Source organism: Rutidosis leptorrhynchoides, chromosome 6 (assembly GCF_046630445.1).
Source record: "Rutidosis leptorrhynchoides isolate AG116_Rl617_1_P2 chromosome 6, CSIRO_AGI_Rlap_v1, whole genome shotgun sequence".
Taxonomy (NCBI): domain Eukaryota; kingdom Viridiplantae; phylum Streptophyta; class Magnoliopsida; order Asterales; family Asteraceae; genus Rutidosis; species Rutidosis leptorrhynchoides.
The window spans coordinates 420,158,783-420,302,961 of record NC_092338.1 but is presented as its reverse complement, the minus strand read 5'-3'; the positions used below and the strand labels follow the sequence as shown (position 1 = coordinate 420,302,961).

Below are 144,179 nucleotides of genomic sequence, written 5' to 3'. Positions count from 1 at the left end.
CCTAATTTTCAAAACAAACCACCACAACAAACCGATGATAAAAAGCCGAATTTAGAAGATATGATGACGAAGCTAGTTGAAACTCAAACGCAGTTTTTCACATCTCAGAAACAAACCAATGAACAAAATGCTCAAGCATTTAGAAATCAACAAGCTTCTATTCAAAATCTAGAACAAGAAGTAAGTAACCTAGCAAGGTTAATAGGTGAAAGAAAACCGGGAAGTTTACCGAACGATACAAATGCTAACCCCCGAAATGAAACAGCTAAAGCCATTACCACAAGAAGTGGTACAACACTTAAACCACCTGAAATACCTGTAACTTCTGATGAAGCCATTCCTACTCCACAAGAACCACAACCTGATCAAGATAAGGAAAAAGAACCGGTAGTTGAAAAGGTTAATGAAGATAACACAGTTAAGGATAAACCTTATGTTAAACCATACCAACCACCACTTCCTTACCCGAGTAAAATGAAGAAAGAGAAACTTGAAGCCGAGCAATCCAAATTCTTGGATATGTTTAAACAGATAAATGTAAATATTCCTTTCATTGATGTGATTTCAGGAATGCCAAGATATGCTAAATTCTTGAAAGATCTAATCTCAAATAGAAAGAAAATGGAAGAACTCTCGGCTGTTACTATGAATGCTAATTGTTCAGCAGTGCTGTTGAATAAGATACCAGAAAAATTATCTGATCCAGGAAGTTTCACAATTCCATGTTTTCTGGGTAGTCTTAGTTCAATAGAAGCATGGGCAGACTTAGGTGCTAGTATAAATCTAATGCCGTATTCACTATACACTAAACTAGACCTTGGAGAATTGAAACCAACCAGAATAAGCATACAACTAGCCGATAGATCAATAAAATATCCTAGAGGGATAATGGAGAACATGCTAGTTAAAGTTGGTACTTTAGTATTTCCAGTAGATTTTGTTGTTCTGGACATGGAAGAAGATTCTCAAGTTCCTCTCATATTAGGAAGACCATTCTTAAACACGGCTAAAGCAATGATAGACGTGTTCGGTAAGAAACTGACCCTAAGTATAGAGGATGAGAGTGTTACCTTTTCAGTTGATAGAGCAATGCAACAACCACAATCTGCAGATGATACATGTTATTATATTCAAACTATAGATGCACATGCAGAATTATTAGAAGAATTTCCAGAATTACAAGGAACAGGAGAATGTTCTTTAGGAGAAGGTAATGAACCAATTGATGAAGCTGAAATGTTAGCTACACTTATAGCTAATGGATATGAACCAACAACAGAAGAAATTCAAATGCTAAAAGAAGAAGACAGATATCGATATAAATCATCGATAGAAGAACCTCCGAAATTAGAGTTAAAGCCACTTCCAAACCATTTGGAATACGCTTATTTACATGGTGAATCTGAATTACCTGTAATAATATCGTCTTCTCTTACTGAAAATGAGAAATCACAACTCATTTCTGTGTTGAAAGCTCATAAACCAGCCATTGCATGGAAGATTCATGATATTAAAGGAATAAGTCCTTCGTATTGCACACATAAAATCCTTATGGAAGAAGGTCATAAAACGTATGTGCAACGCCAACGAAGACTAAATCCTAATATGCAAGATGTAGTTAAGAAAGAGATTATTAAACTGCTAGATGCAGGTTTGATATATCCAATTTCTAATAGTCCATGGGTAAGCCCAGTTCAATGCGTGCCTAAGAAGGGTGGCATGACTGTCATTACAAATGAGAAAAATGAGCTTATTCCTACTAGGACTGTAACAGGATGGCGTGTATGTATTGATTATAGAAAATTAAATGACGCCACCAGAAAAGATCACTTTCCCTTACCTTTCATTGATCAAATGTTGGAAAGATTAGCCGGAAATAGCTACTATTGTTTTCTAGATGGATTTTCCGGATATTTTCAAATTCCAATAGCACCCGAGGACCAAGAGAAAACCACATTCACGTGCCCTTATGGTACTTTTGCTTACAAACGCATGCCATTTGGACTTTGTAATGCCCCTGCAACCTTTCAAAGGTGTATGATGGCGATTTTTCACGACATGATAGAAGAATGCATGGAAGTTTTCATGGATGACTTTTCAGTCTTCGGTGATACATTTAAATCATGTCTAGTTAATCTGGAACGATTGCTAATTAGATGCGAAAAATCAAATCTAGTACTTAATTGGGAGAAATGCCATTTCATGGTTAAAGAAGGCATCGTTCTTGGACATAAAATTTCAAAAGAAGGAATTGAAGTGGATAGAGCTAAAGTAGATGTAATTGCTAAACTTCCACATCCCACCAATGTTAGTGGAGTTAGGAGTTTTCTAGGGCATGCCGGTTTTTACCGACGTTTCATAAAAGATTTTTCTAAAATTGCCACTCCTATGAATAAACTCCTAGAAAAGGATGCGCCATTCATCTTTTCAGATGAGTGTATCAAATCTTTTAATATTCTTAAAGAGAAACTCACTAATGCACCAATCATGATAACACCAAATTGGAATCTACCATTTGAACTAATGTGCGATGCAAGTGATTTTGCAATGGGAGCCGTTTTAGGACAAAGGATTGAAAAACGATTTCAACCTATATATTATGCTAGTAAGACGTTACAAGGAGCACAAACAAACTATACAACTACTGAAAAAGAACTCCTTGCTATTGTCTTTGCTTTTGACAAATTTCGATCATATCTCGTTCTAGCAAAAACGGTGGTCTATACCGACCATTCTGCTCTTAGATACCTATTTTCAAAACAAGATGCTAAACCAAGATTAATCCGTTGGATCTTACTCTTACAAGAGTTTGATATTGAAATCCGAGATAAAAGAGGAGCAGAAAATCTCGCCGCTGATCATCTTTCTCGTCTTGAAAATCCCGAATTAGAAGTTCTAAATGAATCAGCCATACAAGACAACTTTCCTGATGAATATCTATTGAAGATAGATTATAAAGAAATCCCATGGTTTGCAGACTATGCAAACTACTTAGTTTATCGTACCAAAGACGAAAGAAATTTTTCAGTGATATAAAACACTATTTCTGGGAAGATCCACATCTGTTTAAAAGTTGTCCCGATGGAATAATACGCCGATGTGTATTTGGAGATGAAGCTAGTAAAATTTTAAACCATTGTCACACAGGACCAACAGGAGGGCATTATGGGCCTCAACTAACAGCAAGAAAAGTTTATGAAGCTGGATTCTATTGGCCTACAATTTACAAAGACGCACACCTTCTTTGCAAATCCTGTGATGCATGTCAAAGGGCCGGAAAAATAAGTCAACGTGATGAAATGCCACAAAATGTCATCCAAGTATGTGAAGTATTTGACATTTGGGGTATTGACTTTATGGGTCCATTTCCAAAATCTAATAATAATCTATATATACTCGTAGCCATTGATTATGTATCTAAATGGGCGGAAGCACAAGCTCTCCCAACTAACGATGCACGAGTTGTAGTCAACTTTTTAAAATGTCTTTTTGCAAGGTTTGGAACACCGAAAGCTTTAATAAGTGATCGGGGTACTCATTTCTGTAATAATCAACTTGAGAAAGTTCTTAAAAGATATGGAGTAACTCATAAAATCTCCACCGCATATCATCCACAAACAAGTGGACAAGTTGAAAATACCAACCGAGCTTTAAAACGTATTCTAGAGAAAACCGTAGGATCAAATCCGAAGGAATGGTCCATTAAATTGGAGGATGCACTCTGGGCTTTTAGAACAGCCTACAAAACTCCAATTGGAACCACACCTTTTAGACTTGTTTATGGAAAAGCATGTCATCTTCCAGTAGAAATTGAACACAAAGCATTTTGGGCTTTGAAGACATGTAATCTTGATTTACATGAAGCCGGACGTCTACGATTAAGTCAACTAAACGAATTAGAAGAATTAAGACATGAAGCATACGAAAATTCGTTAATCTATAAAGAAAGAACGAAGAAATGGCATGATAAAAGAATCAGAAGTTCAAAAGAATTTAAAGAAGGAGACAGAGTTCTTCTTTTCAATTCACGATTCAAGCTATTTCCTGGAAAATTGAAATCAAGATGGTCTGGACCATTCATAGTCAAAAGAGTTTTCCCATACGGAACGATAGAATTAATAAATTCAAATGGGATTGAATTTAAAGTTAATGGTCACAGAGTTAAACATTACATACATGGTCCGATGGAAGTCGACAGCGAAGTTAATCACAATTTCGACACCACAGCTAACTAAGTGTGGGGAGAATCAAGTCTTTAAAGGATAATATGTATTTCTGTTAGAGTTAGATTATCTGTTTTCGTATAGTTCTCAAAAATGGAACCCGAATGGTCTTTCCCTAGCAGACCCTAAAGAACTAGTCTTCTCCCCCCATTCTGAATTTTTATTTTTTTTTAGGTTTTTACAAAATGAAGACTGCCTGTGAACTAAACCATGGTCTAATGCTACACACTTTGATCACTAAAAGAAATAATGACATACTACCGAGTGAATTAGTATCAGTAATCAGAGAAAAAATGGACGGAGTTAGAAAAGAATCCAGATGCGAAGATAATAAGTTACAATTTGGTAAAGGAAAATCAAAATCCGCAGCGAAAAGAAGAGCACGACACCTAGAAAGATGTCACAAATGCGGAAAATGGTCACATGGAGGTAAATGTTCAAATAATCAAACCTATTCAAATACCGAATTTGTTACTTTATGCAGAGACGGACCGTTCATATGTTTAGAAGAAAAGACACTGAATGCTCGAGGTTACGCCTATGTAGCCATGGAAAACCAATTAAACCGACTATCTTATGAATGGGATAGATCATATAACTAAGAAATCTATTTCACAGGTATGTCTGTACAGTTTTTATTTTTATTTTTATTTTTAACCTTTTGATAATAAACGCTAATTTGTTCGCTAAAAAGTATTAAATTGGTATTGAATAAAATTAGGTTTGGCGACCGAAATTATTGATATCATTCAAAAATTTATTACATCACTGCGAAATTTAACGTTTATTCTTAAGGTATAAATATCTTTAATCAATCAACCTAAAATATTTCAAAAATTCGTCATGAGTTAAATTAGGTCTTGGAACCGAAATTACTTTACCGAAAAGAGGGGCGCATATTTTTGATAATATTTGATTGATTAAAGTGGGATAAAAAGACAAAAAGATTTTTAATTTTATTTTTACCATGTTTTTAAAATTAATATTTAAATCTTAAATTAATATTGTAAACTTTGTAAAATCAATATTTTTAAAATTGTAAATATTTGAAAAAAAAAAAAATTTAATATAAGTTTGGTGTGAATTTATAATATGAATTTTTAAATTAAGATTGGTGTGAACTTTTAATTTTTAAAATATAAATTTTTAATTTTATGAATTTTAAATTTTAAGTTTGGTGTGAATTTTTAATATTAATTTTGAATTTTATATTTAAGTTGTGTGAATTTAAAAAAAAAAATTTACTTTATCTCATTAAGTTAAGAATATGATTTTTAAAATTCGTCGTAAGTTGAAGACTAGGTCTTTGAACCGAAATTGCTTTACCCGAGGGAGGGACGAGAACTTTTATTATCATTATTTTTAATCTTATTGAATTAAAGTATGCCAAAAACATTGAAAAAACTCAAAAATCTTAGCTTTTAAAACAATCGCTACAAAAGACAAATTTTAAAATTTTGTCGAAGGACGGACTAGGACATCGACCCGAAACGACCTCGTCCTAAATAACAAGGGAAACAAAATTTTAAAAATTAAGTACTTAATTGTTTTATAAGTTAATGATTATAAAAAATATATATATATATATATATATATATATATATATATATATATATATATATATATATATATATATCAAACTCCGCGACTCGTGGAGTTTGAAGGGTTATTCACCGAGAGTCGCGGAGGGACTAAAAATCAGAAAAAAAAATATACCCGCAGAACAGATCAGTCCCCAACCCAAAACAAAAACATACTGCGAATTCTGCACGAAAAAACCCGAGAAAAACCCCAAAATCACAATTTTTAACCGTTAATCATCAAATCTTTTGCTAAAATCATGTTGAGAAGGATGCTATCTAAGAATTACTCAAGAAAAACAGTAAATTTCTACACCTAAACACCATTTAATCCGAAATTTGGTGTTCTTGAGTCATTTTTTTCCCAATTTGATTTTGATGCTTTTTAGTGTAATTAGGCTTAAATTATTTATGTATTATGCTTGTATAACCTAGATTGATGCTGTTTAACATGATTAGAAGCCTTAAACTTCAAATTTTGAGTAATCTAGGGTTTGTGTTCTTGAGCAAAATTGGGGCTTTTTGATATAAACAGGTTATGGCCGATTTTTGTCATGAATTGTTGCTAAAATAAGTTGTGTAACATGTTTAGGTAATTAAATGATCCAAACTTTGAGCCTAAATATGATTTTGAGAATTAAAGTGGACTTTTTCAAGTCTAAAAATTCATGAACTTGATTTTTGAAAGATAATGCCATTTGAGACTTGTTTAATTGCTAGTAATGATTATTTTGACATGTTATTTGAGTTGAATGCTTATGAACTTGGCGAACATTTTCGTATATGCTTATTTGAAAAAGTGTAGATTTGATAAAAATGTGAAAATGAGCTTAAGTTTGATATAAATTGATAATGTCATTGTAATTATTTTGATTAATGATTTTGCTGACACTAATGCATATTTGGATGCACAAAAATTGTGTTTGATGTGTTTTGGAGAATGAAAGGGGTGAATCTTCATCCCAAGCCCGCAATGCTCCTGCTGAGAATTTGGAACAACAGGAGGTGGATAACTACTACAAGCAGGATATACCTCATCCAGTCATGACCTTTTCTGATATGCACTTGGAAGAGTTGCACCCGAACCTGAGATTTGACAGACTTTGGATAGATTATCCAAAATATCAAAGGGGTTTGCATACTCTTCATTCTAAGGTTGTTGAGGTACCGAGGGTCATAGAATGGGGACCCTTAGAAGCTGTAGAATTGGCCGGGCCAATTAGGGAATTACTTGTACAGAGGTATGGTAATTCTTCTTTTAATGACTGGGTACGTTTATTCACCATGCGTAGACCTGTATATAAAGTATGGTGTGAAGAATTGTTATGTAGTATAGAGTTGAATGATCGGGTAGCTAGTTTAACTGATCGTTCTTTTATTAGATTTTTGTTAGGCGGTTCGATGCACCACATGTCTTTATTGGACATGGCTCAGGCTTTACGTATATATACGCCTGAGGAGTTAGCGTCTGTCGATTGTAGAGGATTGATACTAAACGGTAGAAAGATAGATGAAAATTTTGATACACATGGTGTGTGGAGTCAAATGACAAGCCATCACCGTTTCAAAGGGGGAAATTACTCTTATTTGGATATAGATAGAGCCTAATTAAGAGTGATACATAGGTTTTTAGCTAATTCGATTACACAAAGGGGTAAGAACAAGGAAAAAGTAAATGAACAGGATTTGTTTTACCATATGTGTATTCGAGACCCACAAAGCGCTGTAAGTATACCATATTGTGTGGGTTATTATTTATCAGCTATGGTTCGGGGGATGCGACCGCATAGCATAATAGGAGGTGGTATTTTTATTACTTTGATTGGTGAATATCTCGGTGTGGATATAAGTCGGGGGGGATTATTAGTAGAAGAACCAGAACCCCGCGATACTATAGGTTTAAATGTATACCATGGTGCGAAAGTTTTGAAGAGGCGAAATAACGCCGCAGTACGATACCATGGTAGACATCCACAGGTGGAGAGAAACCAACAGCAAGGTAATGTAGGAGGGGGGAATGAGATGCAAGAAATGCAAAGGTTTATAGCTTCTCAGGAATACGAAAATGCTAGACAGAGAGCATTTGAAGATTGGCAAGTTCATCAGAACCAAATCATAGCTCATTGCCAACATATAGGTAGAAACTATATTCCTACACCGAAACCCATCTTCCCTCCCTGGTCTATAGAGATGCAGCCACCGTATCCTACGTATGACCCTGCCGAAGCATTCTATAGCACCTATGGTTTTGCCTGGAACCCCTATTGGTACCAGTATCATCCCTAGTATACTTAGTTTTATTTATTTTGTAATTTGTAATTATTGATACGTTTAATACTTTTGTTAATATTGTAATCATTTTTATAATTATCTAACTTTTATTCTTAGATTTTAATAATTTTTGAATGTGGGGTAATATACCAAACTTCAAAAATATGTATACATGTTTGCAGTTTATCTTATGTACACAACAGGGTAAAACAACGCATTTTCAAAGACTGGCATTAAGTTCAGCAAAAGCAACTAATTTTGACGACAAGATGCAAAATATATGTGAAATAACAACAAGACGGAATGAACAAATGATGTGCATCATTTATCATTCAGCAAACAAACGCCAATATATTTGGAAACTTTGGTAAAAATTTAATCATTATCACACTAATCACCCTCAATAATTTAAATTGTTACTGATTTCTTGCAAATAAGGGCATTGCAAGATCTTAAGTGTGGGAAGGGGTTAAATTCTTTCGGATTTTAAAATTTTTATCTTAAACACTTGGTTACCATTAAAAATACTAGTAAAGCAGTAGTTGTATTAGAATCTAGTGCTCTCTGATAAAAAAAGAACAGCCCTAGTCTTATATACTAACTACCCAATTCTAGTAAAAATTTTCAAAATTTTCAATTAAATGAACTCGAAATCATGTTTATACATATTTATGAACGATAAAACTAGGTTTTAACACCGAAATTATTGTTACCTCAGAAAGGACATAAATTGAGAAACAAACCAAAATGTTAAAATTCATTTAAAATGGAATAGAGGACGATAAAAAGGAAAATAAAAGCCAAGTGTGGGAAAATTTACCAAGTTATCTTAAACATATGTCACATATTTCTGTAACAAATAACTGAAAATACTTTTGCTTTGGGCTAAACTAAACTGTTTTACCCGATGAAAGAAAAGAAGAGATGGATATACACGATGAATCAATTCCATCATTAAAAGGAAGTAAAGTCTTCCGAAAAAGACACGCGCCTCTTGATTTAGGTCATGAAGTTGTCGTCCAGACCAGCTGTAGGTTGACGAAAAATCTAAAAAAGTCATCACTAAAATCAGCAGGAAATCCACGGACCTCAGCATTAAACAGGGTCGCCAAGTGGTCAGATTTATCCTAACCATGAGAAGGATTTATCTCGTACAATGGGGGGGCACCATGCAAATTAGCTGGACAAGACTAATGAATCAGATCCCCAGAAAGGATAATCTCCTTAAAGATTAAAAATCAGCTTTTAAGACTGATATCACTCAATCCTTGAGATTGACCTTAAAGATTGAGAATTACAAACTCATGGAATTCAATGATATCTAAACTCGAGCTTGAACGAGAAAATATTTTGATCAAAATTATAAACCGATTTGTTTTCTGAAAACCTATTTTCAATGCGTTCATTACCATTGAACGTAAAATCCTAGGAATTCACCTGGAATTCATTAGGTCACCTGAACTAAATCGGGTGTCAACCGTAAGAACGGTGGTTGCATAGTGGTCAAAGACAGGACCTTGTGCCATACCGAAAAATCATAAGGGTGAACTTTACTATTGCTCCTACCAAGGATAGTAATTGCGTCCGACACGTTATAGACCATAATTAAAAGCATGTCAGGGGACATTGCCTTAACAGTTGCTTGTTCAACGCTTTCCTTTACAACCGGACGGTAGTTTACCGAAAGGTAATATACGGGACAATTAAACTGGACGTGTTGCTTTCCAAATACAAGGTTAGCAAGTGGGTGACACAAAACCGCAAGTTTTGAGCTAAAATTTTCAAATCTGAAACCCACCAAACCCACAAAAATATTTTGCAAACACCGGTAAAGGGTTATTCCGGAAAACTTATCTAGGGTAAAAACTAGATTTAATTTTCAAAAGATCAAATGTTTTCATAAAGATCCAATTTCCTTAATGGATCTAAATTTTTATAGTCATGTGGGACTGTAAACCATATCGTTACTACCATTGTTTATACCGCCGTATAGAAATCACTGATGTACAAAGTGTGAAGAATAAAGAAGTGATTCTAGTATTTCAAGACAATATTGCTTGAAGACAAGCAACGCTCAAGTGTGGGAATATTTGATAATGCTAAAAACGAACATATATTTCATAGCATTATTCCTCAAGAAAGACAAGCTTTTAGTTGCAATTGTTTTATTTACAAGTGATATTTGTTTAAATAATAAAAGGTGAAGACAAAAGACAGATTCGACGAATTGAAGACGCAAACGACCAAAAAGCTCAAAAGTACAAAAGACAATCAAAAAGGTTCCAATTATTGATAAGAAACGTCTCGAAATTACAAGAGTACAAGATTCAAAACGCAAAGTACAAGATATTAAATTATACGCAAGGACGTTCGAAAATCCGGAACCGGGACCAGAGTCAACTCTTAACGCTCGACGCAACGGACTAAAAATTACAAGTTAACTATGTATATAAATATAATATAATATATAATTAATTATATTAATTATATATATATTATATTTATAAATAAAAACCGTCGGCAGAGAAAGACTCCAAGGGACTGAGCTGTAATTTCATTCTCCGCGACTCGCGGAGTTTGAAGGCCAAAATGGCCGCGAGTCGCGGAGCCCCCAGTTTTGAAACTCCCTATAAAGCAAACCGAAATCTGATCATTTTCATCATCTTTTTCTTCTTCTTATCATACGTAAATTATATATATATATTTATAATTTATATTTTAATTTTAATTATAATTCTAATAATAAGGGTATGTTAGCGAATATTGTAAGGGTGTAAGTCGAAATTCTGTCCGTGTAACGCTACGCTATTTTTAATCATTGTAAGTTATGTTCAACCTTTTTACATTAATGTCTCATAGCTAAGTTATTATTATGCTTATTTAAAACGAAGTAATCATGATGTTGGGCTAATTACTAAAATTGGGTAATTGGGCTTTGTACCATAATTGGGGTTTGGACAAAAGAACGACACTTGTGGAAATTAGACTATGGGCTATTAATGGGCTTTATATTTGTTTAACTAAATGATAGTTTGTTAATGTTAATATAAAGATTTAAAATTGGGCGTCCCTATAAATTACCATATACACTCAATCGGACACGATGGGCGGGGTATTTATATGTACGAATAATCGTTCATTTAACCGGACACGGGAATGGATTAATAGCCACTAGAATAATTAAAACAGGGGTGAAATTACATTCAAGGGTAATTGGTGTAATTGTTAACAAAGTAGTAAAACCTTGGTTTACACGCAGTCGATAACCTGGTGTATTCATTAAACAAAGTATTAAAACCTTGTTACAATTCGAATCCCCAATTAGTTGGAATATTTAACTTCGGGTATAAGAATAATTTGATGAGGACACTCGCACTTTATATTTATGACTGATGGACTGTTATGGACAAAAACCAGACGGACATATTAAATAATCCAGGACAAAGGACAATTAACCCATGGGCATAAAACTAAAATCAACACGTCGAACATCATGATTACGGAAGTTTAAATAAGCATAATTCTTTTATTTCATATTTAATTTCCTTTATTTTATATTTAATTGCACTTCTAATTATCGCACTTTTATTTATTGTTATTTAATCGCACTTTTAATTATCGTACTTTTTAATTATCGCAATTTTATTTTATCGCACTTTTATTATTCGCAATTTCATTATCGTTATTTACTTTACGCTTTAAATTAAGTCTTTTATTTATTTAATATTTTACATTAGGTTTTAACTGCGACTAAAGTTTTAAAATCGACAAACCGGTCATTAAACGGTAAAAACCCCCCTTTATAATAAAATTACTTAGATATATGTTTGTATTTTTATAAAAGTAAATTAATATAGCGTTAAGCTTTGTTTAAAGATTTCCCTGTGGAACGAACCGGACTTACTAAAAACTACACTACTTTACGATTAGGTACACTGCCTATAAGTGTTGTAGCAAGGTTTAAGTATATCCATTCTATAAATAAATAAATATCTTGTGTAAAATTGTATCGTATTCAATAGTATTTCGCACTAAAAATAATACTATTTTGTATACACCCCCTACGACATCAATGATATTCTTTTCTGCGGATTGATGTGCTAGGTAATTTAGTTACATGTTATAAGAGCATGTAATCGCGAATCCTAAAGATAGATCTATCGGGCCTGACAACCCCAACCGGACTGGACGACCAGTATTCAACGATTGCATAGTACTTCGTTTCGGTGACTACACTTGGTACGGTGTAGTGAGATTTCATAATAAAGAGAATATGCGACGTGATTAAATGTTAAGTATGGTTACCAAGTGCTCAACCACTTAGAATGCTTTACATACACTTGCGAGTGTATTATGTTTATGATTATGAAATCTTGTGGTCTATTAAAATATTGAAATGATTGTTATGATAAACCTATGAACTCACCAACCTTTTGGTTGACACTTTAAAGCATGTTTATTCTCAGGTACGAATTAAGTCTTCCGCTGTGCATTTGCTCAATTTAAGGACATTACTTGGAGTCGATCATCGCAATGGGACCAAATGTTGATGACTTCGTCCAGGTGGATAAGGACGGGTTATTACAATTTTCATTTTGAAATAGTGTTTTACTGTAGTAAAGTTTTTTTCACTGTAGCAAATAGTGATTTTCAAAAACACTGTACCTTTTCGGGTACTGTAGCAATTCAAAAATACTGTAGCAAATTAGTGTTTTACTGGTTCATCTTAAACGTTTTAGTTAACTTATCTAAATATTAATCGAATCAATAATCGAATGTTAATATCGTTTACTAAATAACTTGAAATCATATATATATATATATATATATATATATATATATATATATATATATATATATATACATATATATATATATATATATATATATATATATATATATATATATGTATATATATATATATATGCACATTAAGTTATATATATATTGTTCGTAAATCTTCGAGAACTGTCAAAGAATAATTGATTACATGAATATAGTTCCAAAACTTTCGTGACTCAACATTACAGACTTTGCTTATCGTGTCGGAAACGTTATAGATTAAGTTTAAATTTGGTCAGAAATCATCACAGATATGTATCAGGGAAACTTAATCAATTTCTCTTTGATTTTGAGAGAAAACAAAGCATTATTTACCGAAAAATTTGTACCATTTGGTAACATGAATTTTGGCTTTCTTTTTATCAAGTTCGCAGGACCTAATATAGTATTAATAATTCTTTCAGTTGATTTCAAATTAATGAAATATTTCTTAGATTTGATAATAGTGTGTGTTACCACTATCTGCAATACATAGGTCTCTATCATCTAATTAATATTGTATTTTAGCAAGATTCATGCTAAAACTTCAAATAAGATAAGTAAATAATGAGTAAATATTTCATCAAGATAATCAAATTTTATTACCTGAAAACAAGTTACAATCCGCAGTACATAAATGATAACACCTAATAAACATATATTTGGAGGGAGTTTTAGTTGGATTAGTTAAACTCTATTATTTGCATAATTTTATTTTAATAACGGTTACGGAGTACTATATAAGACTTAATAACATATATGGTCTTTATTTTTCAACTATATAAACTTCAGTCAATTGAAGCATATATATAGAGTTAGTTTCTAATCTTGACACCGTAGTTAAATGGTTATCTAGGTAATAGCCAATCAAAGATCTATAGTTCTCATACTAGAATACTAGTATATCTAGCAAGGAGGATTTTATGTTTTAAATGGAGTAACATAATGTTTCACACTAGAAGATATTAAAATATATCTACTCCTACTTAGTACAACAAAATTAATTAAGACTATTAAGTAGATTAAGAGTGCACATAAAAATCTAGACATCTTAGATAATTCAGATTATTTAAGTCTAAGATTGCTAAGGGTTTACATGGTTTTCAAAAGATTCATTTTTTTTAATTTTTTTTTTTTACTTTTCACCAATTGAAACGATGTGTTTGTTTCTTTCCCTTTTTTTTAACTCAATCAATTTAATGATGCCACTTTTTTACCTTTCACACCTAAAATTTTGACAAAATTATAACTACTTCATTTGTCCACTTGCTCAAAAATTTTTATATATTATATCCCTACGTATCATTTAATTTAATCATTCTTATTGTAAATTCTCATTGTGTCACTACAATCTGACTAAAATTTTCATCTTCTTCATTAACGTCTCTTCCTTTTATTATTGAATTTTAATCACATCAAAATCAAAAATATAAATTAAACTCTCACATCAAACCATGAAGTCCAATAGCACTTTGTTATATCAATTTGTTTGCCGCAGCGCTGAAGCGAGTTCCAAATTTATCAACAAAATGTTAAATTAAGGTAATTTAGGTCTGTTATTTTTTGTTGATTCAGTATTCCCCTTTTTTTAATACATGCGAAATAATCGGAACTAATTGTTAATTAATTTATTTGTGAAACGACCCGTCCATATTACTATAAACGCAGTACGTTATTCATTGGTCCCATAGCGAGGTAATTGACCTCTATATGATACGTTTTAGAAAATATTGCATTCGTTTCATAAAAAGCACACCATTATTATACATAATATGAGTTTTAAACATATGGGCGATTATTTACAAAATAATCCCCATGATACATCGATTTTCAAATATTACAAAGGTGACATAACAGTCGAATATAATACATGACCAAAGTTTTATTGAATGCAACCCTCTTTTAAACAAAAGCATGAGACTCCATGCAAAGCTTGCTCAGATAATGCGACAGCGGAAGACTTTCTTAAGGACCTGAGAATAAACATGCTTAAACAGTCAACACAAGGGTTGGTGAGATATATAGGTTTAAAGCTAGCATCGATATAAATATAGACCACAAGATTTCATAGTTACAAACATTTCAATAAAGATATTCTATAAGTTGTTGAGCGCTTCGGTAACCATACTTAACCATTAATGTGGCATATTCCCTTTATTATGAAATCTCCCTACACTGTACCAAGTGTAGTAAAAACGAAGTACTATGCAACCATTTACGATACTAGAGCGACTAGCCCGGTTGGGGTTGTCAAACCCGATAGATCTATCAATAGGATTCGCGCTTACATGTTCTTACAACATGTAAATATTAGTTACCAAGCTATTAGGGAAGATATGCAAGGTGGTACAACTCAACGTAGAATATATTTTAAGTACTTGTGTCCATGGCGTAAAACATAAAATGCATGTATTCTCATCCCAAAATATTTTAGAGTTTAAAAATGGGACTATATACTCACGGTAGTAAAAATATATTAATAATAAGTTTTCAGCTTATTAAAAATATGGCCGTCGTCCTTGGATTCACGAACTTATAACAATAATAATGATTCAGATAATAATACGACATGTGAATAAAATAAAACAAATTCATAGAATATATATATATATATATATATATATATATATATATATATATATATATATATATATTAATTTTTAACATTTTTATGTTACTAGTCCAAAATAGTCCGAAATGTCCAACAGTCCAATAATCGGTATATATATAATCTTAGAATTACCCCCACGACGTATTGTATACGTATTGTCTTTGCATCAACCCAGAGACGTATTGTATACGTATTGTCTTAGAATTTATCAAAACATATTGTATACTTATTGTCTTAGGATTTATCAAAACGTATTGCATACTTATTGTCATGGAATGTACCAAGATATATATATATATATATATATATATATATATATATATATATATATATATATATATATATATATATATATATATATATACAATCTCGGAATTAACTAAGATTATAATATTTTGTTATAATAATGATAACATGTCCAAATATATATAGGAAAAGTTAGCAAGGATATGGTTAATATAGTTTTTACAATATAAATTTCGTCCATACAACGTTAATTTTAGCAGATTTTGTTTTGCTCGCCAAATATTCATTACAACTCCGTTTAAAGTGAATCAAATTGCCATGGTTTCATAATGAACTATAGTATTTAGAATTAAATTGAAAAATTAGTAGTTTATAGTCGGAGTTACAGGTTACAAGTCATATTTGAAAGAGGTAGTCATTTCCGTCGAAAAACGACATCTTGATGACCATTTTGAAAAACATACTTCCACTTTGAGTTTAACCATGATTTTTGGATATAGTTTCATGTTCATAAAAAATATAATTTTCTCAGAAGAACAACTTTTAAATCAAAGTTTATCATAGTTTTTAATTATCCAACCCAAAACAGCCCCCGATTTTACTACGACGGCGTATGTCCGGTTTTACGGTGTTCTTCGTGTTTACAGGTTTTAAATCATTAAGTTAGCATATCATATAGATATAGAACATGTGTTAGTGGATTTTAAAAGTTATGTTAGAAGGATTAACTTTGTTTGCGAACAAGTTTAGAATTAACTAAACTATGTTCTAGTGATTACAAGTTTAAATCTTCGAATAAGATAGTTATATATATATGAATCGAATGATGTTATGAACATCATTAATACCTCAAGTATAGTAGGTAAACCTATTGGAAATGATGAGAAAATAACTTGAGCTTCAAAGGATCTTTGATGGCTTGGAAGTTCTTGAAGCAGAATCATGACACGAAAACAAGTTCAAGTAAGATTACTACTTGATTTAAGGTAGTTATGTTTATAGAAATTAAACCAAAGCTTGAATATGATTATTACCTTGATTAAGAATGAAAAGTTACTGAGATTAGATAGAAGTTCTTGATCTTTGATGAGTTGTTGGATTGGATTAAAAAGATTGGAAGTAATCTTGCAACTTCTTGATTCTAGGTTGTTTTTATAATGATTAAAGCTTATAATTGAAGCTAAATGATGGGAAAAATACTTGAAGATGATCAAGTATGAAGTTAGGAGTATTTTGAGAGAGAATTGAGAGTGTAAGTGTTAGAAAATGGAATGAAGAAATGGTGTTTATGCATAAAAACGTTTTTAGTTTATAAAGAAAGAAAAGATTCATAATTTTGTTTTCTTGCTAAATAATTCATGCTACTCGACAAATGGTTGGTTCCACATGTTCCTTAATCATTTAAGGCTGCTAAGGAGCAGATTTTTATTGGTATATATCAATAGTAAATACATCTAGAAGCTGGGTATAATACGAGTGCAAATACCGAGCGAATACGAGTAGAATTCTTGATGAAAATAAATGGGAATACAATTGTGATTATTTTTGTTAAGTAAGAGTGTTTTTATATATGTATTAAAGTCCTTCAAATGTGTATTAATACATCTTAATACACTATATATATATATATATATATATGATGTCAAAGCTAAGGTATACGAAATAGTATTATTTTTAGTGCGAAAATACTATTAAATATGCTACAATTTTACACAAGTTATTTATTTATTTATCGAGTGGATATACTTAAACCTTGCTACAACACTTATAGGCAGTGTACCTAATCGTACAGTAGTGTAGTTTTTAGTAAGTCCGGTTCGTTCCACAGGGAAATCTTTAAACAAAGCTCAACGCTATATTAGTTTACTTTTATAAAAATACAAATATATATATATATATGTAATATTATTATTATAAAGGGGGGTTTTTACCGTTTAATGACCGGTTTGTCGATTTTAAGACTTTAGTCGCAGTTAAAACCTAATGTAAAATATAAAATAAATACAAGACTTAAATTAAAGCGTAAAGTAAATAACGATAATGAAATTGCGAATAATAAAAGTGCGATAAAATAAAATTACGATAATTAAAAAGTACGATAATTAAAAGTGCGATAAAATAAATTAACAATAAAAATGCGATAATTAGAAGTGCAATTAAATATAAAATAAAGGAAATTAAATATGAAATAAAAGAATTATGCTTATTTAAACTTCCGTAATCATGATGTTTGACGTGTTGATTTTAGTTTTATGCCCATGGGTTAATTGTCCTTTGTCCTGGATTATTTAATATGTCCGTCTGGTTTTTGTCCATAACAGTCCATCAGTCATAAATATAAAGTGCGAGTGTCCTCGTCAAATTATTATTATACCCGAAGTTAAATATTCCAACTAATTGGGGATTCGAATTGTAACAAGGTTTTAATACTTTGTTTAATGAATACACCAGGTTATCGACTGCGTGTAAACCAAGGTTTTACTACTTTGTTTACAATTACACCAATTACCCTTGAATGTAATTTCACCCCTGTTTTAATTATTCTAGTGGCTATTAATCCATTCCCGTGTCCGGTTAAATGAACGATTATTCGTACATATAAATACCCTGCCCATCGTGTCCGATCGAGTGTATATGGTAATTTATAGGGACGCCCAATTGTAAATCTTTATATTAACATTAACAAACTATCATTTAGTTAAACAAATATAAAGCCCATTAATAGCCCATAGTCTAATTTCCACAAGTGTCGTTCTTTTGTCCAAACCCCAATTATGGTACAAAGCCCAATTACCCAATTTTAGTAATTAGCCCAACATCATGATTACTTCATTTTAAATAAGCATAATAATAACTTAGCTACGAGACATTAATTTAAAAAGGTTGAACATAACTTACAATGATTAAAAATAGCGTAGCGTTACACGGACAGAATTTCGACTTACACCGTTACAACATTCGCTAACATACCCTTATTATTAGAATTATAATTAAAATTAAAATTAAAATATAAATTATATATATATATTTTACGTATATATGAGAGAAGAGAGAAAAAGATTATATTTTTGTGTGTTATAAAATGGATCACGAACTCGCTTTAAATAGAATGTGGCCTGGAAAAGCCCCTCATGCGAGTCGCATGAAAATGGGCATAGGGCCATGCGAGTCGCATGGCCATGAATTCCAGCTCACATTCGTTTGGCTCCTAGCTTGTCGACATAATTTAATAATAATAAATATATAAATAATTTTAATAATTATTTATATATTTATATTATATTTATATGCATAGTTGAGTAGATATTTTTAGTCCGTTACGTCGGGCGTTTCTTCTAGGCTCAGGTCCCGGTTCCGGTTTTTCGGACGTCCTCGCGTACTATTTTATATCGTGTACTTTGCGTCTTGTAACTTGTACTCTTGTTATTTTGAGACGTTCCTCATCAATAATTTGAACCTTTTTGATTGAATCTTGTACTTTTTAGCTCTTTGGACCTTTTTGTCTTCAATTTGTCGAATCTGCCTTTTGTCTTCACTTTTTAATATTTAAACGAATATTGCTTGTAAATCGAACAATACCAACTAAAATCTTGTCTTTCTTGGGGAATAATGCTATAAAATATGTGTTCATTTTTGGCATTATCAATATTCCCACACTTAAGCGTTGCTTGTCCTCAAGCAATATAGTCTTGAAACACTTGAATCACTTCTTTATTCTTCACACTTTGTACATCAGTGACTTCAATACAGCGGTATAAACAATGGTAGTAAAGATGTGGTTAAAGGTGGGTGTGTCTTTTTATAGTTGCCTCGGGTTTAGGTCAACGACACTTGCAATCAAATAGCCGATTTACTTTCGGTTTCCAAAGCAAAGTGCACATTTGAAAGGTGGTTTACAGTCCCACATGACTATAAAAATTTAGATCCTTAAGGAAATTGGATCTTTATAAAAACATTTGATCTTTTGAAAATTCAAGCTGGATTTTACCCTAGACAAGTTTTCTGATTTGATCCATCATCGGTGTTGCAAAATATATCTGTGGATCAATATTTTGGCTAAAACTTTTAGGCTCGTGTAATCCACTGCTATCCCTGTATCGGAAAGCACACATCCAGTTTACTTGTTCCGTATATTACCTTTCGGCAAACTACCGTCCGGTTGTAAAGGAAAGCAATGAACAAGAAACTGTTAAGGCAATGTCCCGTGACATGCAGATGATTATGGTCTTTTAACGTGTCGGATGCTAGAACTATCCTTGGTAGGAGCAATAGTAAAGATCATCCTTTAATTTTTCGGTCTGGCACAAGGTCCTGTCTCCGACCATGCTATGCAACCACCGTTCTTACGGTTGACACCCGATTTGGTTCAGGTGACCTAATGAATTCCAGGTGAATTCCTAGGATTTTACGTTCAATGGTAATGAACGCATTGAAAATGGATTTTCAGAAAACAAATTGGTTTGTAATTTTTTATCAAAATATTTTCTCGTTCAAGCTCGAGTTTAGATATCATTGAATTCCATGAGTTTGAATTCTCAATCTTTAAGGTCAATCTCAAGGATTGAGTAATATCAGGCTTAAAAGCTGATTTTTAATCTTTAAGGAGATTATCCTTTCTGGGGATCTGATTCATTAGTCTTATCAAGCTAATTTGCACGGTGCCTCCCCATTGTACGAGATAAATCCTTCTCATGGTTAGGATAAATCTGACCACTTGGCGACCCTGTTTAATGCTAAGGTCCGTGGATTTCCTGCTGATTTTAGTGATGACTTTTCTAGATTTTTCGTCAACCTACAGCTGGTCTGGACGACAACTTCATGACCTAAATCAAGAAGCGCGTGTCTTTTTCGGAAGACTTTACTTCCTTTTAATGATGGAATTGATTCATCGTGTAGATCCATCTCTTCTTTTCTTTTATCGGGTAAAACAGTTTAGTTTAGTCCAAAGCAAAAGTATTTTCAGTTATTTGTTACAGATATATGTGACATATGTTTAAAATAACTTGGTAAATTTTCCCACACTTGGCTTTTATTTTCCTTTTTATCGTCCTCTATTCCATTTTAAATGAATTTTAACATTTTAGTTTGTTTCTCAATTTATGTCCTTTCCGAGGTAACAATAATTTCGGTGTTAAAACCTAGTTTTATCGTTCATAAATATGTATAAACATGATTTGAATTCATTTAATTGAAAATTTTGAAAAATTTTACTAGAATTGGGTAGTTAGTATATAAGACTAGGGCTGTTCCTTGTTATCGGAGAGCACTAGATTCTAACACAACTACTGCGTTACTAGCATTTTTAATGGTAACCAAGTGTTTAAATCAAAATTTTTTTTTTTTTAAAAATCCGAAAGAATTTAACCCCTTCCCACACTTAAGATCTTGCAATGCCCTCATTTGCAAGAAATCAGAAACAATTTAAATTATTGAGGGTTATTAGCGTAGAAAAATGATTAAATTTTACCAAAGTTTCAAACATATTGTCGTTTGATTGTTGAATGATAAATGGTGCACGTCATTTGTTCATTCCGTCTTGTTGTTATTTCACATATATTTTGCATCTTGTCGTCAAAATTACTTGCTTTTGCTGAACTTAATGTCAGTCTTTGAAAACGCGTTGTTTTATCCTGTTTTGTGCATAACATAAAATACATGCAATACAAATATAATCATACATGCAATTTGAAATGGAACTTTGGCATCCCACTTTCAAATTATAAGAAAAATATTAGTACATAATAATAATAGAAATATCAAACATTACATAAATGTAATTAAAATGTTAAGTGTTTAAAATAATAAAAATATAAATTACCAACTTATCTCTACTGATCAGGAGGTGGGTTAGGAGGATAATTAGGATAGGGATCCCAATTCATGTTCGGATCAGGGTTCCATGGCTGTTGATAGGTGAACTGGTATGCTGCGTCATAATCATATATGTCATAGGGCGGTCTCATTTCTGGCTGGTGTGCAGGATAGAATGCGGGTCGGGTCGGATAATAAATCTCATTAGGCTGCAGCCGGCTTATGATTTGGCGCTGATGATAATCCCATCGGTGATGCTCTCGTTGCCGGGAATGCTCGTAATCATTCCGGCGTTGCCACGCCTCGTACTGCATATGCCTATCATTGTTCGTCATGTATTCTTCCTCCATACGAACGCCTAAATCAAGAGCAGTCTCCCGAACAACTTCCATAATGTTGTTCGCCTCCTCCATTTCGTCATCCGAACCTCTTTCTACCTGTCGCTGAGGTCCCTCGTATCGATATACCCGATTACGTCTCATCAATAAAACCTTTGCACCCTGATAGACGTGTGAACTTATAGTTTCACCTTCGTCCTCTATTTCTACCATTGGACCCCCTCGGTTCTTGTCAACACCTAAATACTCTCCAATGAGAGTAATGAAAATACCACCACCTATAATACTCCCCGATTTCATCCCCCCAACTACATTAGATAGATAATAACCTACACAATAGGGAATGTTAACGAAACTCCTCGGGTCTCTAATACACTTAAGGTAGAATAAATCATTTAAAGTCAATTTCTCCTTATTTTTACCCCTTTGTGTAATTGTGTTTGCTAAGAATCGATGTATCACCCGGAGTTCAGCTCTATCAATATCTAAGTATGTATGTCCCCCACCAGCTTGAAACTCATTAAAATGGGACATACGCCTCCAGACGGCGTTAACATTAAATTCCCTATCTACCCTTTCTCCTTGGGCAATCAGGCTATTACAGTCGGGGCTCAAAAGTTCAGCAGGGGTGTAAATCTGTAAGGCCCTGGCTAAATCTATCATGGACATTCTGTACATGCGTCCACCTAACAGAAATCTAATAAAGCTTCTATCATCTATCCTCCTAACATCGCTGTTTAACTTAATAGTACTAAGTAATTCTATACACCATTCCCTATATATGGTTCTACGAATGGAAAATAGGCGCATCCAATCGTTAAACTGAGAATTACCATACCTTTGCACCAATAATTCCCGAATTGGTTCGGCAAGGTCAACTGTTTCCAAAGGTACCCAGTCAATTGCCCTTGGCATTTCAACAACCTTAAAGTAGAGAATGTGCATGTTCTTTTGATAATCTGGATACTCTATCCAACATCTATCAAATCTCAGATTTGGGTGTAACTGATCTTCATTAATGTCTAAGCTCAGAATCATTTGATGTGGAGCGAATTGACGAAACTGATTCATGAATAATTGATCTTGATCGTGATATGGAATATGTTGATCCTCATGTTGTTCTTCTTCTTCTTGCACTTGTTGTTCTTGTTCATTAAACATTTCCGGTTCGGGCTCTGGTTGTCTGGACGATGATGCACCGTCCGTATCTGTATTTCTCTGCAAAACACATTAAACACAAAAATTGTGCATCCAAATATGCATTAGTGTTAGCAAAATAATAACTTGAAACAATTATGATGACATGTTCAATTCATAACACATTTTATACATATTTTCCTAACAATAATAATTCTACACTTTTACATACGAAAATGTATACAATGTTTTATCACATTTAAACTCTTAAACATGTCAACAATAATCATTATAGCAATTAAACACTTATTACATGGCATTCAAATCAAACTCATGTTCATTTTCATACTTCGTCAAGTCTACACTTTTTCAAATAAGTACATAAGAAAATGTTCATCAAGTTTTTAATCATTCATCGCAAATTATATGCCAAACTAATCACTACTAGCAATTAAACAAGTCTCAAATGGCATTATCTTTCAAAAATCAAGTTCATGAATTTTAGACTTGAAAAAGTCCACTTTAATTCTCAAAATCATGTTTAGGCTCAAAGTTTGGATCATTTAACTACCTAGACATGTTACACTACTCAATGTAGCAACAATTCATGACAAAAATCGGCCATAACCTGTTTATATCAAAAAGCCCCAAATTGCTCAAGAACACAAACCCTAGATTCTTAAAAATTTGAAGTTTTTAGCTTCAATCCATGTTAAATAGCTTCAATCTAGGATATTCATGTATAATATAACAACAATTTAAGTCTAATTACACTAGAATTTAACAAAATCAAAATATAAAATTTATAGCTCAAGAACACAAAAATTTGAATTTAAAGAGATTAGGGGTGAAATCTTTACCATGTGCTTGAAGGGGTTGAGACTACTGAATCTAGGCATGATCGTTGTGAAGTTTTTTGCAAGAAATTTGGTGAAAATTGGTGAAAAATTGAGAGAGTTTGGGAGGTTTTCGTATGTGTTTGTGTATTTGTGAAGAACACAGCGACTGGATTGCATTTTGTATCTGGCCCGTATTTTTTAATCATGCGAGTCGCATGATAATTGCCTTTCCCCCATGCGAGTCGCATGGGGGCCAAATCCAGGTATTTTTTTTTTTTTTTTTTTGAACATACTTTAAATCAAGAAGCTTAAAAATAATGATAATAAAAATTCTCGTCCCGCCCTCGGGTAAAGCAATTTCGACTCAACGGTCTAGTTTTCAACTCACGACGAATTTTAAAAATCATATTTTTAACTTAATGAGATAAAGTAAATTTTTTTTTTTTAAAAAAAAATTCACACAACTTAATTTGAAATGCATAAAATTAAAAATTCATATTAAAAATTAAAAATGCAATATATTGTTGATATTTTTAAACTTATATTAATTTTTATAAACTTATATTGAATATTGATTTAAAATATTTAAAAACTTAAAGATATTATATCATAAGATATATATATATTAGTTTTAAAACAAAGTAAAAATAAAATTAAAAATCTTTTTGGTCTTTTATCCCACTTTAATCAATCAAAAAATATACGCCCCTCTTTTTGGGTAAAGTAATTTAGTTTTCTAGCCTAATTTTACTCATGACGTATTTTTGAAATATTTTGGTTTGATTGATTAAAGATATTTATACCTTATGAATAAACGGTAAGCTTCGCAGTGATGTAATAAATTTTTGTACGATATCAATAATTTCGGCTTATGCCTAATTTTATTGAATACCAATTTAATACTCTATAGCGAACGATTTAGCGTTTTAGCTTCAAAAGGTTAAAAATAAAAATAAAAATAAAAACTGTACAGACATACCTGTGAAATAGATTTCTTAGTTATATGATCTATCCCATTCATAAGATAGTCGGTTTAATTGATTTTCCATGGCTACATAGGCGTAACCTCGAGCATTCAGTGTCTTTTCTTCTAAACATATGAACGGTCCGTCTCTGCATAAAGTAACAAATTCGGTATTTGAATAGGTTTGATTATTTGAACATTTACCTCCATGTGACCATTTTCCGCATTTGTGACATCGTTCTAAGTGTCGTGCTCTTCTTTTCGCTGCGGATTTTGATTTTCCTTTACCAAATTGTAACTTATTATCTTCGCATCTGGATTCTTTTCTAACTCCGTCCATTCTTTCTCTGATTACTGATACTATTTCACTCGGTAGTATGTCATTATTACGTTTAGTGATCAAAGCGTGTAGCATTAGACCATGGTTTAGTTCACAGGCAGTCTTCATTTCGTAAAAACCTAAAAAAAATAAAAATTCAGAATGGGGGAGAAGACTAGTTCTTTAGGGTCTGCTAGGGAAAGACCATTCGGGTTCCATTTTCGAGAACTACACGAAAACAGACAATCTAACTCTAACAGAAATACATATTATCCTTTAAAGACTTGATTCTCCCCACACTTAGTTAGCTGTGGTGTCGAAATTGTGATTAACTTCGTTGTCGACTTCCATCGGACCATGTATGTAATGTTTAACTCTGTGACCATTAACTTTAAATTCAATCCCATTTGAATTTATTAATTCTATCGTTCCGTATGGGAAAACTCTTTTGACTATGAATGGTCCAGACCATCTTGATTTCAATTTTCCAGGAAATAGCTTGAATCGTGAATTGAAAAGAAGAACTCTGTCTCCTTCTTTAAATTCTTTTGAACTTCTGATTCTTTTATCATGCCATTTCTTCGTTCTTTCTTTATAGATTAACGAATTTTCGTATGCTTCATGTCTTAATTCTTCTAATTCATTTAGTTGACTTAATCGTAGACGTCCGGCTTCATGTAAATCAAGATTACATGTCTTCAAAGACCAAAATGCTTTGTGTTCAATTTCTACTGGAAGATGACATGCTTTTCCATAAACAAGTCTAAAAGGTGTGGTTCCAATTGGAGTTTTGTAGGCTGTTCTAAAAGCCCAGAGTGCATCCTCCAATTTAATGGACCATTCCTTAGGATTTGATCCTACGGTTTTCTCTAGAATACGTTTTAAAGCTCGGTTGGTGTTTTCAACTTGTCCACTTGTTTGTGGATGATATGCGGTGGAGATTTTATGAGTTACTCCATATCTTTTAAGAACTTTCTCAAGTTGATTATTACAGAAATGAGTACCCCGATCACTTATTAAAGCTTTCGGTGTTCCAAACCTTGCAAAAAGATGTTTAAAAAAATTGACTACAACTCGTGCATCGTTAGTTGGGAGAGCTTGTGCTTCCGCCCATTTAGATACATAATCAATGGCTACGAGTATATATAGATTATTATGAGATTTTGGAAATGGACCCATAAAGTCAATACCCCAAATGTCAAATACTTCACATACTTGGATGACATTTTGTGGCATTTCATCACGTTGACTTATTTTTCCGGCCCTTTGACATGCATCACAGGATTTGCAAAGAAGGTGTGCATCTTTGTAAATTGTAGGCCAATAGAATCCAGCTTCATAAACTTTTCTTGCTGTTAGTTGAGGCCCATAATGTCCTCCTGTTGGTCCTGTGTGACAATGGTTTAAAATTTTACTAGCTTCATCTCCAAATACACATCGGCGTATTATTCCATCGGGACAACTTTTAAACAGATGTGGATCTTCCCAAAAATAGTGTTTTATATCACTGAAGAATTTCTTTCGTCTTTGGTACGATAATCCTTTTTCAAGGAATCCACAAACTAAGTAGTTTGCATAGTCTGCAAACCATGAGATTTCTTTATAATCTATCTTCAATAGATATTCATCAGGAAAGTTGTCTTGTATGGCCGATTCATTTAGAACTTCTAACTCAGGATTTTCAAGACGAGAAAGATGATCAGCGGCGAGATTTTCTGCTCCTCTTTTATCTCGGATTTCAATATCAAACTCTTGTAAGAGTAAGATCCAACGGATTAATCTTGGTTTAGCATCTTGTTTTGAAAATAGGTATCTAAGAGCAGAATGGTCGGTATAGACCACCGTTTTTGCTAGAACGAGATATGCTCGGAATTTGTCAAAAGCAAAGACAATAGCAAGGAGTTCTTTTTCAGTAGTTGTATAGTTTGTTTGTGCTCCTTGTAATGTCTTACTAGCATAATATATAGGTTGAAATCGTTTTTCAATCCTTTGTCCTAAAACGGCTCCCATTATAAAATCACTTGCATCGCACATTAGTTCAAATGGTAGATTCCAATTTGGTGTTATCATGATCGGCGCATTAGTGAGTTTTTCTTTAAGAATATTAAAAGATTTGATACATTCATCTGAAAAGATGAATGGCGCATCCTTTTCTAGGAGTTTATTCATAGGAGTGGCAATTTTAGAAAAATCTTTTATGAAACGTCGGTAAAAACCGGCATGCCCTAGAAAACTCCTAACTACTCTAACATTGGTGGGATGTGGAAGTTTAGCAATTACATCTACTTTAGCTCTATCCATTTCAATTCCTTCTTTTGAAATTTTATGTCCAAGAACGATGCCTTCTTTAACCATGAAATGGCATTTCTCCCAATTAAGTACTAGATTTGATTTTTCGCATCTAATTAGCATTCGTTCCAGATTAACTAGACATGATTTAAATGTATCACCGAAGACCGAAAAGTCATCCATGAATACTTCCATGCATTCTTCTATCATGTCGTGAAAAATCGCCATCATACACCTTTGAAAGGTTGCAGGGGCGTTGCAAAGTCCAAATGGCATGCGTTTGTAAGCAAAAGTACCATAAGGGCACGTGAATGTGGTTTTCTCTTGGTCCTCGGGTTCTATTGGAATTTGAAAATATCCGGAAAATCCATCTAGAAAACAATAGTAACTATTTTCGGCTAATCTTTCCAGCATTTGATCTATAAAAGGTAAGGGAAAGTGATCTTTTCTGGTGGCGTCATTTAATTTTCTATAATCAATACATACACGCCATCCTGTTACAGTCCTAGTAGGAATAAGCTCATTTTTCTCATTTGTAATGACAGTCATGCCACCCTTCTTAGGTACGCATTGAACTGGGCTTACCCATGGACTATCAGAAATTGGATATATCAAACCTGCATCTAGCAGTTTAATAATCTCTTTCTTAACTACATCTTGCATATTAGGATTTAGTCTTCGTTGGCGTTGCACATACGTTTTATGACCTTCTTCCATAAGGATTTTATGTGTGCAATACGAAGGACTTATTCCTTTAATATCATGAATCTTCCATGCAATGGCTGGTTTATGAGCTTTCAACACAGAAATGAGTTGTGATTTCTCATTTGAGGTAAGAGAAGACGATATTATTACAGGTAATTCAGATTCACCATGTAAATAAGCGTATTCCAAATGGTTTGGAAGTGGTTTTAACTCTAATTTCGGAGGTTCTTCTATCGATGATTTATATCGATATCTGTCTTCTTCTTTTAGCATTTGAATTTCTTCTGTTATTGGTTCATATCCATTAGCTATAAGTGTAGCTAACATTTCAGCTTCATCAATTGGTTCATTACCTTCTCCTAAAGAACATTCTCCTGTTCCTTGTAATTCTGGAAATTCTTCTAATAATTCTGCATGTGCATCTATAGTTTGAATATAATAACATGTATCATCTGCAGATTGTGGTTGTTGCATTGCTCTATCAACTGAAAAGGTAACACTCTCATCCTCTATACTTAGGGTCAGTTTCTTACCGAACACGTCTATCATTGCTTTAGCCGTGTTTAAGAATGGTCTTCCTAATATGAGTGGAACTTGAGAATCTTCTTCCATGTCCAAAACAACAAAATCTACTGGAAATACTAAATTACCAACTTTAACTAGCATGTTCTCCATTATCCCTCTAGGATATTTTATTGATCTATCGGCTAGTTGTATGCTTATTCTGGTTGGTTTCAATTCTCCAAGGTCTAGTTTAGCGTATAGTGAATACAGCATTAGATTTATACTAGCACCTAAGTCTGCCAATGCTTCTATTGAACTAAGACTACCCAGAAAACATGGAATTGTGAAACTTCCTGGATCAGATAGTTTTTCTGGTATCTTATTTAACAGCACTGCTGAACAATTAGCATTCATAGTAACAGCCGAGAGTTCTTCCATTTTCTTTCTATTTGAGATTAGATCTTTCAAGAATTTAGCATATCTTGGCATTCCTGAAATCACATCAATGAAAGGAAGATTTACATTTATCTGTTTAAACATATCCAAGAATTTGGATTGCTCGGCTTCAAGTTTTTCTTTCTTCATTTTACTCGGGTAAGGAAGTGGTGGTTGGTATGGTTTAACATAAGGTTTATCCTTAACTGTGTTATCTTCATTAACCTTTTCAACTACCGGTTCTTTTTCCTTATCTTGATCAGGTTGTGGTTCTTGTGGAGTAGGAATGGTTTCATCAGAAGTTACAGGTATTTCAGGTGGTTTAAGTGTTGTACCACTTCTTGTGGTAATAGCTTTAGCTGTTTCATTCCTGGGGTTAGCATTTGTATCACTAGGTAGACTTCCCGGTTTTCTTTCACCTATTAACCTTGCTAGGTTACTTACTTCTTGTTCCAGATTTTGAATAGAAGCTTGTTGATTTCTAAATGCTTGAGCATTTTGTTCATTGGTTTGTTTCTGAGATGTGAAAAACTGTGTTTGAGTTTCAACTAGCTTCGTCATCATATCTTCTAAATTCGGCTTTTTATCATCGATTTGTTGTAGTGGTTTGTTTTGAAAATTAGGTCTTTGCTGATTGTAAGTATTATTGGATACTTGTTGATTGCTAGGACCTTGTTGGTTGTTGTATGGAATATTTCGGTTATAATTCTGGTTTTGATTGTAAATCGGTCTTGGCGGTTGATAATTATTCTGATAATTATTTCCAGGCCTTTGGTTTATGTATGAAATATTCTCTCTTTGTTCCATTGTTAATTCAATACTGAGACAATCTTTTGTCAAATGTGGTCCTCCACACTGCTCACAACTAATTCATATTGAGTGAATATCTTTAGTCATCTTTTCCATTCGTCTCTCCACAGCATCTATCTTTGCGGAAATGGAATCTAAGTCATGGCTAGAATCGGCTCTAGCTGCTTTAGATGATCTAATGATATCTTTTTCTTGGTGCCACTCATGTGAGTGGGAAGCAGTGTTATCAATAATTTTGTAAGCATCAGTTTCGGTTTTCTTCATAATAGAACCACCAGCTGCTATATCTATGTCTTTCCTTGTAGTGATGTCGCATCCTTGGTAGAATATTTGTACTATTTGACAGGTGTCTAAACCATGTTGCGGACATCCTCTTAACAACTTTCCATATCTTGTCCACGCCTCATATAGAGTTTCATTTGGCTTCTGTGTAAACGTAACAATTTCTGCTTGAAGTCTTACGGCTTTAGATGCAGGAAAGAATTGTTTAAGAAATTTGTCAACTAAAACATCCCATGTATCAATCGCCCCTTCAGGTAACGATTCCAACCAATCTTTGGCTTCTCCCTTTAAAGTCCAGGGAAATAACATGAGATATATCTGTTCATCCTTCACTTCTCGGATTTTAAATAGTGTGCAGATCCTATTAAAGGTACGTAGATGTTCATTTGGATCTTCCTTCGGCGCACCACTAAATTGGCATTGATTAGTCACCATGTGTAGAATTTGTCCTTTGATTTCATAATCTGGCGCATTAATGTCTGGATGAGTAATTGCGTGACCTTGGCCAGTGCGTTTAGCTCTCATTCGGTCTTCCATACTTAAAGGTTCCAGATTCTCCATAATTGAATTTGTTGAATCGGTATCACTAGATGATTCTGATTTAATGGTTCGTTCCTCAACAATCTCTGTTTGAATGATTGGTGGCTCCGGAGGAAAGTTTAATGGTTCAGGATCTACGAACCGTTCCTGAATATTCTCTGGATTCTCAATTGTGAGGTTGGGTTCAAAAAATGAATTATCGGAGATTTGAACTGAAGTACTTGGTCTACTGGATGACGATTCTAAAGAAAAATCAACGGCGATTATATTTGCTAAATGTCTTGATCTAGTTACAGGTGGTGAACGTACAAAAGGTGATGAACGTCTTGCTCGGTGCATTCACTGAATATCCTATTAGTTTTAAAAAAGAAAGAAAAATTATAATAAGTTATCCAATCAATAGACTTTTCTGATTTTGCCCACGTTTCGAATAGCCAAAAGATGCAGCAGAGGGGCAGGATTCGTTTGGTCTCAATATAATTGAGGACTGTTTGGCTCCAATAACCCGGTCCACGTACAAATCCAACTATTACTACGAACCAGAAAATTTTGATGTCTATTAATTTAACCACTTAAAATAAATTTTCGTAATTTTAAGAAATTTAGATAAGAAGTAGAATAAAAATCTATGTCCTAAAACTAGAATAGCGAGAAATAAGAAAGAAAAAGAGTTCGTCGAAAAAGGTAGAAAAAGAAAAATGGTTGAAAAAATAAAAGGTGACGAAAAATAAAAGAAACTTATAAAAACTTAAAAATACTTGACTAACCTAACCTTATTACTACAACTAACTTAAAATTATAATCGCAAATTGAAATTACTAATTGGAATGATAATTGATACATAGTAAAAGGTGTCTAAAAATATTAAAGCTTACAGGAAAAACTAAATCCCAAATGGAAATAACTTAAAAAAGAAACTAAAACTTAAAAAGGCGTCGCAAAATTCTAAAGCACCTAATACTTAATCTAAGGAATAAGCACTTAAGAGAGTTTACGGCAAAGCCTAAAAATCTAAAATTACTACGGCAAATACTATGTCTAAAAACTAAGTACGAACAATAAAAATATAAAAATTACGCTAAACGATTAAAAAGTACAAAATATTAAAAGAAATAAAAAGTGATAAAAAAAATACAATTTTTATTAAAATATTATTTTTATATTAATTATATTAAAGTATTAAGTTTTAAATATAATAAAACTAATTAAAAGTAATTAAAAATAATTAAACTAAAAACTTAATTAATAATAATAAAAACAAACTAGGTTTTATAATAATAATAATATATTACTCCGCATTAAATGCAGAATTAGGGCAAAGATTGTGGCCTGTCAGAACCATCATGCGAGTCGCATGGGTTCAGGGGAAAAGGTCATGCGAGTCGCATGACCTGCTGAGCCGGTTCAAATGGGGGTTCAAACAACAGGTTCAGTTCGTAATATTTTAAATATTTATTAATTGTATTAATATTTTCTGTTTTAAATTTAAAATAAAATATATAAAAAAAATTAATTTAAAAAAAAAAAAACTAAAAAAATAATACTTTATAATTTTATAAATAATAAAAAAAACTTAAAAATAGATTTTAATATTTTTTTTTCTTTTTTTTGGTTTTAATAGATTTTAAATTTTTATATATATTTTTTTTAATTAAAAATATATATTTATTATAAAAACTAATTAAGATTTAATAAAAAAATTTTATATTGACGTTTCGCTTCGGCGTTCCCCGGCAGCGGCGCCAAAAATACTTGATGTCAAAGCTAAGGTATACGAAATAGTATTATTTTTAGTGCGAAAATACTATTAAATATGCTACAATTTTACACAAGTTATTTATTTATTTATCGAGTGGATATACTTAAACCTTGCTACAACACTTATAGGCAGTGTACCTAATCGTACAGTAGTGTAGTTTTTAGTAAGTCCGGTTCGTTCCACAGGGAAATCTTTAAACAAAGCTCAACGCTATATTAGTTTACTTTTATAAAAATACAAATATATATATATGTAATATTATTATTATAAAGGGGGGTTTTTACCGTTTAATGACCGGTTTGTCAATTTTAAGACTTTAGTCGCAGTTAAAACCTAATGTAAAATATAAAATAAATACAAGACTTAAATTAAAGCGTAAAGTAAATAACGATAATGAAATTGCGAATAATAAAAGTGCGATAAAATAAAATTGCGATAATTAAAAAGTACGATAATTAAAAGTGCGATAAAATAAATTAACAATAAAAATACGATAATTAGAAGTGCAATTAAATATAAAATAAAGGAAATTAAATATGAAATAAAAGAATTATGCTTATTTAAACTTCCGTAATCATGATGTTTGACGTGTTGATTTTAGTTTTATGCCCATGGGTTAATTGTCCTTTGTCCTGGATTATTTAATATGTCCATCTGGTTTTTGTCCATAACAGTCCATCAGTCATAAATATAAAGTGCGAGTGTCCTCGTCAAATTATTATTATACCCGAAGTTAAATATTCCAACTAATTGGGGATTCGAATTGTAACAAGGTTTTAATACTTTGTTTAATGAATACACCAGGTTATCGACTGCGTGTAAACCAAGGTTTTACTACTTTGTTTACAATTACACCAATTATCCTTAAATGTAATTTCACCCCTGTTTTAATTATTCTAGTGGCTATTAATCCATTCCCGTGTCCGGTTAAATGAACGATTATTCGTACATATAAATACCCCGCCCATCGTGTCCGATCGAGTGTATATGGTAATTTATAGGGACGCCCAATTGTAAATCTTTATATTAACATTAACAAACTATCATTTAGTTAAACAAATATAAAGCCCATTAATAGCCCATAGTCTAATTTCCACAAGTGTCGTTCTTTTGTCCAAACCCCAATTATGGTACAATGCCCAATTACCCAATTTTAGTAATTAGCCCAACATCATGATTACTTCATTTTAAATAAGCATAATAATAACTTAGCTACGAGACATTAATGTAAAAAGGTTGAACATAACTTACAATGATTAAAAATAGCGTAGCGTTACACGGACAGAATTTCGACTTACACCCTTACAACATTCGCTAACATACCCTTATTATTAGAATTATAATTAAAATTAAAATTAAAATATAAATTATATATATATATTTTACGTATATATGAGAGAAGAGAGAAAAAGATTATATTTTTGTGTGTTATAAAATGGATCACGAACTCGCTTTAAATAGAATGTGGCCTGGAAAAGCCCCTCATGCGAGTCGCATGAAAATGGGCATAGGGCCATGCGAGTCGCATGGCCATGAATTCCAGCTCACATTCGTTTGGCTCCTAGCTTGTCGACATAATTTAATAATAATAAATATATAAATAATTTTAATAATTATTTATATATTTATATTATATTTATATGCATAGTTGAGTAGATATTTTTAGTCCGTTACGTCGGGCGTTTCTTCTAGGCTCAGGTCCCGGTTCCGGTTTTTCGGACGTCATCGCGTACTATTTTATATCGTGTACTTTGCGTCTTGTAACTTGTACTCTTGTTATTTTGAGACGTTCCTCATCAATAATTTGAACCTTTTTGATTGAATCTTGTACTTTTTAGCTCTTTGGACCTTTTTGTCTTCAATTTGTCGAATCTGCCTTTTGTCTTCACTTTTTAATATTTAAACGAATATTGCTTGTAAATCGAACAATACCAACTAAAATCTTGTCTTTCTTGGGGAATAATGCTATAAAATATGTGTTCATTTTTGGCATTATCAATATACATTTTAACTGAGTCGTTAAATCATCGTTAGTCGTTACATGTAAGTGTTGTTTCGAAACTTTTAAGTTAACGACCTTGTTAAATGTAATTAATCCCATTGTTATTATATCTAATGGGATGTTAAATTGTTATATTATCATGATAATATAGTGTGTTAATATATCTTAATACGATATATAAATATTAAGACGTTATTACAACGATAATCGTTACGTATATATATCGTTTCGAAATCCTTAAGTTAGTAGTCTCATTTTATGTATATAGTTCATTGTTAATATACTTAATGAGATACTTAATTATCATTTCATCATGTTAAATATATATATATAAGTTCATATATATATTATCATGTTATTACAAGTTATAACGTTCGTGAATCATCGGACAAGTTGGGTGGTCACACGTTTACATAAAATTCGTTTCAATTAATCAAGTGTTAAAAAGTTTGATTGCTTAATATGTTGAAAATATTTAATCATGTAAATGTTAATATTATTCAATATATAATCATGGAAAAATCCGGGTCATGACAATATGTTCCATTTTGTTGTTTAAATCAATCAGCGTTTTATGGATAAGCCGAGGGACTTAGATCAACTCGTAACATTTATAAAATGAGCTTATCGAGTTTTTTTTGTTTTTTTTTATTTTAGAATATGATATAATATGGAGTGTGTTATAATATTTTTTTTTTTTTTTATGATTTATGATATGAATGAATTGAAAGATGAAGAGGAAGAAATGTAGGAGATGTAACCCGATGAGTATAACTCAGTGGTGGAATAACCCAAGCTGATAAATTCTTGATCAGAAGACACATCGGAGGTTTCAAGATCTTCCGACGGTTTCAGCGACGGAGGACGGTGGCTGGCGGGAATCTTGAGAGGTGGTAGTGGTGGTTGGGCAACTAGAAGAATCATCTTGATTATATGGAGCTCTTCGTGCTGATAACGTGTTATAATTCAGCAGGCTTATAACTACCTTTAGTGGTTTGATTATGTTATAATTCAGTAGGCTTATAACTACCTTTAGTGGTTTGATTCTTGATTAAGAATACTAATAATGAAGTGTAAGAAAGTAGATGATAATGGAGAGAAAGAAAGAAACACTTTGTAAGTGTGAGAAATGGTGCAAGTTTAATGCTTGTATTCATGAGTATTTATAGCCTAAAATCTCAATATAAAAATACATACTTTATCAAAATTGACTATATGTATACACCAAAATTGACTATGCATATCTATATTATTATTATTATTATTATTATTATTATTATAACATATATATATATATATATATATATATATATATATATATATATATATATATATATATATATATATATATATATATATATATATATATATATACATACTATTTGGCTCTCAAACTTTGATCATTTCAACAGGGTGAAACCGACATCATCCAACAAAATTTCAAAACAGCCCCTAAACTATATTACATGTGCAAAGTTTTGAGGGGTAAAATGTGTGAAATTATCATTTTTTAAAAAAAACTTAAACAAACTTCACCCAAATTTCCAACTGGCCGTATCTTTCCGCTCGTCGTGAGTTAAATTTTTCTGACTTCACCGTTCAACTCGAAATAATTTTACGAACACAACGCAACTAGCTATGCGCGAAATGGACTATTTAAAAAAAACGCTAAATATTTTGAGATATTTTTATACATATACGTACACGTATAATAAACAACATAAACTAACCACATCATATTGATGGTTCCTTTCATTTTTATGCGATTTTTCTGGCGTTAAAAACGCGGAATCCATTAGGTAATACCCGTAGCACGCGTTTTTAATTATGTAAATACACAACGTTTAATTATGTAAATACACAACGATACGTTAAATACAAATATGCAATCCGAAAGACCCCGCCGCAACGCATGGGTCGATCCGGATCTTGTTTATATCATTGAAGGCCTTTCATCGCTAAGTATTTCGTTTTTAGCCCAAATAAACAATCGATTAAGAAATTCGCCGAAACCATCGTTGACAAAAGCCTCTGTTAAAGAAGATTAAAATTTAGTGGAAAGCATGGAAGGAGATAGAGGTTAGGTCGAGCGGTGGTATCAGATACAAATGAGGTGGATATAGTTGAAGTAATTGGGTACATGAAAGGGTATTTTAGTCCTTTGATGCTGTAAGTTCACTTTTGATTGGTTGATGCATTAAAAGGAAAAATGAAAAATAAAGGAAAAAATGTAAAAAGACTTGTGAGGACAATGGGAATAGTAACTCTGGTGCCAATAGTAACTTTCTCAATAGCTGTAGGGACAATAAAAAAAAGTAAAAAAAAAACAACGCTAGAAAATAAAGATGTTTTTTTTCTGAAAGTATACAGTATATGTAATATTCCGTAACTGTATAGATAGATATATCCTCCATAGCTAGGGTTTTAGTTTTAGCAACATCATGATAAATTTACCTATCTCAACACAAACATAAACAGAAGAATGGACACTTCAATCAGATACGGTGGCGAATCGACTGCTCTGAGTAAACTCACTACAAACAACAACTCTCCGACGTTGAAGTACGCCGGAAATGTAAGCTCCATCAAAATCCATGCCAAACAAAAGCTCCAACTTCATTCCAATACTTTACTCCAGGTTACTATTTCACCTAACTTCAGATCATATTTTATTATTAAATAACATACATTGTAATTGTTTTAGTGTCTAGACTTTATTAATTAGTTTTTGTTTGAAGACTAGAACATCATCTTTTTTTAGGGTTTCATTTGTGTATGTAACTGTCAAGTTTGCTTTTGAATGCAATCAGCACTTAATTTTAAGCTCTCTCAAACACATTATGTCCAAGTTCAAGAAGTAAATGTAAAACTTTATTTACATTAGGAACATTTGATGTTAGCTAAAACAGTAAAAATAGTAGCACTTCAAGAAGTTTAAAGGTATCTAATTCGAATTTTGTTAACCAAAAAACATTGTTCAAGAAGATCGTGTTATGAGTTTATTACTTAGATCCAAGAAAAAAAAAGAAAGCTTTACCAAATAAACTGTTATATATGGTTTGTAACTGAATAATTGTTACACTAATAATGCTTCCTGAAAGTCCTAGAATCAAGTGGTATATATATGTAATGAGTTTTAGCTCGAACTTATGTGTTCTGCTAAATTTCAAATATGCTAATGTTGCAGCTTAACGGAGAGCTTGATACTGGAACTGGAGCTCCAACCTTCTTTTGTGCACTTGTTAGACACTTTTATCCTGATGTATGTTACTATTTCTGTTTACGTTGACTAGCATGAACAACTAGGCTAACCATTAGGCCTCAGGGTTGCAATTTTGACCCATTTGGGTAGGTCAAATGGGTCAAAGATTGCCCAACATGGATATTTATATGCTTAAAACCTCTCAATTTATTTCAATCATATCTACTTACTGGATATAGCTATCAGCTAGTCTTGGAGCTGGATTGCATTATGATAGATATGACAAACTTCAATGTACCCTGCGTGGGAAAAAGGCATATCCAGTGGCATCCAATCGGTTTGTAAACTTTGTTCTTAAAGGGCGTTGCGATATTGATCAAGAATTGAGTCAGGTGGGTTTGTAATTTCATGGATTGAGTAATATAGTTTTACATTGTGTACGTTAATAACAGTGATATATTGTTACTTGCTAATGTATCTTGACTACGTGTGTATCTCAACTAGCCAACACCACATGGAGCTCTCGAGTTGGTATGGAACATACTAGAGTTTCAGAAAGAACAAGACGTAAGGCTAAAAGTTGGCTACGAAATCGTTGACAAGGTACATTTTTGATAAGTATTGTCACTTTTAACCACAGTAGCTAATAAGACCCTTTTAACCCCAGAATGCTAGTTGAGTTAATTTGTAACTTAAGGACAGATTATAGAGGTGTCAATTTTGACCCATTAACTCGTGAATTAGTTTAATGCGGTACGTCCGTCTCTAATTTGGGCCAAATGGATAAATTTAGTGATGCAGAATTATGTGGGCTTTCAAATGGGTTGGCAAATTTTGGGCTCGTAAATATGAAGCTTCATAATTGTTACAAAAATCTAGTGTATGGACTTGGTTTTGTGAGATTGGGAGTGGGTTAAAAGTCTCGGTCAAACCAAAAACATTCATGCAGATAACTCAAAAGGGATTTGTTTGAAAGTTTGTTTTATTTTATTTTTTGTTTATCCAAAGTCTATGTTTTATATTTTTAAGTTTAAATTTGTTTATTCTTATTGACTCCGTATTAGTAGTTTAGTAGTTTATTTTATTATCTTGGCACTATATATAGTGCATCATAGATAAGTTTTATTTAGTTTTTATTGAATTAATAAAGCTTCAGTTAGCCTCGTTGGCTTTTTGTGTTCTACGCAAGTTTGAATTCAACTTGCAAATATTATCTTGTTTATTGTTTAAGCCATCGATCCTTAATCCGCGTTATTTAGCAAAATATGAAACGGGTGAAATGGGTCAGAAGTCACACAAAGTGTACAGACAATTCATGAAACTTACTATATCAATTTATCAAAATAGATTTCATTATTATATTGTTCTAAATTGAGAAATGACTGTAAACTTTGCCCTGTGTTTGTGCATAAAGTTTCTATGATCTTGTCCTCTGCAATGTTCTATATGTATCCTTGCTGCATTTTTTCAAGTTCATTTTGCTTCTGTCGTTAGTTCTATTACAGTTGTTGGTAAGCTCATGTGCATCTTTCAACATATTTTTTTGCAGATTCCATATGTACAATTTAGGGAAAACAACTGGACATTTAATGCTGATATAAATGGAAGATGGAATATTAGATACTACCTATAAAATTGTGAACTTTGTCATGATATTTTCTAAATGGTCAGATTTTGATTATGAAAAATGCAAGAGAGAAAGAAAAGAAGAATCGGTCTCTATGTTAATTGAAGCAGTCACTGTACTACTACTGAATTAGGTATTGATATATACTTCTATATTTAGATTTTGCAAAGCTTTGATCAATTGTTTGGTTCCTTGCTTTCTGTGTTTATCACTAGATCAGCAAACAAAGAATGAATAGAAGCGAATGTCTTTCTTGATAAGGATGAATGTCATTGTTTTATTTTTTGTACGGCGATATCGACATCGAAGCTCTCATTTGTCACCCACAGACGCGTTAGGAGGAAACCCAATTCGCGATGATGTTGGCAGTACCATCGAAAGGTTGGGAAAAACCCCAGAGACCTTCTCAAATCGCATTGATGTTGGCAGTGCCATCAAAGGTTGGAAACTCCCTGCTTGGAGTAAGAATCAAACCTGGGTTGGCAGTACCCCAAGTTGGATCCCACCCCCATACCACTCAAGCCAAGCTTCGGTGGTGGTGAATGTTATTGTTGGGAGTGGTCTTATTGATCTGATTGGTGTCATCATATTTTCATCTGAGGTTTAGGGTTTTATCCTTATTAAATTACATCATGGGCGACTAAATCAATCAAAACTGGTTAAAACTCTGTCAAAATTAGTCAAAGTTTTATCTAGGTAAAAAAAAATGCTCACACTTACCATGCTTATCTCTCTTATCTTTCTCTCCTAATTTAATTGGTCCAAATCATTTTGTAGACAATTTTTTGTAAAATTTCTGTGAGCATGTCATTTCTCTAACATAAATAGGAAAAACTTCCTGTCTTATATTTCTGATCAAGTCATAAAATTATAATATTGTCGAAATACTTGAAGATCATCGTAATTAAAATCACAAATGTTGTTAAACAGAAAACAATTCACAGTTAAAGAAAAAAACTTATGTGGCATTTTACACGAAATACTTGAAAAGTAAACTTCCAACAAAAAGACAAGTATGCTGGTAGTTTTTGTCAGAAAGATTATGCATTTACCTAACCTGGCAATCACGTAAAAAGTAATGCGTAGCTTCGTGCTAAATGAATGACCGCTTTCTTTGTTAAGACATTTACTTACGTTAGCTGTCTATATACTTGGTTTTTAACCAAATATATAACAATCTGTTTCACACCGGCTTAAGTTAAGAAATTTGATTGTTTTATAAACTTAAAAGTTGGACTAACTAATATCTTTTTTTTTTTTTTTTTTTTTTGAAAGGCAAACTCACACACCCACATAATACTAACACAAATATATATACACCACAAAATGTCTTAAGTAGGACTCGAACCCTCAACCTCAAGGTTGTAAGGGCGACCTCGATACCGCCAAGCCATTGACTCTTTGATAGTTGGACTAACTAATATCTCACAATGTAATTAACTATTTAGTGTATTAGTTTAAACCTGAAGGTATATGATAGGCGAGTTTAACTGGAGGAGTTTATTACAACCCGTTCCATAAGACTTGAGTTAAATTCTCATAAATCTATACTTGTACGAGTATTATCTTATTACATCTAAAATTTTCACTTTCCCTAATATTTTATGATATGTATTAGTGATACTTGATCACTTTTTTGTTCTTATGATATTTGGTGAAGGTATGTATATTTGTACATGTCTGAATATTTTAATAACAGTAGCAAAATCCCTCAACAACAAAATTCTGTAAATTATTAGTAAGTTTGTCTAACGACTTCCCTTAATGTTTTTGTTAAAGTTTATAAAAGCGTTGTAAGTAGTGGTTGTATATATTGACTTTAAAATGGCAGTTATTGAATTATGAAATACTTTTATGCATGTTAAAGATGATCTTCATTAAAAAAATCCATTGTGTATTGGGATGGGAGTGGGGAGGTCTCAAGTTCGAGTCCCTGTCCGTGAGATTTTATTTTTGAAAGCCGGATTGCCCCGTGGAGGTTTTACCCACCCGTATTCAAGACTCAGATCCGACCCGCCTGCCCCTCATGATGGTTTAAGGTTCGGATCCCTGTAATGCGGTTTGGGTTTTCTCCCGAAAACGCGCGCGTACGTAGCAAATGAGAGTATTCAATGCCAACAACTTGTCTTTCAAAAAAAACAATAGTTACTTTTTTTTTCTTTTTCTTTTTTTGGAGGGCAAATTTAAGAAATAGTTACTAACGGTTGTTAAAACAGATTTTTCAATATAAAGGCTGAAAACAAGCTCATGCTACACGACCCCACAACCAAAATTTCCAAAATAACACCACCCATCCATGACTCATCTTCACACAGTTCTCACTACCGGTAATCTTCATTCACCCACCCCATCTCCAACCGTACCAACACCGGACTACGATGACTCCGTTTACATCTCTTCCGAATTCGCACTCTTCATAGGCGTAATCATCATTGTATGTTTCGTCCTTTGTCTCATCGTCCTCAACGCAGCTTCTCGTTGCACTTGGATTCATTGGTTCTCCAACAACGTTGTACCAAACCACACCAATCATTTTTCATTGCCCGCTACAAAGCTTCTTAGAAGCATCCCAAAAGTTACTTATTCTGAGGAAACAATGAGCGAAAAATATTTGGATTGTGTTATTTGTTTGAGTGAGTACGTGGTTGGAGACGAAATTAGGGTTTTACCAAGGTGTGGTCATTGTTTTCACGTTGAGTGTATTGATAAATGGATCGCGTCCCATTTTACTTGTCCATCTTGTAGACAATTGTTGTTGAAGACGACGAATAGGTGTGATAAGTGTGATGAGGTTCCGGTTGGTGTTGATGGTGTTACGATGAATGGAATTCGATCTACGATGATTCATGGTGAAACGAGTGTTGCGATTGAGAGGTTTATACGGTAGTTTTACAACTTGTATCAATGGATTCTTCTTAGAATGATGGCTTCTTATTGAATGGGTTGAATTTACCATTTATTACATACAATCACACATATCATGTACACGTTTTTTGACATATATGTATGCATAGTTGTTTTTGATATTTGGTATTACAATTGTTATTGAAGTTTTGGAAATTATCAACTACTACAATAACAACATTACTCAATCACGTCAAGGCATGACATGAACATGTATAAACGGTCATACTTTACTCAAAGGTAAAGTTAGAGAATAACTATGGAAGTGAAGTTTATTTCTGTTCGGGTTACTCGGGAGAATAAATACTTTACTTTGGTATATAGAGCTTAACTAGATTAATTCGTGACGGTATAAAATTCTTGTAAGGATCTCAAGACTTCAGTTACTGAACTCTTAGTGATGTTAAAAAGTTAGATCTTACATACACAATATATGATTAGTATTGATCACTTGGTCAAGATATTGTGTTGGAGTGTTTCCTCTAAAAACAATATGAAAAGCTTATTAAATCATATCAGTTTCCATTTATGGTGGTACTCTAACGTGGTACATCATTAGCCGTAAGGATTAATCTCTAATTAACTTCCTAACAATGAATTGGGCGTTGTTAACATCAACTTAAATCGCTTTCATAAACTCTTTCTCTGTCATTTATAGTAAATATTAGCTTAGTTAACTTAACGTTGACATTCTTAGAAAGCTTTGTGAAATCTAATAACAAACAGAATATTCTTTCATATGAGTTTTATCAAATCAATTATGTCATGTTTATGTTTATGATCAACATAGTCTGGTGGTTTTGTTACGATAGTTTTAAAAGATAACCTAGTGGTTAGATTATGATAATCCAAGTCTTTAAACGAGAAAGGATCACATTCTTGAATAAATATACTCGGATAACCTGAAAAGATTAAAAATGTATCGCTTTACGTTACTTATTTATTGCGTCATGGTAATGTAACAACCACATACTTGAAACACACATTTTGGATAGATAAGTACGATTCTTTAAATGAAATATAAACATCTCCTATCACCTTCACCTATGGATTATGAAACAAAAACTTTGATAAATAAATTTTGTTTTCTTCTTTAATGAATTCCTACATGGTCCCTTGCACATGTGTTATTTTGGTATAGTTGCAAACTTGTAATGTAAACAAATGGACCACTATCTATAAATAATAAATGCTAGGTTACAACAATATAGTATTCTAAAGAATTTTACCAAATCTAACACAGAAACCATCACAATTTATGGTCATATATAGTCCCAACATATAATTCTTTTACCAAATCACCTCTTATCATTCACAACCCATTTCCACAAAATTTTCTTGGCCCATAAACCACCACCCCTTTCTTCCCAAAACCAATCTTTCATACCAAAATTTCTCACCTCCAATAAACTTCAACTCACAACCATTTCATCAACCACCAAAACCACATTATGGCAACAAACAACCCACAACATAATGATAATAATAATAATAATAGTAGAAGAAACTCAAACACACAATTGTTACAAGAGCTTGAAGCTTTAAGCCAAACACTTAACAACACAAACACTTCATCCATTCAACCAACTAAAAACCGTCGAACTAATTCACTTGTTCTTTCAAGAACATCAATCCCACCAATACTATCTGTAGGATCGTTTAAACAGGATTAAACGATCTTAGATTCAATGACGAGTGCGAAAAATCTCATTATTGGATTTTATACTCAAAATCCAATGAAAACCTTTGTTCTTAATGAATAAAACGACTTAGATATATTAAAGATCGACTTAGATGAATGCTAGAACACCAGGGTATCGGATTGTACATGTAAAATATATTAGGATTCGTAACCCTAACAATGAACCCGTAATACCCATTATATACACACAGCGTGTGCAACCGTGCGGTTGCACCTTGCAACCGTGCGGTTGCCTGTCTATCCATACGGTTGCATACCTGCAACCGTGTGGTTGCATTCCAACAGAGAAAGTTAAACGATAAAGCATTTCAACGTGATCATAATGAACTCGGGGACTAAATATGCACCAACAAACTCCCCCTAGGACCCAGTTCATTATCTTAAATAACAAAATATACTTTGCCCTGCAAAAGACAAGTAATCACACAATCAAACATATTCAATAACATGAAAATTAAAACGTTTATGTCACGGTATTACAACTTAATCGAAATAAACTGAAAAATAAAACGTTCAAATCCACAGTTTATGAGTTCAAAATCATAAGATAGACATTTAAGCATGGATATCATAAGCATAGCATGTGCGAACATCATGATTAAACTGAACTGCCTGCTCAGTATTAGTTCAAATTCAAAAGATAGACATTTAAGCATGGATATCATAATTCATAAGCATAGCATCATAACACAGTTAGATAATATAAGCATTAAAACACCAATACAGTTAAGCAAATCCAAAGTCCAGATAGTTCAAATTACATCCCATCAAGTAATACAAAAAAACAGTTTACTAACAGAGAACCTTATAGAGCTTCAACCAAAAGAACTAGGATAACACATAACCAACACGAAACAGACATTTAAGCTGCATACAAGATTCCAGCCTCCACCTCTTCTTTATTAGTTGGATACACCAACTCCTCTTCATCATCAAAGAAATTATTAAGCAACATCCCATAGGGCAAACTTCTTCCTGTATCCGCAGGTAGCCCTACCATTCGATTTGCTATCACATAAGCAAAATTAAAAGGAATTTGACTAACCAGACACATTAGCATTAGAACTTCAGTCACAGAAAGTTTCAAATCATCTTCCTCTCGAAACATAACATTTTTCTTAATGATCCTCATCATTTGCCTGTATTGATCCAAGATATTCTCCTCTCTGATAACAACAGGTCCTCTCCTTGGCCAATTATAACCTGGTTTACACAAACCTGATACAAACCCAAAAGATGAAAACAAGTTGCCAGTGGTTGATCTTCTAGGAGCACAGTTTACATCCTTACTCATACTAAAGAATTTGAAATCACCAGCCGGTATATCAAGTTTCTCCACGAACTCCTCTAAGGTCCAGTCATAAGGGTACCCAAACATGTTCAGATGAACACATTTTACCTTGCGCTCATCAAACACATAATTTGTATAGGACTCCCTGATAAGCTTAGGGTAGTAAGATTTATCCCTATAAAGAAACGCTCCAGCGCTTATACCCCTTCAATAAGCAGAGAAACCAGGTTGAGATCTAACATGACATCCAATGAGAATAGCACGACCAACAACTAAATTCCTCCGTTCTGCAATGGCACTTTCAGTTTCACTCTGTGAAACACTTCGAGATGCTCTGTTTAGTTTTTGAATCTACTGTGTAACCGTGCGGATGCACAGAATAGTACCCGGTTGCGTGTACAACCGTGCGGTTGCAATGTGCAACCGTCCGGTTGCATTCATCCAGACTGTTAGGATTTTCAAAACCCAAATCCAACGAAACAAGTGTTGATCATCAAATAAATCATTGGAATAGCTTCTAGTACCTCCGATTAGTAAGTTTAAAACAACAATTCCAGTTAAAACACATCAACAATCTCTCTATTGATCGAAAGTTCATGAAAACTAAAAACTAATCAAAACAAGAGATTTAATGGATGAAAAGATACATGTTATAGATGAAATTGATCAGTAACACGAGTAGAATAAGAAAAATGAGATCAAAAACTCCCCTTAGCACTTTGTGAATTTTGAAAAAATTTAGACTTAACCAATTTGTGAGCACAAGCAACCCACGGTTCTGAGATTGGGTATTTATACCCATCCTGCAGCCATGCGGTTGCAGAGTTGTATCCGGCCAAAAATTATGCAACCGCGCGGGTGCAATGTGTACCCGTACGGTTGTACATGAAGTCCAAAAACCCTTTAATCTTACGTATTCGGGCGGTTACTTGGTGTAATCGTGCTGTTGCCTTGAGTAGCCGTCCGGTTGCAAATTCATAATTTTAAAATTTAATTTTCCATTCTCGTCTTTTCTAACTTTCTCTTCTAAACAACTCGTCTCATCCAAATAAACACCCTACCCTTAACCTAGTTGTTTACTCAATCTAGTCCATAAAATCTCAACTTTTACCACCCTTTACCAGATCCAATAGTATTTCAACCTAAGTCAAATAAACTAATACCCGACTTAATGAACATTTCATTTTACGGATCTCTTTCACACTTGCTTACTCCCCCTGATCCACACATACGGAGTTTATGAAGTAACCACCAAATGTTATGCAATAATATACAGTATGAAATATGGAAAAATATTAAAAGTACACTAAATCTTTTTGTCTTTTTCATTTTATAATGCAAACTATGAAAAATAAATGCAGGCATATACATTATGATGTATTAAATCAATAAACCAACCGTATAGTGAATATCACAAGAATGACATAGTAAACTACTAACCTTGGAATTCAACTTATATAAACAAAAACAGATTAAACTATAATGAACAAAATTATACAGCTAACATAGCATAACGTCATATATTTGTGAGAAGGTGAATTAATCAACATTTTTCTTGGGATCAGAACTAAACTATATTTCGCAGTTTTAGCATCATTACATTCATTCATTCAGAACTTTTTGTTTCATTTTAGATTTTCAAGTACTTACGCTTTCAGTATTTGAATATCGATAAACTTATTAAACTTTCCTCCCAGACTTTTTGAAAATCACTTGCACACTTAGGTAAATAATCTTAAACTTAGTCCTCATTTGAGATCGCACAAATTTATTAAGTAGTCAATTGAGCACAATAAATTGAAGTTGTCCGCTATCACCTTTATGTACTTCCGATTTGATTGAACAGGAAGCATCTCACGATGTTTCTAGCAACCCTGTCAGCCATGAGCTTCTACTTTAAACTTATACCTTTCGTTTCAGAAGGCTTTGTTTATTTCAACTTTATTGCATACTCCGTAAGAACACAGTTACCAGTTGCTATAAACCCTATGCTTGAGCGGAAAGCTAATAATGATGGAATGATATGATGTTTTCGGTGGTGATGAAATTCTAAGTCAGAATACCCTCCAGAAGATGTTCCCAGCTATCTAGATCAATCGGCACAACCCATATCACAGACAACAGATGTAGCGTCCCTATAAATGATAAGCAAAATCCTGCTAAAATTATGATTTCCAGGACAGACAGAATGATTTGAGTTTTCTAGATCTGAAACTCTGGCACTTCTCCCCCTCGGATATAGACAACTTAAATTGTTCTGATCAGCACATTGTTTGATCATCTTTCACATGTAGAATTCAATTTGATTGATAGACATGAAGTCCAAACTTTGATAACCCGGATTCTTTGTAGTTGATGTGGTTCACCATCTTTATTGTCTTACACACATATATACATGAATAAATAAACGATAACATAATCTTTTTTTTTTTTTTGGATTTTCTGATGTCGCGCTTTAGCTTTTTCAACATAAACGGAGATAAACTTTAAATAAAATAACAAATACAACTTTGATGATGATGCATCACTTGTTGAGATGAATCACACATTAATTTTAATCTTTGGCATTGAAGCAATCTCCTCCGATAATTTCTCAAACCGATGATATGTCTGTGATACAGAATTTCACTTTTGGACCCGTTCATACTGAGAACAACCCCCTTTGGATACCTGACTAACCTAATACGTTTCGGTTCAAGCAATAAAGGTAAATAGAAACTATTATAGGTTCGAACAGAGTAAACTCACCTTGCGGACTTACTTGGCAATCCTTCTCTAGAGCATAAATTGTAGTAGGGGAGACCTCAACCGTCTGTTGAGTTCCTGAACGATCATTTCTCAGTACATTCTCAGTGATAGTTAAGTGACTACCTTCAACCGCTGTAAACCTTTCCGCGATTTCCTTGTCAAGATTATTTACTTTATGCACAAGTGATCCTCTCATTCCAAAATTCAATCCTCAAAATTTATCAACGCTCATTAAGTAATCATGTACTACTTACTTATTACGCAGAACGATTAACATGCAAGTCCAGTAATACAATCATTTCCCATTTTCACATAACAACTTCTCATTTTCTGATTATTCAGATTTTTATGGCTTTTTCATTTTTCAATGTTTTTGTATTTTCTGATGAAGCAATTTTCTCAACTATTCTAGTAACAGAAAGCAAATAAACACAAACTTTTTGGTTTTTCAATTTAAGAAAACATAACAGAAAATAAAATGATCATGCAACACAGAAAATAAACTAAGTATCATGCAAAAATGATGCAACATGCAAATACAAATATACAAATGATACAGATTGGATAGTTACTTCAATAACTCCATATCGGACACAACCTCTGCCCTATCTTTCACTCCTAAAACATTTAACAGGAATAGAAAACGAGGTCGGTCAAAAGCTTTTGTAAACAAGTCAGCCCTTTGGGTTGTTGTACCTATTTGCAGGACATCTATTAGTTTCTTTTCATAACAGTCCCTAATGAAATGGTACTTAATCCTTATGTGTTTGATCTTAGAATGATTAATAGGGTTTTCAGTAACAGCAATAGCAGCAGTATTATCAACATATATAGGAGTGTTAGAAATTTGCAAACTGTAATCCCGAAGTTGTTGCTGAGTCCAGACAACCTGAGATGTACAACTTGCAGCAGCAATATATTCAGCCTCACACGTCGATTGTGCGACTGTCGTTTGTTTCTTACACTGCCAACTTATCAACCTGCTACCTAAAAATTGACATCCACCAAAGGTCGATTTGAAATCTCTTTTACAACCCCCGTAATCAGAATCACTGAATGCCATTAAATCAAACTCATCCTTTCGTGGATACCATATATAACGATCCGTTCCTAATCCATTCGGACAACGTCCATATCGATTACAAACGAATTATAATAGTTGATAACATCGCGAGGTATTTGACCTCTATATGATACATTTTACAAACGTTGCATTTATTCTTAAAAAGACAATCTACCATTACATCAAAATTGACATGTTCGTCTAACATTTCCCAAAATTCAAATAACTAAATTTTAGCTCTTAATGATCTTCAATGACTCGAATGCAACGTTCTTGTATCATGACTTAAATGGTCCCAACTAGTATCCTTTATATGAGCTAATGCACAGCGGAAGACTTAATTCGTACCTGAGAATAAACATGCTTAAAAGTGTCAACCAAAAGGTTGGTGAGTTCATAAGTTTATCGCAACAACAGTTATCAAAAGTTTCAATAGACCACAAGATTTCATAGTTATAAATATCTGTACACTCGCAAGTGTATAAAAGTATTCTATAAGTTGTAGGCACCCGGTAACAAGCCTTAACATTCATGTTTTACCCTCTGAAGTACACCAGATCAGGTGTGTTTAAAATAACCTCGAAGTACTAAAGCATCCCATAGTCAGGATGGGGTTTGTCAGGCCCAATAGATCTATCTTTAGGATTCGCGCCTACCGTACATAGACAAGTAGTTTAATGTTACCAAGCTAAGGGTATATTTCTGGTTTAAACCCACGTAGAATTAGTTTTAGTACTTGTGCCTATTTCGTAAAACATTTATAAAAACAGCGCATGTATTCTCAGTCCCAAAAATATATATAAAAGGGAGCAAATGAAACTCACCAATCGTATTTTGTAGTAAAAATACATATAACACCGTTGGTAACTTATATGGTTGGCATTTGATTCACGAACCTAATTAATTATATAATTATATATCGATTAATATCTAAATAACAATTTAAGTCAATTTATAGTGTACCAACCCTAATGCTCGAGACTAATATGTAAAAGTTAACAGAAATTTGTTTGACTCAAAAAGATTTCCAAAAAATACAGTTATATATCACTGTTTTATATTCTCAAATATTTTGACAATACTTATTAAAGTAAATAATAATGTAATTCTTTTATGATATCTTAAAATTATACTAACTTTTGATATAAAGATACTTTTCACTTTTAGATAATATTTTTAAATAATAATTTTAATATTAATAATATTGATAATTGAAATTTTTATAGTTTTAACATAATTAATATTTTTAATTACAACAAAAATAATAAGTTTATAGTTTTGATAAAAATATTAGTTTCTTTGAAATATTAATAACAACAAACATAATAATCGTAAAAATAATATTTTTAGTAAAATGATATTTAGTAGTTTTAATAATAACAACTAAAATAAAAATTTTATAGTTGTTAATAAAATTATTAGTTTTCCCATAAAATTATAATATCAATAATAATAGAAAATTATAACAACAACGTAATGTTAAAATATTCATTTTTGGTAATTTGTACAAAGTTCAATTGATTATAACTTCAAATTCATCCGCCGAATCCATTCGACATCTAAATGAAAAGTTTATAGTTTTTGGCCACCTTTCCAAAAACATATTATTCATATACCTTATCTTAACCGCAGAGGTAACTAATTCAGATTCTATCCTAAAATATAATTTGTTAAAAATAAATAAAATAACAGGTACGATCCTAATTTCTCGAGCACTAGTCAGGGATACACTAAAAGTAAATAAAAGTTAAGTTTAGAGTGCTCACGTATCAATATTGAGATTCAATATTGCAGGATAATATTTAGACGCAACGGAGATGACAAACACTAGTTTGTCTCATAAGCAAAACCCCCGATCCATACCCATAACCTCCATAGCTATAACCCATAATCTAGCTCAATCACTCCCACTCATGAAACCATTTTTGGAAACATTTGGGCAGAACCTTGTCGTAGTATTTTATGTATAAGCTGATAATATCACTCCTAATACTACTAATAATACTTGTTTATGCTACTAATAATAATACTTGAATTAATAATATTAGTAGATAAGTAAATAAATAAAATAAATAAATAAATCTTACGGAGTAATATAGAGAGAAAGAGAAGTTTAGAAAAAAAAAAATAAGTGTAAATGATCAAATCCAGCGAATTTATGGTGTCCACTTTTTTTATGTCGGCAAACATTACACGATTCGTGTAGATGGGTACACGATTCGTGTAAGGTATAGTCACAAAAGTTGTAGATTTTTGAGTTACGGTCGTTTGGACACCAAGATCACCCTTTTTCGAGTCCGAATGAATTAGTTATGATTTTTCTCGTGCAAGTGCGCAGGTTTAGTGATTTCCAAAGTTTTAACTTAAAATCATGTGATGAAATGTTGTAGTCTTTTGGTGCTTATTAAAAATCTTTATTTTATTAAAATGACTCGTTAATAATTTGACAAAGACAGTTTCAGATATTTATAAAATTTATATTATCTTTTACACTTGTCGATAATTATAGTAATCTTATATCGAAACCTGATATTACATATCTAATATCTTGTTAACGTTATCAGTTAATAAATATATATCATACATACACATAATGTTCGTGAATCGTCAGGCTTGGTCAAAGGTAACTAATCATTCCAATATAGATTTCAGACTTTCTAAACTCAACATTAGGGTTTTTGCTTATCGTGTCGGAAACATATAGAGATTAGAGTTTAAATTTGGTCGGAAATTTCCGGGTCGTTACAGTACCCACCCGTTAAAGAAATTTCGTCCCGAAATTTGTTAGAGGTCGTTATGGATAACAATAGGAATGCTTTCATGACGAATATGTAGTGATAACAAAGTTTTATCATTATTAGATATAGATAAAACATTTCGATTATGTGAAGCGTACTAGCGAAGCTAAAAGGGAGTGAAATGAGTAAATATAGAATTGTTGTAACCGATGACATGATTATGATTGATTTCCGGAATTTAAGGGTTTCGAGAAAAATCTTATGTAATAAGATTTGGCTTTGCGGCGATCAGGATCTTCTTTGATTTAACGCAGCAATCTGTTTTGATTTCTTTGTCGAACATCTCACTATAAATTTACCTCCTTCTTTTCCTTACTGCCCACACCTTCTATTCTTTCTCTTTAGTTTCTACTTTAAGACATTCACTAAAAATGCTCCATCCCATTCTAATCCTTGTTATATTTCTAACTTTCATATCTTTCATTCTTCTTTTTCATCTATCACCAGAAAAATCTATTTTCTTTTATCCTTTCCTTGGAATTATAATGTCTTTAATTCTCCCGTGCCTTTACGTTGCCATACGTATTGATATGCACGGTTTGTAGTTTCAAGGTTGTGGTTAGGTTTTATATCTTCCCGTCCTCGAACCAAGCGAATAATGATCCGAATTTCGTAGGTATGAGATTCAGAATGAACATAGATATTGCTCTTAGAAAGAAATGGTAATGGTATGATTTTGATTAGTAAAAATTACCAGAATATTTTGGGAAATTAGAACTATCAGGGTGATACGTTCTAATATGTTTGAAGATTGTATAGAATGTAAGAGCCGCGTAACATGGCACATGAGGATGGTACTGTGAATCATCACATTTCATTAAAAACTTATCATAACTTAATGTAATATAATGAAGTTGATCAAGTTTCATTATATTATACTAATTTATGCATCAGTTCTCAACACTGCTTCAGAACATTCTTATTTTAACCTGAAGGTTTCAGAATTTAGAAACTAACACAGTTTCTTTTACGTTGTAACGTAGATATTACGGAGGAATGAATGATTTCAAATAAGGATAGCTTCGAAAACATCTTCAGAAATATTGAGGATATTTATAATGAATGATATGATAATGTTTTAGAATTTCTAATGTCGAAGGATGATGATGAAGATTGACCCGTAAGGGTTTAGATTCGGAAGCAAGGTGTTTGCTATGGAATTGTCATGATTCTTTTATGTACAAGTTTAGTCCTTGTAATTTGTTCAGAGTCTCCTTCACGATTTGCTCAATCCGGTTTTCAGTACCAAATTTTCTATCGAGCATTCCTAACACTTCCTCTTTTTATCATCAAGTTTTGGTCATTATGACTGTCTTACAACATGTTGCTTCGTCGGTATTTCAAGAACTACTTCATAGTTCAAGACGTTCTTCAGAAACTTCACATTCGGGGTATGAAGTTCTTAGAGATAATATCATAAGTATAGATGAAGAAATTCTGCAAGATTTTCAAAATACGACTTGCGGATTCCGTCCTAGGAATGTCAAGCTGCTGGTACATCTGCTGATAACGTTGTGAATTATAAAAGATTCTTCGGTGGTAACGGCGAAGGAACAAGGTATAGATTTCGAGATTATAGTAGGAGTAGTCTTACTGAGAAGCCGAAGTGGAGCTGTGACAAAATTAGCTTCTTGAAAAGGAATTGTAGGGTTGTTTTGCTAATGAATGACGGAGGATTCAACACAGTATGTGTTAAACTTATGAATTTGGTTTCGAGAGTTTTCCGGCGTATAAATCTTTGCTTCGGTAGACGAGGCGCGGCGGTTTCGACTTCTCGATCGAAATGTTTTCAAGAATCATGAAAGGATTTGAATACGAATTGTAATCGTCAAGATACGAATGAGGTTTGAGATAAAATCAAGTGGCAAACTTGAAGAATTGTTTAGTTTCATATGTTATATTCTATATTTTAATTCATTTTACTTGTCCATAGTTAGCAGTCTGTTAGTTCGATTGTCCAATAATACAATAGTTAAATAATATATATATATTATAATATTCGAATTAAATAATACATATCGTGACCCGTGTACCGGTCTCGGTATTGATCACAACTCAAACTATATATATAGATGGGTCGATATGATAAATCGAAACCTTGTATACGTGTCCCGTTATATAAAGTGCGTAAAATAAATAAATGTATATCATGACCCATGCACCGGTGTTGTCTCAGAATTAATCCGACGTGTTGCGTACATGTGTCCCGACAGTAGTACAGTGCGGAAATTAAAATTGCGGGAATGTAAATTGCGGAAATGTAAATTGCGAGAATGTAAATTGCGAGAATATAAATTGCGATAAATTAAATGTTAATCAGTTAGGTGGGAACAGTTAGCCGGAACAGTTAGCGTGAAATCCTTAATAGATTTTCAATTAGTTAAATCGTGTGTTTCTAACAATTTTAATATATCCAATGTTTTCTTCATTATGCCACTTGTTGGATTCTGATAAGTCAAAATCCGAATATGAAATGAGAATGGTTATTCTGGGATGAGCGGATACGAATACCGGTGGTTGCGAGTAAAATAATAGATGACCGTTGAATCAGATTCAAAGAATGTACAGTGTACTTATTAATGTGAATTCTAAATATTCCTCGGGTGCTACCCACCCGTTAAAATATTTTCATCATTAACAGTTTGTACGAAAGAAATTTTTAATTACAATCTTTATGAAAATATATTTGCATATATATTTTCTTCAGATGTAATCATAAATTTAATGAGTCAATAAGATATTATACTCATTTGATTTATCGTTAACACTGGATTACATGATCTCTAAAACATTAGAGATTACATAATCACCATGTCGAACGAAGATATATGAGGTAGAACGATACGTAAAGCGAAGATAATCGATGTAGAATGATATGTAGAACGAAGATCATACTCGTGATACAGGTGGTAATATCGAGGCGTGTGATGTTGATAGTTACGACGCGGTTATGGTTGCTGCTGGTGTTTGTAACCGTCGCACCATATTCTCCATAGCCGTCACACGAGCGCGAAGTTCGTTAACTTATGCTTGTACTCCGGGATAATTGGCGATTGAAGCGAACGGATGTATAAGATTCGAAATATGAAATGGTATGTAATTTATGATGAGATATCCGGAAAAAGGGGAAAATAAATGGTTCCTCGAACAGGTTCGTCGGTAAGTGTTTCAGGTTTATCGCCAAAAGAACAATTTAGTGGATGGAAAGAATCCTCGATGTGAAATGATTTTCGGATGTCGTATGATATTCTAACTTTATAGAATATCTATATATATTACCAAAGATTTCATAAACTTCAGAGGAATTTACAGCATAAGTCAGGCAAATCTAGGATGCGCTAAGATATGAATTTCGTCTATACACTATCGATGCACTAAATGCAGTAAAACGTGTCTAGGCTTAAGAATGCTAAGCAGGCAATTCCCTAAAGATGATAAGCAGATGATTTCCGACTAAAGTGATAAGCAAAACTTTTTGACAGGCAGACACGGTCGAAGTCCAGACTCACTAATGTATCCTAACAACCACCAGTTAGACACACTAATGGGTGACCTGGTTCGCTAAGACCAACGCTCTGATACCACCTATAACGATCCGTTCCTAATCCATTCGGACAACGTCCATATCGATTACAAACGAATTATAATAGTTGATAACATCGCGAGGTATTTGACCTCTATATGATACATTTTACAAACGTTGCATTTATTCTTAAAAAGACAATCTACCATTACATCAAAATTGACATGTTCGTCTAACATTTCCCAAAATTCAAATAACTAAATTTTAGCTCTTAATGATCTTCAATGACTCGAATGCAACGTTCTTGTATCATGACTTAAATGGTCCCAACTAGTATCCTTTATATGAGCTAATGCACAGCGGAAGACTTAATTCGTACCTGAGAATAAACATGCTTAAAAGTGTCAACCAAAAGGTTGGTGAGTTCATAAGTTTATCGCAACAACAGTTATCAAAAGTTTCAATAGACCACAAGATTTCATAGTTATAAATATCTGTACACTCGCAAGTGTATAAAAGTATTCTATAAGTTGTAGGCACCCGGTAACAAGCCTTAACATTCATGTTTTACCCTCTGAAGTACACCAGATCAGGTGTGTTTAAAATAACCTCGAAGTACTAAAGCATCCCATAGTCAGGATGGGGTTTGTCAGGCCCAATAGATCTATCTTTAGGATTCGCGCCTACCGTACATAGACAAGTAGTTTAATGTTACCAAGCTAAGGGTATATTTCTGGTTTAAACCCACGTAGAATTAGTTTTAGTACTTGTGCCTATTTCGTAAAACATTTATAAAAACAGCGCATGTATTCTCAGTCCCAAAAATATATATAAAAGGGAGCAAATGAAACTCACCAATCGTATTTTGTAGTAAAAATACATATAACACCGTTGGTAACTTATATGGTTGGCATTTGATTCACGAACCTAATTAATTATATAATTATATATCGATTAATATCTAAATAACAATTTAAGTCAATTTATAGTGTACCAACCCTAATGCTCGAGACTAATATGTAAAAGTTAACAGAAATTTGTTTGACTCAAAAAGATTTCCAAAAAATACAGTTATATATCACTGTTTTATATTCTCAAATATTTTGACAATACTTATTAAAGTAAATAATAATGTAATTCTTTTATGATATCTTAAAATTATACTAACTTTTGATATAAAGATACTTTTCACTTTTAGATAATATTTTTAAATAATAATTTTAATATTAATAATATTGATAATTGAAATTTTTATAGTTTTAACATAATTAATATTTTTAATTACAACAAAAATAATAAGTTTATAGTTTTGATAAAAATATTAGTTTCTTTGAAATATTAATAACAACAAACATAATAATCGTAAAAATAATATTTTTAGTAAAATGATATTTAGTAGTTTTAATAATAACAACTAAAATAAAAATTTTATAGTTGTTAATAAAATTATTAGTTTTCCCATAAAATTATAATATCAATAATAATAGAAAATTATAACAACAACGTAATGTTAAAATATTCATTTTTGGTAATTTGTACAAAGTTCAATTGATTATAACTTCAAATTCATCCGCCGAATCCATTCGACATCTAAATGAAAAGTTTATAGTTTTTCGCCACCTTTCCAAAAACATATTATTCATATACCTTATCTTAACCGCAGAGGTAACTAATTCAGATTCTATCCTAAAATATAATTTGTTAAAAATAAATAAAATAACAGGTACGATCCTAATTTCTCGAGCACTAGTCAGGGATACACTAAAAGTAAATAAAAGTTAAGTTTAGAGTGCTCACGTATCAATATTGAGATTCAATATTGCAGGATAATATTTAGACGCAACGGAGATGACAAACACTAGTTTGTCTCATAAGCAAAACCCCCGATCCATACCCATAACCTCCATAGCTATAACCCATAATCTAGCTCAATCACTCCCACTCATGAAACCATTTTTGGAAACATTTGGGCAGAACCTTGTCGTAGTATTTTATGTATAAGCTGATAATATCACTCCTAATACTACTAATAATACTTGTTTATGCTACTAATAATAATACTTGAATTAATAATATTAGTAGATAAGTAAATAAATAAAATAAATAAATAAATCTTACGGAGTAATATAGAGAGAAAGAGAAGTTTAGAAAAAAAAAATAAGTGTAAATGATCAAATCCAGCGAATTTATGGTGTCCACTTTTTTTATGTCGGCAAACATTACACGATTCGTGTAGATGGGTACACGATTCGTGTAAGGTATAGTCACAAAAGTTGTAGATTTTTGAGTTACGGTCGTTTGGACACCAAGATCACCCTTTTTCGAGTCCGAATGAATTAGTTATGATTTTTCTCGTGCAAGTGCGCAGGTTTAGTGATTTCCAAAGTTTTAACTTAAAATCATGTGATGAAATGTTGTAGTCTTTTGGTGCTTATTAAAAATCTTTATTTTATTAAAATGACTCGTTAATAATTTGACAAAGACAGTTTCAGATATTTATAAAATTTATATTATCTTTTACACTTGTCGATAATTATAGTAATCTTATATCGAAACCTGATATTACATATCTAATATCTTGTTAACGTTATCAGTTAATAAATATATATCATACATACACATAATGTTCGTGAATCGTCAGGCTTGGTCAAAGGTAACTAATCATTCCAATATAGATTTCAGACTTTCTAAACTCAACATTAGGGTTTTTGCTTATCGTGTCGGAAACATATAGAGATTAGAGTTTAAATTTGGTCGGAAATTTCCGGGTCGTTACACCATAAGCCCCAAACTTGGAGTTCCCTTTAGATAACGCATGATCTTCTTCGCTGCTAACATATTAACGAGCGCACAAACACGTTGCGAACATGATATCTGGGCGAGATGCCGTAAGATACATCAAAGAACCAATAATAGCCCTGTATAGAGTTGGATTGACTTTCGACCCTGTATTTTTCGACGTAATCCCGTGATTCACCGACAGAGGATTCTTGGCAATTCGTTCATCTTTCATCTTGAATCGGCTCAAGATGTCAGCTACATACTTCGATTGATGTAGGAAAAATGCCTTTTTTAGTCTGATCAACCTGCAACCCCAGAAAGAAATTAATGGCCCCTAGTGAACTCATCTTGAATCATTTCTGCATTACATCCTGAAACTCATCAACCATTTTCTGATCGATCGACCTAAAGATGATATCGTCTACATATACCTATACCAACATGATGTCGTTGCCCCTTTCTTTAATAAATAGAGTCTGATCTATGACTCCTCGTCTAAAACCTTTCTCTATCATATAGTTTGACAGAGTAGCATACCAAGCTCTCGGGGCTTGGTGAAGACCATAAAGCGCTTTTTCTAAGAGATACACCTTTTCTGGATGATGTGGATCAACAAAACCTGGCGGCTGAGTCACATACACAGTCTCTTGGAGAGTGCTATACAAGAATGCACTCTTAACATCCATCTGAAAAACTTTAAACCATTTCCAAGAAGCAAATGCCAAAAACATTCAAATTGCCTCAAGTCTAGCAACCGGAGCATATACTTCGTCGTAATCAATCTCTGGAATTTGTTGATAACCTCGAACAACCAATCTTGCTTTGTTCCGGATCACGATACCTTGATCATCTGTCTTATTCTTCAATACCCACTTCAGGCCATACGGTTTAGAGCCAGAAGGTGGTATTACCAACCTCCAAACACCCAAATGATTAAATTGTTGAAGTTCTTCCTGCATAGCTGAAACCCACTCATCATAATGCAATGCCTCTTTGACGTCTCCAGGTTCGATTTGCGACATAAAAGCACAATACGCATTTATGAAGATTCTTCCGGTCTGATTCAATTGAGTATAAAAAGCAGTAACAACATTTGCAGAGGGTGTAACACGCTCTTTCGAAGCCGAAGGTTCACCTGTATTAGCACCTGAAACACCTACAGGGTTAATAACATAATCATCAAAATGTTTAGGAAGAGATACCGATCGGCCAGACCGTCTTAGTCCGCCTGTTTTAGAAGTGTCATCTGTATTAGTTTGTAACGAATCCACATTCACTATTTGTATAGGCTCCTCAGGTTGAACAGGTTCCTCAAGCACAGTTCTAGTGGGTTCCTCATCCACCAAATCCTCATAAACTTCATCCAGATACACATCCTCCCCCTCAGATTGTAATGTCAATTCCTCTAATGCCGGAACTGACTCACTAGAATCTGATTCATCATCATCTGGCCCTGACACTGGTGCTTTATCGACAGTCACAATAGGTACTTGAGATTGCACACGCACATCAGACATACGTTCAGCGGAGATACGCACGTTATACATCATTTGTGCAGCAATCTCTTCAGCATCAGAGTCATCCTCCGGAAGATTGAACGAATCAAACAACTTATCATAATCAAACTGCCACGTATACCTTTTACCAGCTAGAATTGCTACATGTTTTTGAACATCGATTTCGGTACATTCTTCAACACACCGAGATTCCAAATTATAAACCCGTTTGCACGCATTCCCATAACCCAAAAACCTACCTACAGCTTTTGGATTAAATTTTCCACCTGTATCTCTAACCATTGTGGTACAAAGAGAACCAAACGGTTCAAGATGTTTGATGTGAGGTTTTCTTTTCAGTAGCAGCTCATAACATGTCTTGTCGTGATGTTTCACAACAAGTACTCTATTCATCGTATAGCACGCATTCAACACTGCTTCACTCCAAAAGGTAACTGGTAATTCTGAGTCAGCTAGCATGGTCCTAGCAGTCTTAATTAGAGTACGGTTCTTTCTTTCAGTAACACCATTCATTTGTGGAGTGTATGTTGAACTGAATTGTTGTTGAATTCCCCTTTCGTTACAATACTCTTCCATCTTCTTGTTCTTAAACTCTGTCCCATTATCGGTTCGAATCCTTCTAACCCTCAGCTTATATAACGTTTCAAGTCTCGTGATCAGCAACCTGATTTGTTCAAAAGTATCAGCTTTACTTTTTAGCAACACAACCCACGTAAAACGCGAGTACTCATCAGTAACCACTAAGCAATAGGAATGTCCAGTGATGCTCTTCTTATTAACTGGACCGAAAAGATCCATATAAAGCATTTCAAGAGGAGTATCAATGGAATGACGTTTCTTGACTTTGTGTGGTTTCTTAGCTTGCTTCCCTTTCTTACACGGCACACAACCATCAGGAGCATGAAACCCTTTTACATTGACCCCTTCCACTAAACGATTGTGGACCAAATGGTTCATTTTCTTGAAGCTTAAGTGACCCATCCTTTTATGCCATAATATAGACTCCTGTTCAGTAGCCTTGAACACAAAAGCCTGATGCCCTGTAGTTGCCTTTACATAAGCCTTTGACATATCAAGAATGTACAAATCTTGACATCTAGCTGCCGTCATAAGAATCATATTTTCAGGAAATTTATAATCCTTTCTCATGATGTAACACTGTTGTTCGTCAAATAGAACTTTATACCTCTTATCACACACTTGAGAAACGGACAGCAGGTTATTTGCCATTTTGCTTTACATAACTCAGTTTGTCGAAACTGACGGAATTTGAAATCATCCCTTGAGCAGTTATAAACCCTCCTTGATCACCCACAAAAGAAACAGGTCCACCCTTAATTGATTTAACATCATGCAGCAGAGACATGTTTTTTGTCATGTGCCTGGACGCCCCACTATCAACAATCCAAGTATTTTTGTTTGGACTGTAGGCGACCTGCACAGATAATTAGAAAAATGATTAGTTTGAGGGGGATACCCATGCCTTATCGGTAATGGGTTTCCCATTAACATTGACAACTTTTCATTTTCCCTGTAGGCGGTTCCCGAACCACAAGCCCCATTCCATCCTTCCTTTGTTACCCACATTTGACTTTTATGTAAAGATTTCGTAAAATAAACATTATCTTGCTTAACCCTTTTTCCATTATCAGTTTTGGATGTATTTTCATAAATCACATGCTGATTAGACCCTTGAGAATTAGGTCTAGATGACATCTAATTCTTAGGAGGAGAAGCTAATCGAAATTTATGAAAGCTTTTAGAGGGACTCAGCTCGATCCTCCTTTTGGGTGCTATGAATCGTTTTGAACAGTGAATAGCCCTATGACCTCCCAACCCGCAATGCAAACATGAATGCGTAGTTTACATATTATCATCCCTAAAATAGGAATTGAATCTTGGTCTATGAGCAGGTGGAGATCTAATTTTCTGATGTCTGGGTGGGGACCTCCTGTTCACAAGGGATCTTTCAGGAGTTCTATCAGGAGACCGTTTGGGTGGAGGAACATACTTTGATGGCTAATTACACGCTGGTTTCAAGCATTCCTCCTCCTCCTCAAAATTAGGTCCTTTAACAAACTTAATCGGTGATCGGTTCCTAATCCTGATAGGTCTCTGATTAGCCGGATTTTTCAGTATCTTAACAGGTTTAGGGTTAGGTTTATCAACAATATTGGTCTTATCAACCTCTGCATTAGGAGTCTCTGATGTACCTACCCCTTTACCCTTTTCTTGTTCGGTCTCAATGGGTTGAATCGGAACATAGTCCTCTCCGAACTGTTTCTCAGGTGGTGAGAAACTGTAATCTCGAACGGTGGAGGACATTGCTTATAGTCCCCTCTAGATTCCTTTCCTGCTACATTTTGACAATACTCTATAACAAAAGCAGACCTCTTATAGATATAATCCTTATCTCTTTTAGTCTCATAACTACTCCTAAAGGACTCTTTATCTCGCTTAAGCTCGTCTATCTCAGTGATCTGTCTCATAATGGTCTGAGTATTTAATAGCACATTTGACTTCAAATCTGTCACCTGGTTGTCTAATGTCTTAGTGATTTCCCTAAACTCATTTTCCCTAGATTTAAGGTACATATTATCCTCATACTGCTTCTTAAGAACTTGATATCCCTTTGTAAGCACATCAATTTCCTGTTCTAAGGCAGTACAGTTATTATAGTTTATGCAAATGTCAGCCAATCTTTTAACCTGATCCTATAAAGTCGCACATCTACTACATGTCTTTACAGACTCCCTAAGTTCATGTAGTTGTAAATCTAAGATAACACAATTATTACAGACAGTATTAGTTTCAGGTGTTACCTTAGAGTTGTTTGAAGAGTCTGCCATAAACGCATAGAGATGTGGAGCCTTCTCTTTAACTTCACCAGAATCTGATTCGGATTCCGATTCCGACTCTGAACTCGAGCTATCAGAACCAAGATCCAAGTTGACCAACCTTTCCTCATTCAATGTCTTCGTCCTAATAGTTGCTGAGTTGTACACAGAAGACTGACCAACATACACACAAGATTTCTTTGAGTCATTGTCTGAAGAGGATGACTCACTGTCTGTCCAAATGTCCCCATCACTGTGAATGGCCCACTTAAACTTCTCTTACACCCTCTTGTTTACATACCCTCGACACAAGTAATTCGCCCAGTACCATGCTCTGTCAATCCTATCTTCCATTCTGCACCCCAGGCATTTGCATTGCTTATCTCTTCCTACACACCCCATCTTCTCTCTTTCAGCCTTTTCTTTTTTCGCCTCTTTCTCAGACATTTGAACCCTCACAACATTCGCATGACGATCGAATGCATCAGTTATATCAATAGACCAGTCACAGGACTCATTATCATAGGTAACAGCTAAGGCCTTTGAAGAGTCATCCATAATTGGAACGTTAACCGTATTTTTCGATTCTTGCTTCTGATTATGGAATGGATTATGAAAGCCTGGTTGCTCTAGCTTAGTACAGTTTCTCTTAAAATGACCCAACTCTTGACAGTTGTGACACCTAACTTTGTTCATGTCAAAGCCAAACTTGGTATTCTTGTTCACACCCAAGTTCTTCTCCCCAGTCTTTTCAATATACCTCTTTACCCTGCGAATAACACTTTCCATAGCCCAGAGGATATCCATTTTCTCCATCTCATTTTCATCTATCTGATCATAGTCCTCCTGTTCCAAATGACTGTTCCCTATTCTTCCATGCAACAGATCACTATAAGAATTCACAACCATAGCGACCCGTGCCATATCCTCTTCCACTCCTTTAATTGTATGCAAGAGTATATTCTCAGTTCTCAAGACCTCGGTGTTTGCATCCTTGCTTGAAGTTGTATGGGAAAGAACACTTTGTGATGCAGGAGCAACATAGCTGGACGTTATTTTCTCAGTATTTGAAGCAAAAGCAGTCTGGGGTGGGGCGTGTTTCTTATCGGCAACCAATTTCTGGAGCTTTATACTTCACCAGATTCTGAACTGACTCCAACCTTTTCAACCTCTCTTGAAACTCGAGCTCTTTTGCGTGTAGTTTAGTGACAAAAGCACTAAACGAATTATCCAAAATAGCAAAAGACTTCTCAATCTAAACAATCATGGGATCCCAGTTTATAGGTAGACCCTCACGAAAGCACTGTACCAACTTCTTATTGGGGAATACAATATCAACACGTTTAAGCTCCGTCAATAAGTGGCGATACCTAGCAACAGCATCTTTCAGAGATTCATCAGGCTGAACGGCGAAATTCTTCCATTCTTTCTTCAGAACTTTACCCTTTGTCTTTTTGTACTCAGCAGTCCCCTCATTTCCACTCTCAAGCGCATTCCACAAAGCGTATGTGGTCAGATGCATCTCAAACTGATGGAAAATTTCCTTAGAAAGAGCCTGTGTAAGATGACTGTATGCTTTGCATTCTAGATTATAGTCTTCTCGTTCAGCTGCAGTAAGTTCCATGGGAGTGTTGGTTTCCCCATGATCCTTAGTTGAAAACGTATATTCAGCCTTCAAGAAATTATATAGCTTAGAATATATTCCGTTCAATGAGATCAAAAACCTAGGTTTCCACTCAACAAAGTCATCCAATGATTCAAGCCTAGGTACACGGTAAGAACTATCTAGGGCTGTAAATGAGCTGAGCTACTCGTGAGCTACTCGAGCTCGGCTAGTTAAAAACTCGGTTCGAGCTGAGCTTAAACGAGCTCGAGCCCGAGTTCGAGCTTAAGGTAAGGCTCGTTTAATAAACGAGCCCGAGCTCGAGCTTCAGATGTCGAGCTCATTTAAGCTCGCGAGCCTAAACGAGCTTTCATATATATATATATATATATATATATATATATATATATATATATATATATATATATATATATATATATATATATATATATATATATATATATATATATATATATATTTAAAAAAAAGACTATCATCTAAGCAAAGAAACCAAATAGACTGTCTAATTTCTTTTCCCAATATCATATTCCATGTTCCCAATTATGAGTCATGTTTTCTTTGAAAGTTTCAAAATATTCACAATGATTATCTTCGATTCTCTTCATAGTCATAAGATCCACATTTCAATTTTTTTTTTCAAATTTTTTGCGAACATCAAAAAATTGAAGCTCGCACAATCAGTGATTCATTTCATTGAGTCCCTCTTCTCCTTATCTTCGAAGTCAGATTCTAAAATGGGTAACGATCCTTTTTAACTGGTAAAAGCACATTAAAGTTTTTTTTTTCATTTTTTCTGAAGAAAACGAGCTTGTCACGAGCCGAGCTCGAGCTTTTAGTATGTCTCACGAGCCGAGCTCGAGCCAGAAATTTAAAGCTCGAATCGAGCCGAGCTCGAGCTCGAGCTTTCTGAAAACTAAACGAGCCGAGCTCGAACACTACCAAGCTCGGGTTCGGCTCGGCTCGGCTCGTTTACACCCCTAGAACTACCAATCTTATTTTCTGTCTTAAGTAGGTGATGAAGACCCGACAAAGATGCACCGACAAGAGCTGACTGCATTCCTGAAATTTCAAAAAAATCTGACATTGTAACCGGACGGTTGCAAGACACGGATGCAGGAATTAACAAGGTTGCACTATCCGAGTGCAAGGTTTAACACGGATGCAGGTTACACGGTTGCAGAATGTAACCGGATTGTTTTATACGGTTACAATGTGTAACCGGACGGGTACATGATGTATCCGTACGGTTGAGGTGTTGTATGATTGAAGTTTAAACGGATGAAAATTACACGAATACAAGAAGTATCCGTGCGGTTGTGGTATCTGGGTGATGTATCCGTACGATTATAGCGTGCAACCGTACGGTTGTATGCTTGGTCGAATCTGAGTAGAAAACTGCACAGAAACTAGGGTTTATGGTTTGGGTCGATCTAGCACTCAATCTGGAACAAAATCAATGTTTGTTTGACGTCCAAAATATAGTTATTGACCAGATTAACATGTTTACTTATTAGAAACACGAATCAACACGTAAAAATTATGATTTTAAGTGGGTTTTTGACAAAAACACTAAAAACACAATATCTAAACGAATTTTGACAAAAACCGAACGTTTAATCAATCACACAAGCTCTGATACCACTTGTAGGATCGTGTAAACAGGATTAAACGATCTTAGATTCAATAATGAGTGCGAAAAATCTCGTTATTGGGTTTTATACTCAAAATCCAATAAAACCTTTGTTCTTAATGAATAAAACGACTTAGATATATTAAAGATCGACTTAGATGAATGCTAGAACACTAAGGTATCAGATTGTACGTGTAGAATAGGTTAGGATTCGTAACCCTAACAATGAACCCGTAAAACCCATTATATACACACAGCGTGTGCAACCGTGTGGTCGCACCTTGCAACCGTGCGGTTGCCTGTCTATCCGTACGGTTGCATACCTGCAACCTTGTGGTTGCATTCTAACAGAGAAAGTTAAATGATAAAGAATTTCAACGTGATCATAATGAACTCAGGGACTAAATATGCACCAACATTATCGACTGCCAAACATGATCATACTAATGATGAAGATGATGATAATGATCATGGGATTAAACTAAATCCTAAACCGAGATCAAGACGAATGTCATTATCGCCTTGGAAATCTAGGCCTAGTGAAGAACCTAGTTATCAAAAACAGAATATTGTTAGTAAAAATTTGTTTTAAGATAGTAAACAAGATAATTCATTTTCATCATCAGAGAAGAAAAGTGGATTATTGAACTGGAAGCCAATTCGGGTTCTTTCTCACATTGGAAAACAGAAGTTAAGTTGTTTGTTATCAGTTGAAGTTGTAACGATTCAAGGCCTGCCTGCATCAATTAACGGGCTTCGGTTATCGGTTTCGTTTAGAAAAAAAGAAACTAAAGATGGTGCTGTTCAAACAATGCCTTCAAGGGTGTCACAAGGAGCTACTGATTTTGAGGAGACTTTGTTTGTGAGGTGTCATGTGTATTGTATGCCAGCTGGCAGTGGTAACCCACGTGCCAAATTTGTAGTGACCCGAGAATTTCCGACCAAATTTAAACTTAATCTTATATGAGTTCGACACGATAAGCAAAATCTGTAATGTTGAGTCTCGAAAACTTTGGAACGGATTACATGAATCTGTAATGTTGAGTCTCAAAAACTTTGGAACGGATTACATGAATGCATTTAACCTTAGACCATTCCCGACGATTCACGAACAATTGTGTGTAAATATATATATATATATATATATATATATATATATATATATATATATATATATATATATATATATATATATATATATATATATATATATATATATATATATATATATATATATATATATATATGAATATATGGGTATATATAATATTTTGAAACAATAAAATAAACTTTAATTATTTGATTTGAAAATGTAAAGTAGTATACAAAATAATAAATTTGCTATTAAAATAAATAGTTATATGTATGTGAATCTATACATAATTAATGTTGTATGTATATTTAAATAATAGTATATATATTAATCGAAAATTATAAAATATAACTTAAACATAAGAATTAGATGTGTAATATAAGGTACAAAATAAATAAGTACAATTTAAAATGAATTTTTATATGATTGCTATTATATTGAAATATATATAAAATATATAAATGATATATATAAATTCAAATATGTTATTATATAAGATAAGTATTACATACTTAATAAGTTATAATATTAATATATTAAAAGTAATTACAAGTTAAAATGTAGTTATTATATTATTATTACTTTCATTAAAATAAATATTAGTATTAATCTTAATATCAAAATTATGAATATTATTATTATTTATTATAGATATAAAATTTAATACTTGTAATTTGTGATATTAATGTTATTATTATTTTAAAAATTATTATTATTATAGTTAGAAAATAATACAATTTGTTATTATCACTAATAATATAATCCTTATCATTTTTGTTATTATTATCATTAATTATTATAAAACTTATTAAAATTATTATTATTGTTATTATTATTATTACTCTTTGATTCTTATTAACATTACTATTATTATTAGTATTTTAATTATTATTAATATGATTATAATTATAAATTATGAATATTAATTATATAAAAACCATATACCATATATACAGATGAAGTTGGAATGCATTCAGTTGTCTATCACTTTCAACCTTTAAATTTTGTCTCTTAACTGAATCCCAAAATTGAATAATATCACAACATCACAACAAAAACCGATAACAATCATAATCAGATTTATTTATTTATTTATTTTATTTTTTATTTTTGCTGTTATTGAGAATAAAACATGTCGACCACAAAATTGTATTTAGGAGACGACTTCTTCTGTTACATGATGAAAATCTTTCAGTCTTTCTCTCATCTGTATCAAATATCAACTTCAAATATCTAAATTTATAGATTTCAAAACAGAAAAATAAGAAACAAAGCCGCTGTACCCTGTTTCTTATTATTTTTCTATTCATTCAATTTCAAATCATTTTTCAAAAAGTAGAAATGTAGTATTGTTTAAAACCACTTATCTTAACTATCTGCAAAACTTCAGAATGTAATTCAAATTATCGAGTTCGAATTTTTGAAGTTAAGGATTTATTTTAAAAAGTCAAACGGGTCGGTTATTGAGAAATTCGAACTCAATTCGAGGTTCCAAGTCAAATTGATGTTTGAGAAAGTTTGTAGGGATGATTTAGCATCTCTTTTATGTTTTAACATTCGTCTAAAACCTACTAGAAATTCGAAATTGAATTGGAGTTACACATCGGCTTTTTTTTTTTTATAACTGTCACTGCATTTTTTTTTATTTTTTTTTTGTTGTTTTAATTAATCTGATTTCCCTAATAGCTTCTATATCCTAAAACTAAGTTGTAAATCGTTAATAAATTGAATTGATCAATGGTCTGGTCAAATTGGATTTTGATGTTAACGAACAAGAAAATAGAATAGAAATATCGGGTTATATTATTTTTGAAGGGAATACAAACCAGAAAAACAATAGCAGTCCAATGGTTCAGAGGGTTAACGGATATTTGGGAGGTTGCGGGTTCGAGCCTCTTCAAGGGCAAATCTTTCTATACAAAGCTTTAAAGGGTATACACATTTTTTTCTTCTTCTTTGATTATTATTAGTATTCTTATTATTATTGTTATTATTATTATTATTCATTGTTATTAATATGATAGTTATAATTACTCTTATTATGTAGAAGTATTACTAAGATTACCCTTAAGTAGATTAAATGGTATTATCATTATTATTAGTGTTAATATTATTATTAATAAAACAAGTATTATTATTATTAATATTATCAAAATGATTATTAATATGATAATTAATATTATTATTATTAAACTAACTATCATTATTAATATTAGTAGAAAAATAGTTATTATTATCAGGTATTGTTATTATTATTAAGAGTATCATTATTATGAATCTATTATTCTGTTATCTTTATTAAAAATTAGTATTAATATTACAAAGTATCATTAACAGAATTATCATTTAAACATTAGTATTAGTACTATTTTATGATTACTGAAATTTCTATTAAAACTAGTATTATGATTAAAATTAATTTTTTTTATTTGTTATTAAAAGTAATATGTTTATTAAAACTATCATTTTTTTTTCTTTTTATTTATATTAAAAAGTTTCATTTTTTTTTAATTAATATTATTACTATCATTACTATTATCATTTTTATCATTATCAGGATTACTACAAATAGATATATTTTTCTTACATGTCAAAATATTGTTATTAGTAAAATGATATTAAATAAGTTATAAGAATTAAGTATATTAAATTATCTATAGCTATATCTATATAACATATAAAGACAACAAGTATTGTATTAATAATAAATATGAAATTGCTAGATTACGATTTTTATGTTTTGATAAACATAAAAATTGATATAGGTTCGTGAATCCGAGGCCAACCCTGCATTGTTCAATATAGTCATATGTATTTATACTACAAAATACATTAGGTGAGTTTCATTATTCCCTTTTTATATATATTTTTGGGCTGAGAATACATGCAATGCTTTAATAACTATTTTACAATATTTATATGTGTGAGTTTCATTATTCCCTTTTTATATATATTTTTGGGCTGAGAATACATGCAATGTTTTAATAACTATTTTACAATATTTATATGTGTGAGTTTCATTATTCCCTTTTTATATATATTTTTGGGCTGAGAATACATGCAATGTTTTAATAACTATTTTACAATATTTATATGTGTGAGTTTCATTATTTCCTTTTTATATATATTTTTAGGCTGAGAATACATGCAATGTTTTAATAACTATTTTACAATATTTATATGTGTGAGTTTCATTATTCCCTTTTATATATATTTTTGGGCTGAGAATACATGCAATGTTTTAATAACTATTTTACAATATTTATATGTGTGAGTTTCATTAATCCTTTTTTAAATGCTTTTGCAATATATATTTTTGGGACTGAGAATACATGCGCTGTTTTTATAACTGTTTTACGAAATAGACACGAGTAAATCAAAACTACATTATATGGTTGAATTATCGAAATCGAATATGCCCCTTTTTATATAGTCTGGTAATCTAAGAATTAGGGAACAGACACCCTAATTGACGCGAACTCTAAAGATAGATCTATCAGGCCCAACAAGCCCCATCCAAAGTATCGGATGCTTTAGTACTTCGAAATTAATATCATGTCCGAAGGAGGATCCCGGAATGATGGGGATATTCATATATGTATATTGTGAATGTCGGTTACCAGGTGTTCAATCCATATGAATGATATTTTTGTCTCTATGTATGGGACGTGTGTTTATGAGAACTGGAAATATGAAATCTTGTGGTCTATTAAAATTATGAAATGATTATTTATGTTAAACTAATGAACTCACTAACCTTTTGGTTGACACTTGAAAGCATGTTTATTCTCAGGTATGAAAGAAGTCTTCCGCTGTGCATTTGCTCAACTTAAAGATATTACTTGGAGTCATTCATAACATATTTCAAAAGACGTTGCATTCGAGTCGTTGAGTTCATTAGGATTATTATTAAATCAATTGTAGTTAGATATATTATACATTGGTATGCACGCCGTCAACTTTCGATGTAATGAAAGATTGTCTTTTCAAAAACGAATGCAATGTTTGTAAAATGTATCATATAGAGGTCAAGTACCTCGCGATGTAATCAACTTTTGTGAATAGTTTATAATTGATATGGACTTCGTCCGGATGGATTAGGACGGGTCTTCACAGTTGGTATCAGAGCGGTGGTCTTAGCGAACCATGTCTGCATTAGTGTGTCTAACTGATAAGTCGTTAGGATGCATTAGTGAGTCTGGACTCCGACCGTGTCTGCATGTCAAAAGTTTTGCTTATCATTTCGTATCAAAAATTACCTGTTTATCATTCTTAGAGAATCACTTGCTTATCATTCTTAGTCTAGACACGTTTTACTGCATTGACTGCATGAATAGTGTATAGACAAAATTCATATCTTAGCGTATCTGCTACTTCATATCTTAGCGTATCTGTTACTGTAACTTTGCCTGACAACTTCCGTAGATTCTTCCGTAACTTATGGGATTTTAGTATTATATATGCATATGTAAATTTTGTATTGCATGGTACTAATCTACATCCTATAATCTATTTCTTATCGAAAATCCTTCATCTGATCGTACGAGATAAATCCTGCAACCAGTTCGAGTCCCTCAGATTCCGATATCTATTCCGATAGTTATTCCGACAACTATTCCGACATAGATGTTCACCTAAGCTCCGAAAACAGCGTCACCAGCATGAATCAACCAATCAGCCATTATCAATTCATCTGATGGGTTCGTAGTCGACTTAATAAATGGAAACGCGCAGAAGGCAATCCCTTCCACCAACCGAATTCACCTCTTGACAATGAACCTGAAGCGTTTACCGGCGAACCTATTCGAGACACCATTTTCAGTCTCTTTTCCAGGGTAACTCGACAAGATTATATTCTATCCACAATTCTAAACCTTATTCATCCACTCGCTCTGACCGACAATCATCCTGGAGTAATAAGTCAACGAACTTCACGCTCGAATAATCAATTCGAAGAATATGGTGCAAAATGTACCAGCTTCAGCAACATCATCGGCACCAACAGTACCATCAATAACAGCACCAGTACCATCAACAATCCATGCTTCAATATCATTATCTGTACTTTGAGTATGATCTTCGTTCTGCGTATCGTTCTACATCATTTATCTTTGTACGACATGGCGATTATGTAATCTCTAATGTTTTAGAGATTATATATTCTAGTACTAACGGTAAACCAAATGAGTTTAATATCATATTAACTCATTAAATCCATGATTACATCTGAAGAAAATATATATGTATATATGTTTTCATAAAGTTTGTAATTAAAAATCCTTTTGTACAAACTATTAATGGTGAAAATATTTTAACGGGTAGGTAATACCCTAGAAATATTTAGATTTCACATTAATAAGTTACACTGTACATTTTTCGAAGCTGATTCAACAGTCGTTTACTATCCTACTTACATCCACTGATATACAAATCCGTTCACCACTGAATAACCATTTTCATCCAATTTCATATTTGGATTTTGATTTATCAGAATCCAACAAGTGGCATAATGAAGAAAACATTGGACAAAATAAAATTTTGTTAGAAACAAACAAATTAACTATGAAAAATCCTGTTAAGAATCCACGCTAACAAAATCCTAGCTAACTGTTCCTAGCTAACTGATTACATTTTATTTATCGCAATTTATTTTATCGCAATTTAATTCTCGCAATTTTATTTATCGTCATTTAAATTTCTGTTATTTACTTTACGCACTTTATTTATCGTCATTTAATTTCTGTTATCTATTTTACGCACTTTAAATATCGGGACACGTATACAAAGTTTTGACATATCATATCGACGCATCTATATATATTATTTGGAATCACCATAGACACTCTATATGCAGTAATGATCGAGTTCTCTATACAGGATTGAGGTTGATTCTCAAATAATATATATACTTTGAGTTGTGATCGAGTCTAAGACATGTACACGGGTCACGATATTTATTAATTAATTCGAATATTATATATTAAACTATATGTAAATTATTAGACTGTTAACTGTGGACTATCGACTGAGGACTAATAGCATTGGACAATTAAAATACATTAAAATATTGATTATAACATATGAAACTAAACAATTCTTCAAGTTTGCCACTTAATTTCATCCTAAACTTCATTTATATCTTGACGATTACGATCTGCGTTCAAACCCTTCATGATTCTTGAAAACACCTCAATCGAGAGGATGAACCAACCGCACTTCATCTACGGAAGGAAAGATTTATGCATATAGTTATGCACCTGAAAACACTCGGAACCTGAGTAAACGTTTAACACGTAGCTATGCTAATTCCTTTAGCGTTGTTATTACCCAAAATAACTTTGCATTCCCTTTCCAAATTAGCAAATTTTGTCACAGCTTCAACGAGCCAACTTTGACTTTTCATTCAAAACAACCTTATTATACCTTCGATATATACGCGTGCTCTTTTATTGTTACCAGGGAACCTTTCATATTCCACCATATTACCATCAGCGTTTAGTCATCTAAAAACACAATTCTCCTGAAACCACCTCGGATTAATAACCGATGACTCAGATATCATAGCATTAAATGCAGAGGAAACAGAAAAATGGTAGATGGTCTAAACGGCCAAAAGTTTGATGATAAAGAAAGGAGTGTTAGGAACGCTCGATAGAAAATTGGATATTGAAAAACAGATTGAGCTACCCATGAAGGAGACCAAGGATAAATACAAGGACCAAACCCTATATTCAAAGGATTCAGGTAATTCTGGATCCGTTGAAATCTTTAGAGAATATCTTGCTCCGAAGTCATGTTAAAATATTGCGGAAAATCTTTCTCCATCAATCATCGAACTTAGAAATTCCAAAATATCATCATCAATATCTTCGATATTTCTGAGGATATTTTCATAAATATTCTCGTTTGAAATTATATACCTCCTCGTGTTTCATGTGTATCATTATATTGGAAACATACAATAGAAAATTTAGTACCGAAAAGCAGATTATGCGAAACTATAAGGGGAGCCGTGGACAAATCACAAAGAGATAAGTTTGACTTCAAAGAATCCAAATGATTCTGTTTCTGATGAAATCTTTAGCGAATACCTTGCTTCCGAATCTAAACCCTTACGGATAAATCTTCTTCATCATCCTTCGATATTAGAAATTCCAAGATATCATCGTATCTTTCATTATAAATATTCTCCATATTTCTAAAGATATTTTCATAATTATTCTTATCTGAAATCATTAATCTCTTCGTGTTATCAGTGTTACATCATATAGAAACTGTTAGTTTCTATATTTTGTAAACTTTCGAGTTTAAAATATGAATGTTATTGAAGTAATGTTGGGAACTGATGCATGAGTTAGTATGATATAATGACACTTGATCAACGTGATTATATTACAGTAAGTCATGCTGAGTTTCTAAATGGAACGTGATGATTCACAGATCACAACGTCATCATGTGCCATGTTACACGACTCTTACGTTCTGTCTAATCTATAAACATATCAAGAACATATCTTTCTTGATAGTCCTATCTTTTCCTTAAATTCTGGTAATTTGACAAGTCAAATTGTGCTATTACCGTTTCCTTCTTAGAACATTAACTTTGTTTATTCTAAAAATTTAAATCTACAAATTTTGGACCATTACAAGAGATGCCCAACCGCAAGAAGATGAAACGAAGGGATAAAGCTCTAAAATAGAAATTGGAGTGTAAATCACAGTAAATAGGAGGAAGTATTAACTGGGGATGACAATGATTATAGAAAACAAAAGCAAGGACTTTGAGGTATAAGGGAAGATATAAAGCCCGATAACAACACATAAACTACAAACCGTGTATATCAATGTTTATCGCAACATAAAGACACAGAAAAATTAAAAACATTATAATCCCAAGGGCGTAGTAGAAGAAAGCAGATTCCATGGTGGAAGTTGGAAAAGGAGAATGATTGTTGCGATAGTAAGGATGAGGACAATGATCAGAATTGAATTAAGCATTTTTAGAACCTTTTGGATGTATGAAACAAGAAGGAAAGTATAGGAATGGTGAAAATAATGGAACGGAAAAGGTAAATTTATAAAGGAAATATCAGACGTAGTAATCGGAACAGATCACCGTATTTAATTAAAGAGATCTTAATTTCCATAAATCCCGAAGAATCAGATCTTATAGATCTTCAAGATTTTCTTTAAATCCCTTGAATTTCGGAATTCAACCAAGGCAATGTCAAAAGTTAAGACGCGCCTTATTTTCTAAATTCAAACCTGACTACGTCAAAGTTAAAAAAAAATCTTTGTTTCTCATTTCATTCTTTTGTGAATAGCTTCACTCGTGCTCTTCGAATAATCAAATTGTTTTATCCATATTACTCAATGCTGATAAAACTCTATTTATCAACTCATATTCGTCATGAAAACATTTTTATAGTTAGCCATGACAACCTCACTCAAATTTCGGGACGAAATTTCTTTAACGGGTAGGTACTGTAGTGACCCGGGAATTTCCGACCAAATTTAAACTTAATCTTATATGAGTTCGACACGATAAGCAAAATCTGTAATGTTGAGTCTCGAAAACTTTGGAATGGATTACATGAATCTGTAATGTTGAGTCTCGAAAACTTTGGAACGGATTACATGAATGCATTTAACCTTAGACCATTCCCGACAATTCACGAACAATTGTGTGTAAATAAATAAATAAATAAATATATATATATATATATATATATATATATATATATATATATATATATATATATATATATATATATATATATATATATATGAATATATGGGTATATATAATATTTTGAAACAATAAAATAAACTTTAATTATTTGATTTGAAAATGTAAAGTAGTATACAAAATAATAAATTTGCTATTAAAATAAATAGTTATATGTATGTGAATCTATACATAATTAATGTTGTATGTATATTTAAATAATAGTATATATATTAATCGAAAATTATAAAATATAACTTAAACATTAGAATTAGATGTGTAATATAAGGTACAAAATAAATAAGTACAATTTAAAATGAATTTTTATATGATTGCTATTATATTGAAATATATATAAAATATATAAATGATATATATAAATTCAAATATGTTATTATATAAGATAAGTATTACATACTTAATAAGTTATAATATTAATATATTAAAAGTAATTACAAGTTAAAATGTAGTTATTATATTATTATTACTTTCATTAAAATAAATATTAGTATTAATCTTAATATCAAAATTATGAATATTATTATTATTTATTATAGATATAAAATTTAATACTTGTAATTTGTGATATTAATGTTATTATTATTTTAAAAATTATTATTATTATAGTTAGAAAATAATACAATTTGTTATTATCACTAATAATATAATCCTTATCATTTTTGTTATTATTATCATTAATTATTATAAAACTTATTAAAATTATTATTATTGTTATTATTATTATTACTCTTTGATTCTTATTAACATTACTATTATTATTAGTATTTTAATTATTATTAATATGATTATAATTATAAATTATGAATATTAATTATATAAAAACCATATACCATATATACAGATGAAGTTAGAATGCATTCAGTTGTCTATCACTTTCAACCTTTAAATTTTGTCTCTTAACTGAATCCCAAAATCGAATAATATCACAGCATCACAACAAAAACCGATAGCAATCATAATCAGATTTATTTATTTATTTATTTATTTTTTATTTTTGCTGTTATTGAGAATAAAACATGTCGACCACAAAATTGTATTTAGGAGACGACTTCTTCTGTTACATGATGAAAATCTTTCAGTCTTTCTCTCATCTGTATCAAATATCAACTTCAAATATCTCAATTTATAGATTTCAAAACAGAAAAATAAGAAACAAAGCCGCTATACCCTATTTCTTATTATTTTTCTATTCGTTCAATTTCAAATCATTTTTCAAAAAGTAGAAATGCAGTATTGTTTAAAACCACTTATCTTAACTATCTGCAAAACTTCAGAATGTAATTCAAATTATCGAGTTCGAATTTTTGAAGTCAAGGATTTATTTTAAAAAGTCAAACGGGTCGGTTATTGAGAAATTCGAACTCAATTCGAGGTTCCAAGTCAAATTGATGTTTGAGAAAGTTTGTAGGGATGATTTAGCATCTCTTTTATGTTTTAACATTCGTCTAAAACCTACTAGAAATTCGAAATTGAATTGGAGTTACACATCGGGGGTTTTTTTTTTATAACTGTCACTGCATTTTTTTTTATTTTTTTATTGTTTTAATTAATCTGATTTCCCTAATAGCTTCTATATCCTAAAACTAAGTTGTAAATCGTTAATAAATTGAATTGATCAATGGTCTGGTCAAATTGGATTTTGATGTTATCGAACAAGAAAATAGAATAGAAATATCGGGTTATATTATTTTTGAAGGGAATACAAACCAGAAAAACAATAGTAGTCCAATGGTTCAGAGGGTTAACGAATATTTGGGAGGTTGCGGGTTCGAGCCTCGTCAAGGGCAAATCTTTTTATACAAAGCTTTAAAGGTTATACACATTTTTTTCTTCTTCTTTGATTATTAGTATTATTCTTATTATTATTGTTATTATTATTATTATTCATTGTTATTAATATGATAGTTATAATTACTCTTATTATGTAGAAGTGTTACTAAGATTACCCTTAAGTAGATTAAATGGTATTATCATTATTATTAGTGTAAATATTATTATTAATAAAACAAGTATTATTATTATTATTATTATTAATATTATCAAAATGATTATTAATATGATAATTAGTATTATTATTATTAAACTAACTATCATTATTAATATTAGTAGAAAAATAGTTATTATTATCAGGTATTGTTATTATTATTAAGAGTATCATTATTATGAATCTATTATTCTATTATCTTTATTAAAAATTAGTATTAATATTACAAAGTATCATTAACAGAATTATCATTTAAACATTAGTATTAGTACTATTTTATGATTACTGAAATTTCTATTAAAACTAGTATTATGATTAAAATTAAATTTTTTTTATTTGTTATTAAAAGTAATATGTTTATTAAAACTATCATTTTTTATCTTTTTATTTATATTAAAATTTTCAATTTTTTTTAAATTAATATTATTACTATCATTACTATTATCATTTTTATCATTATCAGGATTACTACAAATATATATATTTTTCTTACATGTCAAAATATTGTTATTAGTAAAATGATATTAAATAAGTTATAAGAATTAAGTATATTAAATTATCTATAGCTATATCTATATCTATATAACATATAAAGACAACAAGTATTGTATTAATAATAAATATGAAATTGCTAGATTACGATTTTTATGTTTTGATAAATATAAAAATTGATATAGGTTCGTGAATCTGAGGCCAACCCTGCATTATTCAATATAGTCATATGTATTTTTACTACAAAATACATTAGGTGAGTTTCATTATTCCCTTTTTATATATATTTTTGGGCTGAGAATACATGCAATGTTTTAATAACTATTTTACAATATTTATATGTGTGAGTTTCATTATTCCCTTTTTATATATATTTTTGGGCTGAGAATACATGCAATGTTTTAATAACTATTTTACAATATTTATATGTGTGAGTTTCATTATTCCCTTTTTATATATATTTTTGGGCTGAGAATACATGCAATGTTTTAATAACTATTTTACAATATTTATATGTGTGAGTTTCATTATTCCCTTTTTATATATATTTTTGGGCTGAGAATACATGCAATGTTTTAATAACTATTTTACAATATTTATATGTGTGAGTTTCATTATTCCCTTTTATATATATTTTTGGGCTGAGAATACATGCAATGTTTTAATAACTATTTTACAATATTTATATGTGTGAGTTTCATTAATCCCTTTTTAAATGCTTTTGCAATATATATTTTTGGGACTGAGAATACATGCGCTGTTTTTATAACTGTTTTACGAAATAGACACTAGTAAATCAAAACTACATTATATGGTTGAATTATCGAAATCGAATATGCCCCTTTTTATATAGTCTGGTAATCTAAGAATTAGGGAATAGACACCCTAATTGACGCGAACTCTAAAGATAGATCTATCGGGCCCAACAAGCCCCATCCAAAGTACCGGATGCTTTAGTACTTCGAAATTAATATCATGTCCGAAGGAGGATCCCGGAATGATAGGGATATTCATATATGTATATTGTGAATGTCGGTTACCAGGTGTTCAATCCATATGAATGATATTTTTGTCTCTATGTATGGGACGTGTGTTTATGAGAACTGGAAATATGAAATCTTGTGGTCTATTAAAATTATGAAATGATTATTTATGTTAAACTAATGAACTCACCAACCTTTTGGTTGACACTTGAAAGCATGTTTATTCTCAGGTATGAAAGAAGTCTTCCGCTGTGCATTTGCTCAACTTAAAGATATTACTTGGAGTCATTCATAACATATTTTAAAAGACGTTGCATTCGAGTCGTTGAGTTCATTAGGATTATTATTAAATCAATTATAGTTAGATATATTATACATTGGTATGCACGCCGTCAACTTTCGATGTAATGAAAGATTGTCTTTTCAAAAACGAATGCAATATTTGTAAAATGTATCATATAGAGGTCAAGTACCTCGCGATGTAATCAACTGTTGTGAATCGTTTATAATCGATATGGACTTCGTCCGGATGGATTAGGACGGGTCTTCACAAGATTCGAGACCAGACCGTTTGTGATTCATGCTTTTGTAGTTGATGCTGAAGAGCTTGATTTTGGGAAGCACAGTGTTGATTTAAGCCAACTGATTCAAGAATCAGTAGACAAAAATTTTGAAGGGACGAGAATTCGACAGTGGGATATGAATTTTAATTCGATCGGGAAGGAGAAAGGGGGCGAGTTAGTTATGAAATTAGGGTTTCAAATTATGGATAAAGTGGGAGGGGTTGGGATTTATAATCAAGTTGAAGGGGCGAAATCGGCTAAGTCTAAGACTTTTTTGCCTTCGGTTGGGCGTAAACTGAAATGTCACGTTCATATTGATTATAAACGTTCCATATTAATTGATTTCGTCGCTAGGTTTTGACCTCTATATGAGACGTTTTTCAAAGACTGCATTCATTTTTAAAACAACCATAACCTTTATTTTATCGATAAAGATTTAAAAAACATTACGTAGAATATCAAATAATGATAATCTAAAATATACCGTTTACACACGACCATTACATAATGGTTTACAATAAGAATATATTACATCAAAAATAAGTTTCTTGAATGCAGTTTTTACACAATATCATACAAGCATGGACTCCAAATCTTGTCCTTATTTTAGTATGAACAGCAGAAGCTCTTAATAATCACTTGAGAATAAACATGCTTAAAACATCAACAAAAATGTTGGTGAGTTATAGGTTTAACCTATATATTATCAAATCATAATAATAGACCACAAGATTTCATTTTTATAACACATCTCATATCAGGCATTTCACAAACTGCATAGAGATAAAAATCATTCATATGTTGAACACCTGGTAACCGACGTTAACTTAATGCATAGAATATCCCCAAAACAGAACCTCTCGTCTGTATAATAATCTCGAAGTACTAAACCATCCATAACCTGAATAGGGGTTGTTAAGCCCAAAAGATCTATCTTTAGGATTCGCGTCAATTAGGGGCCATTTCCCTAATTCTTAGGTTACCAGACTTGAAGGGCGATATTCGGTTTAATAATCCAACCATAGAATGTAGTTTTGCGTACTTGTGTCTATTTTGTAAAACATGTATAAAGCTGCATGTATTCTCATCCCAAAAAAATATTAGATTATAAAAGTGGGACTATAACTCACTTTCACAGATTTTTTACTTCGTCGAGAAGTAAGACTTAGCCACTGGTTGATTCACGAACCTATAACAAATATGTACATATATATCAATTTATGATCGGAATATATTCCCAACATTTTTTATTACGTTTTTACGATTTAAGTTTGTTAAGTTAGCAGTCCTCGTTAGTAACCTACAACTAGTTGTCCACAGTTAGATGTACAAAAATAAATCAATATATATATATATATATATATATATATATATATATATATATATATATATATATATATATATATATATATCTTGAATCAATCTACGATCCAGTGTATACACGTCTCAGGCTAGATCACAACTCAAAGTATATATATTTTTGGAATCAACCTCAACCCTGTATAGCTAACTCAAACATTACTGCATATAGAGTGTCTATGGTTGTTCCAAATAATATATATATATATATATATGGGTCGATATGATATGTCAAAACATTGTATACGTGTCTATGGTATCCCAAGATTACATAATATGTATAATACAATATAAATTAGTTAGGATATGTTTAGTCTAGATTTGTTACAAAATTTTCGTAGCTAAAACTAGCAAGTTTATCCAATTTTGTTTTACCCGTCATTTCTTCGTTTCAAATCCGTTTTGAGTGATTCAAGTTGCTATGGTTTCATAATGAACTGAAATTTATGAAACTAAACAGAAAATTTATAAGTTTATAGTCGGAAATACAGGTTACAAGTCATTTTTTAAAGAGGTAGTCATTTCCGTCGAAAAAACGACATCTTGATGACCATTTTGAAAAACATACTTCCACTTTGTGTTTAACCATGATTTTTGGATACAGTATCATGTTCATATGTAATATCATTTTTCCAGAAAACAAACTTCCAATTCAAAGATTAAGATACTTTTTATTTTTTTAACCCAAAACAGCCCCCGATTTCACTACGACGGCGTATGTCCGGTTTTACGGTGTTCTTCGTGTTTCCAGGTTTTAAATCATTAAGTTAGCATATCATATAGATATAGAACATGTTTTTAGTTGATTTTTAAAAGTCAAGTTAGAAGGATTAACTTTGTTTGCGAACAAGTTTAGAATTAACTAAACTATATTCTAGTGATTACATGTTCAAATCTTCGAATAAGATAGTTTTATATATATGAATCGAATGATGTTATGAACATCATTACTACCTTAAGTTTAGTAGGTAAACCTACTAGAAGTGACAAAAATTGATCTAGCTTCAAATAATTCTTGGATGGCTTGAAAGTTCTTGAAGTAGAATCATGACACGAAAACAAGTTCAAGTAAGATTTCCACTCGAAATAAGATAGTTATAGTTATAGAAATTAAATCAAAGTTTGAATATGAGTATTACCTTGTATTAGAAAGATATCTTACTATAAATAAGAAAGATTTATTGAGCTTAGATGATTACTTGGATTGGATTAGAAAGCTTGGAAGTAATCTTGCAAACTTGATAGTATTCTTGATTTTATGAAACTAGAACTTATAGAATTTATGAAGAACACTTAGAACTTGAAGATAGAACTTAAGAGAGATCAATTAGATGAAGAAAATTGAAGAAATAAAGTGTTTGTAGGTGTTTTTGGTCTTTGGTATATGGATTAAATATAAAGGATGTGTAAGTTTGTTTTCATGTAAATAATTCATGAATGATTTATAATATTTTTTGTAATTTTGTGAGATATTTCAAGCTAGTTGCCAAATGATGGTTACCACATGTTTAATGACTCACATGGGCTGCTAAGTAGCTGATGATTGAGTGTATATACCAATAGTATATACATCTTAGAAGCTGTGTATTGTACGCGTACGAATACGAGTGCATACGAGTAGAATTGTTGATGAAAATGAATGAGGATGTAATTGTAAGCATTTTTGTTAAGTAGAAGTACTTTGATACGTGTCTTGAAGTCTTTCAAATATGTACTAATACATCTAAATACACTACATGTATATACATTTTAACTGAGTCGTTAAGTCATCGTTAGTCGTTACATGTAAGTGTTGTTTTGAAACCTTTAAGTTAACGATCTTGTTAAATGTAATTAATTCATTGTTATTATACTTAAATGAGATGTTAAATTGTTATGTTAACATGATAACATGGTGTATGAATGTGATGATCGCTCCAAATCGATATGGACGAACACGTCATTCATCGATTTCATTGCGAGGTATTTGACCTCTATATGATACGTTTTGTAAATATTGCATTCTTTTGAAAAGGCACACTATAAATAAATATTTAAATCAAAGGTTTTCGACATCTGATGATTTCTACATATAGACAATCACCGTAATATAATAGTTTATAATTGTACTTCCGTTGACAATGCAGTCAAAATATGATACATGGTGATGATTTGGTGAATGCAACGTTTCCTTGAAAAATATGTCATGTAAGACTCCATGCACATAGCTTGTCTAATATATAAGCAAACAGCAGAAGACTTCTAGGAAACCTGAGAATAAACATGCTAACAAGTGTCAACATAAAGGTTGGTGAGTTCATAGTTTTAATGTTGCGCATAATCTGTATATAAAGGTGAATCACAAGTTTTCAGTTGTTTCATCCAGAAACGTTTATCAAAATATTCTACAAGATTGAGCACCCTGGTAACTAAGCTTTAACGTTATAATAAGTACCTCTGTTTTAACATACATGCAACCAACATGTACAATACACGCAAACCAACGTGTACTAACCTCAAATAGCATATGTCTGTTTTATAGTTCAGGCTAGGGTTTCTATACCTGGAACAGACGGGGATGTCAAGCCCTATGGATCCATATACAACTACTCGCGCCCACCAGTTCTTCTAACTGGCAGTTACTAGTTACCAAAGGTAAGGGATTTTCGGTTCAAACTCGGTGTAGAAAAAAGTATGTACTTGTATCCATTGCGTTTAAAATAAAGTGCATGTATTCTCAGCCCAAAAATATAGATTGCAAAAGCATTTAAAAGGGGAGCAAATGAACTCACCTTAGCAGCACATAAAGTTGTTCACCGAAATGTGACCGAAACTCGGAATACCCAAATAACCGTAGATCTCAACCTAGAGAACATATGTTGGTCAATAAATGTTTAACAAGCTAGGTCTGGTCATAGTGTATCACAATCCTAATGCTCGAGATCGACATACAGAAGTTATCCAAAGTCGTTTCAAAAGGTCAATTTTGACAATAGTTCAACAAAACGAGACGTGCCTTATATAAGGATTCATTTACTCGGCTAGTAGTATTCAAAATCCAATTTATCAATCTCATAAACAAGTTGTTTAAATATTAATTGCAGATTCAAAAGCAATTTCAATTAACGTCAATCATAATTCAGTTGACCATATCTTTTGATTCGTTCATCGAAATCACGCGATTTCTAAATGAAAAATTATTGATTTTTCGCCAGCTTTCCAAAAACATGCATATCATATACCTTTTATTAGTAATATATGTATTTAATTCGTGATTCTTCATAAACTGTTTAACGACGAAATTTAGCATACTAGCATGCATAAACATATATATACTCGAGCACTAGACATGTATACACTATTAATATATAAAAGATAAGATATGAATGCTCACATGTCAATATTGCAGGAAAGTACGTAGACGCAACGGAGATGATAAACACTAGGTTAGACTAGCGAATAATACCCATGAACATTACCCATAATTTCCATAGCTATAACTCATAGTTTCCTTAGCTTAAACCCGTTTGAAAACTTGTTTTGAAAGTGATATGCTCATGAGTCGTTAAGTCATCGTTAGTCGTTACATGTAAGTGTTGTTTTGAAACCTTTAAGTTAACGATCTTGTTAAATGTAATTAATTCATTGTTATTATACTTAAATGAGATGTTAAATTGTTATGTTAACATGATAACATGGTGTATGAATATATCTTAACATCATATATATATATATATATGTTAAAATACTATTACAACGATAATCGTTACGTATATATATTATTTCGAAATTCTTAAGTTAGTAGTCTTGTTTTACATATGTAGTTCATTGTTAATATACTTAATGATATATATAATTATCATTTTATCATGTTAAATATAGTGTAACAATATCTTAATATGATACATATGTATCTAGTAAGACGTTGTTATAACGATAATCGTTATATATATCGTTTCGAGTTTCTTAACTTAGTAGTCTCATTTTTATGTATATAACTCATTGTTAATATACCTAGTGATATACTTACTTATCATAATATCATTTTAACTATATATATATATATATATATCCATATATATATATATCATCATATAGTTTTTACAAGTTTTAACGTTCGTGAATCGCCGGTCAACTTGGGTGGTCAATTGTCTACATGACACTCATTTCAAATAATCAAGTCTTAACAAGTTTGATTGCTTAAGATGTTGGAAACATTTAATCATGTAAATATCAATTTCATTTAATATATATAAACATGAAAAAGTTCAGGTCACTACAGTACCTACCCGTTAAATAAATTTCGTCCCGAAATTTTAAGCTGTAGAAGGTGTTGACAAATCTTCTGGAAATAGGTGCGGGTATTTCTTCTTCATCTGATCTTCACACTCCCAGGTGAACTCGGGTCCTCTACGAGCATTCCATCGAACCTTAACAATTGGTATCTTGTTTTGCTTAAGTCTTTTAACCTCACGATCCATTATTTCGACGGGTTCTTCAATAAATTGAAGTTTTTCGTTGATTTGGATTTCGTCTAATGGAATAGTGAGATCTTCTTTAGCAAAACATTTCTTCAAATTCGAGACATTGAAAGTGTTATGTACAGCCATGAGTTGTTGAGGAAACTCAAGTTGGTAAGCTACTGGTCCGACACGATCTATAATCTTGAATGGTCCAATGTACCTTGGATTTAGTTTCCCCCGTTTACCAAATCGAACAATGCCTTTCCAAGGTGAAACCTTAAGCATGACCATCTCTCCAATCTCAAATTCTATATCTTTTCTTTTACTGTCCGCGTAGCTCTTTTGTCGAATCTGGACAGTTTTCAATCGTTGTTGAATTTAGATGATTTTCTTGGTAGTTTCTTGTATTATCTCCGGACCCGTAATCTGTCTATCCCCCACTTCACTCCAACAAATCGGAGACCTGCACTTTCTACCATAAAGTGCTTCAAACGGCGCCATCCCAATACTCGAATGGTAACTGTTGTTGTAGGAAAATTCTGCTAACGGTAGGTGTCGATCCCAACTGTTTCCGAAATCGATAACGCATGCTCGTAGCATGTCTTCAAGGGTCTGTATCGTCCTTTCACTTTGCCCATCAGTTTGTGGATGATAAGTAGTACTCATGTCTAGACGAGTCCCCAATGCTTGTTGCAGTGTCTGCCAAAACCTTGAAACAAATCTGCCATCCCTATCAGAGACAATAGAGATTGGTATTCCATGTCTGGAGACAACTTCCTTTAAATATAATCGCGCCAACTTCTCCATTTTATCATCTTCTCTCATTGGCAGAAAGTGTGCTGATTTGGTAAGACTATCGACTATTACCCAAATAGTATCATAACCACTTGCAGTTCTTGGCAATTTAGTAATGAAATCCATGGTAATATTTTCCCATTTCCATTCTGGGATTTCAGATTGTTGAAGTAGACCTGATGGTTTCTGATGTTCAGCTTTGACCTTAGAACACGTCAAACATTCTCCTACATATCTCGCAATATCGGCTTTCATACCCGACCACCAAAAATGTTTCTTGAGGTACTTGTACATCTTTCTCGCTCCTGGATGTATTGAGTATCTGGTTTTATGTGCTTCCCCAAGTACCATTTTTCTCACATCTCCAAACTTTGGTACCCAAATTCTTTCGGCTCTATACCGGGTTCTGTCTTCTCGAATATTAAGGTGTTTCTCCGATCCTTTGGGTATTTCATTCTTCAAATTCCCTTCTTTTACGACACCATGTTGCGCCTCCTTTATTTGAGTAGTAAAGTTAGTACGAATAATTATATTCATAGCTTTTACCCGCATAGGTTCTCTGTCCTTTCTAATCAAAGTGTCTGCTACCACATTCGCCTTCCCCGGATGGTAACGAATCTCGAAATCGTAATCATTCAATAACTCAATCCACCTACGCTGCCTCATGTTTAGTTGTTTCTGATTAAATATGTGTTGAAGACTTTTGTGATCGGTATATATAATACTTTTTACCCCATATAAGTAGTGCCTCCAAGTCTTTAATGCAAAAAAAACCGCGCCTAATTCCAAATCATGCGTCGTATAATTCTGCTCGTGAATCTTCAATTGTCTAGATGCATAAGCAATTACTTTCGTTCGTTGCATTAATATACAACCGAGACCTTGCTTTGAGGCGTCACAATATATCACAAAATCATCATTCCCTTCAGGCAATGAAAATATAGGTGCCGTAGTTAACTTTTCCTTCAACAATTGAAACACTTTCTCCTGCTCATCCTTCCATTCAAACTTCTTCCCTTTATGCGTTAATGCAGTCAAGGGTTTTGCTATTTTGGAAAAATCTTGGATGAATCTTCTGTAGTAACCAGCCAGTCCTAAAAATTGGCGTATATGCTTTAGAGTTTTTGGAGGTTTTCCACTTCTCAACGGTTTCAATCTTTGCCGGATCCACCTGAATACCTTCTTTGTTCACTATGTGACCGAGGAATTGAACTTTTTCCAACCAAAATGTACACTTTGAAAACTTAGCGTACAGTTTTTCTTTCCTCAACAACTCTAACACTTTTCTCAAATGTTCTTCGTGCTCTTGATCATTCTTTGAGTAGATTAGTATGTCATCGATGAAGACAACAACAAACTTGTCAAGATATGGCCCACACACTCAGTTCATGAGGTCTATGAACACAGCTGGTGTGTTAGTTAAACCAAACGGCATAACCATAAACTCGTAATGACCGTAACGCGTCCTAAAAGCAGTCTTCGGAATATCATCCTCCTTCACCCGCATTTGATGATATCCAGAACGTAAATCAATCTTCGAATAAACTGACGAACCTTGTAGTTGATCAAATAAGTCGTCGATTCTCGGTAGTGGGTAACGGTTCTTGATGGTAAGTTTGTTCAACTCTCGGTAGTCGATACACAACCTGAATGTACCATCTTTCTTCTTGACAAACAAAACAGGAGCTCCCCATGGTGATGTGCTTTGTCGAATGAAACCACGCTCTAAGAGTTCTTGTAATTGGCTTTGGAGTTCCTTCATTTCGCTGGGTGCGAGTCTGTATGGAGCACGAGCTATTGGTGCAGCTCCTGGTACGAGATCTATTTGAAATTCAACAGATCGGTGTGGAGGTAGTCCTGGTAATTCTTTCAGAAATACATCGGGAAATTCTTTTGCAACAGGAACATCATTGACGTTCTTTTCTTCGGGTTTGACTTCTTCGATGCGGGCTAGAACGGCATAGCAACCTTTTCTTATTAGTTTTTGCACCTTCAAATTACTAATAAGATTTAGCTTCGCGTTGCTCTTTCCTTCGTACACCATTAAGGGTTTTCCTTTTTCTCTTACAATGCGAATCGCATTTTTGTAACATACGATTTTCGCTCTCTCCTTTTTCAACCAGTCCATGCCGATTATCACATCAAAACTCCCTAACTCTACTAGTATCAAATCAATCTTAAACGTTTCTCTAACCAGTTTAATTTCTCGATTTTGACATATCTTATCTGCTGTAATTAATTTACCGTTTGCTAATTCGAGTAAAAATTTATTATCCAAAGGCGTCAATGGACAACTTATTTTAGCACAGAAATCCTTACTCATGTAGCTTCTATCCGCACCCGAATCAAATAAAACATAAGCAGATGTATTGTCAATAAGAAACGTACCCGTAACAAACTCCGGGTCTTCCTGCGCTTCAACCACATTAATGTTGAAGACTCTTCCTCGGCCTTTCCCATATTATCCCCCTGATTTGGATACGCATTTTTGTAATGGCCCTTCTTCCCGCATTCGAAACAGGTAATGTCGAAACCTTGTGTTCGTAATCCTTTAAGCTCTACTTTGAGCTTATTGACCTCGTTTCTAGGACGATACTGCTCAGTCATCAGATGTTTGAATGCTGACCACGGTAGTGCGTACGCAGCATCTTGTCCCACTTGCTCTAGGTATGTATTCCACCATGTTAACGCAGTACTTGTGAAGGTATGCGTAGCGTACTTTACTTTGTCTTCTTCAGTACACTTACTTATGGCAAACACTGATTCAACCTTTTCGGTCTACCGTTTCAATCCGATTGGACCCTCGGTTCCATCGAATTCCAAAGATTTACAGACGATGAATTCTTTGTAGGAGCATCCTACACGATTTCTTGTGGCGTTATTTGTATTGCTAGATTTAGAGTTATTGTTGTTGTTTTGCATTGCAGCCTGTACCGCGGCTATGTTTGCTGCAAGGAAAACACGGAAGTCTTCCTCGCTCATGTTCAAATTCTGACGAGTCGTCGGTGCCATTTCCTTCAAAAATAGCTCAAAAGAATTAAGTTAATCATATAGAATATTAAGAGTAGTCAATAGTATTTCGTAGCATAATATGAACTCAATAAAAGCTTTTTCTTCATATTAGCATTTTATAGTTTTAATTCGAGTAGTACCTACCCGTTAAGTTCATACTTAGTAGCTAATATACAATTCAACTACTACAATTCTATATGAAAAACTGATTATAATAATATTTCGCGTTCAAACTTTTATACAATATTTTACAAACTTACAATACCGCTATTATACATATAGTATGAAATATAGCACACGATAACTTTGATATAAAATAGTTGTGACAATAATCCTAGTTAATACGCAAATCGTTCAGCAAAGGTAATAAAAACACGTAATTCATAAGTCCAGAAACAAGTCATGCATTCTGGTTTTACTAAGACTACTTCCCATCCTTGTCTTGTGGAACATAACCATTGTGGCCGTTGACAAGACAGCATGTTGTAACGTCGTCATAGGGACGAGGGTTTCGTAATGTCCAACATCCCCGTAATAATCTAAAAACCTTGTTTCTCACCCCAACTACTGAATCTGTCACTTGTGGGAAGGTTTTATTTAAAAGTTGTAATCCGATGTTCTTTTTCTCACTTTGGTGAGAAGCGAACATCACTAACCCATAAGCATAACATGCTTCTTTATGTTGCATGTTAGAAGCTCTTTCTAACTCACAAAGTCCAATGTTTGGATATGTTGAGTCAAAATAGGTTCTTAACTCGTAGCGTAAAATTGCATTTGGGTTCCCCGCATTTAACGCTTTAAATAAAAAACGGCATAACTTACGGTGTCCCCAATGTGATAAACCCCATCTTTCAAATGAAAGCCTTTTATAAACTAAGGCATGCCTGGAATGTTCATCAAATGTTCTACACACTAATTTCGCCGTAAATAATTGTGCCGATGAATTCTGACCGACTTTAGACAAGATTTCATCAATCATGTCCCCGGGTAGGTCTTCTAAAATTTTTGGTTGTCTATCCTTAACATCCATTTTTGTTTTAATACTGTAAAAATAGACGAGGGTTAGATTTGTAAAAGATAATTATCAAATAATACAAGAAATTTTCACATACAACAAGAAAAGTACAAGCACACTTATTTTACATATTTTACACCTCATGATTACAACTCTTTATTCCGACTCACTAGTTTCTTCCTCTTCGGACCTGTTTCGTTTTGCTAATTTTCTAGGGATATATGATGTTCCTCTAATACGAGCCGTTGTTTTCACAAATGGTTTAGAAAAACCTGGTGGCTTAGAGGTTCCCGGGTTATTGTTACAACTTAAGAAATACGGGTGTTGACGATACATATAAAGTTCATCGGGGTTGGAATCAGGTTTCTCTATTTTGATGCCTTTCCCTTATTATTTTCTTTTGCCTTTTCAAATTGGGTCGAGGTAATTTCTATAACATCATCGGAATCCACATCGGGATCCGATTCATCGGAAAATTGGTAATCTTCCCAATATTTTTCTTCCTCGGCGGAAACAACATTGACCATTTTTAACTTTGGTCCATTGTTTGAGAATTTTCTTTTATTTATCTGTTTTTCTATGGTTCCTAATATTTCCTCCTCCGGAACCACTTCTTCCGGTTCCTCCTCTTCCGGTTCCTCCTCTTCCGGTTCCTCTTCGGGAATTTGTGAATCTTCCCAAACTATATTCGACTCTTCATTATTATTAGGTGAGTCGATGGGATTTGTACTAGAGGTAGACATCTAACACACAATATCAAACACGTTTAAGAGATTAATATATCACATAATATTTACATGTTAACAATATATAGTTTCCAACAAAAATGTTAAGCAATCGTTTTTCAAGTAAACACGGTCGAAGTCAAGACTCACTAATGCATCCTAACGAACTCGATAAGACACACTAATGCAAATTTCTGGTTCTCTAAGACCAACGCTCGGATACCAACTGAAATGTCCCGTTCATATTGATTATAAACGTTCCATATTAATTGATTTCGTCGCGAGGTTTTGACCTCTATACGAGACATTTTTCAAAGACTGCATTCATTTTTAAAATAACCATAACCTTTATTTTATCGATAAAGGTTTAAAAAGCATTACGTAGATTATCAAATAATGATAATCTAAAATATAGCGTTTACACACGACCATTACATAATGGTTTACAATAAGAATATATTACATCAAAAATAAGTTTCTTGAATGCAGTTTTTACACAATATCATACAAGCATGGACTCCAAATCTTGTCCTTATTTTAGTATGCAACAGCGGAAGCTCTTAATAATCACCTGAGAATAAACATGCTTAAAACATCAACAAAAATGTTGGTGAGTTATAGGTTTAACCTATATATTATCAAATCATAATAATAGACTACACGATTTCATTTTTATAACACATCTCATATCAGGCATTTCGCAAACTGCATAAAGATAAAAATCATTCATATGTTGAACACCTGGTAACCGACGTTAACTTAATGCATAGAATATCCCCAAAACAGAACCCCTCGTCTGTATAATAATCTCAAAGTACTAAACCATCCATAACCTGAATGGGGGTTGTTAAGCCCAATAGATCTATCTTTAGGATTCGCGTCAATTAGGGTCCATTTCCCTAATTCTTAGGTTACCAGACTTGAAGGGCGATATTCGGTTTAATAATCCAACCATAGAATGTAGTTTTGCGTACTTGTGTCTATTTTGTAAAACATTTATAAAGCTGCATGTATTCTCATCCCAAAAAAATATTAGATTGTAAAAGTGGGACTATAACTCACTTTCACAGATTTTTACTTCGTCGGGAAGTAAGACTTGACCACTGGTCTATTCACGAACCTATAACACATATGTACATATATATCAATTTATGATCAGAATATATTCACAACATTTTTTATTACGTTTTTATGATTTAAGTTTGTTAAGTTAGCAGTCCTCGTTAGTAACCTACAACTAGTTGTCCACAGTTAGATGTACAGAAATAAATCAATATATATATATATATATATATATATATATATATATATATATATATATATATATATATATATATATATATATATATATATATATATATATATCTTGAATCAATCCACGACCCAGTGTATACACGTCTCAGGCTAGATCACAACTCAAAGTATATATATTTTTGGAATCAACCTCAACCCTGTATAGCTAACTCAAACATTACTGCATATAGAGTGTCTATGGTTGTTCCAAATAATATATATAGATGGGTCGATATGATATGTCAAAACATTGTATACGTGTCTATGGTATCCCAAGATTTCATAATATGTATAATACAATATAAATTAGTTAGGATATTGATATTACGAGAAAAATACATATTCTTACTCGCAATATTAATACGAAATGTTATGATTTCAATTGTATTTTAGTAATTTTCGGTTTATGACTTGTTAAAATGTGTGTAAAAATATAAAATGGCGAATGAAGTATTGTTGTGAAAAAGTGAAGATTTCAAGCTCAAAATGACGATAAAATGAAGATCTCTAGTAAGCAACAAAAGACTACAACATCATTGCTCAAGACAACGATGATTTGATCCAGATATCAAATTATGGGACGTTATATATATATATATATATATATATATATATATATATATATATATATATATATATATATATATTCATGTGCCTACTTGACCAACTTTAAGACCATGGGACGGTTGCTTTTAATTTTATTATAATTCTTCATCAACTTTCATCACTGTAAGCAGTCACATTCCATACTACTTTAATTTAATATGGAAAATAACTTGAAACTGCCTACTACCTATTCTATTTAATCGAAAGGCAGAAGGCAAACAAAAGGAGAGTAGTAGTTAGTTTTAGTTTATGATTGTAGACAGTAGCAAGTTAGAAAGCTAGAACACAACAAAAATATAGTCTCAACACTGTCCAAATTCCATTTCAAAAATACTCCGTACCAATTATTTCAACTTTCATTCTGTACCAATTTTAATTTCAAATGTAATAGGTTAGTTTCAATATTGTACGGGTATTATTGTTCGTGTGCACGGGTGCTGTTATTTCCATTTCTATCGTTTGCAGTTAATAAATTGAAGATTGTTTGTAAGTTGTTCACTTGTTCTATTTAATTTTTCATTATCGCTACTATCATTATTATTGTTATTATTATTAGTTGTAGCATTTTTATTACTATCATTTTGTTAGAATTATTATTATTGTTATTATTGCCATGTTTACTATATTATGTTTGTATTTTTACTCCTGTCCTATTATTATGATTAGCTAGTTTACTCTCGTGTTTGCTTAGATGTAGAACCCCTCAAATATGGATTGTTATCATTTAGAATACTAAAATGTAACTTAGATTATTTTTAATATTGTGCCTAGTTGAAAGAACCATTGTTATATAATTAGATATTTAACCCAATCACTTAATTTATTAGATAAAAATAGCGAAAGTTATTTTTATTGATATAGATTATGCTTTAACACTAAAAGTGGTTTAGACGAACTTATGGATAAATTATTAACACCAATTTAGAAATAAGATTCGGTGGTTTGAGTAATATTATAGTTCATATAATCGTGAAATTGTAATTGGGAAACCGTTATGATTTAAGTTTTGGCGAAAGTCAAAACTAGGCTAGGTCTCAATTTAGATAATCGGGGTATAGTTAACTATCTAAAATAAGATCCAATGAAAATTAGATTTAATTTTAATTAGTTAAGATTTTATATAAATTCGAAAGAAAAATATATAAAGTAAACATTTTAGAGTAATTACAAATGTTATTTAGATCAATTCTAGATATTGTATTCAATCAAAATATCCATTATTATATAAATTTAATACTTAATCCCCGTCACATAGTTTATTGAATCGTTTAGCGAAAGTTAAATTGGTGATATATAAAATATGCTTCAACACTATTTGTGATCTAGACAAAACGTAGGATTATATTCCTGCCAAAAATATAAGAATACATATTTGGTGATTTGGTGGTATTAAGATTTATATAGTCATGAAATTATAAGAAGGGAAACCATTTTAGTTTAAGTTTTAATGAAAGTTAAAACAAGGTTGAATCACATTTCGAATGATCGGGTATAGTTTGCTTTGTTAAGATGAGATTAGCGAAAGTTAAGTTGAATCTTAGTAAATCAAGACTTTATGAAATCGAGAGGTTATCACGAAGTTATATACTATATAATATTGTAATCAGACTTAACAATAATCCATGGTATATTGATTATGAATTGTCTATGATTCATATCAACGAGGGGGACGAAATCTAAGTAAATACGCTTTCTTGTATTTTTATTTATTGTAATTTTTATTATTATTTTAGTTAATTATATCCAAAACCAAAAACCAATTAAAACCCACTTAAAAGTATAATTAATTGTCATTAAATTCTTGAATACGCTTCTCCCTGTGGAACGAACTTGACTTGCCAGTATCTATTGCTGCACGATCGGGATCAGTTGCCCGTAGTGTGATAATATTTATTAGTTAGTTTAGTTGTAAAATTTAAAGGTCGGTTTTATCACATCAACTTTTTGGCGCCGCTGCCGGGGAGCGGTTTTGTTTAAAAGATTTTAATAGACTTTTAGTTATTCGATCCTTTCGTGGGAAGTTATTTTCACGAAAGTTACCTTCTTTATTTTTGTTTTTGTTTGTTCTGTTTTTCTTTTGTGGTGTGATTGCAGCTAGGTTACATGTATAATATGGCTGGGTATGATTATATGATTTTGGAAGCCATGTATGATGTCCAAAAATCGGGTGAATCGTCGGTTTTCATGGGTATGAATGATGATTGGTATATGGGTTCTTCAGAAGCTAGGGTTGAACTAAGAAGTGTTTGTGAGACTTATGGAGGTTACTATATGCCTGAGGAGTGTGATGAAAATCTTATATATCATTGTGACCCCATGGACCAACCATGGGATTATTATGAAGATGGTAACTCATCCTGGGATTCATCTCAACAACACTTTCAAGTTCAACAAGAAGAGGAGAGTCAGTCAAATTTGGAAAATGTAATTTTAAACTTCATAAGAATCGAGACTAAACGGAGCCAAAATTTGCAAGAAACACTAGCGGGCCAACAAGAATCCATTGAGCGTTTACAGAGGACCATGAGCAGTCTACTCCGGCAAATTGAAGAAAGGGAGCCGGACACTTTTCCGGCTAATTCACTAGCTGATTTAAGGGGTAATACGCAGATACCCGAGGTAGAGAGTGTTGAGCCTACCATTATTATACCACCTGCCACCCCAGTTATGTCCACATTTGAAATGCTTAAGTCAGATATTGATGAAGAAGAATCCTGGGATACAATTTTGTATTCATGGGATATTGATAATGATGAAGTTTTTATTCCGGAGATTGAAGTGGTGGAATCATCCGAAATCGTAGAGGGTGACGAACTTGATATAAAGGAACCACTTGAGGAATCCCCTCCTCATATGGATTCTATATATCCTCACGAAATTGGTATTTGGGAAACGGTGTATGAAGATCCATTTGGACAAGATCCACCTAAAAGAGTAAACTTTTTATTGCAAGCCACACTTAGAGAAGAGTTGTGCGTTGACTCTCGGGTTAAGTCATCCTTCTTCGGTCAACTGAAAAAGGAATTATATGATATATTATATACCACCCGAGGTGTAAATGAATGGCTCACTCTTCTGATTCGTGGAACTTTCTCCACTGATTTTACATGTCGTCCGATAAATATAGAAAAATTTGACCCCGCTAGGCAAAAATTATGGGGTCGAGTCGAGAAAACGACTCATTAAAAATCATGTTTGATTTGTGTTTTTCTTCACGTGTTTGAAAAAAAAATCAATAGGTTAAAAAAATTAAAAAAATTGTGTGCTTAAAATTTTTTTTTTTTTTTTAAAAAGTGTGATTATATATATATATATATATATATATATATATATATATATATATATATATATATATATATATATATATTAAATTTTGAACTTTTTTAAATAAATGTATTTAAAAATTTAATTATATAAAAAGTTAAAAAAAAAACGTGTGTTCATTTTTATTATTGTTTCTCAAAAATTTTAAAAATTTTAACTTTTTAATACATTAATTTTAAAAATTGAATTTTAAAATTTATGAACGGATAAAGATCAGGTATAAACAACCGAACTTTCCGTTATAAGAAATATAAATTTTATAAATGATATTTTAAAAATTTAATTAGTTGCTAAGTTGGAAAAAAAATTAATTGTGTTTTTAGTTTATTATATATTTGTTTGTTTATATATATATATACAAAAATTTTAAGTGTGAGGTAAAATTTTTGGTACTATTGAAGTACAGTCCCATCTTTTGTGTGATTAACATGACTGTTAACAGGTACTTACGATGATGATGCATTCAACAGAAAGAAACACCAAATTTATATTATAATAAAAGGATTTGTATGTTCATACGATAAGCATTTTACGATCTCCAATTTTTAACCAAGGAAGTTCTAACAACCTTTACACTTTTTGTCCTCTCAAATTTATATTTTTTATCTGATTTTTTGTAATGAGGGCATTACAAAATCTTAAGTATGGGGTGGGATATAAATTCTCGAGAACTTAGAATTTGGTCATTTTTACGTAAAATTTGAAAATTTTTAAACAAATATACATCAGTTATTTGATTAAAACATATAAAAAGAAAACCACGTATAAGGAAATTTATAAACCCATATGTTTAGAACCATCTATCACGTGTTTCTATGAAGTTTATTGCAGATGTCATTGCTTTGGAATATATAAACCTGATTATCCCATTTATGCGAGTAATAAAGGATGATTCAAGTCCATCCTTAAAGGAAGTAAAGTCTTCTAAATTTCGTTTTACTTGGTATAGCATACTTCCTAAACTATATCATTTCATACTAATATCGTATCACGATATAAAAGTACCGTGGGAAGAGAAAGTCTTGAACTTTCAACCCGAAAATAAACTTGGTAGGGTAAATCCAAGTCGCTATCCAGTGCAAGACCAATTACGGTGTATAAGCTGGAGCAGGATCTGTCCCATGCGATAGCTTAGTCTTCACAGTTTTAACCCTTGAATTGAAATGTATAAATTGTCATAAAAGACCGATAGATATATCGCGTCAGGGGGCGCCCGGTTAAGAGTTCCATGATACTACAATCATGGGGGCGGATAGCTTGCTAATCGCCGACTGAGACTTCGGTTTTCAGTTACCCTCAACCGGAATTTGAGGTTAAAACCGGAAAACGTGTCTAGTGTAAAAACTAGCAAGACATTTTAAAAAAAAAAATCATAAAACATTTTCACAAGGTCCAATTTTCCCTAAGGATTCAAATTTTTTACTTTTCGTGTGACTTTAATCACGAAATTTCAACTTCGTTTCTGTTGCCAGAATTTCATTTCGTATGGTGTGTGTGTGTGATCCAATAAATATCGTGTGGTGTTTTCAATTTATTTCATAAAGTGTGTGTCTTCAATTCGTGTGGTTTGTTTGTTAAAAAAAAAGGAAAAAAAAAAAGAAAAAGAAAAAAAGTATGTGGATTGATTTGATATGTTTGATTGTTGTAAGTTTAGTATTGCTTGAGGACAAGCAATGTTTAAGTGTGGGGTGTTTGATATTGCGAGAAAAATACATATTCTTACTTACAATATTAATACGAAATGTTATGATTTCAATTGTATTTTAGTAATTTTCGGTTTATGACTTGTTAAAATGTGTGTAAAAATATAAAATGGCGAATGAAGTATTGTTGTGAAAAAGTGAAGATTTCAAGCTCAAAATGACGATAAAATGAAGATCTCTAGTAAGCAACAAAAGACTACAACATTATTGCTCAAGACAACGATGATTTGATCCAGATATCAAATTATGGGACGTTATATATATATATATATATATATATATATATATATATATATATATATATATATATATATATATATATATATATATATATATATATATATATATATATATATTCATGTGCCTACTTGACCAACTTTAAGACCATGGGACGGTTGCTTTTAATTTTATTATAATTCTTCATCAACTTTCATCACTGTAAGCAGTCACATTCCATACTACTTTAATTTAATATGGAAAATAACTTGAAACTGCCTACTACCTATTCTATTTAATCGAAAGGCAGAAGGCAAACAAAAGGAGAGTAGTAGTTAGTTTTAGTTTATGATTGTAGACAGTAGCAAGTTAGAAAGCTAGAACACAACAAAAATATAGTCTCAACACTGTCAAAATTCCATTTCAAAAATACTCCGTACCAATTATTTCAACTTTCATTCTGTACCAATTTTAATTTCAAATGTAATAGGTTAGTTTCAATATTGTACGGGTATTATTGTTCGTGTGCACGGGTGCTGTTATTTCCATTTCTATCGTTTGCAGTTAATAAATTGAAGATTGTTTGTAAGTTGTTCACTTGTTCTATTTAATTTTTCATTATCGCTACTATCATTATTATTGTTATTATTATTAGTTGTAGCATTTTTATTACTATCATTTTGTTAGAATTATTATTATTGTTATTATTGCCATGTTTACTATATTATGTTTGTATTTTTACTCCTGTCCTATTATTATGATTAGCTAGTTTACTCTCGTGTTTGCTTAGATGTAGAACCCCTCAAATATGGATTGTTATCATTTAGAATACTAAAATGTAACTTAGATTATTTTTAATATTGTGCCTAGTTGAAAGAACCATTGTTATATAATTAGATATTTAACCCAATCACTTAATTTATTAGATAAAAATAGCGAAAGTTATTTTTATTGATATAGATTATGCTTTAACACTAAAAGTGGTTTAGACGAACTTATGGATAAATTATTAACACCAATTTAGAAATAAGATTCGGTGGTTTGAGTAATATTATAGTTCATATAAACGTGAAATTGTAATAGGGAAACCGTTATGATTTAAGTTTTGGTGAAAGTCAAAACTAGGCTAGGTCTCAATTTAGATAATCGGGGTATAGTTAACTATCTAAAATAAGATCCAATGAAAATTAGATTTAATTTTAATTAGTTAAGATTTTATATAAATTCGAAAGAAAAATATATAAAGTAAACATTTTAGAGTAATTACAAATGTTATTTAGATCAATTCTAGATATTGTGTTCAATCAAAAGATCCATTATTATATAAATTTAATACTTAATCCCCGTCACATAGTTTATTGAATCGTTTAGTGAAAGTTAAATTGGTGATATATAAAATATGCTTCAACACTATTTGTGATCTAGACAAAACGTAGGATTATATTCCTGCCAAAAATATAAGAATACATATTTGGTGATTTGGTGGTATTAAGATTTATATAGTCATGAAATTATAAGAAGGGAAACCATTTTAGTTTAAGTTTTAATGAAAGTTAAAACAAGGTTGAATCACATTTCGAATGATCGGGTATAGTTTGCTTTGTTAAGATGAGATTAGCGAAAGTTAAGTTGAATCTTAGTAAATCAAGACTTTATGAAATCGAGAGGTTATCACGAAGTTATATACTATATAATATTGTAATCAGACTTAACAATAATCCATGGTATATTGATTATGAATTGTCTATGATTCATATCAACGAGGGGGACGAAATCTAAGTAAATACGCTTTCTTGTATTTTTATTTATTGTAATTTTTATTATTATTTTAGTTAATTATATCCAAAACCAAAAACCAATTAAAACCCACTTAAAAGTATAATTAATTGTCATTAAATTCTTGAATACGCTTCTCCCTGTGGAACGAACTTGACTTGCCAGTATCTATTGCTGCATGATCGGGACCAGTTGCCCGTAGTGTGATAATATTTATTAGTTAGTTTAGTTGTAAAATTTAAAGGTCGGTTTTATCACATCAAATTTTTGGCGCCGCTGCCGGGGAGCGGTTTTGTTTAAAAGATTTTAATAGACTTTTAGTTATTCGATCCTTTCGTGGGAAGTTATTTTCACGAAAGTTACCTGCTTTATTTTTGTTTTTGTTTGTTTTGTTTTTCTTTTGTGGTGTGATTGCCGCTAGGTTACAGGTATAATATGGCTGGGTATGATTATATGATTTTGGAAGCCATGTATGATGTCCAAAAATCGGATGAATCGTCGGTTTTCATGGGTATGAATGATGATTGGTATATGGGTTCTTCAGAAGCTAGGGTTGAACCAAGAAGTGTTTGTGAGACTTATGGAGGTTACTATATGCCTGAGGAGTGTGATGATAATCTTATGTATTATTGTGACCCCATGGTGAAATGTCACGTTCTTATTGATTAAAAACGTTCCATATTAATTGATTTCGTTGCGAGGTTTTGACCTCTATATGAGATGTTTTTCAAAGACTGCATTCATTTTTAAAACAAACCATAATCTTTATTTCATAAATAAAGGTTTAAAAAGCTTTATGTAGATTATCAAATAATGATAATCTAAAATATCCTGTTTACACACGACCATTACATAATGGTTTACAATACAAATATGTTACATCGAAATCAGTTTCTTGAATGCAGTTTTTACACAATATCATACAAACATGGACTCCAAATCTTGTCCTTATTTTAGTATGCAACAGCGGAAGCTCTTAGTATTCACCTGAGAATAAACATGCTTTAAACGTCAACAAAAATGTTGGTGAGTTATAGGTTTAACCTATATATATCAAATCGTAACAATAGACCACAAGATTTCATGTTTCAATACACATCCCATACATAGAGATAAAAATCATTCATATGGTGAACACCTGGTAACCGACATTAACAAGATGCATATATAAGAATATCCCCATCATTCCGGGACACCCTTCGGATATGATATAAATTTCGAAGTACTAAAGCATCCGGTACTTTGGATGGGGTTTGTTAGGCCCAATAGATCTATCTTTAGGATTCGCGTCAATTAGGGTGTCTGTTCCCTGATTCTTATATTACCAGACTTAATAAAAAGGGGCATATTCGATTTCGATAATTCAACCATAGAATGTAGTTTCACGTACTTGTGTCTATTTTGTAAATCATTTATAAAACCTGCATGTATTCTCATCCCAAAAATATTAGATTTTAAAAGTGGGACTATAACTCACTTTCACAGATTTTTACTTCGTCGGGAAGTAAGACTTGGCCACTGGTCGATTCACGAACCTATAACAAATATGTACATATATATCAAAGTATGTTCAAAATATATTTACAACACTTTTAATACATTTTGATGTTTTAAGTTCATTAAGTCAGCTGTCCTCGTTAGTAACCTACAACTAGTTGTCCACATTTAGATGTACAGAAATAAATCGATAAATATTATCTTGAATCAATCCACGACCCAGTGTATACGTATCTCAGTATTGATCACAACTCAAACTATATATATTTTGAAATCAACCTCAACCCTGTATAGCTAACTCCAACATTCACATATAGAGTGTCTATGGTTGTTCCGAAATATATATAGATGTGTCGACATAATAGGTCGAAACATTGTATACGTGTCTATGGTATCTCAAGATTATATAATATACAATACAAGTTGATTAAGTTATGGTTGGAATAGATTTGTTACCAATTTTCACGTAGCTAAAATGAGAAAAATTATCCAATCTTGTTTTACCCATAACTTCTTCATTTTAAATCCGTTTTGAGTGAATCAAATTGCTATGGTTTCATATTGAACTCTATTTTATGAATCTAAATAGAAAAAGTATATGTTTATAGTCAGAAAAATAAGTTACAAGTTGTTTTTGTAAAGGTAGTCATTTCAGTCGAAAGAACGACGTCTAGATGATAATTTTAGAAAACATACTTCCACTTTGAGTTTAACCATAATTTTTGGATATGGTTTCATGTTCATAATAAAAATCATTTTCTCAGAATAACAACTTTTAAATCAAAGTTTATCATAGTTTTTAATTAACTAACCCAAAACAGCCCGCTGTGTTACTACGACGGCGTAAATCCGGTTTTACGGTGTTTTTCGTGTTTCCAGGTTTTAAATCATTAAGTTAGCATATCATATAGATATAGAACATGTTTTTAGTTGATTTTAAAAGTCAAGTTAGAAGGATTAACTTTTGTTTGCGAACAAGTTTAGAATTAACTAAACTATGTTCTAGTGATTACAAATTTAAACCTTCGAATAAGATAGCTTTATATGTATGAATCAAATGATGTTATGAACATTATTACTACCTTAAGTTCCTTGGATAAACCTACTGGAAAAGAGAAAAATGGATCTAGCTTCAACGGATCCTTGGATGGCTCGAAGTTCTTGAAGCAGAATCATGACACGAAAACAAGTTCAAGTAAGATCATCACTTGAAATAAGATTGTTATAGTTATAGAAATTGAACCAAAGTTTGAATATGATTATTACCTTGTATTAGAATGATAACCTACTGTAAGAAACAAAGATTTCTTGAGGTTGGATGATCACCTTACAAGATTGGAAGTGAGCTAGCAAACTTGAAAGTATTCTTGATTTTATGTAACTAGAACTTGTAGAATATATGAAGAACACTTAGAACTTGAAGATAGAACTTGAGAGAGATCAATTAGATGAAGAAAATTGAAGAATGAAAGTGTTTGTAGGTGTTTTTGGTCGTTGGTGTATGGATTAGATATAAAGGATATGTACTTTTGTTTTCATGTAAATAAGTCATGAATGATTACTCATATTTTTGTAATTTTATGAGATATTTCATGCTAGTTGCCAAATGATGGTTCCCACATGTGTTAGGTGACTCACATGGGCTGCTAAGAGCTGATCATTGGAGTGTATATACCAATAGTACATACATCTAAAAGCTGTGTATTGTACGAGTACGAATACGGGTGCATACGAGTAGAATTGTTGATGAAACTGAACGAGGATGTAATTGTAAGCATTTTTGTTAAGTAGAAGTATTTTGATAAGTGTATGGAAGTCTTTCAAAAGTGTATAAATACATATTAAAACACTACATGTATATACATTTTAACTGAGTCGTTAAGTTATCGTTAGTCGTTACATGTAAGTGTTGTTTTGAAACCTTTAGGTTAACGATCTTGTTAAATGTTGTTAACCCAATGTTTATAATATCAAATGAGATTTTAAATTATTATATTATCATGATATTATCATGTATGAATATCTCTTAATATGATATATATACATTAAATGTCTTTACAACGATAATCGTTACATATATGTCTCGTTTAAAAATCATTAAGTTAGTAGTCTTGTTTTTACATATGTAGTTCATTGTTAAGATACTTAATAATATGTTTACTTATCATAGTATCATGTTAACTATATATATATATCCATATATATGTCATCATATAGTTTTTACAAGTTTTAACGTTCGTGAATCACCGGTCAACTTGGGTGGTCAATTGTCTATATGAAACATATTTCAATTAATCAAGTCTTAACAAGTTTGATTGCTTAACATGTTGGAAACATTTAATCATGTAAATATCAATCTCAATTAATATATATAAACATGGAAAAGTTTGGGTCACTACAGTACCTACCCGTTAAATAAATTTCGTCCCGAAATTTTAAGCTGTTGAAGGTGTTGACGAATCTTCTGGAAATAGATGCGGGTATTTCTTCTTCATCTGATCTTCACGCTCCTAGGTGAACTCGGGTCCTCTATGAGCATTCCATCGAACCTTAACAATTGGTATCTTGTTTTGCTTAAGTCTTTTAACCTCACGATCCATTATTTCGACGGGTTCTTCGATGAATTGAAGTTTTTCGTTGATTTGGATTTCATCTAACGGAATAGTGAGATCTTCTTTAGCAAAACATTTCTTCAAATTTGAGACGTGGAAAGTGTTATGTACAGCCGCGAGTTGTTGAGGTAACTCAAGTCGGTAAGCTACTGGCCCGACACGATCAATAATCTTGAATGGTCCAATATACCTTGGATTTAATTTCCCTCGTTTACCAAATCGAACAACGCCTTTCCAAGGTGCAACTTTAAGCATGACCATCTCTCCAATTTCAAATTCTATATCTTTTCTTTTAATGTCAGCGTAGCTCTTTTGTCGACTTTGGGCGGTTTTCAACCGTTGTTGAATTTGGATGATCTTCTCGGTAGTTTCTTGTATAATCTCTGGACCCGTAATCTGTCTATCCCCCACTTCACTCCAAAAAATTGGAGACCTACACTTTCTACCATAAAGTGCTTCAAACGGCGCCATCTCAATGCTTGAATGGTAGCTGTTGTTGTAGGAAAATTCGACTAACGGTAGATGTCAATCCCAACTGTTTCCAAAATCAATAACACATGCTCGTAGCATGTCTTCAAGCATTTGTATCGTCCTTTCGCTCTGCCCATCATTTTGTGGATGATAGGCAGTACTCATGTCTAGACGAGTTCCTAATGCTTGCTGTAATGTCTGCCAGAATCTTGAAATAAATCTGCCATCCCTATCAGAGATAATAGAGATTGGTATTCCATGTCTGGAGACAACTTCCTTCAAATACAGTCGTGCTAACTTCTCCATCTTGTCATCTTCTCTTATTGGCAGGAAGTGTGCTGATTTGGTGAGACGATCAACTATTACCCAAATAGTATTAAAACCACTTGCAGTCCTTGGCAATTTAGTGATGAAATCCATGGTAATGTTTTCCCATTTCCATTCCGGGATTTCGGGTTGTTGAAGTAGACCTGATGGTTTCTGATGCTCAGCTTTGACCTTAGAACACGTCAAACATTCTCCTACGTATTTAGCAACATCGGCTTTCATACCCGGCCACCAAAAATGTTTCTTGAGATCCTTGTACATCTTCCCCGTTCCAGGATGTATTGAGTATCTGGTTTTATGAGCTTCTCTAAGTACCATTTCTCTCATATCTCCAAATTTTGGTACCCAAATCCTTTCAGCGCTATACTGGGTTCCGTCTTCCCGAATATTAAGATGCTTCTCCGATCCTTTGGGTATTTCATCCTTTAAATTTCCCTCTTTTAAAACTCCTTGTTGCGCCTCCTTTATTTGAGTAGTAAGGTTATTATGAATCATTATATTCATAGATTTTACTCGAATGGGTTCTCTGTCCTTCCTGCTCAAGGCATCGGCTACCACATTTGCCTTCCCCGGGTGGTAACGAATCTCAAAGTCGTAATCATTCAATAATTCAATCCACCTACGCTGCCTCATATTCAGTTGTTTCTGATTAAATATGTGTTGAAGACTTTTGTGGTCGGTATATATAATACTTTTGACCCCATATAAGTAGTGCCTCCAAGTCTTTAATGCAAAAACAATCGCTCCTAATTCCAAATCATGCGTCGTATAATTTTGTTCGTGAATCTTCAATTGTCTAGACGCATAAGCAATCACCTTCGTTCGTTGCATTAATACACAACCGAGACCTTGCTTTGATGCATCACAATAAATCACAAAATCATCATTCCCTTCAGGCAATGACAATATAGGTGCCGTAGTTAGCTTTTTCTTCAATAACTGAAACGCTTTCTCTTGTTCATTATTCCATTCAAATTTCTTCCCTTTATGCGTTAATGCAATCAAGGGTTTTGCTATTCTGGAAAAGTCTTGGATGAACCTTCTGTAGTAACCAGCTAGTCCTAAAAACTGGCGTATGTGTTTCGGAGTTTTCGGGGTTTCCCACTTTTCAACAGTTTCTATCTTTGCCGGATCCACCTTAATACCTTCTTTGTTCACTATGTGACCGAGGAATTGAACTTCTTCCAACCAAAATGCACACTTTGAAAACTTAGCGTACAATTCTTCCTTCCTCAATACTTCTAACACCTTTCTCAAATGTTCACCGTGTTCTTGGTCATTCTTTGAGTAAATAAGTATGTCATCAATAAAAACAATGACAAACTTGTCAAGGTATGGTCCACACACTCGGTTCATAAGGTCCATGAACACAGCTGGTGCATTAGTTAAACCAAACGGCATGACCATAAACTCGTAATGACCGTAACGTGTTCTGAAAGCAGTCTTTGGAATATCATCTTCTTTCACCCGCATTTGATGATACCCGGAACGTAAGTCAATCTTTGAATAAACAGACGAGCCTTGTAGTTGATCAAATAAGTCGTCGATTCTTGGTAGTGGGTAGCGGTTCTTGATGGTAAGTTTGTTCAACTCTCGGTAGTCGATACACAACCTGAATGTACCATCTTTCTTCTTGACAAACAAAACAGGAGCTCCCCACGGTGATGTGCTTGGTCGAATGAAACCACGCTCTAAAAGTTCTTGTAATTGGCTTTGCAGTTCTTTCATCTCGCTGGGTGCGAGTCTATAAGGAGCACGAGCTATTGGTGCAGCTCCTGGTACAAGATCTATTTGAAATTCAACGGATCGATGTGGGGGTAATCCCGGTAATTCTTTCGGAAATACATCGGGAAATTCTTTTGCAATGGGAACATCATTGATGCTCTTTTATTCAGTTTGTACTTTCTCGACGTGTGCTAGAACAGCATAGCAACCTTTTCTTATTAGTTTTTGTGCCTTCAAATTACTAATAAGATGTAGCTTCGTGTTGCCCTTTTCTCCGTACACCATTAAGGGTTTTCCTTTTTCTCGTATAATGCGAATTGCATTTTTGTAACAAACGATCTCTGCTTTCACTTCTTTCAACCAGTCCATACCGATTATCACATCAAAACTCCCTAACTCTACTGGTATCAAATCAATCTTAAATGTTTCACTAACCAGTTTAATTTCTCGATTCCGACATATATTATCTGCTGAAATTAATTTACCATTTGCTAATTCGAGTAAAAATTTACTATCCAAAGGCGTCAATGGACAACTTAATTTAGCACAAAAATCTCTACTCATATAGCTTCTATCCGCACCTGAATCAAATAAAACGTAAGCAGATTTATTGTCAATAAGAAACGTACCCGTTACAAGCTCCGGGTCTTCCTGAGTCTCTGCCGCATTAATATTGAAAACTCTTCCGCGGCCTTGTCCATTCGTGTTCTCCTGGTTCGGGCAATTTCTAATAATGTGGCCCGGTTTTTCACATTTATAACAAACTACATTGGCATAACTTGCTCCGACACTACTTGCTTCGCCATTACTCGTTCCGACACCATTTGTTCCTTTCGTTCTATTAACCCCTGGTCCGTAGACCTCACACTTTGCCGCGCTATGACCATTTCTTTTACACTTGTTGCAAAATTTGGTGCAGAACCCCGAGTGATACTTTTCACACCTTTGGCATAGCTGCTTCTGATTGTTGTTGTTGTTGCGGTTATTATTGTTGTTGGGATGATTGTTGTAGTTGCTGTTGTTGTTGTTGTTGGGCCATTTGTTGTAGTTGCGATTGATGTTGCGATTGTTGGGATAATTGTTGCGATTATTGTTGTAATTACTGTTGTTGTTGTATTGGTGATTCTTATCACCGTTTTCCTCCCACTTTCTTTTGACTTGCTTCACATTGGCCTCTTCAGCAGCCTGTTCTTTAATTCTTTCTTCAATCTGGTTCACTAGTTTGTGAGCCATTCTACATGCCTGTTGTATGGAGGCGGGCTCGTGTGAACTTATATCTTCTTGGATTCTTTCCGGTAATCCTTTCACAAACGCGTCGATCTTCTCTTCCTCATCTTCGAATGCTCCCGGACACAATAGGCACAATTCTGTGAATCATCTTTCGTACGTGGTAATATCAAATCCTTGGGTTCGTAACCCTCTAAGTTCTGTCTTGAGCTTATTGACCTCGGTTCTGGGACGGTACTTCTCGTTCATCAAGTGCTTGAATGCTGACCACGGTAGTACGTACGCATCGTCTTGTCCCACTTGCTCTAGATAGGTATTCCACCATGTTAACGCAGAACCTGTGAAGGTATGCGTAGCGTACTTCACTTTGTCCTCTTCAGTACACTTACTTATGGCAAACACAGATTCGACCTTCTCGGTCCACCGTTTCAATCCGATCGGTCCTTCGGTTCCATCAAATTCCAAAGGTTTGCAGGCAGTGAATTCTTTGTAGGTGCATCCTACACGATTTCCTGTACTGCTAGATCCAAGGTTATTGTTGGTATGTAGCGCAGCCTGTACTGCGGCTATGTTTGAAGCTAAAAAATTACGGAATTCCTCTTCATTCATATTCACGGTGTGTCGAGTAGTCGGTGCCATTTCCTTCAAAATAGTCAAATGGAACAAGTTAATCATACAGAATATTAAGAGTAGTTAATAGTATTTCGTAGCATAATATGAACTCATTTATAAAAGCTTTTTCTTCATATTAGCGTTTTATAAGTTTAAATTCGGGTAGTACCTACCCGTTAAGTTCATACTTAGTAGCTAATATACAATTCAACTACTACAATTCTATATGAAAAACTGATTATAATAATATTTCGCGTTCAAACTTTTACACAATATTTTACAAACTTACAATACCGCTTATTTTACATATAGCATGAAATATAGCACACAATAAATTTGATACAAGATGGTTGTGAAGATAATTCTAGCTAGTACACAAGTCGTTCAGCAAAGGCAATAAAGACACGTAATTCATACGTCCAGAAACAGGTCATGCATTCTGGTTTTACTAGGATTACTTCCCATCCTTGGTCTTGTGGAACATAACCGTTATGGCCATTGATAAGACAGCGTGTTGTAACGTCGTCAAAGGGACGAGAGTTACGTAATGTCCAACAGTCCCGTAACAATCTAAAAACCTCATTTCTTACCCCAATTACCGACTCCGTCACTTGTGGGAACGTTTTGTTTAATAGTTGTAGCCCGATGTTCTTGTTCTCACTTTGGTGAGAAGCGAACATTACTAATCCGTAAGCATAACATGCTTCTTTATGTTGCATGTTAGCCGCTTTTTCTAAATCACGAAGTCCAATATTCGGATATATTGAGTCAAAATAATTTCTTAACCCATTGCGTAAAATAGCATTTGGGTTCCCCGCAATATATGCGTCAAAGTAAACACATCGTAACTTATGGATTTCCCAATGTGAAATCCCCCATCTTTCGAACGAAAGCCTTTTATAAACCAAGGCATTCTTGGAACGTTCTTCGAATGTCTTACAAACTGATCTCGCCTTAAATAGTTGTGCCGAAGAATTCTGACCGACTCTAGACAAGATTTCATCAATCATGTCTCCGGGTAGGTCTCTTAAAATATTAGGTTGTCTATCCATTTTGTGTTTTTTATACTGTAAAATAGACAAGAGTTAGATTCATAAAAAAAAATACTTATTAATACAAGCAATTTTTACATATATCATAAAGCATAAGCACACTATATTACATATATTACACCACACGAATACAACTATCTTATTCCGACTCGCTTGTTTCTTCTTCTTCGGTTTTGGTTCGTTTTGCCAAGTTTCTAGGGATATATGATGTTCCCCTAATACGAGCCGTCGTTTTCCACATTGGTTTAGAAAAACCTGGTGGTTTAGAGGTTCCCGGGTCATTGTTACAACTTAAGGACTTCGGGGGTTGACGATACATATAAAGTTCATCGGGGTTGGAATTAGATTTCTCTATTTTTATGCCCTTTCCCTTATTATTTTCTTTTACCTTTTTAAATTCAGTTGGGGTAATTTCTATAACATCATCGGAATTCTCGTCGGAATCCGATTCATCGGAGAATTGGTAATCCTCCCAATATTTTGCTTCCTTGGCGGAAACACCATTGACCATAATTAACCTTGGTCGGTTGGTTGAGGATTTTCTTTTACTTAACCGTTTTATTATTTCCCCCACCGGTTCTATTTCTTCATCCGGTTCCGATTCTTCTTCCGGTTCCGATTCTTCTTCCGGTTCCGACTCTTCTTCCGGTTCCTCTTCGGGAACTTGTGAATCAGTCCACGAATCATTCCAATTTACATTTGACTCTTCATTATTATTAGGTGAGTCAATGGGACTTGTTCTAGAGGTAGACATCTATCACATAATATCAAACGCGTTAAGAGATTAATATATCACATAATATTCACATGTTAAAAATATATAGTTTCCAACAAAATTTGTTAAGCAATCATTTTTCAAGTAAACACGGTCGAAGTCCAGACTCACTAATGCATCCTAACAAACTCGATAAGACACACTAATGCAAAATTCTGGTTCTCTAAGACCAACGCTCGGATACCAACTGAAATGTCCCGTTCTTATTGATTAAAAACGTTCCATATTAATTGATTTCGTTGCGAGGTTTTGACCTCTATATGAGACGTTTTTCAAAGACTGCATTCATTTTTAAAACAAACCATAACCTTTATTTCATAAATAAAGGTTTAAAAAGCTTTATGTAGATTATCAAATAATGATAATCTAAAATATCCTGTTTACACACGACCATTACATAATGGTTTACAATACAAATATGTTACATCGAAATCAGTTTCTTGAATGCAGTTTTTACACAATATCATACAAACATGGACTCCAAATCTTGTCCTTATTTTAGTATGCAACAGCGGAAGCTCTTAGTATTCACCTGAGAATAAACATGCTTTAAACGTCAACAAAAATGTTGGTGAGTTATAGGTTTAACCTATATATATCAAATCGTAACAATAGACCACAAGATTTCATATTTCAATACACATCCCATACATAGAGATAAAAATCATTCATATGGTGAACACCTGGTAACCGACATTAACAAGATGCATATATAAGAATATCCCCATCATTCCGGGACACCCTTCGGATATGATATAAATTTCGAAGTACTAAAGCATCCGGTACTTTGGATGGGGTTTGTTAGGCCCAATAGATCTATCTTTAGGATTCGCGTCAATTAGGGTGTCTGTTCCCTGATTCTTATATTACCAGACTTAATAAAAAGGGGCATATTCGATTTTGATAATTCAACCATAGAATGTAGTTTCACGTACTTGTGTCTATTTTGTAAATCATTTATAAAACCTGCATGTATTCTCATCCCAAAAATATTAGATTTTAAAAGTGGGACTATAACTCACTTTCACAGATTTTTACTTCGTCGGGAAGTAAGACTTGGCCACTGGTCGATTCACGAACCTATAACAAATATGTACATATATATCAAAGTATGTTCAAAATATATTTACAACACTTTTAATACATTTTGATGTTTTAAGTTCATTAAGTCAGCTGTCCTCGTTAGTAACCTACAACTAGTTATCCACATTTAGATGTACAGAAATAAATCGATAAATATTATCTTGAATCAATCCACGACCCAGTGTATACGTATCTCAGTATTGATCACAACTCAAACTATATATATTTTGGAATCAACCTCAACCCTGTATAGCTAACTCCAACATTCACATATAGAGTGTCTATGGTTGTTCCGAAATATATATAGATGTGTCGACATGATAGGTCAAAACATTGTATACGTGTCTATGGTATCTCAAGATTATATAATATACAATACAAGTTGATTAATTTATGGTTGGAATAGATTTGTTACCAATTTTCACGTAGCTAAAATGAGAAAAATTATCCAATCTTGTTTTACCCATAACTTCTTCATTTTAAATCCGTTTTGAGTGAATCAAATTGCTATGGTTTCATATTGAACTCTATTTTATGAATCTAAACAGAAAAAGTATAGGTTTATAGTCGTAAAAATAAGTTACAAGTCGTTTTTGTAAAGATAGTCATTTCAGTCGAAAGAACGACGTCTAGATGACCATTTTAGAAAACATACTTCCACTTTGAGTTTAACCATAATTTTTGGATATGGTTTCATGTTCATAATAAAAATCATTTTCTCAGAATAAAAACTTTTAAATCAAAGTTTATCATAGTTTTTAATTAACTAACCCAAAACAGCCCGCTGTGTTACTACGACGGCGTAAATCCGGTTTTACGGTGTTTTTCGTGTTTCCAGGTTTTAAATCATTAAGTTAACATATCATATAGATATAGAACATGTGTTTAGTTGATTTTAAAAGTCAAGTTAGAAGGATTAACTTTTGTTTGCGAACAAGTTTAGAATTAACTAAACTATGTTCTAGTGATTACAAGTTTAAACCTTCGAATAAGATAGCTTTATATGTATGAATCGAATGATGTTATGAACATCATTACTACCTTAAGTTCCTTGGATAAACCTACTAGAAAAGAGAAAAATGGATCTAGCTTCAACGGATCCTTGGATGGCTCGAAGTTCTTGAAGCAGAATCGTGACACGAAAACAAGTTCAAGTAAGATCATCACTTGAAATAAGATTGTTATAGTTATAGAAATTGAATCAAAGTTTGAATATGATTATTACCTTGTATTAGAATGATAACCTACTGTAAGAAACAAAGATTTCTTGAGGTTGGATGATCACCTTACAAGATTGGAAGTGAGCTAGCAAACTTGAAAGTATTCTTGATTTTATGTAACTAGAACTTGTAGAATATATGAAGAACACTTAGAACTTGAAGATAGAACTTGAGAGAGATCAATTAGAAGAAGAAAATTGAAGAATGAAAGTGTTTGTAGGTGTTTTTGGTCGTTGGTGTATGGATTAGATATAAAGGATATGTAATTTTGTTTTCATGTAAATAAGTCATGAATGATTACTCATATTTTTGTAATTTTATGAGATATTTCATGCTAGTTGCCAAATGATGGTTCCCACATGTGTTAGGTGACTCACATGGGCTGCTAAGAGCTGATCATTGGAGTGTATATACCAATAGTACATACATCTAAAAGCTGTGTATTGTACGAGTACGAATACGGGTGCATACGAGTAGAATTGTTGATGAAACTGAACGAGGATGTAATTGTAAGCATTTTTGTTAAGTAGAAGTATTTTGATAAGTGTATGGAAGTCTTTCAAAAGTGTATAAATACATATTAAAACACTACATGTATATACATTTTAACTGAGTCGTTAAGTTATCGTTAGTCGTTACATGTAAGTGTTGTTTTGAAACCTTTAGGTTAACGATCTTGTTAAATGTTGTTAACCCAATGTTTATAATATCAAATGAGATTTTAAATTATTATATTATCATGTATGAATATCTCTTAATATGATATATACATTAAATGTCTTTACAACGATAATCGTTACATATATGTCTCGTTTAAAAATCATTAAGTTAGTAGTCTTGTTTTTACATATGTAGTTCATTGTTAATATACTTAATGATATGTTTACTTATCATAGTATCATGTTAACTATATATATATATATATATATATATCCATATATATGTCATCATATAGTTTTTACAAGTTTTAACGTTCGTGAATCACCGGTCAACTTGGGTGGTCAATTGTCTATATGAAACATATTTCAATTAATCAAGTCTTAACAAGTTTGATTGCTTAACATGTTGGAAACATTTAATCATGTAAATATCAATCTCAATTAATATATATAAACATGGAAAAGTTCGGGTCACTACACATGGACCAACCATGGGATTATTATGAAGATGGTAACTCATCCTGGGATTCATCTCAACAACACTTTCAAGTTCAACAAGAAGATGAGAGTCAGTCGAATTTGAAAAATGTAATTTTAGACTTCATGAGAAACGAGACTGAACGGAGCCAAAATTTGCAAGAAACACTAGCGGGCCAATAAGAATCCATTGAGCGTTTACAGAGGACCATGAGCGGTATACTCCGGCAAATTGAAGAAAGGGAGCCGGACACTTTTTCGGCTAATTCACTAGCTGATTCGAGGGGTAATACGCTGATACCCGAGGTGGAGAGTGTTGAACCTACCATTATTATACCACCTGCTATCCCAGTTATGTCCACATTTGAAATGCTTAAGTCGGATATTGATGAAGAAGAATCCTGGGATACAATTTTGTATTCATGGGATATTGATAATGATGAAGTTTTTATTCCGGAGATTGAAGTGGTGGAATCATCCGAAATCGTAGAGGGTGACGAACTTGATATAAAGGAACCACTTGAGGAATCCCCTCCTCATATGGATTCTATATATCCTCACGAAATTGATATTTGGGAAACGGTGTATGAAGATCCATTTGGACAAGATCCACCTAAAAGAGTAAACTTTTTATTGCAAGCCACACTTAGAGAAGAGTTGTGCGTTGACTCTCGGGTTAAGTCATCCTTTTTCGGTCAAATGAAAAAGGAATTATATGATATATTATATACCACCCGAGGTGTAAATGAATGGCTCACTCTTCTGATTCGTGGAACTTTCTCCACTGATTTTACATGTCGTCCGATAAATATAGAAAAATTTGACCCCACTAGGCAAAAATTATGGGGTCGAGTCGAGAAAACGACTCATTAAAAATCATGTTTGATTTGTGTTTTTCTTCACGTGTTTGAAAAAAAAATCAATAGGTTAAAAAAAATAAAAAAATATAAAAAAATTGTGTGCTTAAAATTTTATTTTATTTTTTTAAAAAAAAGTGTGATTTATATATATATATATATATATATATATATATATATATATATATATATATATATATATATATATATATATTAAATTTTGATATTTTTAAATAAATGTATTTAAAAATTTAATTATATAAAAAGTAAAAAAAAAAAAAAACGTGTGTTCATTTTTATTATTGTTTCTCAAAAATTTTAAAAATTTTAACTTTTTAATACATTAATTTTAAAAATTGAATTTTAAAATTTATGAACGGATAAAGATCAGGTATAAACAACCGAATGATATTATGAACATCATTACTACCTCAAGTTTAGTAGGTAACTGGAAGTGACAAAAATTGATCTAGCTTCAAAGGATTATTGGATGGCTTGAAAGTTCTTGAAGTAGAATCATGACACGAAAACAAGTTTAAGTAAGATTTCCACTATAAATAAGATAGTTATAGTTATAGAAATTAAATCAAAGTTTGAATATGAGTATTACCTTGTATTAGAAAGATATCTTACTGTAAATAAGAAAGATTTCTTGAGCTTAAATGATTACTTGGATTGGATTAGAAAGCTTGGAAGTAATCTTGCAAACTTGATAGTATTCTTGATTTTATGGAACTAGAACTTATAGAATTTTTGAAGAACACTAAGAACTTGAAGATAGAGCTTGAGAGAGATCAATTAGATGAAGAAAACTGAAAAATGAAAGTGTTGTAGGTATTTTTGGTCGTTGGTATATGGATTAGATATAAAGGATGTGTAAGTTTGTTTTCATGTAAATAATTCATGAATGATTTATAATATTTTTTGTAATTTTGTGAGATATTTCATGCTAGTTACCAAATGATGGTTCTCACATGTTTAATTACTCACATGGGCTGCTAAGGAGCTGATGATTGAGTGTATATACCAATAGTATATACATCTTAGAAGCTGTGTATTGTACGAGTACGAATACGGGTTCATACGAGTAGAATTGTTGATGAAAATGAATGAGGATGTAATTGTAAGCATTTTTGTTAAGTAGAAGTACTTTGATATGTGTCTTGAAGTCTTTCAAAAGTGTACTAATACATCTAAATACACTACATGTATATACATTTTAACTGAGTCGTTAAGTCATCGTTAGTCGTTACATGTAAGTGTTGTTTTGAAACCTTTAAGTTAACGATCTTGTTAAATGTAATTAATTCATTGTTATTATACTTAAATGAGATGTTAAATTGTTATGTTAACATGATAAGATGGTGTATGAATATATCTTAACATCATATATATATATATGTTAAAATACTATTACAACGATAATCGTTACGTATATATATTGTTTCGAAATTCTTAAGTTAGTAGTCTTGCTTTACATATGTAGTTCATTATTAATATACTTAATGATATATATATAATTATCATTTTATCATGTTAAATATAGTGTAACAATATCTTAATATGATACATATGTATTTAGTAAGACGTTGTTATAACGATAATCGTTATATATATCGTTTCGAGTTTCTTAACTTAGTAGTCTCATTTTTATGTATATAACTCATTGTTAATATACCTAGTGATATACTTACTTATCATAATATCATGTTAACTATATATATATATATATATATATATATATATATATATATATATATATATATATATATATATATATATATATATATATATATATATATATATATATATATATATATATATATATATATCATCATATAGTTTTTACAAGTTTTAACGTTCGTGAATCGCCGGTCAACTTGGGTGGTCAATTGTCTACATGACACTCATTTCAAATAATTAAGTCTTAACAAGTTTGATTGCTTAACATGTTGGTAACATTTAATCATGTAAATATCAATTTTATTTAATATATATAAACATGGAAAAGTTCGGGTCACTACATAAACAGTCTAAATCTTCGTTTAGTATACCTAGCCCGAGAGTTCCTACTCGGGCTGAGGCGGATGCACCTTCTAAAAGAGAAGGCGGTGTCGATTTTCAAGGCATTGATGATCTGAATCTCGATGAACCGGCCCAAGAACAAGTGGTGGGGCCAGTTCAGAAGACTACTGAAGAAGCAGAGTCGAAAGTAGAGGATTTCGATCTTCCGGATTTTGAGGTTGTAGATAAGGGAGTTGAGGTGGAAGATAGAGACGGTACAGATGGGACTCGCTCAGAGGATAATTCTGACATGAGATCGGTTTCGAGTGAAGTTGTGAAGTGGTGCATGATCAAGTTCGTCTATCACGGTTATCAGAGCTCGATTCGATTGCACAACAGATCAAAGCACTTGAATCTATGATGAAAGAGGAAAAAAATGAGAACGATGAAGAAACAGAGTCGCAAAGATTAGATGAAGATGAAGATAAAGTGACAAGAGAGTTCTTATAAATGCTCGAGTATAACGAAGAAAAAGAAGCTGCATTCGAAGGTGGTGACGTAAATGCTGATGCGAGCGTTGATGGTGAAGACGAGAAGGTATATGTTCCGGATCTGGGGAAGGGATTAGGTTGCGAGTTTCAAACTAGAAACGGCGGGTATTTGGTGTCCATGAACCCGTTTGATAATCTAGTACGAAATAAAGACAGTCCAAAACTCGCGATGCAGATATCAAGACCGATGATTCTTCTATCTAACGAAACGTTAACTGGTACCGAAATGTTTCAAAGAATGGAAGCACTCGGTTATGAAGAACTCGGATCCAAGATTTTATCGTTGATGCCAATGTAGGAACTCGTAGGTAAAACTGCAGAGCAAATAGCTTTCGAAGGTATCGCATCGGCCATCATAAGTGGTCGAAACAAAGAAGGTGCGACTTCGAGTGCAGCTCGCGCGATAACGGTCATTAAGTCAATGGTCAACGGTATGACTGGAGACGAAAAGAAAGGATTTCGTCGGGTATTTGGAATACGAACGAGAACCCGATCACTGGAGATGAAATATTGGCATTTCGTTGCAGAAAATCGAAGATATGGGAGTTGACGCGTTGAAAGTTCAAGCGGATATAACAACGAAAGAAACAGCTCCTTTTGATGTTTCACCGAGCGAATACGGTAAAGATAACGGTAACCCGTTCACTAACGCTGTTCCGTTAGAAGATTGGATCAAAGATAACGGTGTTGCAACTTCGTATAGTGAAGATGAATCCATCACCATATCAGTTGTAATCCAAATGCGAGATCCAGTAAGACAATACGAAGCAGTTGGTGGTCCACTTATCGCGCTGATCCACTCCACGTCAGCAGAAGTTGAACCGAATCAAGAGAAGAAATTCAAAGTCGCTAGTTTAAACGTCGGTGGTTTGAAACTAAGAAGTGGAGGGAAAAAGAACGAGTGGGATACCGAGAAGTAGAGGCTAACTGCGATCCAGTGGTTGGTAGCTTATGGGCTCGAAAAGGCTGGGAAGAAAGGGAAACGTGTGACGGTTAAGGGTCCAGACGTTTTGTGGAGCATATCATCGCGCGTTATGGGCTTATGGCCGATATATGGCTCAAGTCGATAAGGAATCCTGATGTTATGTTCATAAACTGAATAAGGTTTCTCAAGTTTTTTGCATGATTATACAGAATCTGATTGTTTATCAACCTACATAACTAGATCAGAGACAAAGTTCAAGATATCAATAAGTTTTCAAGACTTCATATATATTAGTATAAAAAATTTGTCATTTTTATTGTAAATAACTAAATATAAGTAGCATGGTTAAGTTTTTGTAATGTTTGTTTATTCATTTACTCCAGTGTCCATTTATTGAATATGTAAGTATCTCATACTTTAAACTTCTAAATTTTTTATTTAAGGGTACATTAAGAACAACCACCCATTTTCAAAAAGATCATGTTGGGTAGTCAAAGGCAACAGCAGTTAAAAGTCAATATCAAGAATCAAAGATAGATCCAGAACTATATACTTTTGAATGTCTCTACCGTAATCAAACTGATAAAGGCCACCATAAACGTAAAAAGATAAGTTCTCACAATTGATCGTTCTTAGTGTTCTGTTTGCCCTGTTGATCATCTAACTTGAGGTCTCTCGAAATTTTGAGCAGTTCCCGGGTCAATACCAGATTGTTCACCTTCCAATCCTGCTAGTACATACAAAATATATTATATAGAAAAGTGGGTTTGTTGAAATTGAATCAAATTAGAAAACTTATATAAGTCAAATCAATATCATCAATTTTTCACAATGTCATCTTAAAAAGATGCAAAAATACCTGCAGATTTCAATGTTCATATAAATTTCACATGACCAATGAAGTTTGAAGTTTATACTCCGTTACTTATCCGTATTTGACATAAAATGGCTAGATTGGAGTAGTAATGTACTAATATGATTCGTGATTGATAGCATTGAGAGTATACCTACGGATAGCAGTTAATGACTACAATCCTTTGATATAAAGGCATTTTGCTCTGATACTAGACTGATAACGCCAAAATTATACATATTTTTCACCTGCCGTAACTTAATCAAATCACTGGCTTTATAAATCCTAGTGGATGTTTATACCTCATACTTATAGAGTGAAGCACTGTAGAAATGTTTATGATGAACGAGCGTGTTATTTAGGTCAAACATGTTCATATATGGAACTGATTGATTCACATTTTACATTGTTACTGTATTATGAAAATATATTACCAATTTTATAATTAGCAATCTCAACTAATTGATTCAAATTTCAAAGTTAAAGGTGTCAACTTTATATCTTTAATTTTGCAAGAACTTGAACATATCTAATAACCACATAGAAAAGAGTAAGCTTTTTACCACATGAACAAAAATGAATGGATACCAGAATGTACACAATGATATAAAGGAAAAAAGCAGCATAATAACAGCAACCCAATTGAAAATAACAAGAATTGTTGATAAAATATGATAAAGATTAGGATTATAATAGTATGCGTGATATCTCATTCTTTGAAATTATTTAGTTAACATAGTAAAATTTAGGGTTACAGGGTCTTAAAAAGAAGTTTAATTATGTGAAGGTATTTTAGGTATTTTCTTTGTTAAATTTATTTATTGGTAACAAATAAGGTTTGAAAGGTATTAACGATAAAAAAATGTTCAAACGACCACCGAAACTTAGGGTGATCCAACTTGAATTAATATCAATTCAGGTTTAATTCGTAGAGAGTTTCCAATATTTGATGATACTGTCATCATTAATGCAGGGTTTTCACTACCTTCGATAGCTACGAATTGGGTTTCCTTCTAACGCGTGTGTGGATGACATATGAGAACATTCAATGTCGATATCGCCGTTAAAAAAAATATGAAAAATGTTCAAACGATTTTTTTAAGTTCGCATAGGAAACCTCCTAGTGACAACCACATTGGATCCCCGCTAGCGAGGTCAACCCTGGTGACGAGCCTCGAGCAACGATAATCGTAACCCGGTGAATTGCGTACATTGTACCCCTCTAGTCAAGAGCCCAATTAATTCGGTGGCAACTTGGGCTAGGCTTGATGGCTAATTGGACTATGCTCGGTGGTCAATTGACCACTTGGATCTCCCGCTTCATTAGGAACTTGGTGGTCACTTTAGCTATGCTCAAGCAGTTTGCTTTTAGTTTAATATTCTCTCTGTCCCACAAAGATTAGCATGTTTGATTTTTGATTCGATCTAAGAGATATTAGTGAATAGTGAAATATCTTATTTTGCCATTCATTTAATCAACAACAATAATAATAATAATAATTATTATTATTATTATTATTATTATTATTATTAATTTATGATTAATGATTGTTTATACAATTAACTAGTTGTCATATTTGTCTGGTTATCTCCATAAATAGAGAGGATATAATTGAAAAAAAAAATTTATCAATGTTTTGAGTAAAAGACAATTTTTTGACACAAAATGTGATGACCCGGAAATTTCTGACCAAATTTAAACTTAATCTTTGTATGATTAACATTTCCGACACGATAAGCAAAGTCTGTAAAACTGAATCTCAAAATTTTTGAACTACTTTTATATATTTAAATACCCTTCGGTTGTTTTCGACGATTCGCGAACAATTATATGTAAATAGATACATATATACTATAACTTGAAAAGGTAACAATGTATTAATTGTTTGATACCGTACATTAAACTTATTGGTTTAAATATCTATTTGAATATATATGATAAGTTGAAATATTTATTATTAAAATTTATTTATAAATAACTTCCAATGTGTATTTAAAAACTGATTTATGTATATTAAAAAGATATATACATATATATAATTTCAAGTTATTTAGTAAACGATAGTAACATTTTCAAATTGTTACAGTACCCAAAATGCTACAGTGTTTTTGAAAATCACTATTTGCTACAGTAAAAATTGACTTTGCTACAGTAACTTTGCTACAGTGGTATAGTTTATGGATGATTTAAGACTATATTTTGACAAAGGTACGATTCACGAAACGTAAAGTACAACTTTTCTCAGTATACGATAGGACGTTTGAAAAACCGGAACCGGGACATAAGTCGAGTGACGACGTACGACTTATCGGAACGAAAATTACAAGTCAACTATGCATGTGAATTTAATATAATATATAATTAATTATATAAATTAAATATATTATATTAATAATTAAAAAATATGTCGACAAACTAGAAGTTAAAAGATCATGAGCTGGAAATCCATCCCATGCGATCGCATGGGAAATGGTCTTGGAGGCCATGCGATCGCATGGCAGTCCTGGACAGGCCACACCTATAAAGCTCGAGATATATGCCTCTGTTTTAATTTAAAAATTACTCCGTATTATATTTATTATTATTATTATTATTATTATTATTATTATTATTATTATTATTATTATTATTATTATTATTATTATTATTATTATTATTATTAAGATTAATATTATTATTAATCTTATTATTATTAGTAGTATTTGTATTATTATTAGTATTATACATAAAATACTACGACGAGGTCATGAGCGTGTCACTTTCAAAATAGTTTTATGAGCCGGATAAAGCTAAGGAAATTATGGGTTATTGCCAAGGAGGTTATGGGTAATATTCATGGGTATTATTTGCAAGTCAAACCTAGTGTTATCATCTCCGTTACGTCTACGTACTTTTCTACAATATTGAATCTCAATATTGATATGTAAGTACTTATATTTTATCTTTTATATAATAATTGTGTATCCATGTCTAGTGCTCGAGTATATATATTTATACATGCTTGTATGCTAAATTTCCTTGTTAAACAGTTTATGATGTACCACGAATTAAATAAATATATTACTGGTAAAAGATATATGATATACATGTTTTTGGAAAGCTGACGAAAAATCAATAACTTTTCATTTAGATATCGAATAATTTCGATGAACGGATTAAAAGATATGAGCAACTGAATTATGATTGAAGTTAATTGAAATTGCTTTTGAATCTACAATTAAAATTTAAACAACTTGTTTACGAGATTGATAAATTGGATTTTTGAATATTACCAACCGAGTAAATGAATCCTTATATAAGGTACGCCTCGTTTTGTTAAACTATTGTCAAAATTGACTTTTTGAAACAACATTGGATAACTTTTGTATGTCAATATCGAGCATTAGGATTGTGATACACTATGACCTGACCTAGCTTGATAGACATTTATTGACCAACATATGTTCTCTAGGTTGAGATCTACGGTTATTTGGTAATCCGTGTTTCGATCACATTTTGGTGAACGACTTTATATGCTGCTAAGGTGAGTTTCATTGATCCCTTTTTAATTGCTTTTGCAATCTATATTTTTGGGCTGAGAATACATGCACTTTATTTTAAACGCAATGGATACAAGTACATACTAAATTCTACACTGAGTTTGAACCGAAAATCCCTTAGCTTTGGTAACTGTTAACTGTCGGTTATAAGAACCGATGGGCGCGAATAGAGGTATATGGATCCATAGGGCTTGATATCCCCGTCTGAGCTAGAGCACTAGCCTTTTAACGGACGTATGCTATTTGAGAAGCGTACACGTTGGTTTGCGTGTATTATCAAGATGATTATACAAAGGGTACAAATTATATATACGTTAAGTTTAGTTACCAGGGTGCTCAATTTCGTAGAATATTTGGATAAACGTTTTTGGATTGAACAACTGAAATCTTGTGATCCACCTTTATATACAGATTATGCGCAACATTAAAACTATGAACTCACTAACCTTTGTGTTGACACTTGTTAGCATGTTTATTCTCAGGTTTCCTAGAAGTCTTCCGCTGTTTGCTTAGATGTTAAACAAGCTATGTGCATGGAGTCTTACATGACATATTTTTCAAGGAGACGTTGCATTCACCAAATCATCACCATGTATCTTATTTTGACTGCATTGTCAACGGAAATACTGTTGTAAACTATTATTTATGGTGATTGTCTATATGTAGAAATCATCAGATGTCGAAAACCTTTGATTTAAATATTCATTTATGGTGTGCCTTTTCAAAAGAATGCAATGTTTACAAAATGTATCATATAGAGGTCAAATACCTCGCAATGAAATCAATGAATGATGTGCTCGTCCATATGGATTTGGAGCGATTGTCACACAAAACAAAGCAGTAAGGTACAAGGTAACTTTGAGACGGAAGTAAATTTGAGATGAAAGTAAATTTTATACTTCGATTTTGCTTCTCTCTTCTCAACGCTTGTAATTCGGTTCCAACTCTAATCTCAACTCCTTCCTTCACAATCGAACGATCATATCATTATATCATTTGTTCTCCGGCCTTTTTATTTTTTTAAAAACGTCAATTTTGGCATCGAATCATTTCCTTTGACACTCATACATTCGTTAGAAAGAAACTCCTTACATGTATTGCGCAAAGCATACCCGAAATACTTTATGTTAATCGCTAATTTATGTGTTCTCTATGTAATTAACAAATTTACCCTCCTCTTTTTTTTTTTTTTTTGGTACATATTCAGTTTTCTTGAAACCCCGTTTCATTTTCCGTGTAAAAAGTTTCAGTTTTTACAAACAAGATTTAGTTCTTGAATACCCAACGAAATTAAAAGTCTTGATACTAAAAAAGGTTGTATAATTTCTTAATCTTAACCCCACCACCATCATCATCACTACGTACATACATCATGATGATTATACCAACCGGTTTGTTTATTATTGCTCCACCAACCTCCTTTTCACCTCAATTCTAGGGTTTTCTTTCTTTTCTCCGTTTCAATTTTAATAAAAATGCTTGCTTTACTCCCTTTTCCTCTGTTTAATCATCTTCATCTTTAATTGGGTTTCCCCAATTGTTGTACAGTGTCTGATCTTTAGTACTCGTGGCTTATTTTCTATTCAGATTACCTGTAATTAAGTGTTTATATTACTTTATTTGTAAAAAGATCGTTTCTTTGTTGAAATTTGGTGATACTAGTTTGATAAACAGAGAAAGTAGTGGAGTTTATTGATGGCGTTTTATTCGATGGATCGACACGGTCCGAGCTCAGGATCGAGCTCGAGTTCCGGGTTTCAGCCTTTTGGGGATACTAGTTTGACAAAGGTGTTTGTTGGTGGGCTTGCTTGGGAGACAAAGAGTGAGACTATGAGGCAATATTTTGAGCAATTTGGGGATATTCTTGAAGCTGTTGTGATCACTGATAAGAATACTGGCCGGTCCAAGGGTTATGGTTTTGTGAGTGTTTTCTTGATTTTAGTTACTATTATTGTGATATGTAAATTTTATATATATAATTAGCCACTCATAGTTTTTGTTGTTCAAGGTTAAATAGTGATCTTTACAAGTGATAGGGGTGTTTTGAAAACAATTGCAACATCAATTAGTAGGGTTAGGGTAACCTGTATGGTGTATAATCATCTGAATAAGTCAAATGGTCAAACACTCAAGACCTTGAAAATTGATTATTATTATGTCAATTACTAGAAGCACATACAATGTTTTATTGTGCTTTGTTATTTGATTTTGATTTGATTTAGTTAATATAATATAAAGTGATCACTTTAAAAACTAACATCCTAATCCTTCTATGACTAAAATAACTAAGGAACTATGAAAATAACTGAAAGGACGTTTTTTTCCTCTTAATTTAGCTCGTTCGAGGTATTGAAGTATTTAAGGGAGTCCGTATTATATGCTAATAGGTCATTATAGTTGATCTAGGAAGGTTTGAAGGAAGCATGCCACATAAGTTGTTTATCATCTAGGCATTAAAATTGCTTCTTTAGATGTGACAGCACTATCTTTGGTAGCTTCTAGGCCACAAGTGCCAAATTCAAAAACTTATATCTACCGATGTTGCCTACCTTTCTGATTAAAGAAAACCTGTCACTTATCCTAATTTACATTAAATATTTACATTAAAAATTCATTTGAAGTGATGAAGTCAGCCCAAACGATAGAAATTGGGAAATAATAAGAACATTTCTCACTGTTTGTCTTAATTCCATTGTTCAATTCAAACGTTGCATTAATATTCTAGTAATTTGATATATGTATCAACATTGTTGGAGAGTTAGGTGACTTTTCAAGAGCCCGAATCTGCAAGGAGGGCATGTATTGATCCAGCTCCGGTTATTGATGGTAGACGAGCAAATTGTAACCTCGCCTCACTTGGTAGGCCCCAGCATGCGCTACCATTTGGTAAGTAATCTCACCACTTAAATCTATCAATGTATCTCACCAATTTTTATTTTTTTATTTTTAGTTTGTATATAAAATAAAATAAAATACAAAAATAACTTGGCTTTCTGTAGCAGGATCTATCAGATTACCAACACCGTTTGCTGTACGCGGGTCTTATTTTGGAAGCTACGGTGTTCAACAACCTGTTCCCTACAACTACCAACCAGGATTAACTTATCCCCCGTACACGTGAGTTTCTAATTTTTATTTGCTCATTACCTTATTCATTTATGTCATTGATTTCTGAAAATCTCAATAGTTTATAGAATAATTTGCATATTCAAGCTACTTCACGTTTTCTAATTTTGTGTAATTCTCGATATGGTTCTTGCAATGTTATGTTTACAGGTATACGGCATATGGCTCTGAGTACATGTATCCACAGGTCAGCATTGCTCCAAAATTATCCCCACTAACCATGAAAAAGCATAATATTACCTCTTAATACCGGTTATCCGTTGAGTTGTTTAATTTTATAAATTTGTTATTATGTTTTGATAGGGTATTTATAACCCGTATGTGGGTCAACAGTATCCTCAAATGTATGGGGTACCTGGAACGGTTAACACACAAGTATATCCATACAATCAAATGGGTCAGGTTGCTCCAAATGGTCACGGTTATGCACCTTTGCAAAGTTATGCATTGCCTGGTCAACAGATAGTGCAATTTGGCGGGCCGAATGTAAATGGAATAGGGACTTCTCCCATTCAGACGATTCAAGGGCCATATCAAACAGGTAGCTATTTGCTCTAAAAGTCTGATTTCTATGTCTTTTGTAAACATATATATCTTCATATTAGACGTTTCATATCATATCAATATCTTATATATTTGTTCGTTATCTCGTTTGTCATTTTCATGTATTGCAGCACCTATTCCAGGACAGCATTTTATAGTTACTGCTCCACCCCAGTTCATTCAAGGCGGTGGTTCTGGACAAAATGCAGGGTAAACATCGGATTAAGGTTAGTGAGTTTATTGATATTTGAAGCCTGAAATAAGGTTGACCCACTAAAACCTATTTATACTGTTCAAGTTTTACAAATAGTCAATGCATTGTGATTGCAAAACTTATACCATCATAATAGTTGTATAATTTTATTAATAAATTCATCATGGAGATCGTAAGCATTTGATTTCACTTTTAACTTTCAGGTATCCTTAGATTGCAGCAGGACTAAGAACGGCAGTACTGCTACTTGAGTGGCGGGCTTGAATCTAGCCTTGCAAGTTAGTCATTTTGCGTTCTAGAGGTATGCACACTTATGGTTGACAGCTGTCATTCACGTTTTGCCTACAGTGCATAATGGGTGGGCGGGGTGGGCTGTCTGTGCTGGTTAACGGATAAAAGTGGGTAGTTATTTAGCATGGGCCAAAACAGTTTATGTTGGGTTTGGTTGATTAATCTGCACTCTTTTTTCCATGTTTCAAATTTATTAATATATAGTTAAGTTGCAATATAATGATAAGTCTTAAATAAAACAGTTTTGGATGCTGTAAACATTTGACCTGTTATATTCTCGGTTTACATTTTTTAATTTTACTCCAAATTTATTGTATAACAACACAGACCAGTTTCATTCAAATAAATGGGCTGAGAATTATCTAGTAGTCTAGTCAAGTTTCAACTAGAAGAGGTAAAATGGCCAGGGTTGAGACTTGAGTAAAGGGTCAAAGTGAGTGTTGTAGTACGGTGTTAATCAGGTTTACTGGTAACACTTTTTTTAAACTGTAAATAATTTTCTGCTATTAAGTTGTCAAATATGAGTATCATAATTTTTTTTATTACAATAGTAATATGTTTTTTTTTATTGATTTGGTTGATATATGTGGATACAGGTCATACATACATTCATGGTCACCCAAAAGTTATTGTCCGAGTCGCTCCAAATGGCTGGAGTCATCGGTGCCTCTTTCATGCATTGTAAACCATCACCACCTGCTTTGATCTATCAGTCTTATGGATGACTGGTAGATGTCGAAGATGTTCACGTAAATGGCCATCTCAAGCAGGCTGCATCGTCCTATCTATCTATCTATGTAATAAACATTAAGCAAAGGAATCAGTATATGATTCTTGTTGTATTAACAGTGTCATCTGTCTTAATGTCCAGTTCTCCATTTGTACCAATGGAGAATTATCCTGACTTCCAAAGGATGGAAGCTCAGGAACTTTTATTATTAAAATGTAAATGAAACATTGTATTTGTGCATGACTCTGTATTAACTATCATAATTGATTTAACTTTAGTCTCTACCGCCCTCATGAGACGGAATTTCATACAAGCCTAGTATTTGAGCTTAACCGTGCTTCTATTTTGTGACGATAGCAACATGATTAGCCTCATTTAGGGATGACACTCATGGGTGACAGACAGATCTTTGGTATTCTTGACCCACGTGTCAAGGAAAATTACCAACGGGTAAACTTTTTCGCCCGTGCCGGTGACCCGTGGGCAAATTAACGAGTTTAAAATTAAACGTATTGATCAATCCCTGCATACATACAGGTACCCATGATCTGCGGGTAAGCCTGCAGATAATTATGGATTTACATGTAAACTAAAAGCATATTAATATGTAATTAAACAATATGTAACTAAAAGCATATTAATATGTAATTAAACAATATGTATGCAGGTTAAAGGGTACACCTGCGGGTTTTTCATATCGGTATACCGGGTCAGATTTTACCCATCACAGTCCATATATTAATCACCCACCCGCGACCTGTCAATGGGTAAATTTTTTTACCCTACCCATACCCACCGATGAACTTTTTTGAATTTAACCGCCCATCACGAATACGGATACTCGTAGGTCGAGAATTTTTTTCTGCCCATTGTCATCTCTAGCCTCGTTTAGACATGTAAGCAATTTTTCATAGCTAGAAAGTCGTACAGATTTGAAACAAACGAAATAAGGTACACGAGTGTACATGATTTCTTAATAACAAAATGGTGCCTATTTTTGGGCTCTCTTTAAAAGAAATTTCAATGAGAAAAACCCAAGAACGAAAGTCTGCCAAAACCACCCTCTTGCATTTGCTGGATCGACTCTTTTAGCTAATCTCCACGCGTATACAGATTCACCAATGTGCATTGCTATGGCCCAAACAGCCAGTAGCCTCAAGGCCCACATGGAACGTAAAATGAAGAGACATGCAGGTCTAACTAGGGGCACTGGGAAGAATGCAGCACCAATCACAGCTGACATTCCAATCACACAGAAAAGCCATGCGTATATTGTCGGGCCATCCAAACTTTTCCGTTTTCTCTCTTGGTAGAATGAGATGGTGGCAGCCATACCCTCTTGAGGACTTGTTATTGGGGTGTATCCCAACTCTTGTTTCGCTTTTAGGTAATTAAAATAGTGGGTGACACCAACCTATATAGAAAAAAAAAAATGAGTGATTTTGCTTAATGGAGTTGATTTTTAATTTTTAATTTAATTATGATTGTGAACCTTGTAAACTTCAGCAGGAAGTAATAATGGTTGAGGCAGCCAGCTACGGTTCAACCAAGGATAAATTATAGTGTACAGAACAGAAAATGCATTTCCTATATATAAAGCTGTTGGTACTCGTAATGATGTCTTCGGTAGATCATATTCTAAACTTTTGAGCAGTGGACGAATGAATTCAAATGTGTTGACCGGAGAACCTGTTCATCAACATCTCAAAATAGGTGTGACCCGTAAATTAAGGGGTCAAATGAACTAAACATAGTAAATAGTAGTAACTTTGAACATGAACGAGCAACTTTAAGCAGTAAATGAAGAATACCATCTGATATGAAGTAAGGCTGGCCTGCAGCAATCGGGTGTTTTCCTCTTCCAGGAATGTCATCCAACAGTCCCATACTAGCCAGAATTAATGCCAGAACCAAATTGTCAATATAAACCCAGTCACTTTTCACACTTGGTTCACCAATTTTGAAGGGCATCAGTCCTAATTTAGCATGATTTATTATCCTAGGTAAGTGTCTTTCTTCACCAGGTCCGTAGATAGCAGCTGGACGAACTGCACACGTATAAAAACGTTCCCCATTCCTGTTCCTGTTAATAGTGCCATGTTATAGAATTGCATCCATCACAACTTTAGATAAACCCTTTTAGGATAACATGACAATTACAGCCCAACTATACACAAGCACTGCATATAACGGGTGGTTTACTTTTTTCTGTATCAAGTCATGTTTCCATTGGCCTCTTAATGGGAAGGGGTGTCTAATTCTATGTCTCCTATCTAGACCAATTTTCCAGATTAAGTGACAAATAAATACCAATTTTACTTACTAAGAGTTGTACAGAAACAGATCATTGAGTGGAAAGTAAACGGACCCTAATCTTACCAGCTAAAGATAATATGCATCTAGTTGCAGTTAAAACATCTAACCACATATATTCAAACAAATTATCCTAAGAAAAGAAGGGCAAACATTTTATTTTCAAGATGTCCCACGAATGTTTTCCGAATTTTCCCTTTTAACAAGTTTTTTTTGGAAAGATAGATATTATAGAACACCCAAAGGGCATACAAAAACATGAGCAGCTTGCAAGAGATAAGCTAGCACAAGAAGTTGAAATGACACATTTGCATGATATCATCATTACAAGTAAAATGAAAGCATTGATTTGGGTACACAGGTCCCAACATTTTCTTTTATTGTAGGGAAAACAAAAACTAGCTATTTAACCAGTAGCTAAACATATTTATGAAACTACATGCCAAGTCGAATGTGGGACGTATGAAATAATATACTATACATACTTGGAAGGACGACCATTGCTTTTCAAAACAAGTTGCTCAGCAATAGACTTGCTTCGGCTATATGGGTCGACGTGGTTATCCAAAGGGACATAAGGCAGCTTTTCGTTTCCATTAACAATTTCATTCCCGGAAAACACAACATTGGATGTACTCGCATATACAAGTCTTTTGACACCATGCTCATGGCAAGCTTCCAACACATTGCAGGTTCCATTTATATTAACATCGTCCACTCGACCATACTGAAGCATTTCTTTACCAGACATGCCAAATGAAGCTAGGTGGAAGACACAATCAACTCCTCGACATGCCTTCTCCACATCTTTTCGATTGATGATGTCACCTAAAAGCATCAATTATCTGCAAGTCAGTTGCATATAACATAACTCAAAAGAAAACCATGTCAAATAGCATTTTGAACATGACGAAAAATTGGATACAACAAATTTCTTTGTTTTTTTCTGGACATCAGTTTGGGATCACCCATGGTGACTAAACCATCCACGCGTTCATATCCCGTAGTTGCATAACCCGCCCCCAACTACTGCCCTGGAGGAAACCCAGACCAATCCGAGGGCATGACCGGTAAAGAAACCCCTCCCCGCTGCCCCCGCACTAAGCGAAAGGCGACCTAGGTACATACTTCAGGTCGGGGATAACATTGAGTGCAATGTTGCAGCCCAACGGAGTCGAACTCCTGACCTCTCGCTAAGAGAGGCAGGCCACTACCAGTTGAGCTACAACTCAATGTTCAACAAATTTGACCCTCGTCTGGAGAGTCAAATTTGCTATATTAACAAACTAAAACCCCATTTTTAATATCAATCTAATTATAGCAACCTAATTACGTTATCGGATCAACAATTCATAAACATACAATCACCTATTAACCTAAATATGGAACTGTATCAACAAGCACGAATAATTTCAAATATTCAGTAGTAATCTTCAATACAATTACAATATGAAACAAGCAAGTGATACCTTGAACACACTGAACTCCATTTTCGAGAAGACGATCAGACCAAGGTGATGTCGTTCTTATATCGAAAGCTCGAACAATACGCGCGCCTCTACGTACAAGCTCTAAACACAGTGATGAACCTACAAACCCTAATCCACCTGTAACTATAAAAGATTTCCCTTCTATACCTTCGTTTTCACTCAAATGCATATTTGCAAACTTCAATTGTGAGCAGATTGTAATAATTGAATGAGAGTAACAGTTGATCTGTGAATTTGCTTGAGCATAAATTATAGTTGATTGAATTAAAAGATGTTGTGATCTGACTTTGACTTTAATTGTTACTGTATTTGATTTAACATTTTATACTTATACAGTAGTTACGGCGACGATAACAAAGTTTTACTCGTGAAATTTTATTTTCTTAAATACTTTTTTTAAGTAATAACGTATACTTTTTTTTTTCTTGTTGATAATACACTTTCCTTGTAGTTTACAAATATATTGTTGTTAAAGATCAAGCGATAATGGGTAATATTGGTGTTTCTGTTACGGATTCGACCGAAAAAATTGCATCCGGATGTGGTAGGTCAAAGCAGGGAGTTGACAAGTCGGTTCATTCACAGTATTCGGCTCATTTGAATGAGTGGACAATGCGCTTGGTAGTGTAAGTTTTGGACCTAAGGTAGATTAGTGCTCTTCTGGATAATTTGGCTAATGTTGCTACGGGTAATAGTGCATGTAGAAAGTTTTGCATTTGTGTGGATTCGGCTTGTAAAGGTTTTTGTCGACACATTCATTCGAGTAAATTTCGTAAAGAGTGGGTGAAGAATGTTGGTATTAAAGGTGGAGTCAAGATGAAAGATAAGGGTAAGAAGTAGATCCCGACGGATTAATTTTTTTTGTTTACAGGATTGACGTGTAGACGACGAGGTGGGGGTTTCGATCCAAAATACCTTCAAAGACACTCCCGGGGGGGGGGGGGGGGGGGGGGGTGGGTTAAGTGGGCTTAGGTGGGTTAGGGTCGCGTGTTAGAAAAAGGGAATTTTTTTGACGGGTTTAGAAAAGGTGGTTTGAATTCCACCGGTGACGGAATCGAGTCGAGATTTTCTTCCAAGGCTTGTGCGAACGGTGGCGTTGACAACAACAACTTTGACGGTAGTTAGTTTGTGATTTTGTAGTTGTTTAATAGTTGGATAGTTTTTATTTTCATATCTTGTGATTGTAGGTGTTATGACGAGGTTCGGGTTTAGTTAACCTTAGGTCGGGTTGTTGCTGGGGCATGTTTTACTGCTTCCGAACCTCGTTTGTGTTTTATAATTCATAATAAAGTTTTCGTCTTTGGCAAAAAAAAAAAAAAAAAAAAAATTAATTAGCACATAGTTGCAATGGAGAAGTCTAAATTAGATGACGTGATCCAGGGAGAACTACTATCCATCGTATTGATCCATACGCAAATCATCCATTGAAATATGGTAAAGCTTTTGGGGTGTTGGTTGGAAGAGGAAGTCTATGTACTAGTCCTATGAAATTATTCTCCAATAACTCTTTTTAATCACATTCATTATAGATTGTGTGAAAAAGTGGCTGATTCATGATTTTCATTTCAAGCGGGCCAAAACGTTGGAAAAAAAAAAGCAATAGAATAGCTTGAGATGCCGAATTTAAACGTACGAATTTAAACATATTAATACACTAAAAATATTCGATCCTCAGGCGCGGCTGACCTTAGTACGTCGCTCTATACTAATTCCGCTCCTGGGTGGAATCAACCACATAGATGTCAAGTCGACAAACATTACTATTCGATGATAACTTCATTGCAAAATATTTGATTTTGATGCATCAAGGTTAGTGCCAATAGATCACGAACATGTAACTACTCTGAATCAGGGCACACTAGGGTATTATGTAAACTATTACCTCTACTTGCTCATTTTTTATGCTGAAAATCAGATAAGACGATGGTTCAATCTATTATAACAAAAACAACAAATAAATAAATAATAATTGAAGTTAAAAGTCTAAATAGTAGATTAAAGAATACGAGTAGCAATTATTATGATAAAGTGGATGGATCATCCATCCATCATGAATGAAAGTGTTTCCTTATTAATCTTTACATGGTATAATTGGGATGGGCTGTTCCATTATATCATGAAATTGAATGAAAAGTTACACATTTAACTCCCTTATTTATGTAATCATCCATCAAATTTTGGCTAAATTCCATTAGTATATTTTTCAAAAATTACTAAATTTTGTAAGTATAGACATCAAGTTAATTCTCTCCCAAATTAGAAATTGGACCATCAAATTCATTAGATCAACAAAGTTCAAGAGATAAAACAGTGATTAACAACCAAACCAAAATGCCATCCTGTTGCAATCCAACTGTTCCACCTAAAAAAACTGGAAAACCAAATAAAAGTGTAAACCGTTTATGGAAGGTTTCAAATGTCAATACAAGGAGTTAACCAAATTCCAGATTTTGAATGCAGTAAAAGATCAGCAGCCAAGTTGAAACACTTTAAGAACTGCCTTTAGAAGGTGAGGACATAACAGATAAAATATCTGTAACAGATGACATGGCACTTAAAGCAGCTTTCAGAACATCCTGCGAACAACCCGGTTTCACAATAGTTCGTACCTAATAACACAACCCACAGAACATGAGAACAAATAGCAACTGAAAAAGCAACATAACTATATAAGATAAAAAACAAGCACCTTTTCGAGATATTCGTTCAGTTTTTTAATACGGCCCATATAATCCAAGTCCTCAACGCACAAACTAATAGCCCGAGAATCAGCACCTGGACCATCAAATTGAAGCGGTCCTGGGTTTCTGTAAACATCGTCTAACAATAGTTTTTTGGCATTTTCTCTTAGCAGTCTGCACCAATTCGCAATAGTCGATTAGTATCAACAACAAATGGTAAAACAGTAGTAGTCACGAGATCATTCCATTTATCGAAACTTATTACTAGACGTAATCCAGAACTTGATATATAAAGACAAAGTTGAAATATACATCATATTTGGTATCATGAAATGTATACATGGCAAACGAGTGAGGTTGGGTCGGTTTGGGGGGTCAAAACGATGTTGGGTTGAAACGTGTCAGGTTGGGTTCCGGGTCAAAACGGGTCATGAGTCAAATGGGTCAAAAAATTATTTCAGTTACTATTACTTAATATTTATATTTATTTTATATATGAAAAAATATTAATTAACATACATAATAAATGATATATAACCATGAATGCTTTCATAAATGTTTGACGGGTGAAACTTGTTATGATCTTTATGCTCGACCCGTTTTACCCATTCACAAGACCCACTAGACCTATCTCTATTTATTGAGCTTTAGGAGTTGATACTCATTAGACATGTTTCTTTACATTTTGTATTGGACCAATAGCTTGGAGGGTAACCTATTGGACTTTTTTAAGGTTTGGGACATTGCCATCTTTTTTTTCAGGACCCAAATGACCCAAAAGCTTGACCCAAATTGAGAGTATGGGTGTAAATTGCCAGGTACAATGAAATGATATACCCGTATACTTTGCCTCTCAGATCCACAGTAGCAGGATGTAGAAGTGGTTTTCCGATTGTCATTGCTCGACCTCCATGACCACCATGCTTGATGCTCAACATAGCCTAAAAATTGATGACAGGCAAATAGTAACAAGTTAATATATATTATATTACGGAGAATAAATGAATAAAAAACAAAAATAAAAAGAACTGTACTGTGATTGGAGCAGCACCACAGAGCCACTTGTTACAAGGATTCTTGAGGATAGTTACAGTGGCCATATAACCGTTCAAACCAGCAGCCAAAATGTGGTAGCAAATATGTCCAAGAACCTACATTATATATTAAGTGCTTAGTGGTTAAGTTTATTATACCTAAACTACATAACAGAAATGTGATTTTAACACGGAAAAAACTTACGTAAGCGTAGTCACAATCAAATTTGGAAGGCAAAGAACCTCGAGCTTGATAACCAAAAAAGTGGCAGATAGCATTAAACTTCTTCCCCTTGTATGATCCTTCTTTCTGTATACAAGTTCATATATATTTGACTATTCATTACAAATTGTCCATTTGATATTAACAATTTATAATACAAAAAGATGGCTACCTGTCGCTTGTTCATTTCTGCCTCCACAAGCTCTGCGAGAAGCTTCTCTGTTTCGATCTGGGACACGAAATATTAGAAAATCGAACAGTTCCTGTATGTAATCTTATATGATGTTAATATGAAAAATACCTGAGATAATTGGGCTGAGTCATCAGATTCGGGATGAAGAAGAAGCTGCATCATACGACATGAGCTTTATATGAGCACTTATGCACGGGGTATATATAAGAAAAAACTAATACATGTAAATATATAAACTGTAAACAGACCTGTTTTCGAATAAAGGGTGGTAAAAATTCAAATAAGGCAGATGCCCAAGGTGACAGTTGTAGTGATATTTTATCAGCTAAAACACCTTGTCTCAGAAGACTATGGATTTCCTGGAATGATATGTTAACGCCACATCAGATGAATTTTAAAGATTTAATAATAAATATATAAATAAAATAAAATAAGAGAGCTAAAATTTTACCTGCAGTAAAGCATAAACTTCAGGGATGCTTTCTATAAGCCCTTCTGGAAGTAAGATAACACCATGGTACTTCTCTGGCTCGATAAACAGATTATGCAACATAATACGATGTTAGTATATATTAATCACCTTCATATATTGAAAAAAAGGTTGACCACCAGAGGCACACACCTTGTTCTGCCCGGGCTTGCACGGCATCACAAATCTGAGTGGTTAAGTCAAAGATAGTAAGTTTTGAAGCAGCAACTTCTTCAGCAAGAATAACCTGCAAATAAGATTCAGAAGGCTGATTTGAGTACAATTATGCTTACAAAAATCATAGTATCAAACACAGTATCAGAGGGGAGTGAATCGCACCATGTTTGGATGTGACTGCAGACTGCATTCGACGGCCACGTGAGATGCCTTTCGACCCATTAGTCGGATAAAATAGTAGTACTGGAATGAAAAAAAAAAACATTTATAAGATGGGACGTTATACAAATATCTAAAATGGCACCGTATCTAATACTACAGGGGATCATTTTAATAAAGTGTCACCTTCTCTGCTGAAAGAGCATCTGTACAGACGTTGCTAATGAGCTGAGAGTTAACCTGCCAATAGACGCATATATTCTCTTAATATGATCTAAAGTTATCAAGTATTGAGTATGCTAGTTCATGAATAACCTATATAAGACAGATTTTTATAATAAGTTGTCGTGATCATAAATCTGAACCTTGCATATTGTATCGAAACCGACATTTGCTTCAACAAACTGGTTCTTGAGATCCCCATTCAAAGTAACAGGCACACCAACCACCTAATGAATCAATCAAAATAGTAAATAACAAACACATTAGATTGGGAAAAAAAATTATGTATGACAGAGAAATAGACAATGTAAGTTTAGATGAGTAAATTGCTACCTTTGTAGCGCATTTTGCTTCAGCAAAAGTCTCAGCAAGCTGAGCAGCATCAGTGTTTGAAGTTACACCTATAAACAAAATAAATCTGGTTCATTAATAATCAATCGAAAAGTTTGATCTCACATATTCTTATTAAATTTAAAAATTCAGACATACCTCCAACGATGACAAGACCATCCAATTTTAAGGCGTTACATGCAGCCATCGCAGCATTGACTTGTTCCGTTGTTCTTATTTGATCTTGTGTTCGTCCCAGCAGATCATAACCACCTTCATAGTATTGAAACAACCATATTGATTCACCAAACAAATAGAAAAAAAAATTCAAAAAACAAAACAAAAAATCTTCTTGTAAGTACCTTGGTTTTTGTAGGTTGCGAGAATATCATCTGTGATCTCGAGTGTTTTTTGAGCAAATAAACCTTCGGAACCACCTGGTCACAAAAAATAAAAATAAAAAATTCTCATTCAAACAGTGGATTCTGCAATTTTAAGTTATATATCGATAATTAATGGAATTTAAACATATTCGTGTAGAAGACTGACCCAGAAACCCAAGCAGAGTACTTTTAGGGTTGTGAATTTTAAGAGCTTCATGTAGGCCCCACACAACATTGTGCCCCCCAGGGGACTGTCTACCACAGAAAACAAGTCCGACCCTGAAATCAACATTTTTTTATCAACATGAGCTTATTTCTATAATCCAGATGCACCACCAAATAAGATATTGTTTTTGAACTTCTATATTGTAAGATGCAGTAATGTAAAGATATTAATAAAAGGAAAGCGATACCTCATTGCAGAATGCTCAGTAATGATCTGAGCACCGGGTACTTTGGCTGTAGCCCTAAGAAAATGAGCCAAGGGTTGACCATAAGTGTGAGGAAATGATTGACTAATAGCATGACCGCCTGATGAATCTGCCACGGTTGTTGCATCACCGAACTCTACTCGCACAGTAGTTCCCTAAACAGAATCCAATTAAACAAGGTTTATAAGCCTTATGTTCTATGACACTCACTCGCATATATAAAGGTGCTAAATAATCATATAATAATGTTATAATGGCAACTACATTCTTCAAGATTACGATGTGTGTGCTGCAGGATTTTCGCATAAGGGAATGAACCTCAGATTATCATTCTTCTTTGTTCGAAATGGGTAAGTAACAATCAGAGGCAGAAAGCGAATTCGATCCTATAGACGTCTTGTTTGTTCGAAAAATGGGTAAGTCAAGATCAAAGACCTAATGCAGCTAATTTACTTCTTTGATGTGTGAATTTCAACAATCACTAGCTCATAAATGACTTCAAAACAACCCATAAACATTTGATCCGTATAATCATGGTTGGAAAAGTACCCTGACTAGACGGAATAGTTCGACTAGTCTCTCCGACTTGACCAATTTATTTGGTCAAAGTTGTTAAATGTCCATTGGTCAAAGTCGGATATACTAGTTTAAAATAGGATTTAGCAGGTCAAAATCAGTCAAATTAGGTCAAGTACAGTCAAAGTTAAAATTGGTCAACGTCAGACTACTCTCCAACTTTGCCGATTAGTTTCTGCAAGGTCTGGACCGAGTAGTCTCAGATTCGCGACTTTCACAACCTTGCCTACAATATACCGTCGGGTATCACATCAAGGAGAAAGTCCCTTTAAAAACGTGCTCTTACATAATCATATTCAATTTTTTACATTATATTTTTTTTTGGAAAAGCAAGTGATATAAAAAAAAAATATATAAGCAAGATTAAGAACATGAAACATCGTATTTATACAATAGCATTAGTACTACTATTAAAGTGTCACATTCAATTATTCAAATAGATATTATGCAACTAAATAACACAAACGCCAAAACAACATAACCAGTGCATTAAAAAAAGATGATGATGATGATAAACATATGTGATATGTACTTGATCCTCATGTGCAAACATCCTAACAACATTTATTATTATCATGTAAGAACTAATAAAAAAAAAATTGTCAACAAACCTGAAGGCAAGGAGGAAGTTCTGGATGGTAAACTGATCTATCTTTTTGAAGATCAGATAATTCTCTGGGAACTCCATAATCTGAATCCATTTAATTGTTTCAGCAGATCAGAAGATTGTGTGATTATTATTGTTATTGTCTTCGGAAACACACAAACTTTACTCACTCTGTTTTCTTCACCTAAAACAGAGAGTTGGTGAGGAGTTTTGTATATTATTATTTTATTTACTCCATAATATAAATGATTTATACTGTAACTTTTAACTTGGGGAAGGGGGCGATATTACCAACCAACCCTAGCTTTGGTTTTATCAAAAAAGTCCTTATATCTTTATTGTATGTGTTTTTTTTGGTCCGTAATTATATTAATCTTCTCGTTTTTTAACCGTTTTCTTTTATTCCTTTTTAGCCTCTTAAATTTACATAGTAGTTGGCCTAGTGATGCAAGTCAAGTATCAATCAATTATTATGGTTGATAGTGAGTCTTTTTACTGTTTGATGATTAATACATTACGCCAACAACTATACCAATATGTTTTTTTTTTTTTTTTTTTTTTTAAAAAAAGCAATTAAAACTTTCATTCATATAATGGGATAATTACAAAGCCCTGTACCAATATGTTAGAATAGATTATCATTAGACAATTTTTTAAATGATTTATACCAATATGTTAGAATAGATTATCATTAGACAATTTTTTAATTTTTTTATTTTTTAAAATAACATTGTAATTAATATATGATTATGATTATTATAATTACTGTACTTAAAAAGATCAACTATTGTTTTACAGTTTCTTGACCTAAATATTTTTTTTTTAGAATAGCGAATTTGAGATCACCCGAGGGGGACTTAACCACCCGTTGCGATCATTTCCTTTTTCGACTATGCCAATGCAGTGATATTAACCCGTCCCCTATTGCAGCCCGGGAGGAAATCTTGAACCGATCCAAGGGCACGGCCAAGTAAAACCCCCCTCCCCTTTCCCCCCAACACAATGTGGGAAAAGTGCCATGGGTGGATCCTTACATGACAGGGATAGAATTGCATTAATTGTTGCCCTGGAGTGGAGTCGAACTCCTGACCTCAAGTGTGTTAGAGGCAGGCCACTACCACTCAGGTACAACTGCAATCCTTTCTTGACCTAAATATTAGACAAAGTAATCCACATTTTATTTTCTATAGTTTTATGCAGAATTGTAGAAATATAATACGTATTTGATTTGGGGGTGACCAAGGATTTGGGATAGAAGTGTGCATTGAAAAGGTGTAACTAATAATTTAGGAGTTGTATTTTTTTACTATTCGTAATCACTATGCCTTTTAGATATAGGGAAAAAAATAAGTAATTAAATTTATAGTGACGGTGCGTAGTAGTTAAATTGTATGACTCAAGGAGTCAAGGGGCTTGGATGAAACTTCCTACTGCATATTCTTATTCAGGGGATATGCTTTACAATTGGACCCACCAGCATTTTTCTGTATGAATTTTTACATCACCCTAAGCATAACATATCATATTGTAGAAAACATCAACTAGTATTATAGAGACCAATCGACCATATTAGAGAAATAACTAACAAAATTCAACCCGTCAACAAGCATATGGTTGGAGTAAGTAATTAAATCTAAATTGGGAGAATTACCAACCAACAAATACAAGATATGTGCTATTATGTTGCAAAGAACCTCAAGTTCAAGATGCTAATCAGAATATATATGAATGACAAACCACGACCAAGAGACAATTAAAAATATGAACATAACCATAGATCATAAGACAATAAGATACCAATACCGTCATTAAGTTTAAAGTAATAACCCAAGTCACAAACTGATTTATCTTATTTATCCAGGTAAGCCAAAAGGGAGAATAGAGAACAAACGGAAAAAGTAACAAAAAAATTCAAAAAACGGCAACCATGTTTCTTACAACTTGTAAAGAACGAAGGTTCTGTCTCATCCTAGAACGTGAAGCTTTGAACTGTTTACCCATTAACAGGGTCTGTCTACACATTTCACTTCCCTCCTTCCTTGGAACCGGTTTTGGTAGTTTTTCTTCTACCCCGGTTACTTGTTGACTTTGCTGGTGCAGGCTTGGAAGGACGACCAGCTGACACACCATGCTTATTAACCAAAGCAGGGAACCCAACAGCAGGGATTCTGCACATCAATCACATGTTTCAAATCAAAACACATAACTTAGCACAGTTGACTAGGTCAACTAAAATAAGAGAATATAATAAAGGTGTGAGATATGTACCCAAGAAGAGCACAGCAGACTCCTGCTTGGTCATTGAAGCATTGAATGCCTTATTATTACTATGTAAAGAAAATCGCAGTGCTTGATTCTCAGCCATATAACATTGGAGTAACGACCCCAATCTCCTGCATTCACCTTCATAGAACCTACTTTTCATCTCTAGATCCTTAACATACATCTTTTTCCTCTCTCGAGATTTTAGAGCCGCATCTTTATTCCTCAGTTGCCTGACACAAATATTTGTAATAGCACTAGTCAGTAAACACGAAGATATCAACTAAATCTAAACAAGAAGAGAAACTGGAATCATGCAATAACATAACACACTAAGGCCTGAAAATATGAAAAATAATCACATACCTTTTCCTCTTTTTGTCGAGGGGATCATCATTCTCGGAACTGGTTTGCTTTTCTTCCTTATGATCAACAACAGCAGCTTCATGTTGATGGCTATTCTTTTGATCATCTGCTGAGTCATCAGACAGATCAACTTCACTGGACTTTCCACCTTCTAAAGGAGAATCGACTAACAGATCATTAATAAATCCATCCAGATCCAAGTTTTCACTTTCTTGAGAACTTAGAGCCGCATCTGTAGTCCTCTGTTGTCTGATAACAAATATTATTTTTAATCAAATTTTGTTCATAAATCCCTAGTAAATCACACAAAAGTAAACATAACTATTGAAAAACACAAATTAAATTCAGTTTTAAGATTCAATACAAAATGCAGTATAACTTGCTCATTAACCAAATGAAACATGCACACAAAAGAATACTATTTCAAAAACAATCTCCATTACAATCCAAAAAGAAACCAAATGTCACAAATCAAATAACCGAGATCTGCCTTGTCCAACTTCTTCGAGGACTAGAACTAGATCAATTACTTATATACCAATGTAACTGACACATATACAAAACTATAAATTATCAAAATAATAAATCCAACCATCTAACATATACAATAGCCAAGATACATCATCATCATCATCATCATCATCAAACATCCATCATCCCCTTGATGCAGCCACTTTCATTCCTTATCACACTCATTAGGTCAATTCTATTCAACACGTCAACCATTGCATAGACTAGGCTTAAGCAGATTTTATGATTTCTCCATTTAAAACTAAAACGTCTGTTCACCCTTAAATAAAGTCAGATAATCAAGATGCAATTCAATGAGTACATAAACTGAACATGTAATTACTAAAATAAAGCGATATCAACAACAGCTAAACATTCATTCACTTTGAGAATATAACAATATAAACAAGAGCCAAATATTCAGCAAACTCAGAATCAAGCAAATTCGACTTTAAAAACCTTATCCGGATAATATTAGTTATAATTATTATTATAATTATTATTATAATTATAATTATTATATAATTATACCTTTTCCTATCATCATCAGAATTAGTTTCTTCATTGTAATCAACAACGCCATTCGGATGACCAACTAAATCATCAGAAATATTGACAACTTCACCGGATTTATCGAGCAGATTTTCACGAATAAACTCATCCAGAACCGATCCATGAGGAAATTCGTCATCCTCATCGTTCATAAAAAACTGCTCGATATCATCGACAGACAAAGGAGATTGATTGTTTACATGATTTTGTGGTGAAGATGAATGTGATGAAGTTTGAAGGATAGATGATGAGTGATCTGAATTCTGATCATCGGATAGGAAGATTGTATCAAAATTAATGAGATCGTTAAAATCGATCTGCTCTTCAAGTTCCATACGATCAAAAGAAGAACTTGGTGATTTATCTTAACCTAATTGCTAGGGCTTGTGAGCAGATTGGTGAGGTGGTTACAATTTCGGAATTAGGGTTCATGATAGAAGTTGGTCAATTTATGTGTGTCCCTCTTTTAAAGTTAATTTTCATCGTCAATCTTATTGAAGAAGAAAAATAAGGGACGAAAACGTGTTTTTGGTGTGCTTCGTCATTCGTCCAATCAGATTTCACCATTTCATCTCATATTTTATTCTACTTTCTCCAAAATTAATTGGGTTGAATTTTTTGAAATAATAAAAAAAATTCAACATACTTATAAAAATCAACAATCCGAATACTTTTCATTAATTATGGAATGCATTTATTTAATACATAAAACTAGCCTTTAAGAGCTCGTGCGTTGCACAGCGACTCTTAATCAAACAAACTGAAAACGTACATGAAATATCAATTGAGGGTATGATAAAGAGTATGAAAACTATTCATGTAAATGAAATAAACATAATAAAGTTAAGTTTTTGTTTCACACAAATCACATAGATTAAAACTACTAATTCTGCCATTAGCAAAATACAAAATCAATGAGCAACAGTAGTAAAATTTATATGTAAGTCACATAAATTTATAGGGTGATGATATGTACACAACTCTTTTTTGTTAAAAACACAACCAACATGCTTTACAGTGATGTAGTGTACAATACTGTAAAACATATTAGTTGTGTACATAACAAAAAAGATTGTGTACATATCACTCCTCAAATTTATATGGCTTCAAGTTGAATTACATGTACCATTAAATATGAACATATGCATGTGTACCTTACTTGGTCTAGTTATGTTAGCCACATGTCTATTATCAAATCATTTTTCATGCTTACTTGGTCTAGTTATGTTAGCCACATGTCTATTATCAAATTATTTTTCATGCTTTGTACTCAGGGGATCAGGGGTGTCTCATCACCCTCTGTAACAAAACAAAAATATTTCATTTCACTTATAATTTATCTATACCCAAAACAACTGTACATGTAAAGAGAAAGTTGAGTATACGCGGGGTAAAATTGTGCTCGTTCTATATGCACGCAATAACTGGGTACAAAAGCATAATATATGCACGCAATATAAAATACGAAAGGGTAACTCTTTCTTTTGTAAAAAAATCAATTGTACGATATTGACTTCGTGAGTGCTACATATATAGTTATAAAAGTCGCAATTTAAGATTTAGGACGGATCAATTTGGGTGTCTGTAGGTCCTATAAAAGCGTATATGTGGCATTGATTAAGAATGTTGAATTGAACTATAGATCTTATTAAAACATTAGACTAAACCATCAGGAAACTCTAATGTGCACCCTAATACCCTAGTAATTTAGCAAAACAAAATTAAACATGGGTTGATAATACAGAGAACCGTTAAGAGACGATTTGTATTATTTCTTGATGATCAAATGTAAATACAAAGCACAAATATATAGGCATAAACCCTACAAGAGAAGGTGGGCTAAGCCCAATACTATAAAGAACATGGGCTAACATATGTGCTAATAATAGCTAGTCTAACATCCCCCCGCAGTTGGACTGCGGACGCTCAAACTGGACCGAAAGTCATCAAATAAGGCATACGGGAGA

General features: G+C 32.9%; 5 protein-coding genes and 2 pseudogenes across 5 annotated transcripts; 4 read left to right on the top strand and 3 right to left on the bottom strand.

Moving 5' to 3' along the window:
- The first annotated feature begins 36,889 nt into the window (after positions 1 to 36,889).
- LOC139856051 (outer envelope pore protein 21B, chloroplastic-like) lies at positions 36,890 to 39,475 on the top strand. Its single transcript, XM_071845282.1, has 5 exons — positions 36,890 to 37,124; positions 37,674 to 37,748; positions 37,928 to 38,080; positions 38,193 to 38,291; positions 39,238 to 39,475. The coding sequence occupies exons 1-5, from the start codon at positions 36,969 to 36,971 to the stop codon at positions 39,319 to 39,321; spliced, it is 567 nt and encodes a 188-aa protein (XP_071701383.1). The 5' UTR covers positions 36,890 to 36,968; the 3' UTR covers positions 39,322 to 39,475.
- A 2,112-nt stretch (positions 39,476 to 41,587) lies between these two features.
- Positions 41,588 to 42,347, top strand: LOC139855956 (RING-H2 finger protein ATL8-like). Its single transcript, XM_071845193.1, has one exon. It carries the CDS (start codon positions 41,612 to 41,614, stop codon positions 42,200 to 42,202), a length of 591 nt encoding a protein of 196 aa, XP_071701294.1. The 5' UTR covers positions 41,588 to 41,611; the 3' UTR covers positions 42,203 to 42,347.
- A 1,323-nt stretch (positions 42,348 to 43,670) lies between these two features.
- Positions 43,671 to 118,111, top strand: LOC139855152 (protein PLASTID MOVEMENT IMPAIRED 1-like; annotated as a pseudogene).
- A 5,546-nt stretch (positions 118,112 to 123,657) lies between these two features.
- On the top strand, positions 123,658 to 126,516 carry LOC139853208 (uncharacterized; annotated as a pseudogene).
- Positions 126,517 to 128,225: 1,709 nt separating this feature from the next.
- LOC139855515 (uncharacterized) lies at positions 128,226 to 131,306 on the bottom strand. The gene is made up of 5 exons (XM_071844747.1): positions 131,017 to 131,306; positions 130,033 to 130,375; positions 129,046 to 129,317; positions 128,727 to 128,923; positions 128,226 to 128,648 (listed from the first exon to the last, which is right to left on the bottom strand). The coding sequence occupies exons 1-5, from the start codon at positions 131,204 to 131,206 to the stop codon at positions 128,226 to 128,228; spliced, it is 1,425 nt and encodes a 474-aa protein (XP_071700848.1). The 5' UTR covers positions 131,207 to 131,306.
- A 1,983-nt stretch (positions 131,307 to 133,289) lies between these two features.
- Positions 133,290 to 138,742, bottom strand: LOC139851329 (pyrophosphate--fructose 6-phosphate 1-phosphotransferase subunit alpha-like). Its single transcript, XM_071840345.1, has 19 exons — positions 138,527 to 138,742; positions 137,322 to 137,494; positions 137,075 to 137,187; positions 136,888 to 136,962; positions 136,685 to 136,798; positions 136,529 to 136,596; positions 136,339 to 136,422; positions 136,160 to 136,213; positions 135,977 to 136,057; positions 135,791 to 135,884; positions 135,620 to 135,693; positions 135,417 to 135,527; positions 135,277 to 135,321; positions 135,148 to 135,204; positions 134,958 to 135,062; positions 134,753 to 134,869; positions 134,556 to 134,659; positions 133,727 to 133,892; positions 133,290 to 133,646 (listed from the first exon to the last, which is right to left on the bottom strand). Exons 1-19 carry the CDS (start codon positions 138,614 to 138,616, stop codon positions 133,527 to 133,529), a joined length of 1,845 nt encoding a protein of 614 aa, XP_071696446.1. The 5' UTR covers positions 138,617 to 138,742; the 3' UTR covers positions 133,290 to 133,526.
- Positions 138,743 to 140,275: 1,533 nt separating this feature from the next.
- LOC139855151 (bZIP transcription factor 50-like) lies at positions 140,276 to 142,547 on the bottom strand. The gene is made up of 4 exons (XM_071844398.1): positions 142,192 to 142,547; positions 141,151 to 141,399; positions 140,791 to 141,017; positions 140,276 to 140,690 (listed from the first exon to the last, which is right to left on the bottom strand). The coding sequence occupies exons 1-4, from the start codon at positions 142,545 to 142,547 to the stop codon at positions 140,434 to 140,436; spliced, it is 1,089 nt and encodes a 362-aa protein (XP_071700499.1). The 3' UTR covers positions 140,276 to 140,433.
- Between the last annotated feature and the right edge of the window lie 1,632 nt (positions 142,548 to 144,179).

What these genes read in the sequence shown, in the direction of transcription:
- LOC139856051 (XM_071845282.1), top strand. Translation starts at nt 36,969, where the DNA reads ATGGACACTTCAATCAGATACGGTGGCGAATCGACTGCTCTGAGTAAA. An exon ending in TTGATCAAGAATTGAGTCAG is followed by an intron (nt 38,081 to 38,192) that starts GTGGGTTTGTAA and finishes TATCTCAACTAG; the next exon opens with CCAACACCACATGGAGCTCT. An exon ending in GCTACGAAATCGTTGACAAG is followed by an intron (nt 38,292 to 39,237) that starts GTACATTTTTGA and finishes ATTTTTTTGCAG; the next exon opens with ATTCCATATGTACAATTTAG.
- LOC139855956 (XM_071845193.1), top strand. Translation starts at nt 41,612, where the DNA reads ATGACTCATCTTCACACAGTTCTCACTACCGGTAATCTTCATTCACCC.
- LOC139855515 (XM_071844747.1), bottom strand. Translation starts at nt 131,206, where the DNA reads ATGCATTTGAGTGAAAACGAAGGTATAGAAGGGAAATCTTTTATAGTT. An exon ending in TGGAGTTCAGTGTGTTCAAG is followed by an intron (nt 130,376 to 131,016) that starts GTATCACTTGCT and finishes TGATGCTTTTAG; the next exon opens with GTGACATCATCAATCGAAAA. An exon ending in TTCCTGCTGAAGTTTACAAG is followed by an intron (nt 128,649 to 128,726) that starts GTTCACAATCAT and finishes TTTTCTATATAG; the next exon opens with GTTGGTGTCACCCACTATTT.
- LOC139851329 (XM_071840345.1), bottom strand. Translation starts at nt 138,616, where the DNA reads ATGGATTCAGATTATGGAGTTCCCAGAGAATTATCTGATCTTCAAAAA. An exon ending in TGCAGTCACATCCAAACATG is followed by an intron (nt 135,885 to 135,976) that starts GTGCGATTCACT and finishes TCTTATTTGCAG; the next exon opens with GTTATTCTTGCTGAAGAAGT. An exon ending in ACTCAGCCCAATTATCTCAG is followed by an intron (nt 135,205 to 135,276) that starts GTATTTTTCATA and finishes TTCGTGTCCCAG; the next exon opens with ATCGAAACAGAGAAGCTTCT.
- LOC139855151 (XM_071844398.1), bottom strand. Translation starts at nt 142,547, where the DNA reads ATGGAACTTGAAGAGCAGATCGATTTTAACGATCTCATTAATTTTGAT. An exon ending in CTCGACAAAAAGAGGAAAAG is followed by an intron (nt 141,018 to 141,150) that starts GTATGTGATTAT and finishes TATTTGTGTCAG; the next exon opens with GCAACTGAGGAATAAAGATG. An exon ending in GTCTGCTGTGCTCTTCTTGG is followed by an intron (nt 140,691 to 140,790) that starts GTACATATCTCA and finishes ATTGATGTGCAG; the next exon opens with AATCCCTGCTGTTGGGTTCC.